Source organism: Oncorhynchus masou, chromosome 1 (assembly GCF_036934945.1).
Source record: "Oncorhynchus masou masou isolate Uvic2021 chromosome 1, UVic_Omas_1.1, whole genome shotgun sequence".
Lineage (NCBI taxonomy): Eukaryota > Metazoa > Chordata > Actinopteri > Salmoniformes > Salmonidae > Oncorhynchus > Oncorhynchus masou.
In genome coordinates, this window is record NC_088212.1 from 59,150,103 (window position 1) to 59,294,281 (window position 144,179).

A 144,179-nucleotide genomic window follows, 5' to 3' on the forward strand; every position below is an offset into this window, starting at 1 on the left:
TACACTTCTGACTTCAACTGTACATGCATAATCTATGAGCAGAATTACCGTTTTACCTCAAAAAGTCCCTAGCTTTTCTGCAAGCTGTGCTGCACAATTTTCCCTACATGTCCCCCCACGTGGGCCAGACCCCTAGCAAGTCAAGTTCTAGCCAATGAGCTTCAGCCCCTGCCATTTGAGTGACAGCTAGCAAGATGCACACACAGCAGAGCAAGAGATCATTGACATAGTGTACATATTTGCACATGTGTCATAGTAGCAATTTTCAGAGACCACTTTTGGCTCGTGAGCGCTACTTTCGGAACTACTGGCTAAAAGGTATACAAAAGTAATGGTGAATCTCTTTCATCTTTGGAGACAGCCTCCTCATACTCACAACAGACTGTGCCCAGGCGGCCTGTGACGAGCCTTTACTCACAATTGTCACCTCTCTCTCTCTCTCTGCCTGCCTTTTTAACTGTCTTGGACCCCTGGTGTGTTATCTGTTCGAAATTTCAATGGAATGTGCAGAATATGTTATCACTTTACCCTACTGCCTGGCCCTGTCTTTTTCCCTCTGTCCATCTGCTCCCCATAACCATACAGGGTGGACCCGGAACAAGGAGAGGAGCAGCACAATGGAAGACTGAAGAGAGAAATAGACTTGGAGAAATGAGAATAAAGTGAAGGGTCAAATCCATAAGAGACTAAATAGAAACAATAAGAAGTGAAGTAAGGACATGAGACAGTCCGAGCCAATGCTTGAGCTGTTGTATGGAGATGTGAACGTTGGATGCTTAAGCCTGTGTTTTTAGGGCATTCTGAGTAATGTGGCAGAGAGAGGAGAGAGCAAGAGGCAGAGCGAGAGAGAGAGACCCTGCCAGCTCAGGGGAGAAGGGAGTTCAGTTGGCTCTCGGTGGACATCAGGACGGCCCCACCATCCCTGACTCCTGTCTGTCATTCAGAGTGAGGGCGCTCAGTAGTCATGACCCTGTCCTTTAACACTGTATCAGGGGCCCCAGCTTCTACATACCATGGCTTTGCATCTTGACTGGTCATGGCCAGAGCTCATAAGGGTGTATCTCATTACAATTTTGGCAATGAAACTAAAAATATGGGTCATAGACGTGATAGTAACTCTGAATTCATGGAACTGTTATAGCTTTGTGCGGTGTTGTTTAAAAGGCTATCCCCTTCTACAACCTACTATACTACAATACCTTTAAGCAAATAATTACTGTTCAATTAAATGGCAATATGATGGCTTAAATACCATGTATTTAAAATGTATGTTATTACATCTATTTTTATCACACCAATATATTTTCATATAATGGTGTCGGAGGGGATGGCTGCTGTTTTAAGGGCTCCTAACCAACTGTGTTATTCAGGTCTCCCTTTCCAATATTAACTAAAGGAATGTCCTTTGTTTCAAGATATTTTTCCAGCTGAAGCTCTAATACGTTCAAAAGCGAATATTGGAACAATATTTCTAAAATAGAACGTGGGGAATGGTCAGAGGCGATCTATAGAACACTAATGTCATTTTGTTTGTTATTTTGTGATGTCATTAAAAATGTTATGAATGAAATACTGTAACTTGGAAAGTATACCCACTACATGTAAGAGGTTTCTATACTATGTCTTGTGCATGTAATATTAACAATTATGAAAGTGTTTTTGGTAAAAGAGGGATGTGATTTGAGAAACTATAAGAGATAATTGTTTTACATAAGTTTGTACAAGTGACAAGTCACGCCCCTGAGTGAGGTCAGAGAGCATGTTAGCCTTACGGAACTGCCCCTTTCGAACAAACTGTATAAATGATGAGTAAAGAAATTAACATACTAGACCAGAACAGCATTAAACTACCGCTGCATGTTTAAAATGGTTTGAACTTTGAATATCAACACGAGATAGAGACGATAAACTCACCACCCGGAAAATCACTGGTATGAATGATTAGCTGTCCTAAGTAAAATATCTATGAAAGCGAATTTAAGTAGGATCATTATCTTCTTGAAACTTCCCATCCCTGATCCGGGATCGTGACTAAAGCCTCAGGCTCATTAGCATAACGCAACGTTAACGATTTCTGAAAATTGCAAATAAAATGAAAATAATGCACCTACTCTCAAGTTTAGCCTTTTCTTAACAACACTGTCATCTCAGATTTTCAAAATATGCTTTTGAACCATAGAAATTGACTAATTTGTGTAAGAGTATGCAAAGCTAGCATAGCATTTTGAGTAGCATTTAGCACGCAACATTTTCACAAAAACCAGATAACCAAATAAATAAAATCATTTACCTTTGAAGAGCTTCTGATGTTTTCAATGAGGAGACTCTCAGTTACATACCAAATGCGCAGTTTTTCCTGAAAGCGTCTGTGTGTAGGAGAAATCGTTCCATTTTCTACATTGCGTCTGGCTATCGAAACGAACCGAAAATTCAGTCACCTACAACGTAAAACTTTTTCCGGATTAACTACATAATATCGACCGAAACATGGCAAACGTTGTTTGGAATCAATCCTCAAGGTGTTTTTTCACATATCTCTTCATTGATATGCAGTTCGTGGAAGCTTGCTTTCCTCTCTGTATCGCATGGAAAAATACTGGCAGCTGACTTTTGAGCACCAATTTCGGCGCAGGACACCGGGCGGACACCTGGTAAATGTGGTCTCTTATGGTCAATCTTCCAATGATCTGCCTACAAATACGTCACAATGCTGCAGACACCTTGGGGAAATGACAGAAAGGGCAGGCTCATTCCTCTCGCATTCACAGCCATATAAGGAGAAAACGGAAAACAGAGCCTCAAAAATCCTTGTCATTTCCTGGATGCTGTTTCATCTTGGTTTTGCCTGTAGCTCACGTTCTAGGGCACGCACAGAAAATATCTTTGCAGTTCTGGAAACGTCAGAGTGTTTTCTTTCCAAAGCTACCAATTATATGCATAGTCGAGCATCTTTTTGTGACAAAATATTGCGCTTAAAACGGGTACGTCTTTTTATCCAAAAATGATATAGCGCCCCCCAGAGTTTCAACAGGTTAAACCTGTTGAGGATCTTGAGTCCCATTTGGGAACGTTCCCTAACACGTTCAGCTGGAATGTGGCGCATGGAACGCAAAAAAAATTCTTAAAAATATTTAACCTCCACACATTAACAAGTCCAATAGCTTAAATGAAAGATAAACACCTTGTTTATCTACCCAGCAAGTCAGATTTCTAAAATGTTTTACGGCGAAAACATAGCACATATTTATGTCAGACCACCACCGAAGACACAGCTAATTTGCATAGCCAAGTTGAACAAAATATGCAATCAACAAACCCAGGATTAAAAGAAAAATAAATCACTAACCTTTTGAAATCTTCATCAGATGACAGTAATATAACATGTTACACAGTACATTTATGTTTTTTTTCAATAATATGCTATATATATCCATAAATCTCTGTTTACAATTACGCATTGTTCAAAAAATGCTACTCAAATGTCGGAGAAATGACGATAGCTCCGGCAGATAACGTCGGATAACAAGCAATACACATCATAAACTTTAACTAAATATGCATGTTCTACATATATATAGAAAGATACACTTCTTCTAAATGCAATCGCTGTGTTACATTTATTTTTAACGTTACAGAATTCGTTCACTAGGCTATAATATGAGTCGGCGCTCAGAAATTAGCATGATGGCTCCTCTATCTTGGAGTCCACAGAAACCCAAATTTAACACATAAATATTCCCTTACCTTTGCTGTTCTTCCATCAGAAGACCTGGAAGGAATTATACTCACCAAAAACAGCGTTTAGTTGTGAAGTCTGTGAACACGGCATATTTCGGTTGAAATGCAGCCAAAAGTCAAGTGGATGCGCACCAAAACGTCGAATTTACATATTATATGTCGACTAAACTTGTCAAACTATGTTCATAACCAAGCTTTAGCATGTTATAAAGGTGCACAACAATCCTCAGGATGAACAGAAACACACGCGTCGTTTAATCAATCTTGGAAAAGAGAGAGCACCGGAGGAGAGCGCGCATGAATGTGACCTTTTTTTTCGCTGACCGAAACCTTTCGGCCGCCAAAACTCTCTTGAGCACGCGATTCTCACAATGAGAAGCCCCATTGAAAGCAGACATCGCGCTGAAGACATAGAAACTGTTCCCAGGTCTGTAGGTGCTTGGGAAGGGTGGGGGCGATGACGTCAAAGTTGGGCCAACTTTTATGATGACAAGAGAGAGTTTGGGAGAATGACTGCCCTGCGAGTTCTGCTTTACATACAGACATCATTTCAACGGTTTTAGAAACTTTAGAGTGTTTTCTATTCAATAATATTTTTTCTATGCATATATTAGCAATTTTTGAAAGATTTTTTTTCTGTTTAATATGGGCACGCAATTACTCCAAAGGGGGCAGCAGACAGCCCTATCTTTAACAGGTTTTTAAGCCATTTTGCCACAAATTTGGAAGTATGCTTGGGTTCATTGTTCATTTGGAAGACCCATTTGTGACCAAGCATAAATTCCTGACTGATGTCTTGAGATGGTGCTTCAATATGTCCACATAATTTTCCTCCCTCATGAAGCCATCTATTTTGTGAATTACACCAGTCCCTCCTGCAGCAAAGCACTCCCACAACATGATGTTGCCACCCCTATGCTTCACGGTTGGCATGCTGTTCTTCGAATTGCAAGCCTCCCCTTTCTTTCTCCAAACATAATGATGGTCATTATCGTCAAAAAGTTATATTTTTGTTTCATCAGACCAGAGGACATTTTTCCAAAAGGTACGATCTTTGTCCCTATGTGCAGTTGCAAACCATGGTCTGGCTCTTTTATGGCAGTTTTGGAGCAGTGGCATCTTCCTTGCAAAGAGGCCTTTCAGGTTATGTCGATATAGGACTCGTTTTAATGTGGATATATATATTTTTGTACCTGCTTCCTCCAGCATCTTCACAAGGTCCTTTGCTGTTGTTCTGGGATTGATTTACACTTTTCGCCTCAAAGTACATTCATCTCTAGGAGACAGAACCAGTCAGTATTGTTTGTGTTTCTTGTGTATACACTACTCGTGTGTGTTATATTGTTATAAACTCACTACCTGCACTTGCTTTCCAACTCGCAGCGTATATTTTACAGGTACTGAATCATAAGTAAGGCTCTGGTTTTTGCAGATGCAAGGAGGTTACGTCAGTTCAGAATGATGACATGATAAGAAGTTATTATTAATAAATTGACTGTTTATCGATGTGATAGGTTAAGTCATTTTAGAGTTTAATTCAGAAGATGGTAACTCTTTAACCTCTTGAAACTCCCCATCCCGGATCCGGGATTGTGACTAAGCCTCAGGCTCATTAGCATAACGCAACGTTAACGATTTCTGAAAATCGCAAATAAAATTAAAATAATGCGTTTGCTCTCAAGCTTAGCCTTTTCTTAACAACACTGTCATCTCAGATTTTCAAAATATGCTTTTGAACCATAGAAATTGACTAATTTGTGTAAGAGTATGCAAAGCTAGCATAGCATTTTGTGTAGCATGTAGCACGCAACATTTTCACAAAAGCCAGAAAACCAAATAAATAAAATCATTTACCTTTGAAGAGCTTCTGATGTTTTCAATGAGGAGACTCCCAGCCACATACCAAATGCGCAGTGTTTCCTGAAAGCGTCTGTGTGTAGGAGAAATCGTTCCGTTTTCTACATTGCGCCTGGCTACCGAAACGAACCGAAAATGCAGTCACCTACAACGTGAAACTTTTTCCGGATTAACTACATAATATCGACCGAAACATGGCAAACGTTGTTTGGAATCAATCCTCAAGGTGTTTTTTCACATATCTCTTCATTGACATGCAGTTCGTGGAAGCTTGCTTCTCTCTCTGTGCCCCATGGAAAAATACTGGCAGGTGACTTTTGCGCACCAATTTCGGCGCAGGACACCGGGCGGACACGTGGTAAATGTGGTCTCTTATGGTCAATCTTCCAACGATCTGCCTACAAATACGTCACAATGCTGCAGACACCTTGGGGAAACGACAGAAAGGGCAGACTCATTCCTCTTGCGTTCACAGCCATATAAGGAGATCATGAAAGAGAGAGCCTCAAAAATCCTTGTCATTTCCTGGATGCCAAGTCATCTTGGTTTTGCCTGAAGCTCACGTTAAAGGGCACGCACAGAGAAGATATTTGTATTTCTGGACACGTCAGAGTGTTTTCTTTCGAACAGTAGCAATTGTATGCATAGTCGAGCATCTTTTTGTGACAAAATATCTTGTTTAAAACGGGAACGTTTTTCTTCCAAAAATGAAATAGCGCCACCATAAGTGTAAGAGGTTAAAGAACCACTCTCGTGGTGTCCCTGATCCTAATGAGTTACATGATTAATTTAATTGGGTAACAATTAAACATAGGTAATTAGATAACAGTCTTCAGATTAACGTTAATGTCAAGTCACAATGGTGAATGCGCAATCACTGGAGAATAAACTGGATGAGCTCCGTTCGAGACTCTCCTACCAATGGCACATTAACTGTAATATATTATGTTTCACTGAGCCGTGGCTGAATGAGGACATAGATAATATAAAGTTGGCTGGGTTTTCCGTGCATTATCAAGACAGAACAGCAACCTCCGGTAAGACAAAGGGTGGTGTTCTGTGTCGATATGTCAATAACAGTGCAATCTCTAAAATTAAGGAAGTCTCAAGGTTTTGCTCACCTGAGGTAAAGTACCTCATGATGAGCTGTAGATCATAATATTTATCAAGAGTTTTAATCTATTTTTCATCTATTTGTCTATTTGTCTATTTACCATCACTAACCGATGCAGGCACTAAGATCACACTCAACGAGCTGTCATAAGCGAACAAGAGAATGCTCAAGTAGAAGCGACGCTCGTAGTGGGCAGGGACTTTAATACAGGGAAACTTAAATCCATTTGATCTAATTGCTACCAGCATATCACATGTGCAACCAGAGGAACACCAACTATAGACCACCTTTACTCCACACACAGAGATGCGTACAAAGCTCGCCCTCCATTGGCAAATCTGAAACAATTCCCTCCGCAACTGGATCCTGGACTTCCTGACAGGCCGCCCCCAGGTGTTAAGGGTAGGCAACAACACAACTGCCATGCTGATCCTCAAGACGGGGGCCCCTCAGGGTTGCGTGTTTAATCCCCTCCTGTACTCCCTGTTCACCCATGGCTGCGTGGCCACGCACGACTCCAACACCATTATTATGTTTTCCGGACGACACAACAGTGTTAGGCCTGATCACTGACAACGATGAGACGGCCTATAGGGAGGAGCTCAGAGACCTGGCAGTGTGGTGCCAGGACAACAACCTCTCCCTCAACGTCAGCAAGACAAAGGAGCTGATTGTGGACAACAGTAAAAGAAGGGTCAAGCACACCACCATTCACATTGACGGGGCTATAGTGGAGTGGGTGTCCTTGGTGTCCACATCACTAGCAAACTATCATGGTCCAAAAACACAAAGACAGTCATGAAGTGGGCACGACAACTCCAATTCCCTCTCAGGAGACTGGAAAAATGTTGACATGGTTCCTCAGATCCTCAAAAAGTTCAACAACTGCACCATCATGAGCATCCTGACTGGTTGCATCACCTCTTGGTATGGCAACTGCAAGGCCTCCAACTGCAAGGCGCTACAGAAGGTAGTGCGTACGACCCAGTACATCACTGGGGCCAAGCTTCCTGCTATCCAGGACCTCGGTACGAGGCGGTGTCAGAGGAAGGCCCTAAAAATGGTCAAAAACTCCAGTCACCCAACTCATTGACTGTTCTCTCTTCTACCTTGTGGCACGTGGTACCTGGAATTCCAAGTCTAGGTCCAAAAGGCTCCTTAACACCTTCTATCCCCAAGCCATAAAACTGCTAATCGAATGGCTACATGTACTATTTGCATTGACCCCCTTTTTTTATGCTGCTGCTACTCGCTGTTTATTATCTATGCATAGTCACTTTACCCCTGCCTATATGTACATATTGCCTCAATTACCTTGACTATCCTCTCCCCCTACACATTGACTTGGTACAGGTACCCCCTTACCCCTGTATAAAGCTTCATTGTTATTTTTATTGTGTTCCTTTTTTTTATACACCCCCCCTCCAAAATTGTCTTACTTAAAAATAAATAATGCATTGTTGGTTAAGGGCTTATAAGTAAGTATTTCACTGCTGTATTCGGCACATGTGACAAATAAAATTGTATTTGATTTTACATTTCACAAAGGTAGGCGAGAGACCAAAGCCATTACCTCAATGTCAATGAATGAGGCACAGGGAATGAGTGGAACATGATTTATAATACAGAGGAGGGTTGACTGTGTGGATATGCCCGAAAAAAATGTTCTATATCCAAGAACGGATGAGATGATTATAATATAGTTATGCAGTGGTCTGCATATTAACTGTAGACTAATTAATCAAGGTTTAACGACCAGTTTACAAACGGGTTTGTCACAGACAGCATATTTTTGTTTGTTTAGGTTTAATAATCCAAAAGGCTATTCAAGGCTCCATTGGTTTTTATATCAAACATAATAGAAAGCATGTTTGTTGATCCTGTAGTGTTGTGTAATAGCCATAATGTGTGAAACGCTCTAATGAATTGAACCACAATTGAGGCATCACAAAGCATTTCCCCTGTGCACAGGGGCATTCGGCATGCGTCTCCGTTATCGCATTGAAATGTTTGATGGGCTAGTGTGTCTGTCCGTCTGTCTGTCTGCGTGTGTGTGTGTGTGTGTGTGTGTGTGTGTGTGTGTATGCGCATGCACCCCCGCGGTTAACCCCTCCCCCCAAACACCACCTCCATGTGACAAGAGAGCTGTCCGGCCCCTTTCGATTCCCATAGATCGAATTACTGGCTCTGCTCAATCCGCAGCACAGCCCACTGCCTCTTCTCCAATCACCGGTAGCCTCGCGCACCCCGGGTAGGCCTACTCACCAACCTACTGTCTCACATTTTGATACATCACTCCGGAGCTATTACCTCTCATCAACCCAACTCGATTTTCCTTGCTATCCGAAGATGAGAGTGTACATCGCGGTGCCCTCTGCATGCTTTACCTCCTAACTCGGGCTCTAGACCCGCAGCTGGGACCAGAGAGAGAGTAACCTCTCTCTTCTCTCATCATCACTCGCTTGGTGTTCTAAGGACACGGGGAGCGAGCCGACAGTCGACAACAATAATTGTACCGTATTTGTGTATCATTTCTCTTTCTCGTCCTCATCCTGTCTTTCACGCTGGGCACAGACAGGGAAGGAGAGAAGAACAAGGCTTCGCAATCGCTATTTCTACCGTGGAAATACATTTGGTGGGGTTTTGTGCCCTGTCCGTATTTGGTGAACCCTGGATTTAGTGAACATGGAGACGGTGGAGAAGGAGTGCGGGGCGTTAGGTGGACTATTCCAGGCGATTGTCAATGATATGAAGGTAGGTCGGGCATTATTGTGACCGAAACATTTTTTTTGTTTATTGCCTGCATTTGTGAGCTGCTTGTTTTCACCCTCGAGGACATGGAACCGTTATTCTGTCACAGTGCGTCGAAAGGCTACCTACCTGATAGTGACTATCCCTCAGCAAGGTTTGCGCATTCTGTCGCGTCATTGCTTTGGAAATGTTGCTTTGACAGCTACTATAATTGAATCCAATTGCTCGATCACCATTGCATGTGCTTTGTGTGTGTCAGAGCGTTGGCTTACTCTGCATAGATCAGGTTAAACCTAGTGTGTGTTAGGGTAAGCATGTGCAGTCGAGCACGATGTGGATTATAACCATATGGATAATTTATGATTGAATAAATGTGCATGTATTCGGCTTTTATTAACACAAAATAAATTAATGTTAAGCTGTCAGATTTAACCATGCCATTTTCACCTGTCCCATGCTTCTTTTTTGTTTGTTTTGCGTGCCGGTAATAAAAACCGCTGTTATAAGCTCTCCCGTTTTTTTAGAAAGCAGCACCATTGATTTTCTGCCATGCTGATTTTTTTTTTTTAAAGAGACCGTGTGAGGTAAGCATGAGCTCCTCGAAAGCCGTCACGCGTCCAGCAGTGCACACCGCTGTGCCTGTCTGAATGGCCCATGGTGTCGGCCTAACCTGCTGTATGGTCTGGCCTTCTTCTCTGGGTAGAGCAGCGATGATCCAGATGAGAAGACAGCAAGCCAGACTCCTAGCTACACCCACTGTGACTAACCAACAGATTGCTTGGCATACTTAGTATGTGGACAGTCTTACTCCTTGAACAGGAAATGGTAGCGCTGACTTGGGACCAGTAACACAGCTACCGTTGTTTCCATCTCATCATCTGTGCCTTTCTTTCCACTGTGTGATAAATCATGGGTTTGATGCTGCATCAAGGGATTTCTACGTCATCCGAGCCCCAGTCTCATGTGAATAAGGTTGGAGTAAAGCTGGTGTTCTGCATGGTTATTATTCCTGCACGGACCATCTATATCTGTGAACATCATAGGGTTTTGAAGGAGATAGGGACACGTCAAACTGCAACCTCGGATTAACAACATCCTGAAGGAAGAACCGGTGACAACCCCCCCCCCTGCACTCATGGTTACGTCTCTCTATCTTTCTCTCCCCCACATCCACCATTCTCTCTCTCTCTCTCTCTCTCTCTCTCTCTCTCTCTCTCTCTCGTGCGTGTGCTCTCTCTATCTGACACACTCAGCTCATGAATTTCCCATGGTCTTCATCGGATCTCTTACACCGTGATGGAGGATACTAACATACGGGTCAAATGGTCACTTCCACAGCATCCATCCTCCGTGGGTCACATGGAGTCTCAGGTTGGCCATTGCAGTGGTCTTTAGTGGGTGTCCCCACAGCAGAGTGAGATGCCACACGGTAAGATCTAAGCCACCCGCTGACTGCTGTGCTCTCATGTAACCCCAGACAACCTCATGACAACCTCATGTTGTCACTAATGACCCACCTCTCAAAGGACTGCTGTTGTTGGTGGCAGAAGAGAGGAAAACACACACACACACACAAATGGAGACCCGCGGATACCCTGTTGTTGGACAGGGATTGTCATTGCGAGGAGGGCCTCCGCTATTTGTGTCTTGATGGCTGGCTATGCTTGAGATGCTATTAGTTTAACAGTAAACTCAGTGCTGTCATGCCATCTCTGAACAGTTATTATCCTCTCCAGCTGATATGTGCCCCAATGACGGCTCAAGACAAAACATCTCTTCACTGAGCAGTGAAAAGCAAATATGCTGAATGATGCGCTATCGTCTTAATACCTTGGGGAGCGCATGCCTTACGTGTGACGGGTCACGTTTACATACGCACGCAATTGATCCATGTCCGAGTAAAGTGTTTCAACTGGAGGATGTTTTCCCCTCCCTCTCTCCCTCACTATCCCTTTGTTGCAGGGGGATTGACACCCCCATAGGGCATGCACAGTCACTTCTCATATGTGTCTCCTCTCCTAGTATCACTGGCTGTTTACTGGGCTTCCTCTTTGTTCACACCGCAGTAGACATGCCCAGTACAATAGCTGGCAACGCAACTGTACTAATGACACAGTCGACTACATGTAGGACACCTCTTCATTGGACGGTACAGCGCAACACAGTACAGTGCCATGATGAGAGAACTGGAGGCCTCTCTGACATTAGCATACAGTACATAAGTCAGATGTTTCACTGAAAAGGAATGCACATTACAACCACAATGACATCAAAGAGACCCCCGTCTCCCCCTCTGTTCTCCAGAGAGAGACCCCCCCCCACCCCCACCGTATGGTATAATGTGGAAGAGAGAGTGAGTAGTCCTTTGTTTGCACATCTTACTTGATGAGTGTATAGGTGGGGTGTGTGTGTGCCCCTTTTAAGGAGACACAGACGGGAATATATGAGTGTGAGGGGGCTGGCTGTCTGGCAGTGTTGGCTACAGCCCTCAGGGCTATGTCTTGTTATTACATGGTTATTATGTGTGGTGACAGAGCAAGGATGGAGGGGATGTGATTTGAAAGCACAGGGTGTCACATTCATGGTCAGCTTGTCTCTCTATAGGCTGGCCCAGGGTGTGCTGACCACACGCTCAGTGCAGTGCCAGTAGAGACAGACAGAGTCAGGGGGTACCTGGGACTAGAGTGAAGACAGGAGGCAGGAGAAGTCCACGACGTGGTCTGTTTGCCAGCTGGACTGTTTACATTCTCAGGCCCTGCCACACTTCTTTCCAAGGTGTGCATACCAGTCTGTCTCAGACAGGCATGCTGCCTTCACACAATGAGACACGGCCATCTGGCTCAGAGTGTTTATATGTGTGTGTGTGTGCACCAGAGTATTCTGGAATGATTGCCTTGTCAAGTTGTGTGTCTTTTTGACGATTCATAGTTTGTGTGTGTGTTATTGGTCATGTGGTAGTCGGATGTTTATTTTTCCTCTGATTGTCTTCTTTGTAGCATCGCTTGTGAGTGTTTGTCTATGGATAATGTTGTGTCGTCTCACCTTTGTGTCAGAGTGGCAGCAACGTTAACAAACAGATGAATGTGGGATGAACCACAAAGCTTGTGCTTTCCAAAATACATGCAAAGTTTTGACAGTTTCTTCCCATGACTTAGAGAATTGAAACAACCCCATACAGGCACAATGTGTGTGTGTGTGTGTGTTGCCTGGCTAACTTGGGGAGATCCCACAGCATTTCTCAGAATGCGTGTTAACTGCTGCACGTGTGACCCATTTCTGGACACTGCCTTGGGGCCGAGAGGCAGAGGACCAGAGAGGCCATCCATCCTCGTGACTCATGTGTCCGTGCTCCCCCAAAACTATCATCCCGTTTGTTTGGGGCCATTGATGCCGTAACAACGTGCAGGGCCCTGGCTCTCTGAATGAGCACCTGTTCTCTTGTCTCTCGTTAGGCTCGTTAGAGACGAATCGACTGGTTTCAGATTGAGAAATCACATTGGGACAGTGCCAGTGGTTCTCAGTGGAGGCTTTGTCGGTCCTGTCAAACTCATCTCATCACATTCATTTGTTGACTGTAAAACCACTCAGCGCATTGATAAGTAAAGAACGGGGGAAAGAAATGGTTTCAAATCACACAAAAAATTCCACCGTAAAAAATGTACCTACTGGAGGAACAAAATCCACTGTCCACTGTTCTCTCATGCAAAGGTATTTAGTGTGGTTTTCCATTCACTATACCCCTGATGTTACTATGGGGCTACTGGGTCCAGCAAAAATTAGGATGATGCTGACCCTTATCCTCAAGTACACCCCGACCTCCAACAAGACACATCTGCATTCCTGACTGTCTCTGCATGATGGACAGCCGTCGGCGACCATCCCCACCAATGAGAGTGCCGGTCACAGACCTGTCATGTGTTTTAACGCCACGATATACAGTATCTCAGAGTGGTGGCAGTCAGTCACACGGAGGACCTCAGTGAAGACTCCCATTTCAATTAGGCTGAGTGGTGCACCCACTGCCACTACACAAATACAACTTTGGAGACCTGAGACAACTAGACCTGGGATGGAGAGGGAGATAGTCAGTTAGAGAGGTAAGATGGATGACTCGAAGAAAGAAGGGAGATGATGGTAAGAAAGGATGAGAGAACATATGAGGTAGAATGAAAGGCACAAAGTGATACAGATAGAGACAGACATATAGATTGAGAGAGAGACCGGGATGGAGAGAGAGAGAGAGAGACAGACATGGAGGAAGGGCCTTTTCCTATTAAGCGATTTCCATTATTCATTTCTGCAAGGCTGCAGGCTGCTGTGGTAAATGGTGAAGAGGGAGATTATCCCCCCCCCCACCACCCTCTATCAATCATTCACACTGGCAAGTCTGATGCACTGTGTGGGTGGGGGTTATGAGATTGAACCAAACCTGCTATTTTGATCAAGTTTCTGGCAGTGCTTGACACTACTGAGACACACTGAGCAGCCCAGGCCCTAGCCAGAGACAGCTATAGTCATCAGCCTCCACCAGCCCTCCCTCCGTCTCTCTGGGGAGCTCCACTCACCTCCATCCTCATCTCCGTTTTTTTTTTTATGGCTGAAGAAACAAAAAGTAACGAGAAATTAGTGGGAACTTTGGGTCTCACCTTATCTGCTTGCGATGTCTGGGAAGTATAAGGTCAAGCTCAGGAGAATGTAGCAAATGCATTCACATACAGTATTTAAACATTCTAATGACATCAACAGAGACTATGATTAACCTTGTCCCATGGTAGAAAGGCTGGGCAGGATAGTTTTGTTTTTATTACTATGTTTAGATTGGTAAGATCCTCTTCCTCATAGATTATGCAACACGCAATCTTTCTGTTTCATCTGACAACAACTTGCTGCCTATATCCTGATGTCATTTGAGAGCAATGATTTGCCAACATGATGTAAAGGTAACCTAAGGCGTCTATTTGTGTATCTATCCTCAGGTAAGAACCCAGCAGTGTATTTAGTTGGTGTGGAGCAACAACAGTGGGGACAGAGTCAATAGTATTCACGTACAGTGCAGGGGATGGAGAAGACTGGATCCAGAGGTTATATTTAGGCAATTTCACAGTAACGGAATTGTGCTTTGACTCAGATTTTTCACTTTAAAAAATGTAAGCCAAACAAAAACCATAGATTTCAAAGTTTAACAGACCGTATCACTACGCACAAGGACAACTCTGAACAATTTACACAGAACATTTCACAAAAACACATGTACTGGAAGCACTGTGCAGAAGTAAAGTTCAACCGTGGTTTTTTGTGACCACATTTTCCAAACACTCCGTTAGAAACCCAGTGCAGTCAAACATTAGATTTGTACTGTGTTTCATATATATATTTCCACACTATATGGTTTGAATAATATTGTGAAAATGATGATATTTCCCTTTTAATGTAAAGAGCTGTTTGAAAAGACCGCCTGGCATTTCCTGTTTTGGTGGGATGGAGTTTTGGCCTACCCGGTGACATCACCAGATAGTACATTTGTTAATTGACCAATAAGAAATATTGTTCTAAACCTCTGCCAATAACAACTCGTTTTCAGCTTTGCCCTCTCCACTCCCAGAAAGTCCTACTGGGGACAGTCCTGTTTATTTTTGACCATTTTAATTGTTACCCAGAAGTTATTTGATATTGAGATAAAAAATTACAATTCAAACATGTCTGCGGAAATAATGGAGTGTTAGTTATGACATGACACCTTGAGTTATTGAACTACGGTAGTTGAAGTGGATTTGCATCCGGGGAACAGAATTACGGTAACTCAATTACATCATGGGTCCCTGATGTGTATTATACAGAAATGCATCATTATGGATTTGAATAGCATTCTCTTCATGGGGATGTATCCTGAATTGGTGTAGAAATATGCAATATCCTTCTTTTGCATATTTGAATATTGTTCTACAGACTAGCTATTATTGTACTGTGCTCTACCCTAGTGTGCTCTACTGTATTAAACTCTACTGTACCTTTATTTACTGTTATGTTCGCTACTGTGCTCTACTGTACTCTATTGTACTGTACTCTCCAAACTTGTGAAACATAGACATCCATGACTGGTTAAGGTGTGGTCCTGCCAGGGCGGACTGACCAAAGTTCAACTACGTTTCAACGTCCATGGACGTCCTGTGTCAGTCGGGGTTCAGTGGGTGAGGATGCTTGTTGCAGGAAATGGAACGAGGGCAGGTGGTAGTATGTGTCATGGTAGGTGTCAGTAAGAGCCGCGAGAGGTGACATTAGCTGGAGAGAGAGGGAGAAGAAAGAGAGAGAGAGTTGGAGACAGGGAAAGTGAGAGGGAGTGTGAGAGAGAGAGAGAGAGAGAGAGAGTTGGAGAGAGAGAAAGAGTTGGAGACAGGGAAAGTGAGAGGGAGTGTGAGAGAGAGAGAGAGAGAGAGAGAGAGAGAGAGAGTTGGAGACAGGGAAAGTGAGAGGGAGAGAGAGAGAGAGAGTTGGAGAGAGAGAGAGAGTTGGAGACAGGGAAAGTGAGAGGGAGAAGAGAGAGAGAGAGTTGGAGACAGGGAAAGTGAGAGGGAGAAGAGAGAGAGAGTTGGAGACAGAGAAAGTGAGAGGGAGGAGAGAGAGAGAGAGAGAGTTGGAGAGAGAGTTGGAGACAGTGAAAGTGAGAGGGCGAAGAGAGAGAGAGAGTTGGAGACAGGGAAAGTGAGAGGGAGAAGAGAGAGAGAGAGAGAGAGAGAGTTGGAGACAGGGAAAGTGAGAGGGAGAAGAGAGAGAGAGAGCGAGTTGGAGAGAGAGAGAGTTGGAGACAGGGAAAGTGAGAGGGGGAAGAGAGAGAGAGTTGGAGACAGGGAAAGTGAGAGGGAGAAGACAGAGAGAGAGAGAGTCGGAGACAGGGAAAGTGAGAGGGAGAAGAGAGAGAGAGAGAGATAGAGAGAGAGAGAGAGAGAGAGAGAGAGAGTTGGAGACAGGGAAAGTGAGAGGGAGAGAGTTGGAGACAGGGAAAGTGAGAGGGAGAGAGTTGGAGACAGGGAAAGTGAGAGGGAGAGAGAGTTGGAGACAGGGAAAGTGAGAGGGAGAGAGAGAGTGTTGGAGACAGGGAAAGTGAGAGGGAGAAGAGAGAGTTGGAGACAGGGAAAGTGAGAGGGAGAGAGAGAGTGTTGGAGACAGGGAAAGTGAGAGGGAGTGGTTGTCCAGACTGTTTTCACAGTTTTGCTTTGACTACCAGATGACAGAAAGGGGGAAAAACCAACAGTTATGAGCTGAACATTAAAAGTATGCCAGTGGAAGGGAGGACAGTAGCAGATGACCCAACTGTGGTTTGTGTCATTTTGTTACTTTCTTAATGACTTAATAATTCATTAACAAAACAAAATGTAATAATTAATAAACAAAATTGGTATCAGTAAAAACACCGTAACTCATTTTGTAGGTCTACCTTTACTTGTTACTTCTGTGAACTTTATTATCCTCCCTCACGAGGGAGAGAAAAGAGAGAAAATATCTTAAAGATATGCAGGTTTTTGGTAATGGACTTACAAGGCACAATGCTTCTTTAAGTTACAGAAGGCGATCACTTGCACGTATTTGTATCTCACAGGCACTTTGAGATTCGACATAGTATCTATCCTCCGGTAATGTAAACGTTACTGAGAAAACTCCAACCCAGTGTTTGCGTTGTTCATACCAGTAGTGGAGACGTCAAGTTCCAGGACAAAAGATAGAGCATCACACTTAGTGCAGTGGAGGCTACTGAGAGGAGGACGACTCATAATAATGTCTGGACAGGAGCTAATGGGATGACATCAAACACATGGAACCCAAGTGTTTGATGTGTTTGACACCATCCCACAGATTTCCGCTCCAGCTACTACCACAAGCCTGTCCTCCCCAGTTAAGGGTGCCACCAACCTCCTGTGACATAGTGAACATTTCTGTTCAATCAAACTTAGTCAGGTGCGTTGCCCGCGTCCAGCCCTCCAGCTGAACACATTTGGTCTGCTGATACCGTAAAGCCCTTGGAGGAATCTATTTTCCTGGGTCGAAGTAGCAGGAGCTCCCCTGATCTGGAGATAACGCATCGCGAGGTAGTAGACGTCGTGGTGGCTCGCGTTTGTACGTGTAGCTCTGCTTCCAATGACTTGATGAAGCTTAGCCGTGTGAGTCTATTAACCCTTTGCCCTTCCCTGTCTGTGCCCTGTCCTTGTTCCGACAGCCTGTAAAGGGGCTTCTTAGTAAGCTAGGGCATCACCATTCGTTCCTTGTCTCATACAGTTGCTATAGAGGGAATGTCTACAGTATCCTTTCCAGCACATCCAAAATGGGATCTATTATATTAGCATAAAGAACTGTGAAATTAGCCTCTATTGTGTGGATGTTTTATTTCTCTTTAAAAGTCTGAATTGGCCCGATTTGAAAGAGCTGGAATTGGGCTAATCCACGGTTTATGTCATCCTCCAGAGAACAAAGGAACAAAGAGATGAAGCTGTGAGCTTTTCATTTGCTCAAGTAAATATGGTTGGTTTGCTCAACAACAGAACAGAATTCAAGTCCGCTGAGCACAGATATGGCGCACAATTTGGCCCAGCGTCGTCTGGGTTCCAGGAGGGTATTACTGGTGTAGGCCGTCATTGTAAATAAGAATTTGTCCTTAATTAACTCACTTGCCTAGTTAAATAAAGGTAAAATGCAGAAAGATTTGTTGTCTTTACTCTGCATCATCAGTCTGCCTCTGGAATGTTTTATTTTCTTTCTGATTAGAGTGCACCTTTAATGGCTCTGTTTTTCCATTCGGTTAAGCTAAAGGAAAAATAGCCTGCTCTCTTTACTTGGAAACCATCCAGGCGGCTGGATGGATGGAGAGAGGTACTTATCCCATTGTTTGTGGGTCAGGTTGCAAGTCGAGTAGGAGTGAGTGAGTGATTCATTGAGGAGGATTGGAAATCAAATATCCCCAGGCCTACAATGAACCTAATAAACAACCGTTACACTATCAGGCACCGCCAGGATCCCCTCAATTGGATTAAAATGGCCTAATATGGTGATGAGGGATGGGCTGGTGTGATTGTAATGGAGAGGAGGCGTCGCCCGCTCCGTATCTCCTATCCACAAGGCCTCTCCTGACAGACGTCAGGCTTGCAACATTGCAAGATTAGAGCACTTCAAACACAGACGGGGGACCGCAGGGAAATGCTGCTCTGATTTCGGACCAAATTAACCGACGTCAAACACCAGGAATGAGACGTCAGATCAAAGAGCGAGACGCCCGCTGTCGCCCCCTGTAGCCCCCGTGACATCCCAGCTCCTCTGCTCCGGTCGGGTCCTGCCCATTAAATGCTCCTCTTCATCCTCTCTCTTTCCTGTCTCCCTCTCTTCCATTCTCTTTCCCTTTCCACCATATCCCCCTTTTCCCTTCTCTCCGGTCTCTTTTGTCTTTTCCTCCCGCTATCTCCCTGGCTCTTATCCCCTCACCCCCTCTCTCCCTGCATGCTGGGGCTTTGGAGACGGCAGGGGGACTTGGGTGCACTTGCTCATGTAGATCTCCGACCCCCAGCTGTGCTGTGGAGTGAGGCTTATTTCAGCCTTGGACACACAGCGGTCTGATCTGCTGCTCTCAAATCCGGGCCGTAGCGTCTGACAACAAAGGCAGAGAGAGGTGCGGAGGGCTCAAAACACACTCTGCCCTGCAGGTAGAAGAGATGTTATAGTCAACATGTAACACCATGTACTCACAGGAGGTTGGTGGCAGCTTAATTGGGGAGGACGTGTCCGTGGTAATGGCTGGAGCGGAATGGGTGGAACGGTATCAAACACATGGTTTCCACCTGTTTGATGCCGTTCCATTCACTCCGTTCCAGCCATTATTATGAGCCGTCCTCCCTTCAGCAGCCTCCACTGCATTTACTACTATTTACCTCGTGGATCATTTGTGTGTGATAATGGGTGTGAACAAAGAGGAAATGACACGTAAATAGGGAGAGAAAAAAGAAGAGAACTTCACACGGTGATTTTGGGGTGCAAATATCGTGTTTGATTTGCGTTGCCATTCATTGCTTCCTTTGATATCTGCCGGTGCCGGGGGCTGGTGGAAACAGAGGATGTGTTGCCCAATCACAGACAGTGATGACTCAGACCAGGGAACATAGACATTTTAGCCAGACTATTCTGCTGCTCACAGGAGGTGCAATGCTGCACATAAAGTGCTTATTTTATATTACACTCTTTGAAAAAAAAAGGGTTCCAAAGGGTTTTTGGCTGTCCCCGTAGGAGAACCCTTTGAAGAACCATCTACAAGGAACCCAAAAGGGTTCTACCTGGAACCGAAATGATTCTACTTGGAACCAAAAATGGTTCTTCAAAGGGTTCTCCTGTGGGGACAGCCAAAGAACCCTTTTAGGTTCTAGATAGCACCTCATTATTCTAAGAGTGTAGTGCGCAAATGTTGACTTGTGTTGTATGTGAGTTGTGAGTGAAAACGGTGTCATGCTTTTCGTCCTCCTCGTCTGAGGAGGAGTAGGAGAGATCGGACCCATATACAGCGTGGTACGTGTCCATGTTCATTTATTCAACAGAACGCTAAACAAAATAACAACGGAGAATGAAACGAAACAGTTCTGAAAGGTGACATACACTGCCCGTTCCATGATCTCGCCATCACGGTTGACAACTCCATTGTTTCCTCCTCCCAGAGCGCTAAGAACCTTGGCGTGATCCTGGACAACACCCTGTCGTTCTCAACTAACATCAAGGCGGTGGCCCGTTCCTGTAGGTTCATGCTCTACAACATCCGCAGAGTACGCCCCTGCCTCACACAGGAAGCGGCGCAGGTCCTAATCCAGGCACTTGTCATCTCCCGTCTGGATTACTGCAACTCGCTGTTGGCTGGGCTCCCTGCCTGTGCCATTAAACCCCTACAACTCATCCAGAACGCCGCAGCCCGTCTGGTGTTCAACCTTCCCAAGTTCTCTCACGTCACCCCGCTCCTCCGCTCTCTCCACTGGCTTCCAGTTGAAGCTCGCATCCGCTACAAGACCATGGTGCTTGCCTACGGAGCTGTGAGGGGAACGGCACCGCAGTACCTCCAGGCTCTGATCAGGCCCTACATCCAAACTAGGGCACTGCGTTCATCCACCTCTGGCCTGCTCGCCTCCCTACCACTGAGGAAGTACAGTTCCCGCTCAGCTCAGTCAAAACTGTTCGCTGCTCTGGCCCCCCAATGGTGGAACAAACTTCCTCACGACGCCAGGACAGCGGAGTCAATCACCACCTTCCGGAGACACCTGAAACCCCACCTCTTCAAGGAATACCTAGGATAGGATAAAGCAATCCTTCTCATCCCCCCCCTTAAATGATTTAGATGCACTATTGTAAAGTGGCTGTTCCACTGATGTCAGAAGGTGAATTCACCAATTTGTAAGTCGCTCTGGATAAGAGCGTCTGCTAAATGACTTAAATGTAAATGTAAATGTACACTAAACAGAAAACATTCACCCACAAAACACAGGTGGCAAAAGGCACGAACGACACCTGCCTCTGATTGAGAACCATACCAGGCCAAACACAAACACAACCTAGAAAAACAAACATAGACTGCCCACCCCAACTCACGCCCTGACCATACTAACACAAAGACAAAATAAAGGAACTAAGGTCAGAACGTGACAAACAGTCAAAGGTCCCGTCAGATATTTGTACAAATCATGCACCAGTTGCATTGCATAATGTCCTTCTAACGTGTCCCTTTATTTATTCCCAGTGTTCATACCCAGTGTGGGAAGACTTCAGTGCCAAGGCCACCAAACTGCACTCCCAGCTCAGGTAAGCCCCAGCCACTGTCCTGTGTCTACTAGAGCTGTGCCCGTCAATGAGATTCCCAGCCAGTGCCATTGACAACAATGTAATCCCTCTCTGTTCTGTTCTGAGGCGCCAGATCTGCTGACTATGTTTGTTTATGTTGAAATGACTGTGGTTGTGAACTGGTGCCAATCATGTGTCTGTCCTGTCTGCTCTGTCCCGCTCTACTCGGCTCTCAGGACCACAGTGCTGGCAGCTGTGGCCTTCCTGGATGCCTTTCAGAAGGTGGCGGACATGGCCACCAACACCAGAGGTACGTGAGCTTCCAGATGTGCGTGTGTGGTGTGTGTGTGTGTGTGAGCGAGCTCGCTCTGAGGACACGGGAGTTGATATGTGTGTGTGTGTGTGTGTGTGTGTGTGTGTGTGTGTGTGTGTGTGTGAGCGAGCTCGCTCTGAGGACACGGGAGTTGATATGTGCGTGTGTGTGTGTGTGTGTGTGTGTGTGTAGTGTAAGTTCTGAATGCGTCTGTGAGTGTGGGGATGGGGGTATCCCAGCTGATTTGGGTTAATCTTTGGAGGGCAGCCTTTCCAGAGGAGGATAGAGAGACAGATTTGTGATTAGAGGATCACTCCTCCTGTTGTTGTGTGGACAGATTGTCATGCATGCATCTAGTTAAAGAAACCACAGAATGAAGTGTGTGTGTGTGTGTGTGTGTGTGTGTGTGTGTGTGTGTGTGTGTGTGTGTGTGTGTGTGTGTGTGTGTGTGTGTGTGTGTGTGTGTGTGTGTGTGTGTGTGTGTGTGTGTGTGTGTGTGTGTGTGGGCCTGTGTGTCGGTGTTCCTTTATGTGAGTGAATAACATCAGTTCTACTTGGATACGAGTGGAGGGAACAGATCCTCTTACGTCACGCTCCGTGCCGACAGGGATGTGGTTTTTTATTGACAGTCACTTGATAGGATGTTATCAGCTTTAAGACATTAGTTTACTGTTTCAAAAGTTGTTTGACACCGTGCTTGAAGTTACATTCTCTGTGAACTTTGAGGAGTTTTCACCCCTGAATTAGCTGTGTTTAGGGAGCAGAGATGGAGATGAATGGAGCATCATCCCACCGGATAATGTGAGGAGGGGAGAACAAAGGCTTGGTTTATAGGACAAGAGAGAGAAGATGTGGCAAGCGGCCGGGCAGCAGGGATCTTTTTGGCTGGGGGCTCTGGGCATTGTTCAGGGGACTGTACTGAGCTCCTTTCAGCAGTCTTACTAGGGGGAACACTCAGGCTTGTTTTATGGCATGAGCAGAGGGACAATACAGACTGTAGGCCTTATAATGAAGCTACATTTCCTAGGGATATGGAATACTGGGCCCTATTGGGTGTGGCTGTTGTACTGAATGTGTGTGTGTGTTTATGGGTGTGTGCCTGTGTGTGTGTGTGTGTGTGTGTGTGTGTGTGCGGGCGTTTGTGCGTGTTTGCCCCCCCCCCTCCCTGCGTGTGCATTTGTGTGCAAGTGTGTGTGATAATACAAGTGTGCGCATTGGTGTGTGTGAGACCCCACTAGGCGTTGACATTTTTAATGAGCTGACAGGGTTGGTTGCTTCCTGTCTGGCCTGTAAAAGCAGTGAGGGGCACATCCTAGTGATCCTACATCCTCCAGAGACCACAGGGGCACACCTAGGGCAGGACACACACACAGACACACACTGCCGGGGACAGAGGGAGGAAATACACTATAGTGTAGGAGAGGAGATGTAGGAAAGGAGAGAGTGAGATAGGAGGTGGTTCAAGGACACAACGAGACGGAACAAGGTATTATGTCAGAGACCGAAGAGGAAGGAGATTGAAGATAATGTCCTTTTTTCCTCTCACTCTTTTTGCTGTAGTAGAAGAGTGTGAGGATTCAGCAGTAATGTATGGAGTTTAGAAATCTCCAGTGCATGTGTGTGTGTCTGTTATTCCTGCCACAGTCCAGTTGTGGCCGTGACTGTGGCAGATGCTAGCTGTGATTATTGGAGATTTGTGATGGGGACCGTGGGGCACTGCTGCCCCATCGAATGTAGGTCACAGACCTGTGGGCTCCACATGGCTCATCCATGGCCCCACACACACACACACACACACACACACACACACACACACACACACACACACACACACACACACACACACACACACACACACACACACACACACACACACACACACACACACACACACACACACACACACACACACACACACACACACACACACACACACACACACACACACACACACACACACACACACACACACACAGACACACACACACTTGCACAGCATCAGCAGTCAGGCACATCTGTACAGTATGTTTATCTACTGCGCATTCCAACACACTGCATGAGATGTTCTCCCTGTATTGGAGAAGATATGTGGTAACTACAACATACAGTAGAGCAATCATTCTCAATGAAGTGACTCAATACGAACGCACAATTCTCCTTCTGACTGCCTCGTGTGTTCTAATAGACCTTTCCCATGAACGAAGCCAGTTCAATGGTGTCTCCTAAGTAATTGTCCCTTCTGGCCATTTAGAATATGAATGTCTGTGTGTGTGTGTGTGTGTGTGTATGTGTGTGTGTGTGTGTGTGTGTGTGTGTGTGTGTGTGTGTGTGTGTGTGTGTGAGAGAGAGAGAGAGCTCTGTCTGTCTGTCTGTCCCAGCCCCACAGGGTGAAGCCGCTCTCTCTCTCCCATGCTCTGTTCTCAGAATACAGTACAGAACATAGAAATAGTTGGTTCTAGTTCCATGCTACAGAACACCAGCCTCTTCTCTCAAGGAGTGGTGATGTTCTGTGGTTTTCTGTTCTAGAACAACAACAAAAGAACAAAAGAAACAAGCCTCAGGTCCATGTGGAGCTGTTGAGCCCAGTTCCCTGCTCCATAGCCATGCTCTTGGCCCAGCTTGAGGCAGATGCTATGCTAAACCTGATCTGGATCCCCACAGGTCCAGCTGTAACACATCTAGATGTTCTGTAGAATCGTGTGTGTGTGTGGAACTGCTCAGATCCAGCTGGAACGCATACAGGTGTTGTGTGGGGATGGCGCTGGAGCGAGCCGGGGCTAACAGAGGTTGCCCATTGGTCAGGGGCCCTATGTAGGCCTCTTCTCTGAGGAGACTGACTGTCAACTAACAGACTGCAGGATCAAACGGACTAGACTGGACCGCAGACAGGACCTAGAGGGAGGTATGGAATGAGACAGAGGGGTGCGTGTCTGAATGTTGAGAGTAGAGAGCGGAGTGAGAGAGGGCGCTATGAGTGAAGGAAAACGTGAGTGTCAACTCCCTGACAAGGGGCAAACCAGGCTTTCATCTTGCTGGTGGTAGGCCGCTGTGGTCCGGGGTTGGTGGTTTGGGGTGGGGGTGGGGGTGGGGGGGCATGCTTCCCGTCTCTAATAACCTGTCCTCTGCCTCTCACTGAGCAGCCTTTTACTACTCATCTTCCTCCTCATCTTCCTCCACACAGCTGCACATTTGCACATTTACTGTTACTTTTCTTCCCACACAGGGATTACTAATTATTTTGACTGCACAGTCTCTTTCTTTTTTCAAAACAAATATAATTTGCCAAACCCTCTCGTGGAATGATAGTTATTGAGAGCTATAATAAGTACCAGGGTGAGAGACATGACCACTGAAAGGCTGAATTAACGATGGCCACCGCTGACATTGGAAGCAGTGTGTATGGCCCTTTTCGAAGCTGATAGCCGTTTTCTGTCGGATAAAAAGTGAATTCATTTCAGAGAATACAAATAACAAAAGCTTTTTTTGGCTCATATTCTGTGCTCTCTGTGTACACATCTCTCTCTCTCTCTCTCTCTCTCTTCAATTCGTTTCAATGATTTTTGGGGGCATGGGAAACCTGTTTACATTGCCAAAGCCATTGAAATAGGTAATTTTAAAAAAGTGAAATAAATAATTAACAGTAAACATTACACTTACAAAAGTTCCAAAGGAATAGAGACATTTCATATTATAGCTAATGTACAGTGTTGTAACAATATGCAAATAGTTAAAGTACAGAAGGGAAAATAAATAAACATACAAATGGGTTGTATTTACAATGGTGTTTGTTCTTCACTGGTTGCTCTTTTCTAGTGGCAACAGGTCACAAATCTTGCTGCTGTGATGGCACACATTTCACCTAATAGATAAGGGAGTTTTTCAAATTGGATTTATTATCAAACTCTTTGTGGGTCTCTGTAATTTAAGGGAAATATGTGTCTCTAACATGGTCATACATACATTGGAAGATGGCGCTGGAGAGCAAGACTGATGTTTTAATTATTCCTAACCAATTTAGTTTTTTTGTTCGTTTCTGCGTTGTTTGTAACTTATTTATTGAACTTATTTTGTACATAATGTTGCTGCTACCCTCTCTTATGACTGAAAATAAATTCTGGACATCAGAACTGCGATTTCTCACCACGGACTGGCAGAATATTATTTTCCTTTAACGAGTCCAACGAGCCTGATGTGAATGATATACTGCTTTCCCGGGATAATACAAATAAAATAGATGACCTACGCAGAAGATTAAACTACCAACGGGACATTCAAAACTGCAATATCTTATGCTTCACAGAGTCGTGGCTGAACGACGACATTATCAACATATGGCTGGCTGTTTATACGCTGTATCGGTAGGACAGAACAGCGGCATCTGGTAAGACAAGGGGCGACGGATTATGTATTTTTGTAAATAACAGCTGGTGCACGACATCTAAGGAAGTCTTGAGGGACTGTATTGCTCGCCTGAGGTAGAGTATCTCATGATAAGCTGTAGACCATACTATCTACCTAGAGAGTGTTCCTCTGTATTTTTCGTAGCTGTCTACATATCACCACAGATTGACGCTGGCACTAAGACCGCAATGAATGAGCTGTATTCTGCCATAAGCAAACAGGAAAACACTCACCCAGAGGTGACGCTCCAAGTGGCCGGGGACTTTAATGCAGGGAAATTTAAATCAGTCTTACCAAATTTCTATCAGCATGTTAAATGTGCAACCCGAGGGAAGAAAACCTCTGGACCACCTTTACTCCACACACAGAGACACGTACAAAGCTCTCCTTTACCCTCCATTTGGCAAATCTGACCATAATTCTATCCTCCTGATTCCAGCTAAAATTAAGGAGGAATAACCAGTTCAATAACAAAGTGGTCAGATGAAGCAGATGCTAAGCTACAGGACTGTTTTTCTAACACAGACTGGAATATGCGATGGCATTGAGGAGTACACCACATCAGTCATGGGCTTCATCAATAAGTGCATCAATGATGTCATCCCCACAGTGGCCATACGCACATACCCAACCCGAATTCCAGGCAACATCCGCACTGAGCTAAAGGAGCGGGACTCTAACCTGGAAGCTTATCCCGCTATGTCCTCCGACGCACCATCAAAGAGGAAAAGCGTCAATAAAGGACTAACATTGAATCGTACTACACCGGCTCTGGCACTGGAGCGATGTGGCAGGGCTTGCAAACCATTACAGACTACAAAGGGAAGCACAGCCGAGAGCTGTCCAGTGACACAAGCCTACCAGACGAGCTAAACTACTTCTATGCTTGCTTCGAGGCAAATAACACTGAAACATGCATGAGAGCACCAGATGTTCTGGAAGACTGTGTGATCACACTCTCCGCAGCCGATGTGTGTAATACCTTTAACGTCTTGGCACACCCATCCCGTTAGCGGGATAATTTTTGTCAACATCCGCTGATTTGCAGAGCGCCAAATTCAAATTAAATTACTAAAAATATTTAATTTTCATGAAATCACAAGTGCTATATAGTAAAACACAGTTTAGCTTGTTGTTAATCCACCTGGCGTGTCAGATTTCAAAAAATCTTTACAGCAAAATCTATCCAAGTGGTTATGTTAGGACATCTCTCTCAGCAGAACAAAACATTACATACAGCTAGCAGGAAAGTAGATTGGTCACGAAAGTCAGAAAAGCAATAAAATGAATCGCTTACCTTTGATGATCTTCCAATGTTTGCACTCACGAGACTCCCAGTTACACAATAAATGTTCCTTTTGTTCCATAAAGATTATTTTTATATCCAAAATACCTCCATTTGGTTGGTGCGTTTTGTACAGGCTTGAGCGGTCATGGCGCGGCAGACGAAAATTCCAAATAGTATCCGTAAAGTTCGTAGAAACATGTCAAACGTTTTTTATAATCAATCCTCAGGTTGTTTTTACAATAAATAATCGATAATATTTCAACCGAACCGTATCTTTTTCAATAGGAGAGAGAGAGAAAATGTCTGCTCCAAGCTGTTGCGCATGCAAAACTCTGCTGGCACCCAGCCATCCACTGACGGGAAGTGATCTTTCTCGCTCATTTTTCAGAATAAAAGCCTGAAACTATGTCTAAAGACTGTTCACACCATGTGGAAGCCATAGAGAGGGGAATCTGGTTGATATCCCTTTAAAAAGAGGCATGCAATGGAACATGGAGATTTGTTTCTCTTCGGCACTTCCTTGTTGGATTTTCCTCAGGTTTTCGCCTGCAATATCAGTTCTGTTTTACTCACAGACAATATTTTGACAGTTTTGGAAACTTTAGAGTGTTTCTATCCTAACCTGCCAATTATATGCATATTCTAGATTCTGGGCCTGAGAAATAGGCAGTTTCATTTGGATACGTTTTTCATCCAAACATCAAAATACTGCCCCATACACACAACAGGTTAAACAGGTCAACGTTCCCAATGCCGCAGGGCCAGATGGATTACCAGGACGTGTACTGCGAGCATGCGCTGAGTGTCTTCACTGGCATTTTCAACCTCTCCCTGTCTGAGTCTGTAAAACCAACATGTGTCAAGCAGACCACCATAGTCCCTGTGCCCAAGAACACTAAGGTAACCTGCCTAATGACTATCGACTCATAGCACTCACGTCTGTAGCCATGAAGTGCTTTGACTCACATCAACACCATTATCCCAGAAACCCTAGACCCACTCCAATTTGCATACTGCCCTAACAGATCCACAGATGATGCAATCTCTATTGCACTCCAGCTCAGCGTTCAACACCATAGTGCCCTCAAAGCTCATCAATAAGCTAAGGACCCTCGGACTAAACACCTCCCTCTGCAACTGGATCCTGGACTACGTGATGGGCCACCCCCAGGTGGTAAGTGTAGGTAACAACACATCTTCCACGCTGAGCCTCAACACAGGGGCCCCTCAGGTGTATGTGCTCAGTCCACTCATGTACTCCCTGTTCACTCATGACTGGACGGGCAGGCACGACTCCAACACCATCATTAAGTTTGCCGATGACACAACATTGGTAGGCCTGATCACGACAACGACGAGACAGCCTATAGGGAGGAGGTCAGAGACCTGGCCATGTGGTGCCAGGACAACAACCTCTTCCTCAATGTGATTAAGACAGAAGAGATGATTGTGGACCACAGGAAAAAGAGGACCGGGCACGCCCCAATTCTCATCGACGGGGCTAGAGTGGAGCAGGTTGAGAGCTTCAAGTTCCTTGGTGTCCACATCACCAACAAACTAACATGGTCCAAGTACACCAAGACCGTCGTGAAGAGGGCACAACAAAAACTATTCCTCCTCAGGAGACTGAAAAGATTTTGCATGGGTCCTTAGATCCTCAAAATGTTCTACAGCTGCACCATCGAGAGCATCCTGACTGGTTGCATCACTGCCTGGTATGGCAACTGCTTGGTCTCCGACTGCAAGGCACTACAGAGGGTAGTGTGTATGGCCCAATACATCACTGGGGCCAACCTTCCTGTCATCCAGGACCTCTATACCAGACGGTGTCAGAGGAAGGCCCTAAAAATTGTCAAAGACTCCAGCCACCCTAGTCATAAACTGTTCTCTCTGCTACCGCATGGTAAGCGGTACCGGAGCGCCAAGTCTAGGTCCAAGAGGCTTCTAAACAGCTTCTACCCCCAAGCCATAAGACTCCTGAACATCGAATCAAATGGCTATCCGGACTCTTACACTGCTGCTACTCTCTGTTGTTATCATCTATGCAAAGTCACTTAATAACTCTACCTACATGTACATATTACCCCCGCATATTGACGGTACCCCCCTGTATATAGTCTTGCTATCATTATTTTACTACGGCTCTTTAATTACTTGTTACTTCTATTTCTTATTTTTATTCATATTTTTTTTTTTTTTTGTTGGTTAGGGGCTCGTAAGTACGCATTTCAGTATAAGGTCTAGACCTGTTGTATTTGCCACATTTGACTAATACAATTTGATTTGGCAGGATGTTAGGAAGTGTAGCTCAGTTTCCACCTCATTTTGTGGGCAGTGTGAACACAGCCTGTCTTCTCTTGAGAGCCAGGTTTGCCTACGGCGGCCTCTCTCAATAGCAAGGCTTTGCTCACTGAATCTGTAGATAGTCAAAGCTTTCCTGAATTTTGGGTCTCTCTCTCTCTCTCTCTCTCTCTCTCTCTCTCTCTCTCTCTCTCTCTCTCTCTCTCTTTATTTATTCTTTGCCCCCACAGTTGAAGCACTAAAACCTGGGGCTATCCCAAAAGCCTCGCTACCCACAAAGATTGGCAATGTAGCCTGGTCATAAAGAGTCCACTCAGATGTGCTCAGTGCACGATGAGCTCGTACACGACTTCATCTGGGTGTTTTACGGCCTGCTTGCATGAGTTGAATAGGAAGGCCTATAATGAACATCATAAATCTGATTCATACACGAGGGGGCAAAATGACTCCCTCTCGAAGGCAGAGAAAACATGGCTGCCAGCTCAGCAAATGGTAGCATGGAGCCTAATGGAGGGAATGAGGAGCAAAACGGTGTGTGCCTGTGTGTGGTGACCTCTAAAGAATGTTATTTGTTTTTATTTGTTTCTCCCGTTCTAATATTGGCTTGAGCGCTAAATGCAGGCTGACATTGGACAGTCACTCAGCTCATGAGTAGGTAGTCAAAGACATCAGATAAAATTGGAACTGGTTGTGTTTCTGATTGCTTTAGCAGTTAAACATCTCTAATCCCCAAACATTTTAATGTCCAAAGCTGAGTCCCAGTGTAGCTAGGCACCATTATATATTTCAATAGCAGCCTTATGACTGGAATGCACTTGGACTGACATGAAAATGAAGAACACATTCATTTGCAAAGAAAGGGATGATTACAAAAGGCACAGACTGGGCCTGTGCAATTTAATTTGAAGGGAGAAGGCATTTGTCTGCTGCTGTTGCTGCTGGCTCAGATCAAGACAGAGAAGGATGTTGTGTAATTGTTTCTGGGATAGAGGGAGAGAACGAGAACATTCTATTGGCTGGAGTCGAGGTCAAGAGGCGACCCTGAAGGTTGTTAGCCTGTGTGTGTGTTGACCGGGGCATGGGGTGTGAGTGTGTGTGTGTGTGTGTGTGTGTGTGTTATCAGGCCATGTTAGAGCCCTGGTGGCCTGTTCCTTCAACACTCCCTTATTAGCCAGTGGAGTCCCGGGCGGGTGTTTGTTCTTCATGTGGGCTGCACTAGGACCAGTTAATACCACTGACATGATCACAGTTGTCCTGACTCAGCTCCTCCATGGCACCCCCCTCTAGGGAACACTCTCTCCCCTGTGAGAGGGAGTCGATGCTGGGATCAGCAGTCTGAGACATCGCCCTGGGCAGCTCACCCTATTAACACAACACAATTAAGACAGAGACTCAACACAACCTTGTCACGGACCCACCAGGGTTTATTGTCGCAGCGCCTGGGTAAAGAAGAAACAACACTGTGCACTCCGGGTGAGACAGCTCTCGCATACTGACTAAATAAGCCTTTGTCGTAGATTGGAAGTGTATTAGTGCACTGTGTAGATGCTGCTGTCAAGGCAGAAACACGTTTCTTTCAGGTCGTTATTTGACTCTTTTTGGGACACGTTGTAGCTATACTTTGCGCTCTTTCTCACACTGTGTTAGCAAGACAGGAGAGTCATTGGGGAGGACGGGCTCGTGGTAATGGCTGGAGCGGAATCGGTGGAACGGTATCAAACACATGGTTTCCGTGTGTCTGATTTACTCCATTCCCAGCCATTATTATGAGCCGTCCTCCCCTCCGCAGACTCCACTGGTTAGCAACTCAGAGGATAGCGAGTGCCATGTTGAGGAGAGGAGGGGGTGGGACGGGACGTGGATATACTTTAGAGGCCATGATGAACTCGTGATGACCTTTATGGCCTCGCGATGACCTTTGAGTCCACGTGGGTCAGACCAGACATGTCCTTGATCTAGCACATTATCCCATAGTGCCTTGGGTGGGCGTTGCCTCGGCCTGGGGGCTAGCTGCCCCTCCATACTGTCAGCACTCTTTTACCTGGAGTAGTCTTGTTTCCATGGCAAATGGATACTTCTGATTAGTATTACAGGACAGAATATGGTTCATAGAAAGTATTGTTTTAATAGACATGCTAAGATCCCCCCCCCCCCAGCCTCTGGAAATGACAGAGGGCAGTAAAGGAATTAGCAAGAATCACAGGATTATAAGGAAAGACCACTGTCCTGTACCCATAGGTTGATTGACTGTGGTTCCTGGCTTTTGTTAGGAATTATGTAACGTTTGCTGCCGTGAAAGTGCCGATATGTGTTAAATGTGGGGGAGAACAACCGGACTGATTTAGCTGTCCCAGACAAGTTTTTGATATCGGAGACAAAATCCTGATGTCGTTGCTTACTCGGGGCGTGCGGCTGTCAACGACTCTCATTTAATGCGAGCTGGTCAGAGCCGCAACCCGAGGGCTACTGATCCAGTCTTTGAGCCGTCCTGATAAAATCAAACATGTTTGAAACTATCAGCAAAACAATCTGCAAAGCCCTTGTAGTGTGAGGTGTGCAACCACAAGTTTTGAGAACGGTGATCATCAGCAATAGCCAATGGGAGCTCGCCAGAGAAGACGCCAGTGAGATGATGATGTTGTATCACATCACCCAGAATGTGTACTCTCCTGCAGGAGCCATGACTACTACTAGTATGCGCGTCTACTTGCCTTTAACCAACGCCAAAATGTCAAATCACTACAGCTCTGAAGTTCTCAAGCAATGTGATTCAATTCAAAATGTATTGGCTAGATATTTCAACTCGGTATAGCGACTGTGAATGTCTATTGTGAGGCTGCTTTGCGAAACAGATCGTTCTAGCTACGTTAATGGTGTTTGTTCATCACTGGTTGCCCTTTTCTTGTTGCGACAGGTCACAAATCTTGCTACTGTGATTGCACACTGTGGTATTTCACCCAATGTATTTCGGAATTTATCAAAATTGGATTTGTTTTCCGAATTCTTTGTGGCTCTGTGTAATCTGTGGGAAATATGTGTCTCTAATATGGTCATACATTTGGCAGGAGGTTAGGAAGTGCAGCTCAGTTTCCACCAGGCAGTGTGCACATAGCCTGTCTTATCTTGAGAGCCAGGTCTGCCATCGGCGGCCTTTCTCAAATCAAATCAAACTTTATTTGTCACATGCGCCAAATACAGCGAGTGTAGACTTGTGTAGGCTTACTTACAAGCCCTTAGCCAACAGTGTAGACCTTACAATGAACTGCTTACTAACAAGCCCTTAGCCAACAGTGTAGACCTTACAAGGACCTTACAATGAACTGCAACAGTGTAGACCTTACAATGAACTGCTTACTTACAAGCCCTTAGCCAACAGTGTAGACCTTACAATGAACTGTTTACTTACAAGCCCTTAGCCAACAGTGTAGACCTTACAATGAACTGCTTACTTACAAGCCCTTAGCCAACAGTGAACTGCTTACTTACAAGCCCTTAGCCAAGACCTTACAATGAACTGCTTACTTACAAGCCCTTAGCCACAGTGAACTTACAATGAACTTTACTTACAAGCCCTTAGCCAACAGTGTAGACCTTACAATGAACTGCTTACTTACAACTTAGCCAACAGTGTAGACTTACAACTGCCCTTAGCCAACAGTAGACCTTACAATGAAGCTTACTTACAACCTTACAATGAACTGCTTACAGTGTAGACCTTACAAGCCCTTAGCCAACAGTGTAGACCTTACAATGAACTGCTTACTTACAAGCCCTTAGCCAACAGTGCAATGAAGTTCAAAGCCAAAGTGTTTACAATGAAAAATATAGCCAACAGTTACCAATGAAGTACACTAAAATAAAAAGTACAAGCCCTTAAAAGTGTAGCACAAGAAGGTTTAAAAGTAGCACAAAATAAGAATAAGTAGCACAATAAGAATAATGAGGCAATATTACATTTTTAAATACATTTTTATTTAACCTTTTATTTAACTAGGCAAGTCAGTTAAGAACAAATTCTTATTTACAATGACAGCCTAGGAATAGTGGGATAACTGCCTTGTTCAGGGGCAGAATGACATATTTTTACCTTGTCAGCTCGGGGATCCGATCTAGTAACCTTTCAGTTACTGGCCCAACGCGCTAACTACTAGGCTACCTGCCGCCCAATGGTCTGGTGGCGATTTTATTAAGAATTGCTCAGCAGTCTTGTGGTTTGAGGGTAGAAGCTGTTGAGGAGCCTTTTGGTCCTAGACTTGGCGCTCCGATACCTCTTGCCGTGCGCTAGCATTAGAAAATAGTCTATAACTTGGCTGACTGGAGTCTCTGGCAATTTTATGGGCTTTCCTCTGACACCGCCTATTATATAGGTCCTGGATGGCAGGAAGCTTGGCCATGGTGATGTACTGGGCCGCACTACCCTCTGTAGCACCTTTACGGTCAATAGCAAGGCTATGCTCACTGAGTCTGTCTCTCTCCCCCTCTCTCTCTCTGACCACCCCCCCCGCCCCCCCATCTCTGTCTCTTTCCCCATCTTTCTCTCTCTTCATCTACTTCACTGTCTGTTTCCCACCCTCTATGTCTAATGGTATCTTGCTGAACGATTTTGACAGCACAATATGGCCAGCATGCTTGTTATAATACATGAATCCCTGTCGGATGGGGAGGAGGGGCAAGGACTTGGCAATGGCAACTGAAACATGCATGGCCAATCCTTACTCTCTCTCCTCTCTTCTTCCCTCTCTCTCTCTCTCTCTCTCTCTTTCTGCTTTCAATCAACCAACCAGAGAAGAGGTGGATCGCAGGCCCAGTTGCCAAGCAACAAAGCCTGAGAGTGATGGCAGAAAAATAGCTGTGTTGCCAAGTGAGAGGAGTAATTTGAGAGGTGACATACAGTATTTTGGAAAGAATAGGTCAGTCGTGGTGAAATGTAGAATTCTAAAGCAATATGGAATAGGGATTATGATGGTCGGTCTGAATACAAGGTTCTTGATTACTGGGTGTTTATGGATAGTAACCTCTAAGGCTCCAACCTCAGTGTGTACAACCTGTATATAGCACCCTATTTTATAGTCATAGGCTTTGGTTTAGTGCCTTTACTGATTGTCCGTTGCCTAAGAAGAGAAAGGCAGGCTGAGGCTGAGCCTGGGGGCTGGTGAGGGGAGATGTGGGAGGAGGACGTGTGGCGTGTCCCCAAACAGCTCTCTGTCTCTCTCCCGCCCTCTCCCTCTCTCTCCCTCCCAGCAGCAGTCTCTTCTCATTAAGAGGAGACTTGGCCTTGGCGTGGAGACTCAGTGTTCTCTGCTTCCCACATACATAGAGCTGGCCTTGTGCTGCCCGCCTGAGGGACAAAGGAGGACTGTGACACCCGGAAGTGTCTTCACAGAGCGGCCAAAGGCACGGAGGTAGGAGGGAGGGAGAGAGAGAGGGAGGGAGAGAGGGAGAAGGAGAGAGAGAGAAATAGATGGCCATTGTGACTGTGGCTTAATTAAAGACAATAATGTTGTTTTTGTACCACTCTCTCCAAAACAAAAGGCAATCTCAGGAAGGTGGAGATGGCCTAATTAGTATGGGGAGAGAGCGAAGACAGAGAGAAAGAAAGAGTTGTTGTGTGTGAGTTGTTGTCTGTTTTGATGATGTGTTTTTGTCTCCCCATGTGGCAGTGTGTGTGTTATAAAGCACAGCCCCTTGTCCCTGACAAGGTGACCCAGGTTGAGCAGCCTTTAGACAGGGGGTGATTGGTTGTGATCCCCGGGTTGATGGAGGTTGTTACCCTGTCTGGTTTTATATGGTTGGTGCTGTTAGCTCCTCTCAGATCCACAGTTAATACAGGGCTGAAAGGGTCAAAGGCCACAACGATACTCAGGCCATGTTTATTATCAATCTTGACCTCTTTAAATTGATTGACAACCAGAACCTTTAATTGTTTTTTTTCTGTCAACAAATGCTGAATAATTCCAAGAAAACATAATCCGGAGAAAAATAACCTTGAATTGTGTTTCGGATCAAGCCAATGAGGTCATTGCAGAGAGAGACTGTATCTAGTCTGTCATACATCCAGATCAGCTTGATGAGTGGAATATAAAGTGTTCAGTGTTCAGTCATGCCTGAGGGTGCTGTGGCCCAATGTCTCAGCTCTAGCCCTGCCTAGGCAAGACCAGACCAGACCAGGCTAGCCAAGCGGCAGCTTCCCAGCCTATGTGGGTTATGGTGGCTGGCTGGACAGGGAGGAGGTAGGAGTAGGGTGTGTGTGCGTGCTTGTACATGCGTCCATGTGTATGTGCGTGTCTGTGTGAAGGATCAGACAGGCCAAGCCAGGACCAGGGTAATCCAGGGTATTAGGTGTTAGCAATCAGGCGTGATCTCCCAACTGCTGCTGCTACTGCTGGCTCAGCTGGTGCTATCATCACACATTTCATTAACCCTGCTCTCTCTGGCCACCTGCACTCTGTCTGTCTGTCTGTCTGTCTGTCCGTCCGTCCGTCTGTCTGTCCGTCCGTCCGTCCGTCCGTCCGTCCGTCCGTCCGTCCGTCCGTCCGTCCGTCCGTCCGTCCGTCCGTCTGTCTGTCTCTGTCTGCCACACTCCCTCCGCTCCTTTCTCCCCCTCTGCCTTTCTCCCATGCTCCTTACCTCCTGTTTCCTCGCCAATGAACCACGTCTGTAACACACATACACTGTTTACGCCCTCTCATTTTTCTCTATTTTATGTTTTACACACGGAGGCTGGGCGTTGGTTCGGAGGCGCTCCTCTCTGCCCATAAAGGGAGATTTTAGAGATGAAGGCCAGTTGTGCCTATCATCCTTCAGCCCAGGCAGTCCATGAGGCCTCAGGGGAAAGGGAAGGGGGACCAGACCACACTAGTACAGAGCGCTGTCCATAAACGTCTGAATATACTATAAACAGTCTGAGCGGTACCCGATGCCAGACATATATACATTTATGGCATCAGGGGTTTCTCTTAGGTGGCCACAGAGAGAGGAAATGGTTTCTGTAAGAGGGCTGTATTTTGGGGGGTGAAGGGATTAGTTGGTGGGTATACATACAGTATTAGATTAGGTGGGTATACATACAGTATTGGATTAGGTGGGTATACATACAGTATTAGATTAGGTGGGTATACATACAGTATTGGATTAGGTGGGTATACATACAGTATTAGATTAGGTGGGTATACATACAGTATTAGATTAGTATTAGATTAGGTGGGTATACATACAGTATTAGATTAGGTGGGTATACATACAGTATTAGATTAGGTGGGTATACATACAGTATTGGATTAGGTGGGTATACATACAGTATTATTAGGTGATTATACAGTATTAGATTAGGTGGGTATACATACAGTATTGGATTAGGTGGGTATACATACAGTATTAGATTAGGTGGGTATACATACAGTATTAGATTAGGTGGGTATACATACAGTATTAGATTAGGTGAGTATACATACATACATACAGTATTGGATTAGGTGAGTATACATACAGTATTAGATTAGGTGGGTATACATACAGTATTGGATTAGGTGAGTATACATACAGTATTAGATTAGGTGGGTATACATACAGTATTGGATTAGGTGAGTATACATACAGTATTAGATTAGGTGGGTATACATACAGTAGATTAGGTGGGTATACATACAGTATTAGATTAGGTGGGTATACATACAGTATTAGATTAGGTGAGTATACATACAGTATTAGATTAGGTGGGTATACATACAGTATTAGATTAGGTGAGTATACATACAGTATTAGATTAGGTGGGTATACATACAGTATTAGATTAGGTGGGTATACATACAGTATTAGATTAGGTGGGTATACATACAGTATTAGATTAGGTGGGTATACATACAGTATTAGATTAGGTGAGTATACATACAGTATTAGATTAGGTGGGTATACATACAGTATTAGATTAGGTGGGTATACATACAGTATTAGATTAGGTGGTATACATACAGTATTAGATTAGGTGGGTATACAGGTGGGTATACAGTATTAGATTAGGTGGGTATACATACAGTATTAGATTAGGTGGGTATACATACAGTATTAGATTAGGTGAGTATACATACAGTATTAGATTAGGTGGGTATACATACAGTATTAGATTAGGTGGGTATACATACAGTATTAGATTAGGTGAGTATACATACAGTATTAGATTAGGTGGGTATACATACAGTATTAGATTAGGTGAGTATACATACAGTATTAGATTAGGTAGATTAGGTGGTATACATACAGGGTATACATACAGTATTAGATTAGGTGGGTATACATACAGTATTAGATTAGGTGGGTATACATACAGTATTAGATTAGGTGGGTATACATACAGTATTAGATTAGGTGGGTATACATACAGTATTAGATTAGGTATACATACAGGTATACATACAGTATTAGTAGGTACAGAGTATACATACAGTATTAGATTAGGTGGGTATACATACAGTATTAGATTAGTATACATACAGTATTAGATTAGGTGGGTATACATACAGTATTAGATTAGGTGAGTATATACATACAGTATTAGATTAGGTGGGTATACATACAGTATTAGATTAGGTGAGTATACATACAGTATTAGATTAGGTACATACAGTATTAGATTATACATACAGTATTAGATTAGGTGGGTATACATACAGTATTAGATTAGGTGGGTATACATACAGTATTAGATTAGGGGGGTATACATACAGTATTAGATTAGGTGGGTATACATACAGTATTAGATTAGGTGAGTATACATACAGTATTAGATTAGGTGGGTATACATACAGTATTAGATTAGGTGGGTATACATACAGTATTAGATTAGGTGGGTATACATACAGAATGAAAGAAGGCGTAAGTGTTTAGACAGGGGTACCGCCTGTTACACAGTATCTCCTTCTATAGCTCTGTCTCAGTCCCCGCTCTCTTCTCTGTCCCTAAGGACAGTGTTTATAGCTGCTTGATCTCCCAAGTGGCTGTCTGTTTTTCTCTCCTCCCTCCCTCTTCTTTTTTGTTGTTGTCAACCAACACTCCATCATCTTGGTCTCCACTCCTGCCATCTTCACCCTATCGTTCTTCCCCTCTGTTTCCCTTTCTTATCCACCCTCCTCTCCGGTTCTCCCTCTCCCTCCCTTCCTCCCTCCTCCCCTCTGCTCGTTTTAAAGACAGCGTGGGCTCACGTCTATGTAGCTATTCCTCTGGGTGTGTTGACATAGCAACCATGGCTGTATTTTACGATGCAGATGTAGTGGCTGTGTATACTCTGTCTCGTCTTTCTGGGAACCTTTGTTTCCATTTGTGACACAGCATTGGTCATAATATGCATTTGCTCTTTTTTTTGTGTGCACTGTGATTTCATTTTGGCTTTGTATTTTTATTTGTTCTTACCGATTTAACCAAATATAGCAGTTGTCCTGTCTTGTTCTCTTGTCTCTCGTGTCCTTTCTAAGCTCTGCATACCAGTCCTTAGTCATCATTGCAGAGGGCTAATTGCAGTCTTCCTGCTCTTCATGCTCAGGTCCAGTCTGTCCTCGCTGGTCTGTGTGGAAAGAGAGCGAAGCAGACTCACTGTGTGGGGGCTTTGCTCTTACAGGGGACTGTTTGATATGTGCTGGTTGTTTGGGAGAGAGATTTTAACTTAGCTGTGGGTGTTGGTAACCCCTCTCACACCCTCAGGACTTCAGCGGAGTCAGGGAGCTCCTGAAGTGGAGCTGAGGAGTGGAGGAGTTGGGATGCGATACAGATTCCTCCTCCAGGGTGGCGAGGAGGCCCGGAAAGGCCCTCTTTTCTCACTCCTGGTGTATTGCCATTGTCCCGTAGCGCTTTAAACGCAGAACACGAAAGGTCAGAGGGAGCTGCTGTTCTTCAGGCCTGATGAAATGATTAGACTGGTCTGGAGTGTTAAACTGTTTCCCACAGCCTGTAGAAAGACTCTGGAGGGCGGCCAGCCAGGGGCTGCTTTAAGCAGATCTGTTCTCAGGGAAGCTGCCTGGCCCCCTGACCTATCACAGGGGAGCTGTGAGGGGGTGGAGCTATGGGTTCTATTCTGCTTGTTTGGGATGATGTTTTGGGGCCTTTCTCTCTGACTGCTGGATGTTCTGGTGGGAACTGTTACTAAAGCGCCTGCTCTCTCTCTCTGAGGGGAGTCAACTGGAATCTGCTCCTTGCTTGACTTACAGTTCATCTTCTCATATTTCTCTCTCTCTCTCTCTCTCTCTCTCTCTCTCTCTCTCTCTCTCTCTCTCTCTCTCTCTCTCAAGAACAGCCACTCCCTGTCCATGTGTGACAGGAAGAGTGCTGGAGACCCTAACCCAAACGTCCGTTCTGTCTCCCGTCATCTTCCCATAATTCCCCAGTGCCCCTGCCACAGTGTGGCATGACGCATGCTGGATGCCTGAGGTGACACCAAGGGTCGCGAGGTCATGGGCCTACAGAGACCTACACAGAGGACACAGGACGAAGAAACTATCCAGGAAACCAGCAATTATTCGCTCTCCAGTGGATGATACAGCACGGCTTTGTTTATGCGTTTTGCTCATGTGGACGATAGTCCAGGTTTGGATTGTTTTGATAATTCACTCCCTACCCACTCTCTCTGCAAACACGTGTCTATGATACAGAGGAAAAAAGTGCAATGATGTCTCAATGCTGTCTTTGATCAAGCTCTGTAATCCAGCCGTACGCTGTGATGGTGAAACGAGATGCGGCTTGTGTGCGTCGACAGTGGAAGTGATGTGTCAAAGATGTGCCAGTGAGTGTGGAAGCGAATGGATAGTTGGACCAAAAGTGTTAGTATTGCTCCTTGCCCCATGTAAGAGCTTCTTTACACTCCGGCTGAGCCTGTCCCTGGCCAGGCATACATCCTGTATTATGCTACTGTGTTATCCCAGAGGTTATTTTAGGCTTTGGGTTTAGGTTTAAGGTTAGGGTTCCAATTAGGGTTAGATTTAAGGACAGGGTTAGAAGTTAAGGTTAGGTTAAGGTGTATGGTTAGGGAAAATAGGAATACATTTTTCGGTCCCCACAAGGATAGTAAAACAAGTGTGTGTGTGTGTGTGTGTGTGGAGGGGGTGGTGCATCACGCCTGGAAGCTGCTCTCGTGCTCCTGCTGGGCAGATGGCATGTTACCATAGGAACCATCTGTACAGGGCGTAGTAATGTGTGTGTGTGTGTGTGTGCATGTGCTGGTGCGTGTGCAAGCATGTGGATGTGATGTACAGTGGGGCAAAAAAGTATTTAGTCAGCCACCAAGTGTGCAAGTTCTCCCACTTAAAAAGATGAGAGAGGCCTGTAATTTTCATCATAGGTACACTTCAATTATGACAGACAAAATGACATTGTAGGATTTTTAATGAATTTATTTGCAAATTATGGTGGAAAATAAGTATTTGGTCACCTACAAACAAGCAAGATTTCTGGCTCTCACAGACCTGTAACTTCTTCTTTAAGAGGCTCCTCTGTCCTCCACTCGTTACCTGTATTAATGGCACCTGTTTGAACTTGTTATCAGTATAAAAGACACCTGTCCACAACCTCAAACAGTTACACTCCAAACTCCACTATGGCCAAGACCAAAGAGCTGTCAAAGGACACCAGCAACAAAATTGTAGACCTGCACCAGGCTGGGAAGACTGAATCTGCAATAGGTAAGCAGCTTGGTTTGAAGAAATCAACTGTGGGAGCAATTATTAGGAAATGGAAGACATACAAGACCACTGACAATTTCCCTCGATCTGGGGCTCCACGCAAGATCTCACCCCGTGGGGTCAAAATGATCACAAGAACAGTGAGCAAAAATCCCAGAATCACAAGGGGGGACCTAGTGAATGACCTGCAGAGAGCTGGGACCAAAGTAACAAAGCCTACCATCAGCAAGGGCATTGAAGATGAAATGTGGCTGGGTCTTTCTGCATGACAATGATCCCAAACACACCGCCCGGGCAACGAAGGAGTGGCTTCGTAAGAAGCATTTCAAGGTCCTGGAGTGGCCTAGCAGGTCTCCAGATCTCAACCCCATAGAAAATCTTTGGATGGAGTTGAGGTGAGTCCGTGTTGCCCAGCAACAGCCCCAAAACATCACTGCTCTAGAGGAGATCTGCATGGAGGAATGGGTCAAAATGCCAGCAACAGTGTGTGAAAACCTTGTGAAGACTTACAGAAAACGTTTGACCTCTGTCATTGCCAACAAAGGGTATATAACAAAGTATTGAGATAAACTTTTGTTATTGATCAAATACTTACTTTCCACCATAATTTGCAAATAAATTCATTAAAAATCCTACAATGTGATTTTCTGGATTTTTTTGTCTCATTTTGTCTGTCATAGTTGAAGTGTACCTATGATGAAAATTGCAGGCCTCTCTCATCTTTTTAAGTGGGAGAACTTGCACAATTGGTGGCTGGCTAAATACTTTTTTGCCCCACTGTAGGTGAACGCGTACGTTCTGCCATCCATGAATGCAACACGCTACCTGTATTTAACATCCAGAGCGAAGGTTTGCCACAAACTGTATTTTTCTTTGTTATTATGTTGTCTCGAGCTTAAGCTAACGTTGGTAAACATTCGCAAACTATTCCCCTTGTTGAACACGCCTTAGGCTACAGCTTTCTGCCTGCGTCGGTTTTTGTTTCCCACCCAACATGACATTTCTGAAACGTTTTTTTTTGCACTTCAGTCCCTGTCCTGTCACATAAAGCACCATGTGAATGTGATATGCAGCATGTTTGTCCCCAGCCCCTTTTCTGCTCCTACAGAGAGCTCACCCTGCTGGCTTCACACCACAGACTAGGTTAGCATTGATTGAGTGGCATTAGCCAGGTAATACAAGTGTTCCCTCCCTCTTGCACCGCCAGAGTCTCGTGTCTCTCTCTGTGAAGGGCCATAGAGAACAGTTTTGACACTCTCCTCTGAGCTGTCTAGATATGTAATACTTGCCTGCAGATTGTCACCCTGGAAGCATGTGTTAAAACTCAGGGAACGGAGGGGGGGGCTGTTTATGTAATGTAGATGTTAGCTTTTAGGGTGAATGACCACTGTTTGTGCTTGATGTACCCTATATCCTTTATTAAGTAACTTTGAGTTAGCTGATTTGAGGCCCTTCATGTGACTAGATTGGCTCACATTGGCTCTGCTCTGCTCAGCGCACACAGAACCAGCCCACTGGATAAAAACTGGTTAAATCAACATTGTTTCCACGTCATTTCAACCATAAAAATCTATGTTATGATGTTGAGTCAACGTGGAAAACTTATATCATCAACATAAGGGCATTTCGTCTTTTTTTCACCCAACCTTTAACCTAAATCCAATGATATGGTGAAATGTCTTGTTGATTTCAGGTTAGTTGAAAACTTATGTAAATCAAATCTAAATCAAAACTAGACGTTGAACTGACGTCTGTGCCCAGTGTTAAGTCTCTTCTCATGGGTCTGATTATTTCAGAGCCATTCTTATGGGGCCAGCGGGTTGTCATTCTTTTCCACAAGGTCAGCACTGCTCTTGTCCAGGTGGTCTGGTCCCAGACAGACGTTTCCACATTTCCCCCCTGAGCAGCAAACCGGGAATCCTAGTGTAAATCAAGTTCAAGGCCTGTATTATCTGGAGAGAGGAAAGCAGGAAAGCAGGAAAACCCTCTTCCTGTTGGAGGGTTTTCTCCCCACCCACCCAACCTCGGGGACCCTGACAGGAGAAGATAGGAGAGGAGAAGATAGAAGAGAGAGAGGAGAGGAGAGGAGAAGAGAAGAGGAGTAGGAGGTGAGGGGAGTGGAGAGGAGGAGAGGAGGGGAGAGGAGTAGAGAGGGGCAGAGAAGAGAAGAGAGGAGTAGGAGGTAGGGCAGTGATGCATCAAAGTAGCGGGACTAGAACTGCTGATCTGTACAGGAAGTGGACAGGCTAATAATCAGTCCCATCAGCTTCCCCTCAGAGCAGAGCCTGACTGTCTGGACTGTCTCTTATCTTGTGTGACATTGCAGTGTGGATACTGAGACCAAACCCATCAGACCAGGTCCTACTAACATTGGCATGCTCCTTAGTGTCAAAATATACCTTCCTGGTAATATAGGTGTAATTGATCGGAAAACATGTGTGCAGGAATGGTTGGCACAGTAAACAAAGTAAGATACTATTTGAGTTGGGTAGTGGTAACAGTGGTATTTAAAGAGTTGGTACTACTGACTATAGTTCCCAGTACTGACTACTGAATATAACTCTCCTGCTCTAGTTAGTATTGTGTACCCCACTAACTAAGTGGTGGCGGGCCCAGTGTCCTTCACAGTTGTGGAATGTGTTGAGTATGTGCTTAGTCACAGCAATGTAGTTACCTTACATAGCAGGCACACACACACACTCAAACATACACATTCACAATCTATATACACACTCAGAGTGGAGTGTATAAACGCAGTTGCTCACAATATCTAGCCCACACACAGGCTATATTATCTTGCCACTGTTAGACACTGGCGAATCACTTAGTGTACTTGTCACGGCAGTGAGTGTCTCAGTGTTACTTAGAGATCATGTGTTGTCTGGAGCCAGAGCAGCGCGTACAGTTAAATCATTACACAGTGTCCTGGGGCCAACACTCACATTGAACTGTGTTCACTAACGTCAGACATCAAAAAAGAAGAAAGAAAAGGGGTCTAGTTACAGGGGAAACAAGGTTTTAAAATCATTTCAGCGTTAGAGTGCTTTACTGATGTGGAATTAGTTTGGAATGATGAAAAGTGGGAATAAAAGGGGGAGGAAGAAGTACACTGTGGTAAGAGATTGAGATGGATCTGTATTTACTTGGTCATTTCTTTGACATTAAAGGCGGCGGAAAACAGTAAAGTCCCCCCTCCTATCATGGGAGTGGGTGAGTTCCAGGGGAAGTATTGTTTGGGAAACATTTCAGCAGCATTGTGGAGGCGATAGGATCAGCAGCCTGTGGGTTTGGTGCTTTCTTTGGGCTGGAGATAGTGAGATCACGTCCTGTGGGCCGTGTTTACGTAGTCTACTGTACACGCACAGGGCCTCCACCGCTCTACCCATGAAGTCAGCGGCTTTCCATAAATACCGTGGCAACCATCCGTGACGAGAGACGCAGAGAGAGAGAGAGAGAATGCGAGGGTGTGACCTAGTGAGGCAGAGTCCTGTTGATCGTTCTGTAGTCGCTGTAAGGGGATAGCTTTCCTCCCACTTTCTTTTCTTTATCCTTCTTCTTTTTTGGTTGAATAAATAGCCCACCTGGTTGGTCAGTGGCAGTGTTGGGGTATTTTTAGCAGTAATACTGTCCCCTGCCAGGAACTCACTTTTAGAGTAAATATGGAGGGTATTTAGTCCAGTCTTCTCCCAATCCTCCCTCAGACCCAGGAGACGCTTTAAATGCTCTTTCATCAAACCCAGAGAATGTCATGCTTTCTTATTATCCTCCCTGCCGATAGGTCCACGGATCGAAGGATGTTGGGAATGGACCAATGGACTTCCTCTGCTCTTGGTTTTTTAACGTTGCTTGCTCATTGAAGTGATGGCCGCCAGCCAAGCGGCCTCCACTGCCCTCCGTATTGTGTTCAGCTGCCCGGCAGGTATCCTCTCTGACACACTTCAGGGGAACTGTGGGGAGCTGTGCTGCTCTGGACGTGTGAACAGGGCCAGCCAGTTACACAGCATGTTTGGTCAGGGAGCCAATGATGTGTCTTCATTAGTCAGCCTTCTTAAGCCACGGTGTAACCAGATCATCGTCTGACCTTTAACCCCTGACCCCACAGTGTCAGTCGTGTTGTCTTCCTCTCTGTCAGCTAGAGAAATAAAAAACACTGAGGCAATCATCTCTCCAGGGTGAGGGTACAGCTTGGTTAGGAATCAAGGGTCTGACTCTACAGTGACTATAACCTGTTTCCCATAGACCGGCTTTCTCCTAAGAGAAACCATGCTCTAATCTGCTTCCACAGTTTTTGGTTTGGGTGAGATGAGCTTTTGGGGAGCATTTGTTTTGCCTCTGCGGAAATGGCCTTCCAATGAACTGGCATCCATTAGATGGCCTTCCAATGAAGGCCATCTCTGAGCTGACCCTCTAATGAAATGACCATAATTCAGTGAAATACACTTCATCCCGTAAAGAATCCTAATTAGGACCTCTGAATACACAAGTGCTTGCGGACTGATAGTGGAGTGTAGGCCTATCACTTTGTTAGTGAGCAGGCTATGTATGTCAACCCATCTTGGACTTGTATGTAGTATTGGTTGGCCATGTCTAGCCCTGTTCTCTTCCCCTTCACCTATCAAAAGCACCATCAATATTTCATGTGTTAGATGCTTTTGGCTCAGAGTGATTCAGAGAGAGTAGAGCTCTGACCCACTTACAGCCTGGTCCCTGGTAGAGACTCTGCTCTCTCCAGCCAGGCCTGGCAGCTATTTCATCCCAAGGTTTGGGGCCTTTTGGGTGGGTGGTCAACAGGGGATGTAGCCCTACCTCTTCCCCCTTACTGAGTCTTCTGGCTGGGTGGGGGGTTAGCAACACGTGTTGTATCCCCACTGTATATTCCTGTCCTGTTAATGATGTCTGTTTTGTGAGGGACTGGTGGTCCGTGTCCTGGTAATTGGACTGTGTGGGTGGAGCTGGTGCCCAGCATCTCAATTGATAGTGATCTCAGGACAGGCATCTAGGCCACTGTCCTCATCACGCAGGGTGGGACGTGGGTCTACTAGATAGGGGTGTAATGCTACACCTCAGTTCGGTCCGCACTGTGAACCCGATTAAATACCTAAAAAAAATGGTTTTACAAAAATAAACATGCTGAGTTGTATGCCATTGCCTCTTGAGTAAATCTGAGCTGAAAACATGTTGTTGGCTTTTCTGTTAAAACTACTAGAGCCTATATGCACGTTGAAATCAAAATTTGAATCTTAACTGGCACATTTCATCTTATCCTTTTGTGAGGAGCAGCTGGGAACTAGTTCTGTACGATGGTGAGTGGTAGGGTCGATAAAACAGAATTGGAAGATCCTCCATCATTGTTCAAATTACCCAGTTTGGCTGAAGATTTTGGTTTCACAGTAGATTACAATGGAGATGGACAGAGAGTTGTGGATAAAACATTAACAGTATGTGGCCACTACTTAATGAGAATAGCCAATGCAGGCGCGTGTAGCTTGTTGTTGTCAGCCAATCACAAGTCATCAACGGGGGACTACAGTCATGGAGCTTCCATGGGGGGCAAAGCAAGTTAGGAGATTATCTACATTCATGGCCAAATGTTTTGAGAATGACACAAATATACATTTTCACAAAGTCTGCTTCCTCAGTGTCTTTAGATCTTTTTTGTCAGATGTTACTATGGAATAGTGAAGTATAATTACAAGCATTTCAAAAGTGTCAAAGGCTTTTATTGACAATTACATGAAGTTGATGCAAAGAGTCAATATTTGTAGTGTTGACTCTTCTTTTTGAAGACCTCTGCAATCCGCACTGGCATGCTGTCAGTTCACTTCTGGGCCACATCCTGACTGATGGCAGCCCAATCTGGCATCAATGCTTGGAGTTTGATGTTATATTGATGTTTTGTTCCCCGAGCCACTTAGTTATCACTTTTACCTTATGGCAAGGGGCTCCATCATAATGGAAAAGGTATTGTTCGTCACCAAACTGTTCCTGGATGGTTGGGAGAAGTTGTAATTCGTGTTGTTTAATGGTTTAAGGACTCCTGAGAAAACCAGCAAACCAGGCTGTCATCTTCTGAAACAGTGGATGTAAAGAATCTAGCTAGCTAAAGCATTTACTGCAAATTGAATGAACAATAGCTTATTTTTTGTAGAAACTGACCGATATGACCGTTCAATCTAAAGCAGCAGATGTCATTTTCAGGATACGTCAATACAGCACAGAAAGCTTAACACCAGACTGGTATTGTGGTTGTTCATTAGGTGATGGGATATATGCAATGATACCTGCACCATCTACAAGCTGCAAAGACTCCCTAACTATTTTTGACAGACATATTGTGTTCTTTCAAACTTCTGTTAAAAAAATGCTAACTGTTATGAAATATGATTATATATCAACTATGAAACAAGTATGACATGGCCTGCTTATGAGTTGCCATGAAAGAAAGTTAGATTAATTTGACTGAAAATGGCGAGAACAGGCGTTCGTAGCTAAATGCTTTTGGTTAGCTTGAGAATAATAATTGCATGATTTATCATTCTACGGTATGTATGTACAGTGGGGCAAAAAAAGTATTTAGTCAGCCACCAATTGTGCAAGTTCTCCCACTTAAAAATATGTGAGAGGCCTGTAATTTTCATCATAGGTACACTTCAACTATGACAGGCAAAATGAGAAAAAAAATTCCAGAAAATCACATTGTAGGATTTTTAATTAATTAATTTGCAAATGATGGTGGAAAATAAGTATTTGGTCACCTACAAACAAGCAAAATTTCTGGCTCTCACAGACCTGTAACTTCTTCTTTAAGAGTCTCCTCTGTCTTCCACTCCATTACCTGTATTAATGGCACCTGTTTTAACTTGTTATCAGTATAAAAGACAACTGTCCACAACCTCAAACAGTCACACAAACAGTCACACTCCAAACTCCACTATGGCCAAGACCAAAGACACCAGAAACAAAGGACACCAGAAACAAAATTGTAGACCTGCACCAGGATGGGAAGACTGAATCTGCAATAGGTAAGCAGCTTGGTTTGAAGAAATCAACTGTGGGAGCAAATATTAGGAAATGGAAGACATACAAGACCACTGATAATCTCCCTTGATATGGGGCTCCCACGCAAGATCTCACCCCGTGGGGTCAAAATGATCACAAGAACGGTGAGCAAAAATCCCAGAACCACACGTGGGGACCTAGTGAATGACCTGCAGAGAGCTGGGACCAAAGTAACAAAGCCTACCATCAGTAACACACTACGCCGCCAGGGACTCAACTACTGCAGTGTTAATACCAACACATGCTCTACACTTTCTTCACAACCCCCCCCCCCCCCACGCCCAGCGACAGCCCCGAAACCTGAAGGATCTGGAGAAGGTCTGTATGGAGGAGTGGGCCAAAATCCCTGCTGCAGTGTGTGCAAACCTGGTCAAGAACTACAGGAAACTTATGATCTCTGTAATTGCAAACAAAGGTTGCTGTACCAGATATTAAGTTATGCTTTTCTGATGTATCAAATACTTATGTCATGCAATAAAATGCAAATTAATTACTTAAAAATCATACAATGTGATTTTCTGGATTTTTGTTTTAGATTCCGTCTCTCACAGTTGAAGTGAACCTATGATAAGAATTACAGACCTCTACATGCTTTGTAAGTAGGAAAACCTGCATAATCGGCAGTGTATCAAATACTTGTTCTCCCCACTGTAACTGTATCATCTGCATATAGATGTAACTGCTGGTTGCATTACATTTCCCAAATTATTAATACAAATTGGGAACAACACAGGAGCTAAAATGGAACCCTGGGGCGCACCTCTATTAATCTCAAGAAAGTTACACTTGTGATTGTCAGTGTATATACACATCGTGTTCTGTCAGAAAGATAGTTCCTGAACCAATCTAGTGCTCCTTCACAGAGACCAATGTTTCTGAGTCTAGCTAGCAACAATTCAAGGTCATCTGAATTAAAGCCCTTTGATAAATCCCTGCTAATGTCCCTGCTAATAATGATTAAGTGTTTATTTTAGTACCTTATCTCAAACTCAGGGTAACTTTACATCATAAAAAGCCTGGATAAATAACGTTACACAAGTTCATGAAAACAACACATGCAAAATGTCTGAAATTGTCTTGTGTTGTCTGAATTTTTTTTGCAATTGCATCTCTGCTTTTAAGGTTGAAAATACAATTGCTAGCCACTCTAATACCTTCCACAAGATAGCTGCTGCATGGCTTCAGGACTTCCCTAACCCTGCAAAACACAAGCAACCAACTGTTTCGACGATGCCACTGCCTCTCACGATTACCCAAGCCGTCTGTTTTGGTCTGTTGACACTCTGACTGGGCTCAAACAAATCTCTGCTCTCAGGAAAGTCTACATGTCTCTTGCACAAAACTTTGCCACTTTTATTACACAGGCTTCTGTGCTTTATGATTTCTTAGTTCTTTGCCATCATCACCCTCGGGGAGAACAAAGTAGTTAACAATGTCTGTGTAGCTAAGGTCAGGCCATCGCTGTCATGTCAGCTACCCATTCCGTTAGCTTAGACAGATGTGGATCTGTCACAAAACAGTTGTCATTGCTTGTTAAATAATATATTTTTTGTGCAAATTAATCTTATCTTTTACCTGCTAGCTACTGCAACTAGCTATCTCCTGGCTCCATTATAAACAAAGCTTAACTGGAAAATGGAAACCCCCTTCTGTTATGAATGACAAGAAAGGTCATAGTTCATGAAAGTGTTGAGTAGAATAACACCTAAGAATATGCTTTTACTGTACAGTGTGTACAGTTTAAACTCATGACCTCTACATGGCTCAGAGAGTTCCTGTCACGGTAGTCTGGCTGACACCTAACTTGAAGTCCTATTGTCACGGTACACCCAGAATGGAAAATGAACCCCGACACACAGGAGGATGCCTTGGGGACGCCAGTCTATATATATTCAAACTTACATGAGTAACCAGTCACGGCTGTGTGAACTGACCTAGGACCAGATGCTAAGACAGAGGCTCCTCCTGTTCTCTGCTCATTCTTCAGCTACTGATTGACCTAGGGTCAGTAGCAGAAGCTTAACATTCTGGGTGTCCCATGTCACCCTGACTACGTTCTCCGCCTGCTCTCCATTCCTAGAACACAGCCCATTCCATGCCATGCCATTCCATCTCCATTTAAATCGAGTGCACATTCCCAGCTCTCCACTGGCTTTTAGTAATTGAATAGTGCAGATCAGAGGGTAGAACTTGCTGGCCTGCTATTCAGCACAGACAGACCTGGCCTTGGTAATCCACTACTGGTGCTGTGTATTCAATCTAACGTGAAATTCTTGGTCTCGTGTTTTATCAGTGAAGTTAGACATTACCCATCCATTTAGCACATAATGTTCTGAGAACCATAAGTTTGTTAGAGCTTGGTGTGGTTGTCCTATGGTTGCCCTATGGTTATTTTGCATACAACTGTCCCACAACTTTTTGGGAATGGTGCCGGATAGTTGCTTGGCTTGGCTTCTCTGTCCCTGGATTTAGTCTACTGCGCCTCTAGGACGAAGCTAGCATGTTTTGTGTTACACGTGCAAAACTGTTTATTTTAGTCTATTTGAACAGACTCCATTTCAATAGGGGAAGAAAAGCTCTCTTTAAGATCACATGAACACATGTAACAAGATAGACGACAGAGTTTTGTTGATGCTGAGAAAATAATGTATTTAAGTGATAATGCCCTCGACGCCGGTACTTGGAGGATATATTGACACCGGTGCTGTTAAACCTTGCCAATACATCCTCCAAACACCGTCTTCGGAGGCATTATCACTTTATCACAGCAGGGTTACCAACATATTCAATTAAGGATTGACATTTTCATAAACTTTATTTTGATGAATGTATTCATACTATTTCATCCTTCCACAAGAGGATATAGTCCTGGCACAGATCTAGGGTTGCTACCCAAGCCGGCTGATCGTTCGTTCTATCGGTTCGATTGCCAAAGACGCGACGCGGCCATTCAGTCTTTTTGTTCTGTACCTATGGAGGCGACCCATTTCGTTTGTTCTAAATGTTCCATTGCCATACTGGGTGGTAACGTTCTTATCCCTTGCTTGCTAGCTAGCCAACTACGGCTAACTTACAGTTATGTCAAACAGTGAAGCCAAAATACCAACAGCAGTTGGTAGAACATGAGAAGCAACTATCTGGCACAATTCCCAAAAAGTTGTGGGAAGGTTGTATGGAAAATAACCATAGGATTAATACGCTCTCACCAAGCTCTAAGAAACTTATGGTTCTGAGAACATTATGAGCTAGCTGGGTACTGTGAAATGATCTCATCATTGTAGTGATTGCATTCACACTCTATTATTTATGCTTCAAGGCTACTGCATGTATGCAGTGAGTCTGTGGTCCCTGTGCAAGTTGCGCAGGTCTGTGTAAGGTCTGCTGCAATGTCAATCATTCTTTTATTTCCACGCTGCGGTGCTACTAGTGATTTTCTGCATTTTGTCGATCCTCCATTTTCTGCTGCATTGTGTGTGGTTCAGGCTGTATCCTATCTACTGCAGTGCAGTAACATGTTGTCCATGTTTCAGTATCTTGCGTCGCAGTATGCATGAATCCAGTCTGGTGTGTAATGACGGTGGTGCTGTGTTTTTGGGCCGAGGCTCACAGGCGGCTCAAAGGCATGGACACACGCTGGGATAGGAATCCAGGCCTTCATAAATAATTCTGTTTTATGTTTTGCTGCTGCAGACTCTCTTGCTCGCTTTTTTGGTCTTGCTCTCTCTATCTCTCTCTGTCTCGTGTTCTCTGTCTCTCTCACTTTATCTCTATTTATTTATCTGTCTACTCCCCCCCTCTCTCCTTTTCTCTTCCCTCTCACATTGTTGCTGTGTCGTGGGCTGATCTGTCTCTGCCGCAGACGGCTGTAACCCTGGCAACCACAGTCGCACCTGCCATGGCGATACCCTCCTCTCCTCATTATCCCACTCAAGCCCAAAAGCTCTGTCATCCCTCCTCTCTGTCTCCCCTCCAACTCCACTTCCCTTCACCCCTTTCCCATCTTCTTAATTTCCCTTTGTGCCCCACTCTGCCCCTCTGGATGGGGTTCTGGGCGAGAGGTGTGTCCATATGTACCAGCCACTAGCAAGACATGCCATGCCCGTGTCTCCGTCTTCTCTATGGGAGACTGACTATCTAAACAACATTGTGCCCATTTGAAACATGACCCACGGAATGCTGTACTAGAGTAGCATGGAAGTGCAGGGACCTGTCTTTCCAGGAGCAGGCAGTGTGTTTTCTCCAGGGGCAGGCAGTGTGTTCTCTCCAGGGGCAGGCAGTGTGTTCTCTCCAGGGGCAGGCAGTGTGTTCTCTCCAGGGGCAGGCAGTGTGTTCTCTCCAGGGGCAGGCAGTGTGTTCTCTCCAGGGGCAGGCAGTGTGTTCTCTCCAGGGGCAGGCAGTGTGTTCTCTCCAGTGTGTTCTCTCCAGGGGCAGGCAGCGTGTGTTCTCTCCAGGGGCAGGCAGTGTGTTCTCTCCAGGGGCAGGCAGTGTGTTCTCTCCAGGGGCAGGCAGCGTGTTCTCTCCAGGGGCAGGCAGCGTGTTTTCTCCAGGGGCAGGCAGCGTGTTCTCTCCAGGGGCAGGCAGTGTGTTTTCTCCAGGGGCAGGCAGTGTGTTCTCTCCAGGGGCAGGCAGTGTGTTCTCTCCAGGGGCAGGCAGTGTGTTCTCTCCAGGGGCAGGCAGCGTGTTTTCTCCAGGGGCAGGCAGTGTGTGATTTATGGCACAGATACACTGTATATATACAAAAGTATGTGGACACCCTTCGTTGCTGACAGCTGTATAATATCGAGCACACAGCCATGCAATCACCATAGACAAACATTGTCAGTAGAATGGCCTTACTGAAGAGCTCAGTGACTTTCAACGTGGCACTGTCATAGGATGCCACCCTTCCAACAAGTCAGTTCATCAAATATCTGCCCTGCTAGAGCTGCCCCGGGGAATGGTAAGTGCTGTTATTGTGAAGTGGAAACGTCTAGGAGCAACAATGGCTCAACTGCGAAGTGGTAGGCCACACAAGCTCACAGAACAGGACTGCCGAGTGATGAAACGCATCACGCAGAGGCGTAATTAGGTATAGGCGACATGGGTAGCCGTCCAGGGCGGCATCTTGCCGGGGGCGGCACGGGGCGCCCACACAAAACAATTTAAAATGGTGACATTTGCACAATCGTTTTTTTATTGCTCATTTGCACATCCCGTCAATGATATCATGTCACCGTGTGGGACTGTGGGTCAATTAACCTTGTTGGAGTGGGCGCCCTGATTCTAGTTTGTGAGCTAGGCAGGCTACTGCCTGGGAAGGTCTCCCACTCAGAAGTACGAGATGGGGAGGGGGGCAGGGGTAAGTTGACCTCAGGTCTCCCCACTGGAAGCCTGAGGTAGAGGGAGTGGGGGAATCTATCAAATAGCGCACCTCTAACTTTGTACAGTACTAATGCAATAAGTAAAATCAGTCACAAAACGAAAGGCTACCAAATAACCACAATTCATTCAATATACTGTGAATATATAGCGTCACAGACATATTGTTGCATTTTTTTCTGTTTTTTTGCGAAATTGTTTAGAATAATATAAAACCAGTCTGCACACCACCAAGTTGAATTGGTTTAGTCTTGACTCTTGGTTGACAGTGTTGAGGGAAGGGTAATGTATTGATGCTCGAGATCCAAATCAACATAAATGTGTTTATATTTATATTTGTTTATATTTACTTTTTGTATATATTTTATATTTATATAGTTTTAATTGTTATGATTATTTATTTGTGTTGTTCCAAATGTCTGAATAAAATTACAGTTAGTGCAGAATGGTGCTTTTGTCTTGTTGCAGGGGGGCTGCTGAAGGGGGGGTTCGCCCAGGGAGCCATACAAGCTAGAACCGCCACTAAGCGCGTGGCATGTAAAAATCGTCTGTCCTCGGTTGCAACACTCACTACCGAGTTCCAAACTGGAAGTAACGTCAGCTCAGTAACAGCGCGAACCACTGCTTTCAATCAGGGCAAGGTGACTGGTAACATGACCGAATACAAACAGTGCAGCTATTCCCTCCGTAAGGCTATCAAACAAGCTAAGCGTCAGTATAGAGACAAAGTAGAATCTCAATTCGACGGCTCAGACACAAGAGGTATGTGGCAGGGTCTACAATCAATCACGGACTACAGGAAGAAATCCAGCCCAGTCACGGACCAGGATGTCTTGCTCTCAGGCAGACTAAATAACTTTTTTGCCCGCTTTGAGGACAATACAGTGCCACTGACACGGCCTGCAACGGAAACATGCGGTCTCTCCTTCACTGCAGCCGAGGTGAGTAAAACATTTAAACGTGTTAACCCTCGCAAGGCTGCAGGCCCAGACGGCATCACCAGCCGCGCCGTCAGAGCATGCGCAGACCAGCTGGCTGGTGTGTTTACGGACATATTCAATCAATCCCTATACCAGTCTGCTGTTCCCACATGCTTCAAGAGGGCCACCATTGTTCCTGTTCCCAAGAAAGCTACTGAGCTAAACGACTACCGCCCCGTTGCACTCACTTCCGTCATCATGAAGTGCTTTGAGAGACTAGTCAAGGACCATATCACCACCACCCTACCTGACACCCTAGACCCACTCCAATTTGCTTACCGCCCAAATAGGTCCACAGACGACGCAATCTCAACCACACTGCACACTGCCCTAACCCATCTGGACAAGAGGAATACCTATGTGAGAATGCTGTTCATCGACTACAGCTCGGCATTTAACACCATAGTACCCTCCAAGCTCGTCATCAAGCTCGAGACCCTGGGTCTCGACCCCGCCCTGTGCAACTGGGTACTGGACTTCCTGACGGGCCGCCCCCAGGTGGTGAGGGTAGGCAACAGCATCTCCACCCCGCTGATCCTGAACACTGGGGCCCCACAAGGGTGCGTTCTGAGCCCTCTCCTGTACTCCCTGTTCACCCACGACTGCGCGGCCACGCACGCCTCCAACTCAATCATCAAGTTTGCGGACGACACAACAGTGGTAGGCTTGATTACCAACAACGACGAGACGGCCTACAGGGAGGAGGTGAGGGCACTCGGAGTGTGGTGTCAGGACAATAACCTCACACTCAACGTCAACAAAACTAAGGAGATGATTGTGGACTTCAGGAAACAGCAGAGGGAACACCCCCCTATCCACATCGATGGAACAGTAGTGGAGAGGGTAGTAAGTTTTAAGTTCCTCGGCATACACATCACAGACAAACTGATTTGGTCCACTCACACAGACAGCATCGTGAAGAAGGCGCAGCAGCGCCTCTTCAACCTCAGGAGGCTGAAGAAATTCAGCTTGTCACCAAAAGCACTCACAAACTTCTACAGATGCACAATCGAGAGCATCCTGGCGGGCTATATCACCGCCTGGTACTGCAACTGCTCCGCCCACAACCGTAAGGCTCTCCAGAGGGTAGTGAGGTCTGCACAACGCATCACCGGGGGCAAACTACCTGCCCTCTAGGACAACTACACCACCCGATGTTACAGGAAGGCCATAAAGATCATCAAGGACAACACCCACCCGAGCCACTGCCTGTTCACCCTGCTATCATCCAGAAGGTGGTCAGTACAGGTGCATCAAAGCTGGGACCGAGAGACTGAAAAACAGATTCTATCTCAAAGCCATCAGACTGTTAAACAGCAACCACTAACATTGAGTGGCTGCTGCCAACACACTGACTCAACTCCAGCCACTTTAATAATGGGAATTGATGGGAAATGATGTAAAATATATCACTAGCCACTTTAAACAATGCTACCTAATATAATGTTTACATACCCTACATTATTCATCTCATATGTATACGTATATACTGTACTCTACATCATCTACTGCATCCTTATGTAATACATGTATCACTAGCCACTTTAACTATGCCACTTTGTTTACATACTCATCTCATATGTATATACTGTACTCGATACCATCTACTGTATCTTGCCTATGCTGCTCTGCACCATCACTCATTCATATCTTTATGTACATATTCTTTATCCCCTTACACTGTGTATAAGAAATTAGTTTTGGAATTGTTAGTTAGATTACTTGTTGGTTATTACTGCATTGTCGGAACTAGAAGCACAAGCATTTCGCTGCACTCGCATTAACATCTGCTAACCATGTGTATGTGACAAATAAAATTTGATTTGATTTGATTTGTTTGTTGGGAGCTTAATGATATAGGTTTCCATGGTCGAGCAGCCGCACACACAAGCCGAAGATCACCATGTGCCTTGCCAAGTGTCGGCTGGAGGGGTGTAAAGCTCGCCGCCATTGGACTGGAGCGGTGGAAACACGTTCTCACAATCAGGCAGTCCAATGGACGAATCTGTGTTTGGCGGGTGCCAGGAGAACGCTACCTGCACCAATGGATAGTGGCAACTGTAAAGTTGGTAGAGGAGGAATAATGGTCTGGGTCTGTTTTTCAGGGTTTGGGCTACACCCCTTATTTCCAGTGAAGGGGAGATTTCAACCCTACAGCATACGATGACATTCTACACGATTCTGTGCTTCCAATTTTGTGGCAACAGTTTAGGGAATGCCCTTTCCTGTTTTAGCATGACATTGCCCCCGTGCACAAAGTGAGGTCCATACAGAAATGTTTTTTTTTTCCCGAGATCGATGTGGAAGAAGTTGACTGGCCTGCACAGAGTCCTGACCTCAACCCCATCGAACAACATTGGGATGAATTGGAACGCTGACTGCGAGCCAGACCTAATCACCCAAAATCAGTACCCAACCTCACTAATGCTCTTGGCTGAATGGAAGCGTCATGGCAGCAATGTTCCCACATCTAGTGGAAAGCCTTCCCAGAAGAGTGGATGCTGTTATGGCAGCAAAGGGGGACCAACTCCACATTCATGCCCATGATTTTGGTATGAGATGTTCGATGAGCACACACTTTTGGTCATGTACTGTATGTTCTAATCGTATGTTTACACATCTCGTCTCCTCATCTGTCCATCTCTTTGATCTGGTCCAATGCCTCAAGACTATGGACTTTTTAAATGTGGGCCATTGTGGGTATTACCGATCATGAACTGTGTGTGTTTGTGTACATTTTAGCTCAGATTGACCAGGGATTAAAATTATATACAGTACAGTATGGTGGATGTAGGGATGAGGAAGGTGCTTAGTCTATTGTATGTGTAAGCAGTTTTATGGAAATATGTATCTGTCTGTGCATTGCAAGACTCTTCAGCTGCACCATCGAGAGCATCCTGACTGGTTGCATCACTGCCTGGTATGGCAACTGTTCAGCCTTCGACCACAAGGCACTACAGAGGGTAGTGCGAATGGCCCAGTACATCACTGGGCCCAAGCTTCCTGCCATCCAGGACCTCTATACCAGGCAGTGTCAGAGGAAGGCCCTAAAATTTGTCAGACTCCAGCCACCCTAATCATACACTGTCCCCCCCCCCCCTATTTTACTCCGCTGTTACTCTCTGTTACCATCTATGCATACCTCAACTAACCGGTGCCCCCGCAAATTGACCCCCCTGTATATAGTCTTGCAAAAATAACAAACATATTGTTATTTTACTGCTGCTCTTTAATTACTTGTTACTTTTATTTCTTATTGTTATCTGTATTTTTTTTAGCTGCATTGTTGGTTAGGGGCTCGTAAGTAAGCATTTCACTGTAAGGTGAAACCTGTTGTATTCTGCACATTTTGACTAATACAATTTGATTTGGCAGGATGTTAGGAAGTGTAGCTCAGTTTCCACCTCATTTTGTGGACAGTGTGAACATAGCCTGTCTTCTCTTGAGAGCCAGGTCTGCCTACGGCGGCCTCGCTCAATAGCAAGGCTATGCTCACTGAATCTGTAGATAGTCAAAGCTTTCCTTAAGCATTTCACTGTTCTGTTCGGCACATGTGACGAATAACATTTGATTTGATTTGAAGATATGAGTGTGCGTCGCACGTTTGTGTGTGCGTGTTTATGTGCACTCACTATCCCCTTGCGGGTGAGTTGGCTCCAGTCCGCGGGCCAGTCATGTCAGCTTTGTGATTGTTCAAACAGGGAGTGGCCAGTCTGCTCTGCCCTGCCTTGGTGCTATGTTTGGACTGCTGAAAGTGGGACAGTGCTTTGTCTGACCAGACCACCATTGTCAAATTTCAATGTCTGGATCAAAGTGCGTAAGTCCGCTGCTGCGCACATCCATGCATGTGGGTACAATGTGGTGTATGTGTTTGTATTGGTCCTCGTGTGTGCTTGTGCGTGTGTGTGCGTGTGTGTTGAGGCTATGCTGGCAGGGCATCCGGGATGCTCAGTCACTTGCATTAAAGCTGATGTGAGTCTTGGTGAAGCCCTGATGAAGCCGTGTGGGCCTCAGAGGGGTATTGTGGGATATTCTGGGCCTGTGAACTAGGCCAGACTGTTATTGACAGATAGACAGACTGAGCAGCCAGGATCCACAGGGACATGCCAAGGCCAACAATAAGGGACAGAGATGCACTTTGTCTGACCGAGACAAGTACAATATTTTATTAAGGATTGTATCTTTGATAACCGAGAACACTACAAAAATACAAAACAATAAATGTGAAAAGTAAAAGTAATCAAAAATCACCCACAAAAAACAGTGAAAGTCGAGTACGATTCTCAATCAGAGACAACTAAGACACCTGCCTCTGATTAAACTAAAGATAGAAACCCAAAAACCAATGACTTAATTGTACTGTCATTTCCTTATTCCCATGTTGAGGGTTTAGAGATTCATCATGCGTTTGGTAATGTAAACATTATGAGGCAGCTGTCTGCATTTCTGAATCTGCGTGTAATGTGTGTGTGTGCGTTGTGTGTGTGCGTGTGTAGGGTCTCCCAGCAGTATTGTAACTCATAAAACAGGGCTATTAAAAGTCTCCTAATCCTCCAGAGGCAGGCTGGGTATAATTAGTACCAGAGCAGAGCGACCCAACTCTCTCATTCATTAATGCCCTCCAAATGGTATTTATTCCTTATTTTAAACAAATCAGATCTTTTCACTCTTTTACGGAAACACACACACATTTACAAACAAACACACACACACACACACAATATTTTATTAAGGATTGTAGTGAAGTAAAAGTAACAAAAATATAAACAGTAAGGTAAACTAAAGATAACACACACACACACACACTCACACACACACACATAAAACACACACTCCTAACTCCACACACATAACACACACAGACACACATTCATTAATGCTCCTAAGATACAGGAAGTAACAGGAGGTACAGTGGATGAGTCCGTCAGCTGATTCCTTTGGGGAGGTCACAGGTGTGAATGTGTGTATCAAGCATGTGTATGTTTTCTAATTGTGTGTGTGGATGCAGTAGAGCGAGGGAAAGGGGCTGACATATCCCTCTGCAGATTTCATCTCCCCGTTGCCATGGAGATGCTCTGGTAGGAAGGCCACAAAGCCTGAGGCACAGAGAAAAGGGGAATGCTCGTGTGAGTCAGAGAGAGGAAGAGAGCGAGAGAGAGAGAGAGAGAAAGTGGTGATGGTGGACTATTTTTACTGAGCAGAAAGTCTAAAGAGGCTCATTGATATTCTCTGGGAAAGGAAAGCAGCCCTTGCTGGGTGTGTTAGTGGTAAACAGGCCTGCTAGAGGATCTCTTTCTATCCTCTCTCTCTCTCTCTCTCTCTCTCTCTCTCTCTCTCTCTCAGTGAAGGGGTTTGTTCAGGGGTGATGGGACATGCACACCGCTTTCAACCCCGCTGCACCAGCCCCTCATTCTGGGGAAATCAGCCACTCCTTCTCTCCAATTTCACCCTCTTTACCTGCTCCCCATAACCATTGGACAATCAACCCTGTAAATATCAAAATAAACACCTGAAACCACATCACTCCCTCTTGGACAGCCCTAGTGTGACTTGATAGGACTATATGGGAGAGGAAATAGGCTGTGTATAACTCTCCCATGACCGTATGTGTGAAAGCCTTCCTACTCTGTGAAGTCTTAGCCCAGTGGAGTGAGAGGTGGTTTTGGTGAAAATGCTTAGGACCAGTGAGTCTGGCCTAGATGTGTGTGCTAAAGAGCTATTTTCTGCCCATGCGGTAATCACTAAATTATGAATGTTGAGTTTATGATACAGTATGCTGCAGTCACGGCATGGGTGTGCAGGTGTGTGTGTGTATGATTTTACTATCCTTGTATGTGTGCTTGTGTGATAAGCACTTAAGTAGAATGTGCTGTGAGTGAGCGCTCATGCAGTCTGTGTGTCAGTGTGTGTTATGTATGTTTATATGTTGGTGTGTGCGCTTGGTATGTATTTGTGTGTGTGTGTGACCTATTTTCTCCATCTCTCTCATACCAGAAAGGCCTATTGGGGTGTACTGTCAGCAGCAGTGTGTGTGTCCCTATAGAGCTGTGCAGACGTTGACTGGGTTAGTGTGCCCAACGAGGGGAGGAGGACTGGCACAAGGGAAGGATCAGTCACAATGACAGGCTGGGCCATCTTCTCTGATCTGTCACGCACACTTCTCCTTGATGGGATAATGGTAGAGCCTGTGCATCATATCCAGGGATTGAAAGTGGAACTGACAGCATTTTAACTACTTTGCAAATATAAATACAAACAGACAATCATAATACCAGTCAAGAATATTTAATTCCCAGTTTATGCTACAAAACCAACTCCATAAGAGGTTTTAAAAAGAGGTTTTATTTGACTCAGCATTCCATGACGTACACTAAGGCATTGTTGGCTGAATAGATGGATGCAGTTCAATGCATGATTAATACATTTCTTGGAAATACAAAAAGTATCAGGTTGAAAATCACAGCTGGCCTGGTACATAGTTTGCTGCCTCCTTTCAGCATGCACTGTTTCAGTTTCAATGACTCAATATTTTGGACAAAAATGGACGAAGGCTGGGAATGTCAATACAATCCAACTAGCAAGGGCAATGATCACAGGTCAGTCATAACGTGGCTAATATGCTAGCATATCTATTTATGTAGCAAGCTAAAAACACAGAGCCTAACGTTAGCTAGATAGCTAGCTAGCTAGCTGCTAGGAGGACGTCGATGGAGGAGTGGGTGACTGACATTTTCCCCTCGTATCATTTTTCGGTCCCTACACAACGAGAGATGCAGGTGTCATTTGGTTAGCTAGCAAGAGTTGTGAATCACCTTGTTTGCTAGCTAGCTATGCTAAACTACTGTTATACATTTAGTACGTCTCTTGTGTTCGTAAATTCACTCTGTCTAGCTATCTACTCCGATTTTAGAGCACTCTTTTCTAAGTGTAGAATTTATGAATGCGCAACACCCGTTGGATATGACCGGTGTCAGTATACGTAGGCAAAAAAACTAATAGTTAATCATGAACTCGCTATATAACATGATAACGACCTAATCAGCTCTGCTAGGCAGAGTAAAATGGTCAGTGAGGAGTTCTCTCATTTGTATCTGGAAGTAGCTAGCAAGCTAGCCAACTTTACTCAGTTAGCTTGGGGCTTGGTTGTGATAAGAAAACATTGGTAGAGAAGCTGCAGAAGGACAAGCAGGCTATTCCCCATCGTTTACCAGTGCAATTTTGACGGTCAACTTGCTGAAAAAGGTTTGCTCTGGCTATCATTTTTTGTTGATCTCGTTGTGATTGATATGCATATAGGGAAAGAGCCTACTTTTTTATGGTTGTTTGATCAATAGAACTGTAAAGTTCCCAAATGTAAGAGGACTCCTGTGGTATTTATCTACATATGTGCGGAAATACAATCAAGTATATTTTGGCTTTTGCCGAATGCGTTATAGTTATCTAACATCACACTGTTGCAACTACCTGTAAACACACAATCCAGTTCAAAGTGAATGATGGCAGCGCCTTGTGGCAAATGGATGTTTGCAAATAGGCCTACGGTAGCTCTGATTGGCTATGGATTAGAGGTCGACCGAATTCGATTTTTCAGGTCAGGGTGTGACAACACATTGGTGCAATGACAGTGCTTTTTTCACGAATGCGCTTGTTAAATCATCACCAGTTTGGCAAAGTAGGCTGTGATTCAATTATAAATTAACAGGTACCGCATTGATTATATGCAACGCAGGACAAGCTAGATAAACTAGTAATATCATCAACCATGTGTAGTTAACTAGTGATTATGTTAAGATTGATTGTTTTTTATAAGATACATTTAATGCTAGCTAGCAACTTACCTTGGCTCTTGCTGCACTGGCATCAAAGGTAATCAGCGTGCCACGAAGTCTCCTCGTGGAGTGCAATGTAATCGGCCATAATCAGTGTCCAAAAATGCTGATTACTGATTGTTATGAAAACTTGAAATCAGCCCTAATCGGCCATTCAGATTAATTGGTCGACCTCTACTATGGATCACTGGTTTACGTAGACTATGGTCCTGGACAAGACAGATGTTTTTATTAGGTTTTATTTGCTGCGGTGTCTATTAACTGTCCAAATGCACGTCTGCTTTTCCACTCTTAATTGCTATAGAATTGTCACAAATGTCTTAGAATACAGTTGAAGTCTGAAGTTTACATACACCTTAGCCAAATACATTTAAACTCACTTTTTCCTCATTTCATCCTAGTAAGAATTCCCTGTCTTAGGTCAGTTAGGATCACTTTATTTTAAGAATGTGGAATGTCAGAATAATAGTAGAGAGAATTATTTATTTCAGCTTTTATTTATTTAATCACATTTCCAGTGGGTCAGAAGTTTACATACACTTAATTAGTAATTGGTAGCATCACTTTTAAATTGTTTAACTTGGGTCAAACGTGTCGGGTGGCCTCCCACAAGCTTCCCACAATAAGTTGGGTGAATTTTGGCCCATTCCTCCTGACAGAGCTGGTGTAACAGAGTCACGTTTGTAGGCCTCCTTGCTTGTACACGCTTTTTCAGTTCTGCCCACAAATGTTCTATAGGATTGAGGTCAGGGCTTTGTGATGGCCACTCCAATACCTTGACTTTTGTTGTCCTTTGCCACAACTTTGGAAGTATGTTTGGGGTCATTGTCCATTTGGAAGACCCATTTGTGACCAAGCTTTAACTTCCTGACTGATGTCTTGAGATGTTGCTTCAATATATCCACATAATTGTCCCACCTCATGATGCCATCTATTTTGTGAAGTGCACCAGTCCCTCCTGCAGCAAAGCACCCTCACAACATGATGCTGCCACCCCCGTGCTTCACGGTTGGGATGGTGTTCTTCTGCTTGCAAGCCTCCAACCTTTTTCCTCCAAACATAACTATGGTCATTATGGCCCAACAGTTATATTTTTGTTTCATCAGACCAGAGGACATTTCTCCAAAAACTATGATCTTTGTCCCCATGTGCAGTTGCAAACCGTAGTCTGGCTTTTTTATGGCAGTTTTGGAGCAGTGGCTTCTTCCTTGCTGAGCGGTCTTTCAGGTTATGTCGATATAGGACTAATTTTACTGTGGATATAGATACTTTTGTACCGGTTTTCTCCAGCTTCTTCACAAGGTCCTTTGCTGGGATTGATTTGCACTTTTCACACCAAAGTACGTTCATCTCTAGGAGACAAAACGCGTCTCCTTCCTGAGCGGTATGACGGCTGTGTGGTCCCATGGTGTTAATACTTGCGTACTATTGTTTGTACAGATAAATGTGGTTCCTCCAGGCGTTTGGATGAACCAGACTTGTGGAGGTCTACAATTGTTTTCTGAGGTCTTGGCTGATTTCTTTTGATTTTCCCATGATGTCAAGCAATGAGGCACTGAGTTTGAAGGTAGTCCTTGAAATACATCCACAGGTACACCTCCAATTGATTCAAATGATGTCAATCATGACACAATTTTCTGTTATTTTCCAAGCTGTTTAAAGGCACAGTCAACTTAGTGTATGTAAACTTCTGACCCATTGTAATTGTGATACAGTGAATTATAAGTGAAATAATTTGTCTAAGCAATTGTTGGAAAAATGACTTGTGTCATGCACAAAGTAGATGACCTAACCGACTTGCCAAAACTATAGTTTGTTAACAAGAAATGTGAAGTGGTTGAAAAACGAGTTTTAATGACGCCAACCTAAGTGTATGTAAACTTCCGACTTCAACTGTATGTAATTTTCAAACATTCTAATAATTTGTTTTCCTCATCAATCTGCACACAATATACCATAATGACAAAGCGAAAACAGGTATTTAGATATTTTTTGCAAATGTATTAAAAATAAAATTGTGCATAAGTATTCAGACCTTTTGCTTTGAGACTTGAAATTGAGCTCAGGTGCATTCTGTTTCCATTGATCATCCTGGAGATGTTTCTACAACTTGATTGGAGTCCACCTATGGTAAATTCAATTGATTGGACATGATTTGGAAAGGCACACACCTGTCTATATAAGGTCCCATAGTTGACAGGGCATGTCAGAGCAAAAACCAAGTCATGAGGTCGAAGTAATTGTCTGTAGAGCTCTGAGACAGGATTGTGTCGAGGCAACGATCTAGGGAAGAGGAGCAATAAATGTCTGCAGCATTTAAGGTCCCCAAGAACACAATGGCCTCTATCATTCTTAAATAGAAGAAGTTTGGAACCACCAAGACTCTTCCCAGAGCTTGCCAAACTGAGCAATCGGGGGAGAAGAGCCTTGGTCACAGAGGTGACCAAGAACCCAATGGTCACTCATGCTCCAGAGTTCCCCTGTGGAGATGGGAGAACTTTCCAGAAGGACAACCGTCTCTGCAGCACTCCACCAATCAGGCCTATATGAGATGGGAGAACTTTCCAGAAGGACAATCATCTCTGCAGCACTCCACCAATCAGGCCTTTATGGTAGAGTGGCCAGACGGATGCCTCTCCTCAGTAAAAGGCACACGACAGCCAGCTTGGAATTTTCCAAAAGGGACCTAAAAGGCTCTCGGACCATGAGAAACAAGATTCTCTGGTCTAATGAAACCAAGATCGAACTCTTTGGCCTGAAGGTCAAGCGTCAAGTCTGGAGGAAACCTGGCACCATCCCTACGGTGAAGAATGGTGGTGGCAGCATCATGCTGTGGGGATGTCTTTCAGCGGGAGGGACTGGGAGACTAGTCGGGATTGAGGCAAATATGAGTGGAGCAAAGTACAGAAAAAACTGAATATCCTTGATGAAAACCTGCTCCAGAGCGCCCAGGACCTCAGACTGGGCCGAAGATTCCCCTTAATATAGGACAATGACCCTAAACACATAGCCCAGACAATGTAGGAGTGGCTTCGCGACAAGTCTCTGAATGTCCTTGAGTGGCATTGAACACCAATCGAGCATCTCTGGAGAGACCTGAAAATAGCTGTGCAGCGACGATCCCCGTCCAACCTGACAGAGCTTAAGAGGATCCTCAGAGAAAAATGTGAGAAACTCTACAAATACAGGTGTGCCAAGCTTGTAGTGTCCTATCCAAGAATTCTCGAGGCTGTGATCACTGCCAAAAGTGCTTCGACACAGTACTGAGTAAAGGGTCTGAATACTGAATACCGTTTTTTCTGTTTTTAGTACATTTGCAAAAGAAAAATCTAAAAAGTGAAGGGGTCTGAATACTTTCTAAATGCACTGTGTATGAACACATTTTAACAAGAGTTGATGTTGCTAAAATGCTGTCAGTTCCACTTTAAGTTTCTGCTCAGGCACTATAATGTTCAGTAAGTGTGTGCTGTCAGTTGTCCTAGAGGTGGTTTTCTTCTCGGCACAGTCCCAGTGTCCCTGTTCCCAAATGGAACGCTTGAAGCCATATTCTGGTCAGATGCTCTGAGTGTTGTGACTTGCATGTGAAGAGACGATGAAGGAATACTGCGGCGGAGGTATGCCCGAGTTCAGTATTAGCTGTGGGCATACTGCTGCGCCGAAAGCCTCATTGCCAGCTATTCATTTCCAGGAGCCCCATAAAGAGTCATGGGATAGCATGTGAAACCATAGCCGGCCACCTGGTGACAGAGCAGAAAATGGCTGGATGATGCTTGTGACTGAGGAAGTAGAGGAAGGGAGGGGGAGGAAGAGGTGAAAGAGAGACACCCCGTGATCGAGGAAGAAATAAACAATCCAGCACTGTTAAAGCAACAGTCTAATAATCCTTTGCCAAACTGATACTCTGATACGGATGTGAATGTAGGCTTATCCTCATACAGTACGCGCTTTAGAGTGACTAGTGTTAGATAGGTACTATTATATTAGGTAGAGAGGCGTGGAAGTCAAAAGAATGTTCTACCGGTGTGACCTCAGCAACAGACAGACCCACCGCGGTCACGGTGGAGAGCCAGGTCTGTGCTGTCACGGCAACCAGCAGCACCATCAGTTTGAGAGGGCGGTGATTGATTTGGAAAAGGAATGAAGGCAGATGGGGAAAAACACTGTTCTTGTGCATCAACCACACACTCCTATCTGCATTGCCGTCCTCACACTGAACCCACCTGCCAGAAAGGCCGAATTGGGCTTTAAGCTGGTGAACAGTATTAGGATCTTGCCGGGCAACTGGCAGAGTTTTTCCACGTAGGTTATTTCCTAAAGTTCATCAACAGTGGAGACGGAATGAAAACGAGGGTCTCTACAGTTTTTCATTTGTTTTCTCACTGTCTTTCAAAGACTGATGAGTAGGAACATTTCACACAGCGGACAGGATAGTGTGTATAGCTAACCCGCCAGTGTGTCTGGGCGTTTTACTCGTGGGCACACTCAGACAAAACTGGCACCACCTATAATTGTATTTTTTTATTTCACCTTTATTTAACCAGGTAGGCTAGTTGAGAACAAGTTCTCAATTACAACTGCGACCTGGCCAAGATAAAGCATAGCAGTGTGAACAGACAACAACACAGCGTTACACATGGAGTAAACAATAAACAAGTCAATAACACAGTAGAAAAAAATAGTCTATATACAGTGTGTGCAAAAGGCATGAGGAGGTAGGCGAATAATTACAATATTACAGATTAACACTGGAGTGATAAATGATCAGATGGTCATGTGCAGGTAGAGATACTGGTGTGCAAAAGAGCAGAAAAGTAAATAAATAAAAACAGTATGGGGATGAGGTAGGTAAATTGGGTGGGCTATTTACCGATGGACTATGTACAGCTGCAGCGATCGGTGAGATGCTCAGATAGTAATGCAGCCTCCCAGGCAGGTCAGTGACCCTTCCCTTGTCCCAGAGTGGAAGAATGGCAGAAAGGCAGAGCGAGGGAGTAGAGTAAATAGAGGAATATCACATGGGGTGTCCCCTCCTTTCCCCTTCAGGAGAGAGAAGAGGAGGGGGGAGGAGGGTGGGGCGTCCCCTCCTTTCCCCTTCAGGAGAGAGAAGAGGAGGGGGGAGGAGGGTGGGGCGTCCCCTCCTTTTCCCTTCAGGAGAGAGAAGAGGAGGGGGGAGGAGGGTGGGGCGTCCCCTCCTTTTCCCTTCAGGAGAGAGAAGAGGAGGGGGGAGGAGGGTGGGGCGTCCCCTCCTTCCCCCCCTTCAGGAGAAAGAAGAGGAGGGGGGGGAGAGTCCCCTCCTTTCCCCTTCGAAGAGGAGGGGGAGGAGGGTGGGGCGTCCCCCCTCCTTTCCCCTTCACAGCAGGGGCTGTATTAATGACACCTTTATTGTCCACACACACACACACACACACACACACACACACACACACACACACACACACACACACACACACACACACACACACACACACACACACACACACACACACCATGCATGCACGCACACACACACGCTACTTTCGATCTTTGAGTCTTTTGGGTGCATGTTAAGGTTTGCATGTGACATAGATGCAGTAGGAACTTAGTAGGCCGCATGCTTTATGGCAGTGGGATATGGACCTGCTCAATTCATGAATCCTTCTCCATGCCGCCACTCAGCCCTGTCCGTGTCTGTTTTTATCTACTGCGCTGCACCCAGTGACTTCATCAGGGCATTAACAAAGCTCCATAAATATGCAGTGCAGACCGGCTTGGCCTCCTCTCCCCCATGTGTTAACTGAACACGTCTTGTGCTGTGTTGCTCTGTGCTTCACCTACCATTGGGGACAAGTTACAGTGTTTATGAGACCTGAGAATTGTCTGCGTTAGTGAGTGTTTTGGACTGGCGGTGGTGTATTATATCAGATGGCGTGTGTGTGTGTGGTATGTTTGGAGTGGTTGCATACTGCAGTATTTTACAGGAAGCTGTGAATGTGGGGGGCTGTCTGTGTGTTGGGGCAGTGGGTTGGGCATAGACTAGCAACATTGGCTGGGTTGGTTGTCTGCTTCCGCGGTCGACTCACATGCCTTATCTCCAGGAAATACACTTGAGGAGATCTTGGAAACCACTAGCAGCTGTCCCACAGAACAGATGAAAAGACCGGGTCAGGAATCAGGATGTACGATTAGCAACTGCGATTTCACATTCACACACTTTCCTACTGCTACGGAGAACGCGTGGCTGGAGGTCTGATTTGTGGATGTCTGTGTAGTATTGAATCCTGTTGAGTCCTATTGCTGTTTGTTTAGGCCTGAGTGTTGATTCCACAGGTCAGAGTCTGCAGGGGCATGTGGATGTTAGCTGTTAGCACCACTGTGTGTGTTTGAACAGCTGCCACTCCACTCCCTCTCGGTAGAGACTTGGCTTATTCCATCTTATCTGCAAAGAAATACTCAAGGCTGTCATGACCCCGACTTTCCCTCTTTTTGATAAATCAGGAAAAAAGAAAAGTAGTAACATCCTCTACTTCTACCGTTAGATAGCCTTATTGGGAGAGGGGGGGGGGGGTGTAGTGAGGGAACAGGCTGAATTGTATTCAGGTGCCTGCTGCCTGACAGGGTGTGTGGCTGAGGAAATCGGGTAGGGAGCAAGAGATGGAGGGAACACTAATGACCGATCACTCCATTCCTGTCTGTCATTCTCCGTGTTACCTTCTCTGTCACCCCGCTCTATCGCTCGTTCCCTTTACCTGTGCCTCCCTCTTTCTCCCACTCCCTCTCACATCCACCCAATGCACCTGCTTCTTGCTCTCTCTTTCTCTCCCTCCCCCTTTCTCTCTATCATATCAACCTGTTCCCTCACCATGATGTTGGTGACTAAATGTCATGGGAAGAATCAATATGTGCTGGCTTCCTGTGGGTTCCTTGTGGCAGGGGAGTGTTGCAGGGAGGAGGGTTACAGGTAGGGAGGCTAACAGTAAACACAGACTGGCTGTGCCAAGCAGCAGACTACGCAGAGGAGAGGAGCTCCTTTCAGGATTAGTTCACTGGCTGTCTCTCTATGAGGGGATGACCTATAGCTGAACAGGGTATACTGACTGAGCTACAGGCTGCCCATACTTTACAAATGCAGTGTGTGCTGGGGGGGGGGGGGGGGCACTTAAATCCTCACAGACTGTCAGATTAAACTTGCTTCATTTTACTCCCGTTCTTCACCCTTCTAAGACAAGCATGCACAGACATAGGTGCACACACAAATAGCTACACACATAGCTAGACATACGCTGGCCTAATTTGTTGCCCAGATGTGAGCCTGGAGTTTTTTCTCCCTCCTCATCTTGTTGTTGATCTCTTGCGGATGTTGTTACGAGAGAGCGAGAGGAAGTTAATAAGAATATAAAACAGGAAGGGAATATATTAAAAGGAGCAACACACACACACACACACACACACACACACACACACACACGCTGTTACACTCTCTCCCCAGCAGTCAGCTCATTAGAATGTGTGAGGAGATCCCTCTCAGCACTGCCTCTCTCTCTCTCTCTCTCTCTCTCTCTCTTTCTCTCACTTTCCCTTTCCCTGTCTCTTTCTTTCTCTCTCCCTTTCTCTCCCTCTTTCACTGCATCTCACTTGTTCCCATCTCTCTTTTAGCCACTATGTATGCATCTCTCTCCTGCACTCTCTTTCTCTCTCCCCCAGTCTCTTTCTCTCTCCCCCAGTCTATTTCTCTCTCCTGCACTCTCTTTCTCTCTCCCCCAGTCTCTTTCTCTCTCCCCCAGTCTCTTTCTCTCTCCTGCACTCTCTTTCTCTCTCCCCCAGTCTCTTTCTCTCTCCTGCACTCTCTTTCTCTCTCCCCCAGTCTATTTCTCTCTCCCCCAGTCTATTTCTCTCTCCTCCAGTCTCTTTCTCTCTCCTGCACTCGCTTTCTCTCTCCCCCAGTCTATTTCTCTCTCCTGCACTCTCTTTCTCTCTCCCCCAGTCTCTTTCTCTCTGCCCCAGTCTCTTTCTCTCTTCTCTCTCTTCTGCTCTTTCTCTCTTCTCTCTCCCCCAGTCCTACTCTCTTTCTCTCTCCCCCATTCTCTTTCTCTCTCCCCCACTCTTTCTCTCTCCTGCACTCTCTTTCTCTCTCCCCCAGTCTCTTTCTTTCTCCCCCACTCTTTTTCTCTCTCCTGCACTCTCTTTCTCTCTCTCCCAGTCCCCTCTCCCCCACTCTTTTTCTCTCTCCTGCACTCTCTCTTCTTTCTCTCCCCCAGTCTCTTTCTCTCTCCCCCACTCTTTTTCTCTCTCCTGCACTCTCTTTCTCTCTCCCCCAGTCTCTTTCTCTCTCCCCCACTCTTTTTCTCTCTCCTGCACTCTCTTTCTCTCTCTCCCAGTCTCTTTCTCTCTCCCCCACTCTCTTTTTCTCTCCTGCACTCTCTTTCTCTCTCCCCCAGTCTCTTTCTCTCTCCCCCACTCTCTTTCTCTCTCCTGCACTCTCTTTCTCTCTCCCCCAGTCTCTCTCTCTCTCTCCTGCACTCTCTCAATTTTCAATTTCAAGGTACTTTATTGGCATGACATTAGACACTATTTCAAAGTGAGGTTAGAAAACGCCCCCCTCTCATTCCATATGTGTGTGTGCGTGCTGTGTGTTGGGGTGTGTGGGGGGAGGGTAGAGGGTAGCAGGGGGGTAGGGAGAGTTGCCCTGGGCTGGATTAATGAATGGTTGCTGGGTAATTATGAATACAGATTCTCTGTATCTTAACAGTGTGTTTTCACAGAGACTGGCCTTTTACTCTCTCTCTCTCTCTCTCTCTCTGTCTCTGTCTCTGTCTCTGTGTGTGTGTGTGTGTGTGTGTGTTGTGTTACTGTGCAGTAGTCAATGATGTGACTTTAGGCATCCAAGTGAAGGATGGGCCAGAAATACAGAAAGCTGACTGTCACAAACGAACAAGTACCCCCCCCCCTTTCATTTAACACTCTCTGTGTGTAATCAGTGTGTATACATTTATATACTAGGAGCCTGTCTCTCCCACCAGTCCTATAGGTATGACTTCACCAAGATTAGGCCAATGTCACAGGAGCCCCAGATCTCTCATTATGAAATGTGTCAGGTTGATGGCTGTAACGGTGGGGATGGGGTGGACCCAGGGCCAGGGGGCTGGATGCTCGAATTGGATCCTCCTGTCTCTCAGCTCAGGGAACACTCACACACGGTGTCAATGAGCCACTGGGAGACAGGAAGTAGTAATATGACAATATTAGGTTCAGGTGAAGGAGCTGGCTTTCTCTGCACTTATCTGAGGTGGAAGGGTCTGCTTGTCCAACAGGAGTAATCAGATGTAGTTGGGGTAATACCTCTCCCTGATCCTCCCACTCGGGCATGGGTAGGGTTAGGGGTGTAGTCCGAGCCACCCCCAGGTAGAGAGAGAGAGGGGTGTGGATAGGGTGGTGTATAAGCCCCTTGTGTCGTGTCCAGCAATCTGGATTCAGCGCTCTAGAGTCCCCAATCTTTAGTTACCAGTCAGCAGAGTGGAAAGTAGCTGGGCTCAGGAGAAGGAGGCTGGTTGTAAATCCTCTATATCGCCCCCTGTTGATCCTCCCTGTTAAACCCCTAATACCCTGTCTGTCTTTGTCTCTCTCCCATTCTGATCATGATAGGGTCATACCTCTGAGATTAAACCTTGACGTAAGAGGTTATCAGGCCAAGAGACTGTGTGCTTTAGATACTCGAACTTCAGATGTGTCTCTTCCTACTTGCATGTTAACATAATATCGATCCTGTTGCCTAGTCACTTTACCCTTACTATATGTACATAGCTATATTACCTCGCACCCCTGCACATCGACTCGGTTCTGCTATTCCCTGTATATAGCCATGTTATTTTTACTCATTCTTTTATATATATATATATATATATATATATATATATATATATATATATATATATATATATATATATGTACAGTGCCTTGCGAAAGTATTCGGCCCCCTTGAACTTTGCGACCTTTTGCCACATTTCAGGCTTCAAACATAAAGATATAAAACTGTATTTTTTTGTGAAGAATCAACAACAAGTGGGACACAATCATGAAGTGGAACGACATTTATTGGATATTTCAAACTTTTTTAACAAATCAAAAACTGAAAAATTGGGCGTGCAAAATTATTCAGCCCCTTTACTTTCAGTGCAGCAAACTCTCTCCAGAAGTTCAGTGAGGATCTCTGAATGATCCAATGTTGACCTAAATGACTAATGATGATAAATACAATCCACCTGTGTGTAATCAAGTCTCCGTATAAATGCACCTGCACTGTGATAGTCTCAGAGGTCCGTTAAAAGCGCAGAGAGCATCATGAAGAACAAGGAACACACCAGGCAGGTCCGAGATACTGTTGTGAAGAAGTTTAAAGCCGGATTTGGATACAAAAAGATTTCCCAAGCTTAAAACATCCAAAGGAGCACTGTGCAAGCGATAATATTGAAATGGAAGGAGTATCAGACCACTGCAAATCTACCAAGACCTGGCCGTCCCTCTAAACATTCAGCTCATACAAGGAGAAGACTGATCAGAGATGCAGCCAAGAGGCCCATGATCACTCTGGATGAACTGCAGAGATCTACAGCTGAGGTGGGAGACTCTGTCCATAGGACAATTATCAGTCGTATATTGCACAAATCTGGCCTTTATGGAAGAGTGGCAAGAAGAAAGCTATTTCTTAAAGATATCCATAAAAAGTGTTGTTTAAAGTTTGCCACAAGCCACCTGGGAGACACACCAAACATGTGGAAGAAGGTGCTCTGGTCAGATGAAACCAAAATTGAACTTTTTGGCAACAATGCAAAACGTTATGTTTGGCGTAAAAGCAACACAGCTCATCACTCTGAACACACCATCCCCACTGTCAAACATGGTGGTGGCAGCATCATGGTTTGGGCCTGCTTTTCTTCAGCAGGGACAGGGAAGATGGTTAAAATTGATGGGAAGATGGATGGAGCCAAATACAGGACCATGTTGGAAGAAAACCTGATGGAGTCTGCAAAAGACCTGAGACTGGGACGGAGATTTGTCTTCCTACAAGACAATGAACCAAAACATAAAGCAAAATCTACAATGGAATGGTTCAAAAATAAACATATCCAGGTGTTAGAATGGCCAAGTCAAAGTCCAGACCTGAATCCAATCGAGAATCTGTGGAAAGAACTGAAAATTGCTGTTCACAAATGCTCTCTATCCAACCTCACTGAGCTCGAGCTGTTTTGCAAGGAGGAATGGTAAAAAATTTCAGTCTCTCGATGTGCAAAACTGATAGAGACATACCCCAAGCGACTTACAGCTGTAATCGCAGCAAAAGGTGGCGCTACAAAGTATTAACTTAAGGGGGCTGAATAATTTTGCACAAAAAAATACAGTTTTATGTCTTTATGTTTGAAGCCTGAAATGTGGCAAAAGGTCGCAAAGTTCAAGGGGGCCGAATACTTTCGCAAGGCACTGTATATATATATTGTTTAGCTTTATCTTTAACTCTGCGTTGTTGGAAAAGGACCCGTAAGTAAGCATGTTAGTCTAGTTGTTTAGGGAGCATTTGACAAGTAACAGTTTTGTCCATAATATTCTCTCCGAGGCTCTTTGTAAGCCAGTAACACCACTGGTTTAAAACTCCAGTGTTGCTCGGCTCACCTTTGGAAGCAAGTGAAGTGGCACACTCAGATTCACGGGTCAGCTTCTTCCCAAGTGAACTTTCTCGGCTATAAATAGCCTGATGTTTATCAGAGCTACAGGTTACTCACTCACAGTCTCACGCACACCCTACACATACTGTACACTACACTACACACACACTGCGTAGGCCTCTAAAAAGGCTCTCCTTAATATCTTTATTTGGACTAGGGCAAGAGTGTGTATATTACCTCCAGGTTGCTTCTGTCTGTTGGAGTGAATATTAAACAGACCTCAGTGGGCAGTCTGTTTGGTGGTCTGTCTGGCTTGTCGGTCTGCTGTATACATTACATTGACTGGACGTTTTCCAAATGTTTCCCTAACCACTTCTGTATTGTGATCTCTTTCAGGCGCCACCAGAGACATTGGATCAGCTCTTACCAGGATGTGCATGCGGCATCGCAGCATCGAGGCCAAACTGCGCCATTTCACCAAGTAAGTCCCGCTCTCTTACGCAGGCATCCTCCTATAGGCCTAGCTCTGTCCCTGCCATCACTCCTTTAGTGTGGATTGGTCCCAAGAACTGTCAATCACTGCTCTGTGTAAACCATATCTTTGACGATGGTAGCCAACAGTAATGAGGAGTAGCTGTCATCCCATCCATGTTCCTTGGCTGACCTTCTGATGTCTGTGGTAAGCTTTGGACAAACTGTGACCCTTGATTTTGTTCAGAGGCTACAACAGTATTGACATGAGAATATGTGGTAGGCTTACATTTACATTTAGGTCATTTAGCAGACACTCTTAACCAGAGAGACTAACAGGACCAATTAGGGTTAAATGCCTTGCTCAATGACACATCGGTTGGAGTGGTCATCCCCAAAGCCAACACCTCCTTTGGCCGCCTTTCCTTCCAGTTCTCTGCTGCCAGTGACTAGAACGAATTGCAAAATTACTGAAAATGGAGACTTACATTTCCCTCACTAACTTTAAACATCAGCTATCTGAGCAGCTAACTGATCGCTGCAGCTGTACATAGTCTATCTGTAAATAGTCCACCCAATCTACCTACCTCATCCCCATATTGTTTTTATTTACTTTGCTGCTCTTTTGCACACCAGTATCACTACTTACACACCATCTGCTCATCTACCACTCCAGTGTTAATCTGCTAAACTGTAATTACTTTGCTACTATGGCCTATTGATTGCCTTACCTCCTCACGCCATTTGCACACACTGTATATAGACTTTCTTTCTTTTTCTATTGTGTTATTGACATTACGCTTGCTTATTCCATGTAACTCTGTGTTGTTGTTTCTGTTGCATTGCTTTGCTTGATCTGGCCAGGTCGCAGTTGTAAATGAGAACTTGTTCTCAACTAGTTTACCTGGTTAAATAAAGGTGAAATGAAAAAAATAAGAATCGACAGATTTTTCACCTCGTCGGCTCTGTGATTTGAATCAGCGACCTTTCGGTTACTGGTCCAACACTCTTAACTGCTATGTTACCTGCTGCCCAGACTCTCTTCATGCTAGAAGAGTGAATTACACGTGTCATCCTCCACTGAGTGAGGTACCAGTCATGGGTTTTCCATGTAAGTCTATCCCAGTGTTTGGGTCGGGTCCGTGGTAATGTGGAAATAGCAGGGCAGAATACTTGTGCATGTGGGATTTAGACACAAGATCACCTCAGACGGGTTATTCTACACACTATCTAGACTGGAACCTTCACCCCCTGAAATGTATGATGCCGACAGGAGACGGAGGGAGGAGAAAACCGAATGTGAGGACGAACACGCTCCATTTCCCCCCTCCTCTGCTCCACTCCTCCATCTTCTCCCCCTCCCTCCCTCCCCTCTCCCCGAATCCCAAGCACCTCATTATAGGACATCTGTAGACTATTCTCTCAGACACTTAGGCTAAATGAATGGCCCCACCAGCAGCAGCCTGCTCTGTTCTGGACCACACAGTAAACCTCAAAGAAAGGAGTCCATTCTATTTAGTTTGTAGTCTCTAATGACTTTTCCAAATCAGAGGCTATTACTATGATGATGATAATGATGATGGTGGTGTCTGTGGTGATGAGCATCATGATGCCCAAGATGATGATGATAATAATGATGGTGTCTGTGATGATGATGATGATGATGATGATGTTGGTGTCTTGTTGGGGTGTTTACATTCCTTACAAAGCATTTCTGGGAACAGAAGTTTCCTCACCCTGTGGTGGCACATCAAAACCGATCTCCTAACCCGTTTACATTGCACCACACTATAAACAGGGATGAAGCACACATCAGCACTGTGCTGTCAGTCTGTGAGTGGTCGACTTGTGAGGCTGCAGTTCCCACGCTCCACCATGGGACTCCCAGCTCGTCCTGTAGTGACGGCGGTGTACAGATGTGCAACATACCACAAATAGTGAAGTGGGACGAACCACGAAGGAAAATGTATATAACCGCTTTCCCTTTCCAAAGATCTTAGAGCTTATATTTTCCTGTGTCACAACCCGGCCGCGACCGTGAGTCCCACAGGGCGTCGCACAATTTGCCCAGCGTCGTCCGGGTTAGGGGAGGGTTTGGCTGGGTGGGGCTTTACTGGCTCATTGCGCTCTAGCGACTCCTTGTGGCGGGTCGGGCGCCTGCAGGCTGACTGCGGTCATCAGTTGAACAGTGTTTCCTCTGACACATTGGTGCAGCTGGCTTCCTTGTTAAGCGCTGTTTGGCGTGTCATGTTTCGAACGACTCATGACTCCGCCCTTCACCTCTCCTGAGCCTGTTTGTCAGTTGCAGCGGTGAGACAAGATCGTAATTGGATATCACGAAATTGGGGAGAAAAAAGCAGGTTAAGTACAATTTTTTTTTTTTTAAAGTAAATTATTATTATAACCGTTAATTAACACACCCATTGTACCTCGCTCTTTCTCTTTCCCCCTGTCCTCCCATTAAGTACAAACATTATTATTATTTATTTTTTATTAAATCATTATTATAACCGTTAATTAACACACCCATTGTACCTCGCTCTTTCTCTTTCCCTCTGTCCTCCCAGTGCTTTGATGGAGAGCTTGATCACTCCTCTCCAGGACAGGATTGAGGATTGGAAGAAGACCGCCAACCAGCTGGACAAGGACCATGCCAAAGGTGAACAATAATAATAATGATAACAATATTGGATTGGATTTACATAGCGCCTTTTCTACCAGCTGAGCTACTCAAAGTGCTTTGCATAGTAAGGGGGAAACTCACCTCATCCAACACCAAAGTGTGGCACCCAACCTGGGTAATGCACGGCAACCATTGTCGTGCCAGAACGCTCACCACACATCAGCGAGCATGGTGGAGAGGTGAGGAGTGATATATGCCAAGTAGGAATGAGGGGGATGACTAGGTGGCCATGATGAAAACATCATGATGGAGGTGAGACACACACAGGGTACCTCAATCATATTCTCCTCTGTCTCCTGGGCCAATATGGATGACGTTCTGTACCCGCTCTCTCCTCCAGAGTACAAGAGATCTCGCCATGAGATCAAGAAGAAGTCCTCAGACACCATGAAACTGCAGAAGAAGGCCCGGAAAGGTAGGCTGCTCCTCTTCTCTCTCGCTCTCTCCGACTGATAGCTAGCATGGCTGAACACTCCTAAACCGCCCTCTCCTGCTATCCAGTGCTCTGAAATCACAGCAGGTTTCGCATTTTCTTTGGGCTGTATAACTATAGGTTAACCCGGACATTCTCTGTAATGTAACAGTCTCAGCTGTGTCTCCCCTTCAGCATGATTTTGCAGTAGTAGTAGTGCTGAAAATGTCAAGGTCAAATCCTCAAGGTGAGATCCTTTGCCAAGGCATTGGAGCTGGTTGACAATTACAGTTTGGTCTTTAAAAGGGCCTCAAATCGCCTCAAATCACTCGAGTGAGGGGGTGAAATGAGGGAAGCCGCAGTGAGGGAGAACATAGCTCCACTCCCTGTTAGTGAAGACTGAGGTTATAGAGCAACACTCTCCCCTGGTGGTCAGGATGATAATGACAGGCCTTCCCTCATTCGCGATGATGCAGTTCACTCTGAACCAGCAGCCAATAAATACCGTTGTCTATTTAAGGCTATTTCTAGACAGTTGCCAGGCAGATGCAAGATGCAACTGAGGTGTCTTTCATCTTAAAACCGGTGGAACATTGATGTTTGGGTTGCTTTACCAGGCTGAATTGTTTTTGATTTTGGCAACAGTGATTTTGCTCTAACCGTGCGCACTTTGGCCGTGAACTGAGCTGTGACGGCTTCCTTGTACTAACCCTAACGATGAGCTCAACGATCTCTGCTCTCTCTCCTTTACCTCTGTCACCCCTCTGACCCCCTGTATGTCCCCCAAATCCTCCTCTCAACCCATCTTTGTTGTCCCTTCCTCTTTCTATTTTTCTCTCCCTCCTTTCTCCATCTCTCTTTCTCGCTCTCTCTTTCTCGCTCTCTCTCTCTGTCTGCGGTTGATTTCCCTTCTGTAGAAATCCAGGGTAAGTATGTGGTTCTCGTCCCACAACACTGCTACGCTATGCTACATCTTCTTCTTGACATGTGTTCTGTGTAGAGGGGTTTTCCCATGCCCCAAAAAATTACTATTGGGAGATAGTGAAAAGCTAAGTGATTTACATCACTGTAATATAGTTGGCCTGACTCACTCATCTTCAGCTAGTTAGGCCTAGTAGCTGTAACCTTTAAAAGTCTGTCTACTTTCTGAGGCCTCTGGGAATGCTGTCCTGTGACCTTTGTGACTCCTGCATGACTTGTTGTTCTAAAGCTCTTTCTGCTCACAGCGCTGGTTGCTGTTGACTAAGCCCCCCCCCCTATCTTCTCTATCATGGACGTCTCTGACACTACTCCCTGCTGCATGACTTAACATTACAAGACATTTTCCATTATTACTTCTGTAGATGTCAGTCTGTTTAGTGTCTGTATGCATTTCTGTTTAGCTCATGTAGATACAGTACCAGTACAGTACCATCATTCTGTCCTGTGTCCATGGTGTCTGTCATTGGCTTGGGGGACCGAGAAGGGAGTGATGAGAGGGGAGAGATTTATCCCTTCAAGCCCAGACACACCATACAGTTCTAATCATTTCTTTCTCTCCTCCTCTCTCTTTTATGTCACACTTTGGTTTTTCCTTGTGACCTCTCTGTTACCCTCTTCTCCTCCTTTTGTCCCCCCTTGTCCCGCTACCTGCATTCTCTCTACATACCCAATCCCCCACTCCCTGAATACTATGCCCCTGCCCTCTGTTTCCCTTTCCCTGCTCCTTGTCCCTGTCCCCTGTGCTCTTCCTCCTGGCTCAACAGGCCGAGGGGACCTGCAGCCCCAGCTGGATAGTGCCATGCATGATGTGAATGACTTGTACCTGCTAATGGAGGAGACAGAGAAGCAGGCGGTGCGCAGAGCTCTGGTGGAGGAGAGGGGACGCTTCTGCACCTTCATCGGCTTCCTGCAGCCTGTAGTGGTAAGACGAGGAGGGGAGGCAGGGGCTGTATGGGGAGGGGGAACACCAGGGAGCTAGAGTGAGACATGGGGCCAATCCCTAATCGTCCCTTAAGCCCAACGCTTTATGCACGTGTGGTGATCTGAGAGGATTTGATTGGTATAAGCAATATGGTAAAACTTCCATCTAGCCTATCAGAGGGCGAGGTGGAGCTATTACCAAGTTGCTCATACCAATCAAATCCTATCAAGTCTCCACAAGGGCACAGTATGAAGGGTTTAGGGGATGTTTTGGGATCTGGCCAGAGTGTAGATGAAACAGGAGGAGGGGAGACTTGTCAGGTGCTGAAACCTACCTTGGGGGGCAGTCAATAAGCCACCAGTTAAAATATGTTGACATTGCCCTCTAGTGTTGAGTCAAAGCTGAACAGTTGCAGTCATTCACATAAGGCCAGTGCTATTGCCATATATAATAACACTGACTGAAATGAGTCTCGTTGTTTTGACCAGAATGGAGAGATTGCCATGCTGGGAGAGATCACTCACCTTCAGGCCATTATTGATGACCTCACTGTGCTGACCACTGATCCCCACAAACTGCCCCCCGCCAGCGAGCAGGTACCAACACTCTCTTCTAATATATTTGTATTATTTTTAGCCTAGTATTTTAGTATAATGCTCCATATCTCAGTCCCACCGTCTAGACAGAGGTCATTAGATGCTAGATGGAACAGTGCTTGTGTGATAGAGTGAAATGTGCCATAACAAGAATAGCATCAAAATGTGCACCAGCAAGCAATATGCTATTCATTTATCCGAATGTGATAATATGACCAGTGTGCTCTATTGATGTCTGTTTGTACAGAGTTTGGTTAGTAATGCGTAGGAGTTCCTATAAGGGAAGCATGCAGTATACCAGCTCGCTCATTACAACTGAAGCTAATGCTACACGTCCATGTGAATCATTCTCATATTCCCCCCCTTTCAGGCAAAAAAGCATAACTGAATTGTTTCCAGCAGCACAGTTACAGTCACCAACTCTCTGGTTAACACGAAAACTGCCTAACTAGCTCTGCTAGGGCGAGTAAAATGGTCATAGGGGTCTCATATATGTCTGGAAGTAGCTAGCAAACTAGCCAATATTAGCTTGGGTGCTTGACTGCTGTTGTAAGGCCAGAATGCTCAAATCAATCCTACTCCTCGGCCCGGACGTCCAGTGTGCGCTCCGAGAGCGAAGCGGTCTGAATTTAAACACTGACAATCTCACAACGCTCTGAATTGTGTCACGTTGTACAGCGCCATATTTTCTGCTCCATCCTAACAGAAACCCAGAGGGTTTTTTGTTTTCATGGAATAGAAACACCATAATATGAATCAAATGAATTAACTTCTTACACCTCGACAACTTCCAGTGAAATTGCAGAGAACCAAATTCAAATGACAGAAATCGTAATATTACACATTCATGAAAATACAAGTGTCATACATCATTTAAAAGCTAAACTAATCCAGCCGCTTTGTCAGATTTCAAAAAGGCTTTACGGCGAAAGCACACAATGCGATTATCTAAGGACAGCGCCCAGCATTACATACATTTTCCAACCAAGCAGAGGTGTCAGGAAAGTCAGAAATAGCGATAAAATAAATCACTTACCTTTAAAGATCTTCATCTGGCTGCAATCACAAGGGTCCCAGCTTGACTCAGTAATCCACCGGTTTCCCTCGTTCAAAATGCATACAAATTAATACCGTAAATTACCAATAATCTTCTTCCAAACATATCAAACAACATTCCTAATCAATCCTAAGGTACCCTAACATGTAAATAAACAATCAAATTTAAGACGGAGAATACCGGAGACCATTACCGGAGATAAATAACGAAGTGCACACCCTCACTGGAATGCGCAACAAACACTACAGCCAAAATGGGAGCCACTTTGAAAAACTACAGATTCTAGCAAATTTTTCAAAAAACAAGCCTGAAACTCTTTCTAAAGACTGCTGACATCTAGGAACTGCAATCTGCTAGGTCTTCCTTTTATATTCCCATTCCCAGCCATTGGAATAAGTGGGTTTTCACCTGCCATATCAGTTCTGTTATACTCACAGACATTATTTTAACAGTTTTGGAAACTATCCAATACTACCAATTATATGCATATCCTAGCTTCTGGGCCTGAGTAACAGGCAGTTTACTTTGGGCACCTCATTCATCCAAACTTCCGAAATACTGCCCCCTATCCCGAAGAAGTCAATCAAGTACCAGTCAAAAGTTTGGACACAGCTACTCATTCCAGGATTTGTCTATATTTTTACTATTTTCTACATTGTAGAATAATAGTGAATCAATCCAATTTTCATCAAATGTATTTATAAAGCCCTTCTTACATCAGCTGATGTCACAAAGTGCTGTACAGAAACCCAGCCTAAAACCCCAAACAGCAAGCAATGCAGGTGTAGAAGCACGGTGGCTAGGAAAAACTCCCTTGAAAGGCCAGAACCTAGGAAGAAACCTAGAAAGGAACCATGTTATGAGGGGTGGCCAGTCCTCTTCTGGCTGTGCCGTGTAGAGATTATAACAGAACATGGCCAAGATGTTCAAATGTTCATAGATGACCAGCGGGTTAAATAATAATAAACACAGTGGTTGTAGAGTGTGCAACAGGTCAACACCTCAGGAGTAAACGTCACTTGGCTTTTCATAGCCGTTCATTCAGAGTATCTTTGCCGCTCCTGATGTCTCTAGAGAGTTGAAAACAGCAGGTCTGGGACAGTAGTACGTCTGGTGAACAGGTCAGAGTTCCATAGCCGCAGGCAGAACAGTTGAAACTGGAGTACCACCACGACCAGGTGGACTGGGGACAGCAAGGAGTCATCATGCCAGGTTGTCCTGAGGCATATGTCCTAGGGCTCAGGTCCTCCGAGATAAAGAAAGAAAGAAAGAAAGAAAGAAAGAAAGAAAGAAAGAAAGAAAGAAAGAAAGAAAGAAAGAGAGGGAATTAGAGAGAGAATATTTAAATTCACACAGGACACCGGATAAGACAGGCGGTATACTCCAGATATAACAGACTGACCCTAGCCCCCCAACACAAACTATTGCAGCATACATACTGGAGGCTGAGACAGGAGGGGTTACGAGACACTGTGGCCCTGTCCGACGATACCCTCGGACAGGGCCAAGCAGGCAGGCAGGCAGGATATAACCCCACCTCCTCTGCCAAAGCACAGCCCCTACACCACTATAGGGATATCTCCAACCACCAACTTACCATCCTGAGACAAGGCCGAGTATAGCCCACAAAGATCTCCCCCACGGCACAACTCAGGGGGTGCGGCCAACCCGGACAGGAAAATCACGTCAGTGACTCAACCCACTCAAGTGACGCACCCCTCCTAGGGATGGAATGGAAGAGCACCAGTAAGCCAGTGACTCAGCCCCTGTAATAGGGTTTGAGGCAGAGAATCCCAGTGGAGAGAGGGGAACTGGCCAGCCAGAGACAGCAAGAGCGGTTCGTTGATCCAGTGCCTTTCTGTTCACCTTCACACTCCTGGGCCAGACTACACTCAATCATAGGACCTACTGAAGAGATGAGTCTTCGATAAAGAGACTTGAGACTGAGTCTGCGTCTCTCACATGGATAGGCAGACCATTCCATTCAAATGGAGCTCTATAGGAGAAAGCTCTGCCTCCAGCTGTTTGCTTAGGATTTCTATGGACAATAAGGAGGCCTGCATCTTGTGACCGTAGCGTACGTGTAGGTATGTACGGCAGGACCAAATCGGAAAGATAGGTAGGAGCAAGCCCATGTAATGCTTTGTAGGTTAGCAGTAAAACCTTGAATCAGCCCTTGTGAAGACATCACAACTATGAAATAACACATATGGATTCAGTTAAGAACTCATTCTTATTTACAAGGACTGCCTACCATCTCCCACGTGCCTGCAATATGGAAGACTATCAAATGCTTCTCAAAGTTGCCCTCTGGTGGTGAAACTAGCAATAGCTCGCATTAACAGAAAAACAAATGGCTGACAAATAGACAAAGTGCCACAGAATGCTGCGTTATCCATCAAGGTGTGCCGCAGTATGACGCAACATTTAAAGGATGAACCACTGTATAACACTTATATGGTGCCAATTGGATTGACTCTTTCTCTCCCAGGTGATCAAAGACCTGAAGGGTTCAGACTACAGCTGGTCCTACCAGACCCCTCCCTCCTCTCCCAGCAGTTCTGGCTCCAGGAAGAGCAGCATGTGCAGGTACGAACCGGAGGGAGACAGGACACATGGACTAGATATACAGACATTTGTATTGACATGGATTAATTTGATTTGATCAACGAAGGGGGATTCTTTGTTTTTGTTCTGAGCCTAGGTGTGTGGATGACGTGTTGTAGGCTATGTGAGTGTGAACATGCAGTATGACTGACGATGAAAGTGACAGCGAAAGTGTGTCAGTGAGAGGTGCCGTTCAGATAAGTGTCGTATCTTAGGGGGGAAAAAGGCGCCCCTGCATGTCTGCGCACGTCTGTCTGTATGAGTGTCTGCTGAGCGTCTGTCTGCTGGTCCATATGTCCGTTATGTCATCTGTCCTCGCAGAGTTTAATCACAAATGGCACCACATGGCATGCAACACTCAGAGCACTAAACATTTTTTCCCCCCGTATTTTTTCACTTAGTGGTGAAAATTACAACTTTATTTCAACTTAAAACAGACTTGTTTGATGATAACAAATAGCACATGACATGTATATTACAATGTTATGGAGTGTTTTTCAAAAGAATCCCTGTTTCCATGTGTGATGAAGTAGGACACTTGTTAGGTCTGAAGTGGTGTCCTCTGTTCTGAAGAAGTATCTCTCAGGCTTGTCACGGCAGTGCTCTGATGCGGTGACACGGTCTATGTGTCTGTGTGTTTATGTATGCGTGTCGCTTGTGTCACTGTCTGGGAGGCCATGTCTTTGGGCATGCCAGCTACCCTGCCCTGTACCCTGTGTGTCTAATCTACCCATGCTTGGTTCTCACATGTCCTCACACTCTCTTAACTTGTCTTTTCCATGTTTCCTCCTCCTCTCCCTCCCCAACCCTCTACCTCTGACCCCCCTCCACGCTCAACATGTCTATCCCCATCCCTGCATGTGTGTGTGTGTGTCTCCCAACCTCTCCACTCTACATTCACACTTACCCTTGGTGTTCTGTGTGTTTGGCCTCTTCTCTATTTCCTGTGGTTTGATCACTTCCTATTCTTCTGTATTTGCACGGCCTCTTTCTATTCCTGTGTGTTTGGCTTCTCTACTCTGTGCCTCTTTCCCTGCTATTCTGGTTGGGTTCCCTTATTTCACTGCTGCTGCTCTACTTTCAACTCCAACTTGGAAATGTCCTCATCTTAACCTCTGCCCATCATATAAACTATCTGTCTCTTATATGATCTTTACCCATCATATAAACTACCTATCTCTCTTATATGAACTCTACCCATCATATACACTACCTGTCTCTCTCATATGAACTCTGCCCATCATATAAACTACCTGTCTCTCTCATATGAACTCTGCCCATCATATAAACTACCTGTCTCTCTTATATGAACTCTACCCATCATATAAACTACCTGTCTCTCTCATATGAACTCTACCCATCATATAATCTACCTGTCTCTCTTATATGAACTCTACCCATCATATAAACTACCTGTCTCTCTCATATGAACTCTGCCCATCATATAAACTACCTGTCTCTCTTATATGAACTCTACCCATCATATAAACTACCTGTCTCTCTCATATGAACTCTACCCATCATATAAACTACCTGTCTCTCTTATATGAACTCTACCCATCATATAAACTACCTGTCTCTTATATGATCTTTACCCATCATATAAACTACCTATCTCTCTTATATGAACTCTACCCATCATATAAACTACCTGTCTCTTATATGATCTTTACCCATCATATAAACTACCTGTCTCTCTTATATGAACTCTACCCATCATATAAACTACCTGTCTCTTATATGATCTTTACCCATCATTACCTCATAAACTCTACCCATCATATAAACTACCTGTCTCTTATATGATCTTTACCCATCATATAAACTACCCGTCTCTCTCATAAACTCTACCCATCATATAAACTACCTGTCTCTCTTATATGAACTCTACCCATCATATAAACTACCTGTCTCTCTTATATGAACTTTACCCATCATATAAACTACCTGTCTCTCTTATATGAACTCTACCCATCATATAAACTACCTGTCTCTCTATATGAACTCTGCCCATCATATAAACTACCTGTCTCTCTCATATGAACTCTGCCCATCATCACTACCTGTCTCTCTATATGAACTACCCATCATATACACTACCTGTCTCTTATATGAACTCTACCCATCATATACATCATATACTACTCTACCTGTCTCTCTTATATGAACTCTACCCATCATATAAACTACCTGTCTCTCTTATATGAACTCTACCCATCATATAAACTACCTGTCTCTCTTATATGAACTCTACCCATCATATAAACTACCTTATATGAACTCTACCCATCATATTATATGATCTTTACCCATCATATAAACTACCTGTCTCTCTTATATGAACTCTACCCATCATATAAACTACCTATCTCTCTTATATGAACTCTACCCATCATATAAACTACCTGTCTCTCTTATATGAACTCTACCCATCATATAAACTACCTGTCTCTTATATGATCTTTACCCATCATATAAACTACCTGTCTCTCTCATATGAACTCTACCCATCATATAAACTACCTGTCTCTCTCATATAAACTCTACCCATCATATAAACTACCTGTCTCTTATATGATCTTTACCCATCATATAAACTACCTGTCTCTCTCATATGAACTCTACCCATCATATAAACTACCCGTCTCTCTCATATAAACTCTACCCATCATATAAACTACCTGTCTCTTATATGATCTTTACCCATCATATAAACTACCTGTCTCTCTTATATGAACTCTACCCATCATATACACTACCTGTCTCTCTTATATGAACTCTACCCATCATATAAACTACCTATCTCTCTCATATGAACTCTACCCATCATATAAACTACCTGTCTCTCTTATATGAACTCTACCCATCATATAAACTACCTATCTCTCTTATATGAACTCTCCCCATCATATACACTACCTGTCTCTCTCATATGAACTCTGCCCATCATATACACTACCTGTCTCTCTTGCTCCTCTGGCCCATTCTTCACTGTACCTCGCTACCCTTTTTCATTTCAATTCATCACTCTCTCCCATATCCATTACTACACGTCCTCATTCAATCTCACACCTTCTCCACCTCTTGCTTCATAAATGTGGTTTATATGATATCACCTTCCCTTAAATAATTCCCTTCACCCTGCCTGACCCTATTCCCTGCCCCCTCACCACCCTCTCACCCTGGCCCCACCCCACTGCAGCAGTGTGAACAGCGCCCACAGTAGCGCCTCCCGCTCCTCCGGAAGCTCTCAGACTCACTCACCCAGTTCGTCCTATCGCTACCGCAGCCTGGCCCACCCGCCACCTGGGAACGCTCACCGCCTCAGCAGCGTCTCTTCCCACGACTCAGGCTTCATATCGCAGGACGCCAACGTCTACTCCAAGCCTCCCTCGCCCATGCCCTCTGACATCACCAGCCAGGTATGACTCCCGTCACAGATGTGGCTGCAGTGCTGAAACGTAGTTCCGACCCCCTCCTTGGTTTTATTTCCTCTACTCTTCTGCCCGACGACTCTTGGTTTTGCGGTCATTCCGTCTCTTTTTTTGACCTCCATTTCCCACTGCAGAAGTCGTCAAGCTCTGCATCCTCAGAGGCATCCGAGACCTGCCAGTCAGTCAGTGAGTGCAGCTCTCCCACAACGGTAAGTACAACAGTGACCTCGCACTCCTGTCCTATCGTGTGCAAACATATTGATATTACATGATCCACATAGCCATGCTCGTTTTAGTCATCTGTGTATTGCATACTGTAATGTTGTGCTGTATATGTGTATGAGAGAAGCTGGTAAAGCTGACCGGCAGGATGGTCACCCTAAGTATGTGTTCTTCATCACCCCAGGTCAACTTGTGGTCACCTGCTCTGTCACCGCTGATCTCTTGTCTTTGCCCTCTTTTCTTCTGCTACTCATACCGTTTGTGTATGCGTGTGTTTTGGAGTGCACATGCACGTACTTTTTGTGCATGTACAGTATGTCTCTGTGACCCAGAGGTCACATCACAAAGGCTCCTCCCATAAGCCTTTGGCGTTGATGGACGCTCTGACGATCACGATCTTGTCTCTCCGTTCCGCAGTTTGGCTCGTCCTTCGCTACCTTCCGCCCTGCTCTCTCTCACACTGGCTCCATCAGGCCTCTCTCTGTCATACTTCCTGCGTCCCCACCCTATAACTACTCCCCTGGATCCAACACTACCTCTCCCACATCAAAGGTGCCTTGCTGGAAGGTTTGTTTTCATCTGTACACTTTTCTTTGCCGTTTTTGGTTAGTTTTTTGATTTTCTATTTTAATTTGTGCTTCTTGAGTTAACGCTTATTCGCCAGGTTTTTCTTTTCATTTCACCATCTGCTTAACTCATTCATGACTTCGTTACTTTGCTCCATAACCTGTGTGCCTTTTCTGTTGTAGTTGGCCATCAGTCTCACCTCCCTGGTTTCAAATCTCCTGTGTGGTGATTTGCTAAACTGAGCAGGCCATGGGAGCCACCCATTTCACCTTTCGAAGTCTCACAAACTCAAAAGGCTTCAAACCAATAAACCCACTCATCAATTTGACCCAATACCAAACACTCACGCACGATGAGGAATCCCCCCCGAACTACCCCCACACTGTACCCAGATGAAAGGCGTCAAACTGCTGGATAGTGGACGGGTCTCTCTCAATGGAGAGTTCGCTCTGTTGCTTTTCACTGCTTCTTATTAATCACACCCACCTCTTCAGGATTGGTCCAAGGCAGGTTCTTATGAGCAGCCATTGGCTGCCACGCTTCAGCGGAGGAAGGAGCCCCTGGATAGGCTGAAGGAGAGCGAGGCATCCCCGGGCTCCCAGGGATATGCTGGTGCTCACCCAGACGATGTCCAGAGGTCCCGAATGACCCCCGCCACCATCGCTGCCAAGGTAACAGAGAAAATGCAGATTTACCTCGCAATGGTGTGAATACAAGACACTGCTATAACACAACTGTTGGATTTTAACCCCGGATTGGAGTTTGGTGGTTATAGTCTGTCCATTGTGATTGGTAGTGGTCCTGTGCTCCTACCATGTGATAAGTGTTTGCTAAGGCTATTGATTGCGATACGGTTTGATCCTTAGTCATCATCCTAATCATGTGTTGTTCCTGTGTTCGTCCACTAGTCCCGTGTAGCTCTGTTGGTAGAGCATTCGATTCCCACGGTGGGACCAGTACGAATAAAAATATTAAAATGTATACACTCACTACTGTAAGTCACATTGGATAAGAGTGTCTGCTTAATGACTAAAAACAAAGTGTTGTCGCTTCCTCCCAGCACGGCGAAGAGGTGTCTCCAGCAGCCAGTGACCTGGCCATGGTCCTGACCCGTGGTCTCAGCATGGAGCAGCAGAAGAGCAACAGGGACTCCTTGCAGTACTCTAGTGGCTACAGCACCCAGACCACCACGCCCTCCTGCTCCGAGGACACTATCCCCTCTCAGGGTACCACTCTGACAAGTACACTCGTAGAGTAAACACCTATACATACAGAAGTCCACCTCACGTACATTAACCAACAGAGAATGCACTCGCTGTCCTCTCTCAGGGAAACCGTCCCCAACAGCATAATACATGCAATACTCATCCTCTGAATAACACACCACACCCTCTATCTCTCTCTCTCTCCCCCAGGGTCGGATTATGACTGCTACTCTGTGAATGGAGATGCTGAAGGTGAGGCGTCAACTGACTTTGACAAGTCCTCCACCATCCCCCGCCACAGCAACATCGGCCAGAACTACCGCCGCATGATCCAGACCAAGAGGCCGGCCAGCACCGCTGGTCTGCCCAGTGGGGCCCACGGCGGAGTGCCTGGAGGGGGAGGGGGCATTGGGACCCCTGGGACTGCCACCATCCGCCGAACCCCATCCACCAAGCCGGGTGTGAGACGTACCCTGTCCAACGCGGGCCCCATCCCCATCCGCCCGCCCATAGTGCCAGTGAAGACACCCACGGTGCCTGATGCTCCTGGGGGGTACCCCGGGCCTCCGGTACGTGTGGGCAGTGAGGAGTGTGTGTTCTACGTGGCGGATGACTCCTCCCCCAACGCTTTGGAGTATGTGAAGGCCTCTCCCAAGCGTCTGAGTCTGCCCAACACAGCGTGGGGGTCTGGGGGAGCGATGGAGATGAGTGTGTATGTCCAGCACGGCTCTGAGGAGGACCAGATGATAGCCGCTAACCGCCACAGCCTGGTGGAGAAGATAGGAGAGCTGGTGGCCAGTGCCCATGCCCTTGGGGAGGGACAGTTCCCCTTCCCCAACCTCCCTGATGACCCCCCACCTGGCCCGGCCCCCCAGCACGACCCCCAGGTCCCCGGGTCAGGCACCGACGTGCTGGTGTCCATCCGCAGGGGCGTGCGGCTCCGCAAGACCGTCTCCAACGACAGGTCTGCGCCCAGGATTTTGTGATGGCGCACAACGGAGCGGAGGGAGCCCAGCCTGCACCCACCGAGGTGCCCCAACCACTGCATACAGTACTGACTCTGTAGTAAAGAAGTAACAGAAGATTACAAAAAAAAGTTGAATTAGAAGTAAATGATAAATAACAATAATAATGTTGATAATGAAAAAGTAAATCATGAATAATAATGACAGGCTCTGGCCACTATAACTCTATCGTGTCTGGGCGCATGTTTGTTTAATTAGCCCCACCATCACCACGGGATCCTCAGACTGTATATAGAGACTCTGTCTGGACTGGACTGACTGCTGAGAGAGAGAGAGGGACTGTTTATAGGGACCTGTACTTCCAGCCACCCTCTCCACCTCCTCCCACATCCCCCCACTCCTCACCCAGCCTCTTACACCCCCCACCCCCCCATTCTAGAGTAAAGCAGAGGGAAGCAGGTGGCAGAGAGACAGGTGAAAAGTGGGGTCAATGGGGGCTCCATCACTCCCTCTCACTTTGGCCCTGGTCACAAGGCTCTGACGACGCGCTGTTAGCTTTAAACCATGGCCAACAGTGTGCGCGTGTGCGTGTAAGAGATGGGCAGAGTTCTGCTGCAGGTCAGCTGGTTGTATTTGAGAGTGGGGCTTCTCTCCTCTGTGTCGTTTTGTTGTTACCCTCACACTGGGCACACACTGGCTAAATCAACGTTGTTTCCACGTCATTTGAATGAAATTACATTGCACCAACGTGGAACAGATGTTGAATTGACGTCTGTGCCCAGTGGACTGTTTTTATTGCGACATTTGATTTCCTGTTACCACTGTATGAGAAACGACAAAATTAAGCCAGGCGTATATATTTTCTAAATCCAGAGAGAACATGTGAATAGGAAATGGAGCAATAAATGCTTTTTATTTTCTGCTTGCGGAGTGGAGGAGAAACAGAAGCTGTTATCTTAGGTTTGGGTTCTCTTTTTTAACTTGCAGGCAATCATCAGGCATGCTCAAGTACACATGACAGTTGCTGTCTAACTTTGGCCCTGGACTTTTCTCACGTCCTTGCTGATGTGTTAAAAAAAAAAAAAATCATGCAAAACTGAAGCACTTTGAAGGTTAATTTCTAGTGTGGCCACTAGGTGTCAGTGTGGTCACACTCTGTGATGAGACGAGGGTGCTGGGGGAGTGAGACAGTGGGTTGCCATGCGGTGTGCTGAATGCGTGCCACGGACCAGTGAGCGAAGCAGTTCAATTCGGGAGAGAAAAGGATGATCGAAAAAGGAAGTGATAAAGAAAGGTGGGAAATGGGAACGGAAGGATACTGGATTGGGGGGAATGGTTATGTACAATGGGTCCGTGCTGAAAAAATGTTGAATTCCAAAAACTGATTTATAATGTAGATCAAAACATTTATGTAAAGAGGGGGATGGTAAGCTGCTGTACTTGTCATCACATGTTGTGAGTCTCAAACGTGAGATCCATAGCTAATTTGAACCTTGTGCAGCCTTACGCGTGAGCTGGCTTTGCTAAAGGACATTAGAATGAAAGAGTGACTATAGCCAGGGAGAAACAGTGAGGATGATGTAAGGGGTTACCAGATTGGGAGGAAGAAGGGGGGTATTTATGTTTACAGAGTTAGCTGGAAGAGAGTTGATGCAGCGGAGAGAGATGGAATGAGTATTTCACTGCCTGTTCATACAGTAAGCCTGAATTAAAAGTCAGATGCACAGCAGGAAGTCAAGACTAGAAACTATGAAAATAGAGTAACCTTTCATAAAAGTATGTTGCCATATTTTTTTGCAATAACGTTATGCTGTAGTCTTGCTTTTATCAATAAAAAAATAAAAATAATAATAATCTCCAGAGAACAGTATATCACAGTGACATAGGTTCTGAGTAGGCAGAGAGAGCATTATTCTGACCGTTGTACTGTAGGGTAGGGATGAACTTCATGGGTTAGCCCATGCTCCCTAGCAGTGACTGTTGATGTCCTCCCCTTGACAACAATGGCCATTACAAAAAATGTATCTAAATGCTTAATGATTTATTTTGCCTGAATAGAGCACTGTTTTAGAAATGCCTGTGGCTGAGGATCTGCTTTGAGAAGGTGAGAGGAACACCTGCTGTTGTCGAATATCGCTCATCTCATCTCATGAACTTATAGTACTTCAGTGAGGGGCTGAAAAGGGTACGTGTGTGGGAGTAGGTGAGTGTTTGTGTGACACGGCAGGGTGGGGTGGGGCGGAGGAAGGGGAGGGACCAGCAGTGTGGGTGGAAGTGGCCAGCAGCCCAGGGTGGAAGTGACCTCCCCTGCCACAGTGCATTCTGGACCAGAGGATGCTCATCCAGAGAATTTCTGCAAAGCACAGGTCATAACGATGTATATGTATATATACATGCATATACTGTATAAGAAGGTGAACACTTAATTGTGCAAATCAAATCGCTAGAATTTTTAAAAAGGAGTTTAACTCGACATTATTTCCGATTCCTGAATTAAAAAAGGCAAATGTCAAATGTACAGTGTATGACAGCAATATGGAAGTGTGTTTATTAGCCAATTTAACAATACAACTTCTTATCTAACAAAAAGGTAAACATGTTTACTGCCTTTTTAAAATGTGCAGATGTAACTCTGGCAATTATTCTGTTCCAATTTCTTGTCAGGCTTGGATTAATCTGCTTCATTCTGATTGTGTGCGATGCTCCTTACCGTTCCCGAGACCCCAACTATGTAACCGTCACTTCTATCGGAGCATTAGAGTGAGAGAAAGACAGGATGTGGCACAGAGACAAGACAGGGTGAGTGAGACAGGGCTGTTGGCAAGTGTGTGTTAGGCTGAGACTGAGGACCCCTACAGGGGAAACTACAGGGATGTCAGTCTCAGTTGTGTCTCTCTGTCTGGGATGAGGTGACACTCTCCCAAGACTCCGTGGTGGATGACTAGCAGTCACCTCACTCCCTCACACTCCCACAGCTGGGCTGTCTCTGGGTCCAGACTCTCTTTCCCTCTTTCCTCACTATCACTTGGTTCTCGCCATCCTCCCGCTGGGCACAGACATCAGTCAAGTTTTGATTTACATTTGGTTGAGTTGTCATCTAACAAGAATTCAATATGAAATCCCCCCCCCAAAATATTGCAATGTCATTGGATTAGGGTTTGAAAGTTGGGTGAAAACAAGACGGAAGGCACTTACGTTGATGACTTCTTGCAGATTCAATTAGTTTTCCGCGTCGATTAAACGTCATCGCTTAGATTGAAATGGGTTGAAATGACGTGGAAACAACGTTGATTCAACTAGATTTTGCCCAGTGGGCTACCCCCACTTATACTCAATGAATGAACTTGTTGCTTTTAAACCTCTTATCCACCCATCCACCACAACCCCAACTCCTACTAGCAACTCACTCCATAGGCTGCCACAGCATCAGCTCTTAAGCCAGAGCCAAATCCAAACCCCCAGTAGGACTTTGACTGAAGCACTTTCCCGCTGGGTGCTAATGCAAGGCCAGGGAATAGCCGTGTGGTCACAATTAAAAGCTAGCTTCACATTTGAAAGAACAACACTTCCTTGAGAACAAGATGTGATGTATCATGCTGGCTGGATTATAGCTTATGAAATCATTTTAATTAAGCCGTAACTTCACTCTAAGTGAGTGTTAATTTGCGATAAGTGCCCATTTGACTTATGTCGCTCTCAAACAGGGAGAGTTGTTTTTTTTGTCTGTGTATCCTGTGGTGCTCGCCACGGCTGGCGTGTCCATGGCGTTAGTGCTGTCGTTGTGGGGAATGGAGCAAACGGGTTAATGGGAGTGTTTAGGCGTAATATGCTCTTCTCTTCATAGTGAGAGAAGGTGACACAGTGCTGTGTAGAGATGTATTTGTCGCGTCTTTGTCTCTGCCGGAGAGCCTCGATTGCAAATTCCACTTATTTAAATAGCTTTTTGAATACACTTACATAGATCTCTTTCACAATTCCAATAGAGAAAATGTGCTTTCATTGCCTTTTGAGTTTCACTGTGTGCGATTTAATACCTTTTATCCCCGCTAAGCTATGTAGAAATAACAATGGAAGTCATTCATAATGTAGGATACAGGATATGTAAAAGGAGTCTATGCGTCTCATTGGTCTCCCATGATGCCTTGCCGAACACCCTTAGTCCTGGATAAGAGCTTGGTTAATCAGCCTTATTACTGTTAAGAACGTTTAGAAAGAGTGCATGACTGTCAGGAAAACCTCTGGACTATAGTCATTCTGGCCAACATAGACCGTAACACTGTATGACTTTATAGTTTTTAGGCTGGTGTTAATGTGCCACCAGTAGACACATAGCCGCACCGTGACCTTGCAAATCGCTTTGCGCCGTTATAAGGTGGCCAAACAGCCCGAAACCCTTTTCCTTTAATTAGCTTATAATTAACTATGTTCAAGCATATGTGAGGGCAGAGACGGAGTCAGGCTGGGCAGCTATGGGGTGTAGGTCCTGTATGGAGGTTATACTGTACGTGGTCTAGGAGTAGTTTGTTTACATTGTCTACAGGCGTTGCGTCGGTGTGTCTTCGTGCTCGTGAAGTCTGCCCTGGCGTAGGTTGAGGATCTCTGACACTGATGGAGAAACAGAGACTCTCGACACAAGGTGGCTTCACGCCCACTCTCCCACCCACACACAGCCTGTCCCCGTCTATTTAAAAAGGCCAATAAAGTCACCCCACAACGATGTCACCATCCGTTAACTCAACGCTGTCAGCTCCTGAGATGTAGTCAGGCAGGGAGGAGGTGACTTCCAGGTGCCATGGTAACAGAACTGAATGTCTTATCACTTGTGGATTCTCTGTGGTTTCTTCTCTCTTTTCCCCTTCCCAAAGCCCAATCCAATATGAAAGCTAAACCACTGCGTCTATGAACTTGACCGTCGCCACCGTTTTTAATGAAGTCCTTATTTTCATTACAGTATTTGTGAAGAGATTATGATGTGTGCATATGTTTTTGTACAAAAACCCCTCCCTCCAACGGAGTCACGTAACGCTACAGGTGCTGTTGTCTGTCTTCTACTTTCTCTCCTTCTCTTCTTCTTTAATTTATTGTACCCTTTTTTCCAAGGCTGTTTTGCCTCTGTTGCCGATGACAAGTTTTTCTTTTTGTAATATTAATCCTTTTAATTTTTGTTAACTTTAGTCACTGCTAATGTAACAAAACGCACTGTGATGATTCCAGTATTAATAAAAGTTGTACTTAAACTGTGCATGGGTTTGAGAGACAAGAGTCCTTCATTTGGCGTTTTAAAATGTGTTTTAGTGGCACTGGCAGCTCTCCGTGTTAAGCTCGAGGGTGAGAGTTGATACTGTAGGTGGAGCCAAGCGTTTGTTCCGTGTTTGGTTGACAGGGGGCGCCAGAGATCTGCGAGGACTAACACTGAGGATGCTTTAAGAACTCAGCAAGACAGATTCTGAATCCAGGAGGGGGATTGTCTGCCGGTAGCGCCAATTGATGCGTGTATCTCACCCAAAACTTCAATTAAGTTCAACAGTAAGTCTAGCCTCCTGTGCCAACCCTGCGCTCGATGTAGCTTGACATTTCAGATTGACCAGAAGGACGGAATACTGAAGTGTTGGTCTGTCTGGTTTATTTGGTCTATATATGTCACCCTAGTGTTACTGCTAGGAGATCAGGCAGAAGTCCGCCCTGGACTCCACACAACGGGTTAGTGACGTCAGTACACGGAAAACCTGTCTGTCCTCATTAAACCACTGACGGAACAAGGACGAATTCCCTTTATTTAATGTCATCTCGCCAGCCACAATTTAAACCACACAAAGGAAACTTTAATTAAAAAGAAGTGGGGCACAATTAAGCTGAGAACGCCTGACGTTGAAACTCATGGGGACTTGGGGGCCTCCGCCTGAGTGAGACTGTATGGGTAAGGCAGAGGGTTTCATTTCTGCTGTTCTTTGCTTCCCGTTTTGTTGAAACTAATTAAATGTTTAAAGGTACAAGTTGAGCTCCACTAATAGCAAGCTGGTGTAGGAGATATATGAATGAGGTATTTTGTTTTTGTAATTGAAGACCATGAGCTGGGTAGTAATTGCGGGGTGTAGGGTGGGATGCTTTATTGCAAGTAGGCCTAGACTACCTCCTCATCCGAACCCGTATTACTCCTCCCTCTAGTGTGTTTAAGCGAGCATCCCACCACACTCTTTAGAATGATCTGTTGGGGTGCGTCTCAATAGTCTAGCAGTATCTTCTCCTCATCTCCTTTACCTGTTTTGCAATGACCTAAAAGACATGAGGATAGGTGAAACACATTTGATGGAAGACTGCCAACGGGTTTGCATTCATTTGGGCGTGTCTTTCAGAATGGTAGAGATGGAGGACAAGAGAAGAGGAAAGGTTTGCATTCATTTCAGGACAATTCAGAGTTGTGAAATCAATGCTGCATTTGTGTCTTTCAGAATGGTAGAGATGGAGGACAAGAGAAGAGGAAAGGAATCCACTTTTTTGGACGATTGAGATGCCACCATTATATCTTACAGACTCCGTCACCTCAAACTAATGTCTATTTGGGAAGGCTGTATCAGGACAATTCAGAGTTGTGAAATCCACGCTGCATTTGTGGAAATAGATTATTTGCCACAAAATGTTTTAAAATGTTACAACCTGATCAAGCTCACCTATTTTGTTAATCAGAAGAATAGCAGAATATGAACTTAAGTCATATGCTATATTGCCAACTGGGAGGGCAACAGCATTGAGAAATGCTATTTTTAACTTCAAAGGATAGTGTTCCTACTTTGGATCAATGTCTCGTAAGTACAGAGCAATAAAAACAGTTTCTTACTTGAGATAGTAGTTTAGATGTCTCGTCTTGTAGGCATACGCATACCTAACCTCTCCACACAGTTGCAACGTGAATAATGACTCTGAGCTCCAGACAGACATTCACAATGTCATAAACCAGATAACAATATAGTATCTCTTCATAATAACACCCTGCCCTACAGGCGGCTCGGGCTATGGAATGATAAAGAGGCATAATTAAACTCCCAGTTTCTCTTAGTGGTTTGCTCTCGGTGCTCTCTGAGTTGTTGTCAGTTCTTTCAGTGCCTGCCTGTCTCTCTGATGTGGAAGGCAGTTTCATCTGTACAGTATGTCTCTCACATTGTCCATTAAAGCACTCCCCCCCCCCCCCAGCCCATTTGAGACACATACACACAGATACTTTTATCATCCTGGTAAAAATTAATAACAACTGCACCAGCGACGAGGCCACAGAATGACATGGTGGTTTGGGACTTATTATAATGATTCAGGAGGAAATCATGTACACTGCCATTCAAAAGTTTGGGGTCACTTAGGAATTTCCTTGTTTTTGAAAGGAAAGCTATTTTTTTTGTCCATTAAAATGACATCAAATTGATCAGAAATACAGTGTAGACATTGTTAATGTTGTAAATTACTATTGTCGCTGGAAATGGCTGATCTTTAATGGAATATCTACATAGGCGTACAGAAGCCCATTATCAGCCACCACAAATGGTAGCTTCATTAAATAGTACCCGCAAAACACCAGTCTCAAACGTCAACAGTGAAGAGGTGACTCTGGGATGCTGGCCTTCCAGGCAGAGTTCCTCTGTCCAAGGTCTGTGTTCCTTGATCTTTTCTTTTTCTTGACCAGTCTGAGATATGGCTTTGTCTTTGCAACTCTGCCTGGAAGGCCAGCATCCCGGAGCCGGCTCTTCACTGTTGACGTTGAGACTGGTGTTTTGCAGGCACAATTTAATGAAGCTGCCAGATGAGGACTTGTGAGGCGCCTGTTGTGCACCGGGGCCTCCCACTCCTCTTTCTATTCTGGTTAGAGCCAGTGTGCGCTGTTCTGTGAAGGGAGTACTACACAGTGTTGTACAAGATCTTCAGTTTCTTGGCAATTTCTCGTATGGAATAGCTTTCATTTCTCAGAACAAAAGTGGGCTGACGAGTTTCAGAAGAAAGTTCTTTGTTTCTGGTCATTTCGAGCCTGTAATCGATGATCCAGGTACTCAGCTAGTCTAAAGAAGGCCAGTTTTATTGTCTTCTTTAAACAGGACAACATTTTTTAGCTGTGTTAACATAAATGCAAAAGGGTTTTCTAATGTTCAATTAGCCTTTAAAATTATAAACTTGGATTAGCTAACAAAATGTGCCATTGTGATGGTTGCTGATAATGGGCCTATGTAGATATTCCTTTAAAAAAATCAGCCGTTTCCAGCTAAAATAGTCATTTACAACATTAACAATGTCTAGACTGTATTTCTGATCAATTTGATGTCATTTTAATGGACAAAAAATAAGCTTTTCTTTCAAAAACAAGGACATTTCTAAGTGGACCCAAACTTTTGAACGGTTGTGTACACATTATTGAGGAAGAAGAGAGAGAGAAAGCAAGGTTGAGAGATGAAAGGAAACCCTGAGTGTGGAAATCAGAAAAGATGACAGAAAAATGTCAGCCACTTTTTTGCCTTTTTTGTTTGTCACAACACAGTTGTCATGCTAGCAGAGATTGGTGGCTGTTTGCCCTGCAAGTCTTTAACATATTAAGAAGAAGAGAAAAACAAAAAAGCAATATATTGGCTCACTGCGAAACTAGCAATACGCCTTATCTTACTGAAAGTCTTGAGGAGAAGATGGGAGAGAGCAAGAAGAAATGGTGTGCACTGTGCACGTCGGTTGTGCAGCACAGGGAGAGTAACTGAATTGTATAGAGAGAGAATGTAGGCCAGTGTTTGAAAGGTAGAGCGGTTTAGATAGGGATGGAAGTGGAGAGAAAAGAGAGAGGCAGAGGTAGAGAAAGGTTGTGTTCAGTGAGACAGCGGAGGAAGCCCCCGGGGCTAAGCTACGGCTGCCAGTCTGAAGACAGAGAAATGAGTGTGCTGACATCCCATCATCACCTTCATCTCTTTGCTTTGCTGGCTGCAGCTGTCGTGAGGCTCGGAATGGGGGGGGGGGAAGGTTTTGTGTCTTTGGAAAAAAAGAGGCCTCCTCACTGGATATAGTTGTGAGAATGGACCGCTCCTCTAATACAATAATACCCTTGCTCTGTGTCTGGTGAGTGTGGAGGAGTTGGACATCTCTTTTTCAAGTCGCTCTCTGTGCGTGTGTGACTCTGACCTCTTGTCACACTATCTTATCGAGAGCATTGCCTTGGAAGGAAGTCATCGTCAGCTGGTCAGATCTCTCAGGTGTGACTTGCCACCACCTCAGGACTGAGCAGTCAAAACATCTCTCTTCTCACCTCTTCCTATTGTCCACAGGCAATGCGCTCGTATTCAACCTTATCCTCCCTTTCTCGCCTTGCTACACAGTTCCATCCTTTCTTGTCAACGTCTCTGTCTCTCTCTCTCTCTGTATCTCTCTTCCTCGATCTTTCTTTGCCGTCTCGCTTCCTTTCATTCCATCTCTCTTCCACAGTGTTTGTTCTCCTTCCCCTCCCTTCATCAGTCCCAGCCTACATGGTTTCATGTGCATCTCTTGTTTTCCGATAAACAGCTTGGCCGGTCTGACTGCTAGCACAGCGGGCACACAGCAGCCTGCCTCTAATTAATTGCAGCTAATGAGTAGCAGTATTTGCATATCAATACTCCCTCCCTGTCCTGTCCACACCACACCGTGTGTCGTGTGTCCCTGGTCACTATGCAGCTAGTGCAGCTCACCTCTCAGTGAGGAAGAGAAACCTCAGTGATGTGACACCCAAGCGCCTTTAATTAGGTTATGCAACTAATGAGGTGAAATTCCTCTAACTTTTCTATTCCATTCCTGTGCTTATTTTCTTTGTTTGGTTGGCTCAGCATTGGTTTTGACTACACATGGGCTTTTAATATTCCTTGAAACATTGATTTCACATAGTGTCCGCTACATTGGCAATGTGATGCCGTCTCCCTCGTGGAGAACCCACTGTCAGTAGCACCGAGCCAAGGCTGCAAGGGAGCAGCTGATCAGCCGGCCGTGATCTCTGTCTGTGAGTGCTTTTCTTGCTCTATACCCTAGCCTTGGGGTTAATGGTCGAGTGTAGCCAGAGCTGCTGTTACAGTGCGATTATGAGATGAGCAGATCTGAGGCCTCAGCCTCTTTAAAGCTGACGAGCAGTGGGAGACCTCTTTTTGGATGAGCAAAGTCTCAGTGAATGCTGAGAGACTGAGGCCAACGGGCTCTCATTGCCCTCTTGGGGAATGTCGGGTGTTTCTGGAGTGACATTTGCTTTTTTCCACTGATATCTATCAAAACAGGAGAAAGGACTGCCAAGCCACTCTACAGAGGCTGATCTCTTGTCTGGCAGAGGTATAGGACCTGTCATTCATTTAGTTCTGTTTTTCTGGGAGAAAATAATGAAAAACGGACTTAATTAGCCTCTTATTAATTGCGACTTATCCAAGACTTGTGTCCTTAAGTGTTTATTTGGGCCCGGTTTACTTTTCAAGGAGGTAACATGGCTAATTGGAATTCTATTGAAGTTGTGTACACTGCAATTATGTGTCGTTTTTTCAGTCTCAGAAGTGTGAAAGTTGCCATCTCCAATTACAGACTTGAGATAAAATGAGATGCAATAATAACACTAAAACGACCATTGAAACCGAAGTGGGAAGACATTTAGAATGGTTGCACACATTTTAGTCCAGCAGCAACCAGCTGGGGAGCTAGAGCTGGAGAAATCCCGCTCAAAAAAGGCTCTGTATACTGTGCGCCTTTGACAGTTGGATAAATAAGATACATGATAACTAACGAAAATACACATAGGCCAATTTAACCTACAGCCCAATAAGTATGACAGTCAAATGTTTTTTCATCTTTCATTTCATCTGGTATTTCCATCAATGATTAAAAAGCATTATTTTGCAATGGTATTTTTATTCTCCCAGTCATTTTGGCCGGCAACAGTTCTATTTTCCGGGCTTCACATTTTTTTTTTTTTAAATCAGCAATTGCTTGCTAGCTGAATCCCTGATGAGAAGGGTAATGTGAATTGTCATATCTACATTCTTCTCTACCACAGATTCCCACCAGGTTTCAGACTTCAGGATGGGAAAATGCTTACAACAAAGAAACAGATGAAGGCAGAGTTGTCGATTTCCATTGTTACTTGTCATGTTAAAAGGAAGCAAAATCTGTTCTTCTAATTTAACTATCTAGGTGACTACTTACCAACACGAGAATAGTTACGAGAATAGTTATTTTTATGTTATAGAGTAGGCCTATATATTTGTTGAATCCAATTAATCCAATTCTAAATCTAACAATAAAAATCATTGTGATTTTGTACAAATATTAGGTATTTTTACATGTTGCAATACATTTGACTTAAGCCGGGTGTACCCTACACGACTTTCAAAATCCTAGCCTTGCTGAGCCTCTCACATTAAACGGTTGTCTTTCCTGTAGTTTTCTGGTCTTGCCAACGTAGCGGTGCGCACACTAAACAATGTTTCACTGACGGGGTCACACACTACAAGATTCTTCACTTGTTGGTGAGGATTGTTGATACCACGCTGTCCCGCGAAAAACATGGATATGATGATGTCTTTAGATTGTTAACATAGCTAGAACGAGCTCAAAGCAGCCTCATAAATTCTTTTAGTCAGGCATTCACGCTTGCCATGCAGAGTTAAAATGTCGAGCCAAGATGTTGAATTGAATAATATTCAATAACATTCAAAGCTTGAAAACTTCAGAGCTGTAACAATTTGATGCTTTGGTTAAAAGCGAGTACAAATGTATACTGTCGTGGAAATTCTAATCGAGAGGAAGAGAACAACTTTAAAAACAACTACTTATTATTATTGGATTTACAAATCTCGAGCTGGTTAAAAATCCTCTCAACAGTGAAGAGTTAAGAGCCCAACAAACAAGAGTTGGGTCTCAGCCTTTATAGGAAAATACAACATCTGTCTGCGTGGCAGTTCGGCAGGTATGTGAGAACATGGTTGGAACATAGCTGGTGGTATCACCAGTTTTGTTCCTTCCTTTCTGTTGATAGAATTGTCGCTGCTGCTCAAGCTAGCCTCTGTTCTCTTCATATCTCCACACAGCTGTGCCCTTGAAAGCTATGAAAAGAACAGGACGGACCAAACATTGTGGTCAGTCTCAGAGGCTCTTTGTCTTTGGCCGCGTGACCAGGTTACTCAGAAACGAGATGAAAAACACTGGCTTCTTCTTACATGAGAGAAACAGACAGTGGAAATGTACAGGTTTTAAGGCTCATGTGCATAACAAAGTTTGTAATTTTGCCACTATAATACTAGTAGTAGTAATCGCTCCCGCTCGAGAGTCCACACATTCTGGGTGATGCGAAACAAAGTCATTATCTCACTGACTCAAAGTCATTAACTCACTGACCTCTGGCGAGGTCTCATTGGCTATTGCTGATCACCGTACTCAAAAAGTATCGTTGCACATCTCACACTACAAGAGCATTGCAGATTTTGTGCAGATAAAATCAAACGTTTGAAAATATCGGGGCGGGAGAAGGTCATCTTTTGTTTGTGGGTATTTTCACTTGGAAACGAGTAGCAAGTACTTATATAGAAATTGATCATAGGTTGCTTCAAAGTTCCTGTAATGGTTTTCTTCTGGGGAAAGAGAGGCGGACCAAAATACAGCCTGGTTACTTGTAAACATCTTTAATAAAGATGAACAATGAACAATCTACAAAACAAGAAATGTGAAAAAACTGAAACAGCCCTATCTGGTGCAACAAACACAGAGACAGGAACAATCACCCACAAGAGACCTAAAGAATATGGCTGCCTCAATACGGTTTCCAATCAGAGACAACGATAAACACCTGCCTCTGATTGAGAACCACTCTAGGCAACCATAGACTTACCTAGAGTACTATTCTAACCACAATCCCATACCCACAAACAACCCCAGACAAAACAAACCACATAAATCCCCATGTCACACCCTGGCCTAACCAAAATAATAACGAAAACACAGAATACTAAGGCCAGGGCGTGACAGTTCCACTTGACTTTAGATAGCTAAATCCTGTGTTACAACTAGCGACTACCTTGTACTTATGCAGACATTACAGATATGTACTCTGTGTTATATTAGTGTGTTGATATTCTCCCTCGGAGGGCGTTTTCTGTAGCTGACTATTAGATTGTCAGGATGGGTAGCATACTTTGTAGGTACACAATAATTACAAGTAACAACCCCTCAAGATATGCTTACATTTTAACTAGCTAAATCCTGTGTAACACCTAGTAGTTACAATGTGCGTATGCAGATATTACATGTACTCTGATGTACTAGTGTTTATATTGTCTCACTTGGATGGTACTTCTAGAACAGGTATTCCCCCAGGGATATGTGCAATGTCGTCGGGGGTATGCCAAATAAAAATGTGATTCACATGTATTTTGTTTGTGTTAACATTTTCAAACAGTCCATTTATATTTTCGAAAGGGGCTGTACATTTGGGTGAGTTTTTTCCCCTCGCCTGAGTAGTCTCGTTTCTGTCATGTGTGCTCCCTCTCCGGCCTCTAGGTCACCAGGCTGCTCGTTATGGCACACACCTGTCACCATCGTTACGCGCATCAGCGCATTATGACACTCACCTGGACTCCATCACCTCCTTGATTACCTGCCCTATACATGTCACTCCCTTTGGTTCCTTTCCCAGGCGTCATTGTTTCTGTGTTATGTATGTGCGTTGTTTGGGTTTTCTTGTTTTGTATTATGTAAAGTTTATTTATTAAAACACTAACTCCCTGAACTTGCTTCGCGACTCTCAGTGCACATCGTTACAGTTTCACTGCCAAAAATAAAATTAAACCATCTAGTGTTAAGCGAAATAACAACACAATGTCAAATAAAGGAAGCCTAGGCAAATAATTTACATCCAATCACATTAACTTCTTGAAACTCCCCATCCCGGATCCGGGATCGTGACTAAAGCCTCAGGCTCATTAGCATAACGCAACGTTAACGATTTCTGAAAATCGCAAATAAAATGAAAATAATGCGCCTACTCTCAAGCTTAGCCTTTTCTTAACAACACTGTAATCTCAGATTTTCAAAATATGCTTTTGAACCATAGCAATTCACTAATTTGTGTAAGAGTATGCTAAGCTAGCTTAGCATTTTGAGTAGCATTTAGCACGCAACATTTTCACAAAAACCAGATAACCAAATAAATAAAATCATTTAACTTTGAAGAGCTTCGGATGTTTTCAATGAGGAGACTCTCAGTTACATAGCAAATGTGCAGTTTTTCAAAAAAATATTATTTGTGTAGGACAAATCGCTCCGTTTTGTTCACGTTTGGCTATGAAAAAAACCTGTATACAATTATAGCCTGAAGCTCATTAGCATAATGTAACGTTAACGATTTCTGAAAATCGCAAATAAAATGAAAATAATGCGCCTACTGTCAAGCTTAGCCTTTTCTTAACAACACTGTCATCTCAGATTTTCAAAATATGCTTTTGAACCATAGAAATTGACTAATTTGTGTAAGAGTATGCAAAGCTAGCAATGCATTTTGAATAACATGTAGCACGCAACATTTTCACAAAAACCAGATAACCAAATAAATAAAATCATTTACCTTTGAAGAGCTTCTGATGTTTTCAATGAGGAGACTCTCAGTTACATACCAAATGCGCAGTGTTTCCTGAAAGCGTCTGTGTGTAGGAGAAATCGTTCCGTTTTCCACATTGCGTCTGGCTACCGAAACGAACCGAAAATTCAGTCACCTACAACGTAAAACTTTTTCCGGATTAACTACATAATATCGACCGAAACATGGCAAACGTTGTTTGGAATCAGTCCTCAAGGTGTTTTTTCACATATCTCTTCATTGACATGCAGTTCGTGGAAGCTTGCTTTACTCTCTGTATCCCTTGGAAAAATAGTGGCAGGTGACTTTTGCGCACCAATTCCGGCGCAGGACACCGGGCGGACACGTGGTAAATGTGGTCTCTTATGGTCAATCTTCCAACGATCTGCCTACAAATACGTCACAATGCTGCAGACACCTTGGGGAAACGACAGAAAGGGCATTCTCATTCCTCTCGCATTCACAGCCATATAAGGAGACAAGGGAAAACAGAGCCTCAAAAATCCTGTTCATTTCCTGGATGCCGTCTCATCTTGGTTTTGCCTGAAGCTCACGTTCTAGGGCACGCATAGAAAATATCTTTGTATTTCTGGACACGTCAGAGTGTTTTCTTTCGAATCGTAGCAATTATATGCATAGTCGAGCATCTTTTTGTGACAAAATATCTTGTTTAAAACGGGAACGTTTTTCATCCAAAAATGAAATTGCGCCCCTAGAGTTTCAACAGGTTAACTGTCTCACTGGAATTCCACTAACGGTCTGTCTTTAGCCAAATGTAGCTGCTGCTCATTCCGTTTGCTAGAAAATGGATAAATGGTTAAAAAAAGTAAGGCCCATGTCTATAGAGACACATAACAGCTCTACTGGTAGTACTGCTACTACCAGCAGTACTGCACCCGTCAACGACACAAGTTGTTCTGCTTCCACGAGCACACCCAACGCTAGCATCAGTAATTCTACATTTGTTGTTAGCCCAGCTAGCATGGACACTGACAGTTCCTGATACATTTCCGTTACGTTTATGGGGGGTCAATTAAGGAAGACATCCTCTTCTGCAAACCACTGGAAACAGGACTAGATGAGACTATATTTTTAAAGTACTGGACAGATTTGTGAAATCAAATGGAATTTGGTGGTCAAGATGTGATGGTATCTGTACTGATGACGCAAAAGCCATGACAGGGAGACATAGTGGAGTGGCAATGCACGTGCAATCAGTTGCTCTCAACGCCACTTGGGTACACTGCAGCATCCACCGAGAGGCTCTTGCTGCCAAAGGAATGCCTGACAGCTTGAAAGACATTTTGGACACTACAGTGAAAATGATTAACTTTATTAAAGCAAGGCCCCTGAACTCTCATGTTTTTTCTGCACTATGCAATGATATGGGCAGAGACCATGTAATGCTTTTACAACATACAGAAAGAAGTGCGCTGATTATCAAGGGGCAAAGTATTGACACGTTTTTTGAAATTGAGAGACGAGCTTAAAGTTGTCTTTACTGACCATCATTTTCCCTTGTCTGACTGCTTGCATGATGATGAGTTTCTCACATGACTGGCCTATCTGTTTTCTCACCTGAATGATCTGAATCTAGGATTACAGGGACTCGCAACTATATTCAGTGTGCGGGAGAAAATTGAGGCTATGATTAAGAAGTTGGACCTCTTCTCTGTCTGCACAACACACAGGTCTTTCCATCATGGTATGATTTGTTTGTGTGCAAATGAAGCTTACAGACAATGTCAAATGTGATATAGCAAAGAGTTTGGTGAGCAATTACGCAGGTATTTTTCCCGAAACAGATGACAAAAACAACTGGTTTTGTTATCCCTTTCATGCCCTGCCTCCAGTCCACTTACCGATATCTGAAGAGAGCCCCATCAAAATTGCAACCAGCGGTTCTGTAAAAATTGAATTTAATCAGAAGCCATTTCCAGATTTCTTGATTGCGCTGCACTCAAGAGTATCCTGCCTTGGCAAGTCACTCTGTTAAGACACTGATGCCCTTTGCAAACACGTACCTATGTGAGAGTGGATTCTCGGCCCTCACTAGCATGAAAACTAAATACAGGCAAAGACTGTGTGTGGAAAATGATATAAGACTGAGACTCTCTTCAATACAACCCAACATTGCAGTTATGCGCATCCTTTCAAGCACACCCTTCTCATTAACTTCTTATGGCTGGGGGGGTAGTATTGAGTAGCTTGGATGAATAAGTTGCCCAAACTAAACGGCCTGCTCCTCAGTTGCTAATATATGCATATTATTATTGGTATTGGATAGAAAACACTCTAACATTTCCAAAACTGTCAAAATATTGTCTGTGAGTATAACAGAACTGATATTGCAGGCGAAACCCTGAGGAAAATCAAACCATGAAGTGGCTTCTATTTTGAAAACTCCATGTTCCATAGCCTGCCTTTGCTCCCTCAAGGTGTCAGGCTTTTATTTTGAAAAATGAGCAAGAAAGATAACATCGCGTCATTGTATGGCCGGGTGCCAGCTGCATTTTGTATGCGTAACAGAGTTTGGGCTGCCATTGCCTTTCCCTTTCCTACTGAAAAAGACAATTGCGGTTGATATATTATCGATTTATATATTTTAAAAACAACCTGAGGATTCATTATAAAAAACGTTTGACATGTTTCTGTGGACATTACGGATACTATTTGGAATTTGTATGCGTTGTCGTGACGGTTCTTTCCTGTGGATTTCTGAACATAATGCGCCAAACAAACGGAGGTATTTTGCATATAAAAATAATCTTTATGGAACAAAAGGAACATTTATTGTGTAACTGGGAGTCTCGTGAGTGAAAACATCCGAAGATCATCAAAGATAAACGATAATTTGATTGCTTTTCTGATTGTCATGACCCAACTACTTGAAGCTAGGTGTACATAATGTTTTGTCGAGTGATCGATAAATTTACACAAACGCTTGGATTGCTTTCGCTGTAAGGCATATTTTCAAAATCTGACACGACAGGTTTATTAACAAAAGGCTAAGCTGTGTTTTGTTATATTGCACTTGTGATTTCATGAATATAAATATTTTTAGTAATATTATTTGAATGTTCCGCTATGCAATTCAGCGGTTGTTGATGACAATTATCCCGTTAACGGGATGGCAGCCATAAGAAGTTTTTAACCTATGCTGAGTTATTCACAATTTTCAATGAACAAATAAGGTTTTATATGTAAGATGGTTAAATAAATAGCAAAATCATTGATTATTATAATATTATTATTTGTGCCCTGGTCCTATAAGAGCTCTTTGTCACTTCCCACGAGCCGGGTTGTGACAAAAACTCTTAAAAGACTTACAATGATGGCAAAAAACAACATATGAGAGTGCACTGACCCTGGTGCTAGAGGGGGTACCCAGCTGGAGGTTGAATGTTTGAAGGGGTACGGTACTATAAAAAGTTTGGGAACCACTGGTCTACAAGCTTTCAAATTAGGGCCAGGTTGTCAGGATGGGTAATGTACTATATAAGTACACTTTAATTACAAGTATGTACCCCTCAAGAGACACATCATTTGACCTTGCTAAATCCTATGTAACACCTTGTAATTGCATTATACTTATGCAGATTTTACATGTAACTCTGCGGTGTACCTCCCACTTGAGGAGGACACCCGTACGGAACAACCCAGTCAGTGAGGTTGACCCACATATTTTTTTGTAAACTCAACCCAGATGGTACCTTTTTTGGGGCAGGTGCTAGCAACAACATTGTGTGTAAATTTTGAAGTGTGCATTCACAGGTAGGTAATTCTGGGACACCCAGTGGATCTGTCCACAAGAGCTTACAACCTTGTGATAGTTATTACTGAATCGAATGCAGCTGAGAAGAAACGAAACACGAAATTGGAGAATTTAGTGGAAACTTGCCCATTTGTAACAAACATGGTTGTTGTTAGACATCTGTAATTACATATTGCAATTACCACCTGTTGTGGTAATTGCAACATTGTTAATACAATGTAACTGAATTATTACGATTAACTACCATGCATGTTACAGTGTAATTACACACGTAATTACACTGTAATAAGGACTCTTACCGTTAAGCGTTACCGAAACGCCTTCAAGGTATCATTTCCTGAACCTAAAGTTAATGGAGGATATGTCTCTGAATTTAAACTGCAGCGCAAGTCTCTGAATGTTTAACTTAGAGAAAGTTTAAGGGCACCCAAACAACTCTATAATCAACCATTTGATGGAAATCTCAGTAAAATATCCCATATCTGTGATAGTTGTGATAGCAACTGTTAAGCTTTGAACAACTCATTTTAAATCATAGCTGCTCTTTTTTTCTAAATCTTTTTTTCTTTTCCACGCTTTGCCTCATCGCCTGTTATTTTTCTGTTTTGGGAAAAGCTTTGAAAAGATATCATCCCATCCGATCCGTCACTCTGATAGGGAGCAGACTGCTAGGATAATTGTTACCACGGTAATGAGAAGCCATGCTCAGACAAGATCGGGAACTTTATTAACAGTTGCCATGAAAATGTGCTATTTATTAGCCTCAAATGGCCACAAATAATGTGTTGAAAGAGTGAAATGATATTGAGAAGCTGATAGAGAATGAGTCATGTTTTCACTGACAGTTTGCTCTGTTTTATTCATGGTATTTCATTGTTTCATGAGGAGTGACAGCTTGTGATTAATTACAATTAATTGGGAGAAAGTTCAACTTGGTAAGACCTCGTTAAGTTTAGTTGAAGTGTGGACAATGGAGCCAGAGATGCAATCAGCATCATGCCCCTTTACAGTCTCATCATTCTTATACTCTTTCTTTCCCCAGCCGGAAACTTCATATAATAATCCTGCTGCTATTTTCTTTCCTCCCCTTTCTCCCTTTTCTCCTCCTTGTTTTCTCTCTGCTCTCACCTGATTGCCTTATTTCGCTCCACCCACCTCATCCCTCTCTTTTCCTCTTCCCTTTTCCTCTCCGCCTACTCTCTTTGGTGCAAAGCCCTCCATGCCACTTTAGAGCAGCCTCCGTTGATCTTTTTAATCTTCTTATCCCATTTGCATATTCTTGCTGTAATTTTATTCAACACATTTCTCCCAGGTTGCATTTAAATAATACAAATCCATTCTATATTTGTCAACTGTGAGATTATATTATATTTATGAATATAATTGAATAGATTCCAGCCCTTGGAAGATGGAGCCAGAAGGCATTGGAACAAGAGAAACATCTGGAGTCCCACTTTTCAACTCTTTATTAAATCAGTCTGTTCAAAAGAGGGCAGACCCATCTCAGACCCAAAGTTAAACTCTTCAGCCCTTGTCGACCGCTGCCTCTACTACTACTAACGGGGTCACATTCACAATTAATGAGAGACTGTACAATCATGCTCTCTGATTTGATCATGCTAATCATTAAGGTGATAAATCAATCAAAGAGCTGTAACCTATTTCAGATGAAAATGTCAGTCAAATGGGAAGGAATCTGACAGAGAGAAGAGAGAATAATATCTATGAAGTTGAAAGCGTGGCCTTTGGAAACCGATAACAGACTTGTGCTCTTTGACACAGTGCGATGCTTAATACTGGAGTAATTCCTCCATTACTTTGAATCCTGTATTACTTACTCATCACGGGTAGAACTTTTTATGGCTTAGTGACGCCTGGAATCCATAGATTGAAAAACGTCATCTGGTACAGGCTTTTGCAGTCTATGCTGAATTATCAGGCCATCATTACCCTCTCACACTGAGTCAGAGACCCCAATCTATAGCAGCACCCCCCTCCACCCTTCCTTCATATAGCCAAGATCACAGCAATACTGCAGTACCTTCTAGCCTGACACACAACTCTCCTATAAAGTCCACCCCCTCCCACCGTGGGCTCACTTTATTGAGTGAATGATCAAGGGATTGTCGTTGTGATGAGCTAGCTCCTCAGTTTCATTGATTTGTGTGATTGGTTACTCATCTTCATGTAAGAAAAGTAATCTTCACCAAAGCAAGGTAGATGTGTCTTTGACCAGAGATTGAGGAGTAGGTTACAGTTTAAATGGCAGAGATAGCTGTCATCTAAGTAAAGGAAGCTGTTTGATTCATGAAATAGATCATTCAATAAGACAGGCCAGAATGGATCACATCATACAGTATAGGCCTAGTGCCTCACATGAACATATAGTACAGTTTACTATAGAATACGACAGTACTTACTATAGAATTCTATAGTATACTGTAGTATACTGTAGAATACTATATCACACACTGTAGTGTCCTTCAATCATGTGTAGTACTTACTATATAATGCTGTATTATACTGTAGAATACTACAGTACTATTTCTACTATTATTTTTAATACATTTGCATACATTTCTAAAAACCTGTTTTCACTTTGTCATTAAGGGGTATTGTGGATAGATTGATGAGGAAAAAAATGAAATTAATACATTTTAGAATAAGGCTGTAACTTAACAAAATGTAGAAAAAGTCAAGGGGTCTGAATACTTTCCGAATCAAATCAAAATCAAATCTAATGTTATTTGTCACATGCCTCGAAATTCTTACTTACACGCCCTTAAACAACAAGCAATTTTAAGAAAATACCTAAAAAATGTAAGCAATAAAAGTAACAAATAATTAAAGAGCAGCAGTAAAATAACAATAGCGAGGTTATATACAGTATATACAGCTATATACAGTGTTGAGGTAATTGATGTAATATGTACATGTACACTAATGCTCAAATGTTTGGGGTCACTTAGAAATGTCATTGTTTTTGAAAGAAAAGAAATTGATCAGGATTAATCATTCTAGTCATCTTGATTACTTACTTGTGTCATTCCATCTGGCACCAAAAGTTTAAAAAGTGTTGATAGGGAACAGAATGCTGTCGAATCATCATATAATTGGCATATATGTTACTCTTACAGAATTTCCACGTGGGCGAGGATATTGGAAATTTTATCAAAGCCTACTAAATGATAACTTGTTTACAACTAGGACTGAAGTATTTAAAAAATACTTTTTCCAACATAGCATATACAGTAGATAAAGCAGATCCCCTTATTGAATGGGACACTTTTAAATGTGCCATTTAAAGGCCATGCAATTCAGTACTCATCTCTAAAACACAAGCAATTTAGGTCAAAAGAGTCCATATTATCAAAGGAAATTGAAGGACTAACAGTACAGATTGAAAGCAATAAAAACTGTACCATAGAGGCACAGAGTAAGTTAGTGGAAAAACCAAATGAAAGGGAGGAACTTATTCAAGAAAGATCCAGTGTAATATATTATAAAAATGAGTGAACTAGATGGAATATTGGGAAAAATGCACCAAATTCTTATTATATTATCTTAAACATAGAAATCCTACCAAAAAAAGTATTGAAACTTGTTACAAATGATGGATTCACGCATAATTCACAGAATTATATTTTGAAAGAGGAGGTAAAGTACTTTAAGAATATGTTTTCGTTTCAGTCTCCTCCATCTCCACTAATCAAAGCTATAAGTATGGATTTTCTTTCCTATTAATAATGTAAAATTAACATTTGAACTGAAAGACTCACGTGAAATCCTTTAAATCCAGGAAAACTCCAGGACTGGATGGCATACCAGTGGAAGTATACCAAACTTTTTTTATATACTCAGAGGATCATTATTAGCATGTTTTAACCATTATAAACGATAGATTATCGGACACGCAAAAACAAGGTCTGATTTCATTATTACTGAAACAGGATCCAAGTGGTATACAGTTGAAGACGGAAGTTAACATACACCTTAGCCAAATACATTTAAACTTAGTTTTGCACAATTCCTGACATTTAATCTGAGTAAAAATTCCATGTCCCCATGTGCAGTTGCAAACCCTAGCCTGGCTTTGTTATGTCGGTTTTGGAGCAGTGGCTTCTTCCTGGCTGAGCGGCCATTCAGGTTGTCGATATAGGACTCATTTTATTGTGGATATAGATACTTTTGTACCTGTTTCCTCCAGCATCTTCAAAAGGTCCTTTGCTGTTGTTCTGGGATTTATTTGCACTTTTCGCAACAAAGTACGCTCATCTCTAGGAGACAAAGCGCGTCATACCAAGCAGTGATGCAACCCGGCAGGATGCTCTCGATGGTGCAGCTGTAAAACCTTTTGAGGATCTGAGGACCCATGCCAAATCTTTTCAGTCTCTTGAGGGGGAATAGGTTTTGTCGTGCCCTCTTCACAACTGACTTGGTGTGCTTGGACCATGTTAGTTTGTTGGTGATGTCTCCACCAAGGAACTTGAAGGTCTCAACCTGCTCCACTACAGCCCCGTCAATTAGAATGGGGGTGTGCTCGGTCCTCCCTTTCCTTCAGTCCACAATCATCTCCTTTATCTTGATCATGTTGAGGGAGAGGTTGTTGCACCACAGTGTTTTGTACACTCATTGAATATGCCTAGAATGATGCTTTGTTAATGTCAGCATTGTCTTGTAACGTTATGCATTATATGTGATTTCATATATTTTACAATGTAATTAAATATCTACCATTGATATAAGCAATTCTCAGACCAATTCTTACTAGTCAATGTCAACTCATTGTCGAATGCTTACGTGCATATTTTCATTATCTTTATGGAGTCAGATAACATTTTAATTTTAACCAGTTAGCTTGGGTGCTTGCCTGCCATTGAGGCCAGAACGCATGGATCAACCCTACTCCTCGGCCAGGGCGTCCAGTGTGCGTTCTGAACATTCTGACAGCGAAACGCTCTGAATTTACGAATGGACAATCGGACAACGCTCTGAATTTACCAACGCCCCTTATATTATAAATATTACCCCACTACATTTCCATGTGTCCTATCTGTGCTTGGAGTGAAAAAAATATAATAAGCTAGCAGTGTTATTAAAAGTACTCTTGTAACATTCCGTGACATTTTTAAGGAAGCTATACAAAAACCTCAAAACAACCTATCATTTTAATAATCAGAGTTTTATTTAAAACCTCCCAGGAAAACCTTTAGGCAACCATAGTAAAACATGTTCAGAACCTCCCTGCAACCTAAAAATGGAAGTTCCCATATTGTGTTCCCTACTGGTTACAAAAAGAGCAGAAGCTCTGAACTATCCGTTCAGATCCAAGTCCTACCTACCAGTGACGGTCAGTGCCATTTAAGATGATTTAGTATCTCTCCAGTGGGTTTCCTGACAGAGAAAGCCTCCACTTCTATGTCAAAGATAAGAAAAGAAAACACTATAGTAAATACTACAGTAATGTCCGCAAAAACACTACAGTAAATATTACAGTATAGTACAGTCCGCAAAACACTATATTAATTACTAATGTATATACAGTCCTTTTACTACAATATTTATACTATAGTTAACTGTAAATATTACAGTATACTACAGGAAATACTACAGTATTCACTGCAGTGTTTTTGCAGACTTCAGTGAATACTGTCTGCAAAAACACTACCGTGAGTAATAAAGTATTTTTTTCATGTAGGTGTAGTAGCTGACCAGTAAGCCTGTGGTCTGCAGTGACTACTTTATAACATGGTGAATATGCAATGGGGAAGAGGATTGTAGTTTCCTGCTGACCACACTTAGTCGGTACAGTAAAAGTGCAAATGACTCTGTTGTTAATGGTACAGGGATAACCCGTCAAATCTGTAATGCAGAGATCATAACATGAACGAAGCCATTTCCCGTCTCCCCTCTGCTCAGAGGACAGCCCAGTCAGATAGGCATGGGCTTATTACTACCACATCACTACTGCTGGCAGACGTTGGTCAGTTAGGCTGCTGGAACGAACCAATCACACAGCCTTGATACGCCAGTGATCCTGAAAGTACGCGGGCCTCGGTCACACAGCCAGTGGACCCCGTTCTTCTGCCGTTCGCTGCTCAGTATAGTGGTGCGGAAACATCACGCAGACTCACACAGAGCTGGATCCACAGTAATGCCCAGGTTCAGGTCAAAGACCTCTGACAAAATGTCTGGAGAAATAGAACGAGCTCAGCCACAACTCACTATGCTGTGCAACCCAATTGGCATGACAATTGACTCTCTAGTTTATTCTGTGGCCTGCAGTTATGGTGCCATGGGATAATGATGAAATGTGCAAGGTCGTGAGGAAAGTGCCTGTGTTGGACACATGCATTTAAAAAGATACAATTTTTACCCTTTCTGTTGCTTCAGTCTTGCGCGTTTGATCGTGAACACTTGAAGCTATGGTGTTGTATGGACCTCATGGGTTTGAGAATGTAGCCTGGAGGAGTTGGTGGTTGAGACACTGCATTATGAAAGAGAGATCTGGAGAGAGGAGAATACCTGGTGGGGGGGGATCCTCCTCTTTCCTTTCTATACGCACTGACCAAAGTGATATCAGGCTGTTTGAATTTCAACAGCAGGAAGAGCAGCCCAATTCCCAGAGCCAGCGCACGAGAGGGAGAAAGACAAGGAGAAAGACTGGGAAGGAAGACCAAGGAGAGACTACTGATATGAAAGGTACGGCAAAACATGGGGTGGGTTGAAAGATGCAAGAAGAGAAGGTACAAAATCTGGCAGTGAAGTGAGCAAGGACAGATGTATGGAATGGCGGAGGGAGGAGTACGGATGGAGGGAGGATGGTAGAGATGGGGAGGGAGGGAAGGGGTGTATATTTTCTGTCAGATGTGATGAAATGGAATTCAACGCCTCATTCTGTCGCCTCATTCTATCTGAGACTGTTTGATTGTTGGGTTATTACATGCAGAGCTTCCTTCACTTCTGGTGACAGGGGATTCAACACAGATGTCGAAGAATGAAAATGTTATGCTTGTGTGTTGTGTTGGTGTGTGTGTGTGTGTGTGTGTGTGTGTGTGTGTGGGGGTGGGTGTGCGCCCGCATCTGTGTGTATTTCTATTTGTACGAGAGCTTTTGTGAAGCTCTGAGGTTTGGCTCCAGCATGCCTCAGTGCTTGGACATTTTTTAAACAGTCTAATCTCTCTGATTTTACAATGTGTCACACAAAGGAGCAGTCGGCTAGTCAGTGTAGCACTGAGAACAGTGGGGGGTGGTTGTGTCTGTGTGCTCACGGGCATCTGTATGTGTGTGCCTGCAGGCTGAGTTGTCTGTGTTATGGTGTGTTGTGTGAGAGAGTGTGTTTGTGGTGTGTATATAATCCTTTAAGGCAGGGCCCCCCTGTTGTAGGTCCCTGGTTGTTTTTCATATTTTTAGGAACTCAGTCTCAACTTACTGTTGAGAGTTAGAAAAGTTAGAAAATTAGAAAATTTCAAAATGTGGTCAGTCACTGACAGTCACTCAATTAGTCCTTGTCAGCTAACATTTTTTAGATTGGTAAATTCATCTAGCCAGCTATCTAAATTTATAGCAATCATTGTCGAATTACCGAATGGATGGCCCCCATTAATTCTCACTCAGATATCAGACAAAGAATGTCAGGAAATGAACTCTAAAATGTCAATGTTTTCTCTATGCTTTCAAGAGGGGGACCAATACAATGTTTCAATTAGGGCCCCCAGAAGGCTAGGGCCGGCTCTGACTACATGCATGGGTATGGATGTGGGTACGTAGACCCGCGAGCCACTGCAGCCACTCATGATGAGTTCAGTTACTGCGTTTCATATTACTGTGTGTTTTAGATTGTACACACACACTATCTTTAAAAGGGAGCCATGGGGACTGTGAGCGGGTTAAACTTGATCACAGAGCTGAGGGGCTGAAGGCACACACGTGTGAAGCCATTCCAGTGCTCATTTCCAGAGTGAGTCAGTGTGTGTCTGCCTCAAAGACCATGCGAGTACACTAACTCAGCACGCTTCAGCAGCCACAACACACACCAGCTCACATCTAAACCTTGGACATACTGTGTGTGTGTGTATGTGTATGTGTATGTGTATGTGTATGTGTATGTGTATGTGTATGTGTGTGTGTGTGTGTGTGTGTGTGTGTGTGTGTGTGTGTGTGTGTGTGTGTGTGTGTCCAGCGCACTAATGCCCCACTTTGTTCCTTCAAAGAATGCTTATTAAAGGTGTTGGTGGTAAGTTGCATAAAGGAGCAGGCTGTGCATTATCATAATAGTAATTAATATGACAGTATGTTTATCGGCTCTATTTATGTTCCCTTTTGATCCATACAGACTCATCTTCAGAGAGACCTATGGATGAAATAAATTATTCAACAATACTTCTGACGTTTAGTTCTGCACTATTTACATATCACAAGTGTGCTTTGATGTTCAGTGCACAGATGTGATGCTCACTCATAGTCTCGTCAGCAAATAGGGAATCTGTTTACAGTGAGGGAGAGAGACAGAGAGTGAGATGGATATATATATATATATAGAGAGAGAGAGAGAGAGAGAGAGAGAGAGGATAGAGGGAGAGAGGGGGGTAGTGAGGGATAGAGTGAGGGGGGGAGAGGGAGAGAAAGAGAGAGCGGGGGTGGGAGGATAGTGAGGGATAGAGAGAGAGGGGGGTGGGAGAATAGTGAGGGATAGAGAGAGAGAGAGAGAGAGAGAGAGAGAGAGAGAGAGAGAGAGAGAGAGAGAGGTACAGAGAGAGATAGATGACTATGATAAATAAACATGCAGGGTGGTTGCTCGCTGGCTTCCTGGCAGTGTTTGAGCCGGGTTGATAATGATGACCTCCGGCGGTGGATCAGAACCTCACTGGAGGCAGCAGCGGTAAAGAGGTTAGAGGGTGGAAGGACGAGGCCTGGAGAGGGAGGGAGAACTCTGAGTGTGTTTGCCGTCCCAACCGGCAGGCTGGCAGGCTCCGTCAGGCTCTACAGCGGCAGCATGCTAATGGTCCATGGGCCTGCCTAATTGGGCTAACTAGAGAACAGATGCTCCCCAGAGCTGGAGACCCCAACTAAAGGTCCCGGTTGCTTCCTTGGCCATAGTAACCCCCATATTCAACCACCATCCAGCCATCCAGTCCAACTCTCCACCCCAATACCCCAATTTATCACAGATCATGATGTGTGCATCTCTCTTACTCACTCCTCTGTATTTGGGATGGGTGTTTATCAGCGGAGGCTGCTGACAGGAGGACGGCTCATAATAATGGCTGGAATAAAGTCCAAGGAATGGTATCAAACACAACCATGTGTTTGATTCCCTTCCATTGACTCTATTCCAGCCATTATTATGAGCCGTCCTCCCGTCAGCAGCCTCCACTGGTGTTTATGCCTGTAGTTTGCTATGCAGAGCAGAGGTAGGTGACCTTGTCTAGACCTTCTTATCACAGTGGCTCACTGTGTCCCCTCGTCCTTGGGTTTAATTGGATGTGTCTATGAGGTTTCTATCTGACAGGGCACACAATGAGAACAAAACACCCACTAAATACCTCTCTTCTTCTCCTTCCTAGTCTACTCTCCTCTCAGCTACCTTGGTCTCGACTGTAAATAGTAAGTACTGTTACATCCATGCAACAACAAAAATCGTGATCAGGGTGAAACGGTTCAACGGATGACATTGAAATGAAGAGTGTGTGAATCGTCTAATTATTCCGAATGTTCAATTCAGAAGTTTAGAATCTGCTTCCATTTGTCAGCAGACTCAGCACCACATTCCACAGTTTTTTTCCAATTAAACAGTCAATACAAAAAACGTGGAAGTTAATCAATACGCCATCATTGACACAATGGAAAAAACAAACTATTTATTATTTGAATGTTGAAATAGCATGAGCGACTGAGAAAAACAAATATGTACAATTTAAGACCAAGTGGCAAAAAAAAATGCAGCTAGGGATGGGGGTGTGAGAGCATGTGGGCAGATGAGATGTAGACATTGTTTGTATGTGTCTGTAAGTTGTCGTTCGGTATGTACAGTACCAGTCAAAACCTTGGACACACCTACTCATTCAGGGTGTTTTTCTTCATGTTTCTATTTTCTACTTTGTAGAATAATAGTGAAGACATCAAAACTATGAAATAAAACATATGGGGTCATGTAGTAACCCCAAAAAACGGTTAAAGAAATTGGATTATTCAAAGTAGCCACCCTTTGCCTTGATGACAGCTTTGCACAGTTTTGGCATTCTCTCAACCAGCGTCATGAGGAATGATTTTCCAACAGTCTTGAAGGAGTTCCCAAATATGCTGAGAAATTGTTGGCTGCTTTTCCTTCATTCTGCGGTCAAACTCATCCCAAACCATCTTTATTAGGTTGGGTTCGGGTGATTGTGGATGCCAGGTCATCTGATGCAGCACTCCATCACACTCTGTCAGGACCCGGTTACGAACCTGGGTCTCTGGAGTGAGAAACAGTCACTTAACCAACTGAGCCACGAATAGTCAGCAGAACCCAGAAGATGAGGCAGACACAGCAGTACTTAAGACGGTGTATTTAATAAAGTAAAAAGGAGAAGTCCTTCAATACAAAAAGGCAAATCCAAAAGGTGGTAGGAATAGCACAAAAAAGCCCCAAGAGATACTCAAAAACAAAAACAGAATTCCACAAGAGCATCCACCGGAATCGACAAGAATACACAGAACACTAGGGCTGGGTGCTAACATACAAACACAGAGCACAGAACTGAGGGAAACTAAGGGTTTAAATACAATCAGGGGACAACGAGGCACAGGTGCAAATAATAATGGGGAACAAGGGAAAAAACATAAGGTCAAAAAGCACAATGGGGGCATCTAGTGACCAAAACCCGGAACAACCCTGGCCAAATCCTGACAGAATCCCCCTAGGAACGGCTCCTGACGTTCCTACCAGCTCTCTCAGGGTGGAGGGCCCTGAACTGACGAATGAGGTCAGGGTCCAGGATGTCTTTGGCAGGAACCCAGGAGCGCTCCTCGGGACCGTAGCCTTCCCAGTCCACCAGATACTGCCAGGACCGCTGCACCCGGAAGGAATCTAGTATCCGATGGACGGTATAAGCCGGCTGGCCTCCAATGACACGAGGCGGAGGGGGAGGTCTGTCTGCCGGGACAAGGGGAGAAAAAACAACAAGTTTTAACAATGAAATGTGAAATGTGGGATTAATCTTAAGGGATCTGGGTAAGTGTAGGCGATAAGAAACTGGGTTAACTCTCCTGGCAACCTTGAAGGGACCGATGTATTTTTGGGACAGCTTGCGAGACTCCACCCGTAGAGGTAAGTCTCTTGTGGAGAGCCAGACTCTCTGGCCGGGGCGCAGGGTAGGCCCGGGACGCGACGTCTGTTGGCTTGTTGTTGGTACCTCTGTGAGGAACGCATAAGATTAAGACGGGTCTTCCTCCACATAAGCCGACAGCGTCTGACGAACTTCAAGGCTGAAGGCACTCTGACTTCTGCCTCCTGGTCCGGGAACAATGGAGGAGCATAGCCAAACTGACACTCGTGCGGGGACATACCAGTGGAGGAGGATTGCAAGGTGTTGTGCGCGTATTCGGCCCAAACAATAAAGGATGACCATGTGGACGGGTTGTCACGAGTCATACATCGGAGGGTGGTTTCCAGCTCTTGATTCATCCTCTCTGTTTGGCCGTTGGACTCCGGATGGTACCCTGAAGATAGACTGGCAGAAGCCCCCATGAGTTGGCAGAAGGCCTTCCAAAACCTTGAGGCGAACTGGGGACCTCTGTCAGAAACCATATCTTGAGGAATGCCGAAGACTCGGAACACATGATTAATTACCAACTCAGCCGTTTCCTTGGCAGAAGGTAACTTAGTCAGAGGGACGAACCTGGCCGCCTTTGAAAACCTGTCGATTATGACTAGGATAGTAGTATTGCCATGGGATGGAGGAAGTCCAGTAATAAAGTCCAATGAGATATGGGACCAGGGTCTGTGGGGAACAGGTAAAGGGTGAAGGAGTCCTTGAGGGCGGAGGTGAGAGGATTTGCCCTGGCAGCACACGGGACAGGCATTGACGAAAGTGGCAACGTCTTCTCTTATGGTAGGCCACCAGAACTTACGCTGGATGAACTCCAAGGTGCGACCTACGCCCGGATGACAGGTGAGGCGAGAGGAGTGCCCCCACAGAAGGACCTGAGTCCTCACTGCCTTGGGGACAAACAACCGATTGGCAGGACCTCCTTTCGGGTCCGGTTCGCTAGCTTGAGCACGTCTCACGGTATCCTCAACTTGCCACGAGATCGGAGCCACAATCTTAGCAGCAGGAAGGACAGGCATGTCCGTGTCATCTCGAATGGCAGGAGCGTAGACTCGGGACAGGGCATCCGGTTTGAGATTCTTCGACCCGGGCCGATAGGTGAGGATAAACTGGAATCGATTGAAGAAAAGAGACCATCTAGCTTGTCTAGAGTTCAACCGCTTCGACTGCTGGATATACTCCAGATTTTTGTGGTCCGTAAGCACTTGAAACGGGTGAGAAGCCCCCTCGAGCCAGTGTCTCCATTCCTTCAATGCCATCTTAACCGCTAGGAGTTCACGATCCCCCACATCGTAGTTCCTCTCAGTCGGGGTAAGCCGGTGTGAGAAGAAAGCGCACGGATGAAGCTTCTTGTCTTCACCCCTCTGAGACAGGACAGCTCCAACACCAACCTCTGATGCGTCTACCTCCACCACAAATGGTTCATCCGTAGTCGGTAGTATCAGGATGGGAGCAGAAAGAACGCGCTGCTTGAGTCCTTGGAAGGCCGTCTCAGCTTCTCTTCCCCACAAAAACCTTGCATTGCCACCCTTGGTTAAAGCTGAGAGAGGGGCTGCCACCAAGCTGAAGTTCTTGATTAACTTGCGGTAAAAGTTTGTGAAGCCCAGGAAACGCTGAACTTCCTTAACGGATTTGGGGGTGGGCCAATCCGCTACCGCCCCTACCTTCCTGGGGTCCATTTGGACTCGACCGGGTTCCACTACAAATCCCAGGAATTGTACTCGGGATGAATGGAATTCACATTTTTCCGGCTTAACGTACAGATGGCTGTCTAGGAGGCGTTTGAGTACTTGTCTGACATGCTTAGTGTGTTCTTGAAGGGAGCTCGAAAAGATGAGGATGTCATCCAAGTAAACGAACACAAATATGTTAAGCATATCCCTAAGCACATCGTTTATGAGCGCTTGGAACACTGCTGGGGCGTTGGTCAGGCCGAAGGGCATCACCAAGTATTCATAGTGACCAGTAGGCGTGTTGAAAGCGGTCTTCCACTCGTCACCAGGTCTGATCCGCACAAGATGGTATGCGTTCCGCAGGTCAAGCTTAGTGAAAACAACTGCTTCCTGGAGCAGCTCGAAGGCTGTGGCCATAAGGGGTAGCGGGTAACGGTTACGGACGGTTATGGCATTGAGTCCCCGGTAGTCGATGCAAGGACGTAATCCACCGTCTTTCTTGGCCACAAAGAAAAACCCTGCTCCCGCCGGGGAGGTGGATGGACGCATGAGGCCTGCTTCCAGAGCGTCCTTGATGTAGGTATCCATAGCAGCTCGTTCGGGTGGAGATAGGGAAAAGATCCGACCCCTGGGGGGGCAAGTGCCCGGAAACAGGTCGATGGGACAATCGTAAGGTCTATGGGGTGGTAGCATGGTGGCCCTCTGTTTGCTAAACACCAGTTTGAGGTCATGGTAACACTCGGGAACTCGGGTCAGGTCGATGGATTCTAAAGACTCGGGAGTAGAACTCGGGGAATTCTGGAAAATACAAGTAGCTTGGCACGTAGGACCCCACTGCTTGATAGTGCCCATAGACCAGTCGATGTGAGGGTTATGGCTGTGAAGCCAGGGGTATCCAAGGACGAGAGGGAACTCGGAACAGGAGATCAAATGAAAGTTCATCAATTCCTGGTGTTGTGAAACTGAAAGTCGCAAGGAGGTAGTGACATGAGTGACAAGTCCAGATCCCAAAGGGCTTCCATCCAATGTAGTGACCCTCATGGGTTCACTTAGAGGTTCAGAGGAACGCCATTCTCCTTCGCCCAGACACCATCCATGAAGTTACCTGCGGCTCCAGAGTCTACCAAGGCTTGAAGGTGAAGCTTGTGGTTGTCCCAGGAGAGGGTGACTGGAATGAGCAGACGGGAGTTGGACGGATGGGAGGAGGTTATGTTTCCCGTTACAGTTCCCCCGGTCTGTACGGGACAGAGCGTTTCCCTGGAGCCCGGGACACGTGGAACGGAAATGGCCCGGTTTGCCGCAATATAGACAGCGTCGCTCCCTCATCCGGCGGTCTCTCTCAGCCTGGGAGATGCGTCCAATCTGCATGGGTTCCGATGGAGCCAGCGAGGATAAAGGTGGGGACTCGGAGCTGGGACTGATAGGGGCTAGAGGTCTACGGTTGAGTTCTCTATCTCTCAGACGCTGGTCAATGCGTGAGGCCAACTTGATCAGGGACTCGAGATTGTCCGGTGGTTCCCAGTGGCCAGTTCATCTTGGATAGTGTCGGAAAGGCCTTTCAGAAAGCACACCGTGAGCGCCTCGTTGTTCCAGCCACTTGCTGCTGCCACCGTGCGGAACTGGATGGCATAGTACGTCACGCTGCACCAACCTTGGTGGAGAGTCAGGAGCTGTTTGGCTGAGTCAGAACCACTGCTTGGGCCTTGAAACACTCGTTTGAATTCCTCAGCAAAGACAGAGTAGCTGGCACAGCAGGAACTATGGGCATCCCACACAGCAGTAGCCCAGGCCTGGGCTTTTTCCGACAGCAGGGTGATGATATAAGCGATCTTAGACCGGTCGGTGGGAAACGACGAGGGTTGTAGCTCAAAGGAGAGAGAACATTGGGTGAGAAACCCTTTACAAGCACTTGGATCACCTGAGAACCGTTGGGGAGGTGGAAGACGAGGTTCAGCCAGGGGGTTAACTGCCATGGGTACGTGAATCTGAGGTACTGGGACGGGAACTGTTGCCGGGGTAAGACGATCAGATATTTGCTTAATGGAAGTCAGCATCTCCGACAGAAGATGAGAATGTCTAGCCATTAAGGCCTCTTGCTGAACCAGGGCGGCTTCGTGGCGTTGGACAGTCTCCTGGTGGTGGGACAGCATGGCAAAAAGGTCCTGGGAACTGGCTGCCTCTGGGTTCATTTTGGCTCTGTGTTTCTGTCAGGACCCGGTTACGAACCTGGGTCTCCGGAGTGAGAAACAGTCACTTAACCAACTGAGCCACGAATAGTCAGCAGAACCCAGAAGATGAGGCAGACACAGCAGTACTTAAGACGGTGTATTTAATAAAGTAAAAAGGAGAAGTCCTTCAATACAAAAAGGCAAATCCAAAAGGTGGTAGGAATAGCACAAAAAAGCCCCAAGAGATACTCAAAAACAAAAACAGAATTCCACAAGAGCATCCACCGGAATCGACAAGAATACACAGAACACTAGGGCTGGGTGCTAACATACAAACACAGAGCACAGAACTGAGGGAAACAAAGGGTTTAAATACAATCAGGGCAAACGAGGCACAGGTGCAAATAATAATGGGGAACAAGGGAAAAAACATAAGGTCAAAAAGCACAATGGGGGCATCTAGTGACCAAAACCCGGAACAACCCTGGCCAAATCCTGACACTCTCATTCTTGGTCAAATACCCCTTACACAGCCTGGAGGTGTGTTGGGTCATTGTCCTGTTGAAAAGCAAGTGAGCGCAAACCAGATGGGATGGCGTATCACTGCAGAATGCTGTGGTATCCATGCTGGTTAAGTGTGCCTTGAATTCTAAATAAATCACTGACAGTGTCATGAGCAAAGCACCCGCACACCATCACCCCTCCTCCTCCATGCTTCACGTTGAGAACCACACAGATCATCTGTTCACATACTTTCACATACTTTGCCTCTCTTAAAGACAGAGTAGTTGGAACCAAAATCATTAAATTTGGACTCATCAGACAAAAGGAAAGATTTCCACCAGTCTAATGTCCATTGCTTGTGTTTCTTGTACCAAGCAAGTCTCTCCTTCTTATTGGTGTCCTTTAGTAGTGGTGTCTTTGCAGCAATTTCACCATTAAGGCCTGATTCATGTAGGTCCCCTCGGAAAAGTTGATGTTGAGATGTGTCTGTTACTTGAACTCTGTGAAGCATTAATTTGGGCTGTAATTTCTGAGGCTGGTAACTCTAATGAACTTACCCTCTACAGCAGAGGTAACTCTGGGTCTTCCTTTCCTGCGGCAGTCCTCATGAGAGCCAGTTTCATCATAGCGCTTGATGGTTTTTACGACTGCACTTGAAGTAACCTTCAATGGCTATCTTCTGTACACCACCCCTTCCTTTTCTCAACACAACTGATTGCCTCAAACACATTAAGAAGGAAAGAAATTCCACAAATGAACTTTTAACAAGGCACACCTGTTGAAATGCAATCCAGGTGACTACCTCATAAGCTGGTTGAGAGAATGCCAAGAATGTGCAAAGCTGTCATCAAGGCAAAGGGAGGGTACTTCGAAGAATCTCAAATATAAAATATATTTAGATTTGTTTAACACTTTTTTGGTTACAATATGATTCCATATGTGTTATTTCATAGTTTTGATGTCTTCACTATTTTACAATAGTAAAAAAAGAGTAAAATAGTAAAAATAAAGAAAAACCCTGGAATGAATAGGTGTGTCCAAAGTGTTGACTGGTACTGTATACATTATATTTTTTGCTTTTGGAATGCAAATCTCTCCTTGAGTTAAGCATGTCTGTGTTCAAAGAGCTTTCTCTTCGATGGAAGTCAAATGAGGAATAAAAAAACCGAGCCAAAGCTTTTCTCTGGGTTAATAAAGTTCAACTACTCTATTATGGTTTTGTTATCTGGCCTCTGATTGATATAGGATAGGATGTATTCCACTGAGTATGGTTTGTAATACAAAGCTTAGTTCATTTCTCTCTCGGGGCTACATTTTTAGATGTTTGCAGAATGCGCCCCTGGCCGTGTCTTTGTGCGATACACTCTCAGAGAAAGCCAAAGTTGAAGAAAGAGTTGCTGAGTTGGTTAGATGGAGCCACTTCGATCAAATGAATGCCGAGCTTTTCTCTTTCACTCTATGTATTTTATATTAATTACATCAACTGTTGTTTCATGACAGAGAGAGAGAGTTATTGTAGATCTTCACATAGATAACACATAGTGGGCACCAACAACAAAGAGGACATAGTGCCCATTACAATGCAGAGAGTTCTCCTGTGAGAAGTTCTCACCACAAGTCCCTCCATCCTCACTTTATCATAGAACTGTAAAAGTGCTGTAATTGGACCTCATGCCCCCTTATATACGTATCACAGAGAAGATTAGATTAATGTAGGTAATGCAGATACAAAATGGTGAAAGCTTCCGTTCTGTTAAGAGAAGCCCTGTTACTTTATGTCATCATGAGATGGGTTCTTTGTGACTAACTAGATTTCAGGCATGCCTTAAAGCAAGGATGTCAAACTCATTCCATGGTGGGCCCAGTCACTAGTGTCTGCTGACCTAGACAACCAGGTGAGGGGAGTTCCTTAGTAATCAATGACCATCAGTCAAGTACAAGGGAGGAGCGAAAACCTGCAGATACTCGGCCCTCCATGGAATGAGTTTGACACCGGATCTGGGTTTCTAAGATAACCATTCGAGATCCAGCTCCTGAATCTACTCACGTCGGGTATTTACAGAGACGTGTGCCTTCTACTGAGATCTTTAATTTAAGCTGTTTATTTCTGAGTCTACGCGTCACAGACGTACGTGTGTGTTTTGTGTTTGATGATTGATGTGCATATGCACCACCTCAGCGGAAACTAGGAGTGAAGATTAGAGAAAAGTGGAGATTCAGCATTACATGGATAGGGTTGGTACTCACATAAATCACAGTAAGTCAAATTCTACACACACAAGCCCCTGCCCCCAACTCCACCCCCTGTCACATTCACACACACACAGACACAAGCTTGCTGAAGCGCTGACCTCACATTCATTTCATTACATATCTCAAATTTTCCTGATCTGTTTGCGTGTTTTATTCTAAAATCAGACATACTGCAGGTGTTAGACACACCTGGCTGAATTAACCAATTTTGCCACTAGCACTATCAGTGCATGAAAGGCTCCAGATACTTGGACAGCAGTACACTACCATCAATTATACTCTAAATAGTTGCAATGGGCCAAATAACGCAAATAGGACTGAACCCAGTTTTGCTCACGTTTGATGCATGTGTGTTTAGCCAAATTCTGTGGCACTGATGTTCTGTGTGTCGTAGCCATTTCTCATCAGCACTGTACATTATGTACGATGTACGATTAGGTTATGTACGATTTGTAATTTTATTTATGAAGACATTGCATGCTGCTTTTAGTTAATTTATGATGAATCAAATTTAATTCTGTGTTTGGTTTTTGACAGTCATTTTTACAGGCCAGCGCTGTAAAAAACATGATTTACCTGTGTTGTGTGTGTATATATACAGTGCCTTGCGAAAGTATTCGGCCCCCTTGAACTTTGCGACCTTTTGCCACATTTCAGGCTTCAAACATAAAGATATAAAGCTGTATTTTTTTGTGAAGAATCAACAACAAGTGGGACACAATCATGAAGTGGAACGACATTTACTGGATATTTCAAACTTTTTTAACAAATCAAAAACTGAAAAATTGGGCGTGCAAAATTATTCAGCCCCCTTAAGTTAATACTTTGTAGCGCCACCTTTTGCTGCAATTACAGCTGTAAGTCGCTTGGGGTATGTCTCTATCAGTTTTGCACATCGAGAGACTGAAATTTTTTCCCATTCCTCCTTGCAAAACAGCTCGAGCTCAGTGAGGTTGGATAGAGAGCATTTGTGAACAGCAATTTTCAGTTCTTTCCACAGATTCTCGATTGGATTCAGGTCTGGACATTGACTTGGCCATTCTAACACCTGGATATGTTTATTTTTGAACCATTCCATTGTAGATTTTGCTTCCTGTTTTGGATCATTGTCTTGTTGGGAGACAAATCTCCGTCCCAGTCTCAGGTCTTTTGCAGACTCTATCAGGTTTTCTTCCAGAATGGTCCTGTATTTGGCTCCATCCATCTTCCCATCAATTTTAACCATCTTCCCTGTCCCTGCTGAAGAAAAGCAGGCCCAAACCATGATGCTGCCACCACCATGTTTGACAGTGGGGATAGTGTGTTCAGCCTGATGAGCTGTGTTGCTTTTATGCCAAACATAACGTTTTGCATTGTTGCCAAAAAGTTCAATTTTGGTTTCATCTGACCAGAGCACCTTCTTCCACATGTTTGGTGTGTCTCCCAGGTGGCTTGTGGCAAACTTTAAACAACACTTTTTATGGATATCTTTAAGAAATGTCTTTCTTCTTGCCACTCTTCCATAAAGGCCAGATTTGTGCAATATACGACTGATTGTTGTCCTATGGACAGAGTCTCCCACCTCAGCTGTAGATCTCTGCAGTTCATCCAGAGTGATTATGGGCCTCTTGGCTGCATCTCTGATCAGTCTTCTCCTTGTATGAGCTGAAAGTTTAGAGGGACGGCCAGGTCTTGGTAGATTTGCAGTGGTCTGATACTACTTCCATTTCAATATTATCGCTTGCACAGTGCTCCTTGGGATGTTAAAACCTGTTAAGGCTATGCACAATACTGCCCCCTTTGGAGGAATTGCGTGCCCATAGTAACAGAAAAAAAATCTGTCCAAAATTGCTAATATATGCATATAATAATTATTATTGAATAGAAAACACTCTAACGCTTCTAAAACCGTTCGAATTATGTCTGTATGTAAAGCAAAACTCACAGGGCAGCCATTCTCCCAAACTCTCTCTCTCATCAGGAAAGTTGTCCCAACTTTGACGTCATCGCCCCCACCCTTCCCAACCAGCTACGGATCTGGAATCAGTTTCTGTGTCTTCGGCTGGATGTGCCCTTTCAATAGAGCGAGTAATGGGGAAAATCCCGCGAGCTTTGACCCGTTGGCAGGCAAAATAGTGACGTGTCACGGGAAAATATCTGTGCGTCCTGGCGCAATTGCATACAGGCTATTCTTTTGTTCCATGTCGTCTGAGAAGAGTTGCGTTCATTCGGTCGAATCGCCAATTGTTTTGTACTTCTTGCGTCGAGCAATCCCGGATCCTGGATCCTATTTATAGCCTCAAGTTCATTAGCATAACGCAACGTTAACTATTCATGAAAATCGCAAATGAAATGGAATAAATATATTTGCTCTCAAGCTTAGACTTTTGTTAACAACACTGTCATCTCAGATTTTCAGAATATGCTTTTCAACCATAGCTAAACAAGCATTTGTGTAAGAGTATTGACAGCTAGCATAGCTATAAGCCTAGAATTCAGCCAGCAACTTTTTCACAAAAACAAGAAAATCATTCAAATAAAATCATTTACCTTTGAAGAACTTCAGATGTTTTCAATTAGGAGACTCTCAGTTAGATAGCAAATGTTCAGTTTTTCAAAAAAATATTATTTGTGTAGGACAAATCGCTCCGTTTTGTTCACGTTTGGCTATGAAAAAAACCTGTATCCAGTTATAGCCTCAAGCTCATTAGCATAACGTAACGCTAACTATTTATGAAAATCGCAAATGAAATGAGATGAATGTGCTAGATCTCAAGCTTAGCCTTTTCTTAACAACACTGTCATCTCAGATTTTCAAAATATGCTTTTGAACCATAGCAAAACAAGCATTTGTGTATGAGTATTGATAGCTAGCGTAGCATTTAGCGTAGCATTTAGCAGGCAACATTTGCACAAAAACCAGAATAGGATTCAAATAAAATAATTTACCTTTGAAGAACTTCAGATGTTTTCAATGAGGAGACTCTCAGTTACATAGCAAATGTTCAGTTTTTCCTGAAAGATTCTTTGTGTAGGAGAAATCGCTCCGTTTTGTACATCACGTTTGGGTACCAAAAAATAACGAAAATTCAGTCATCAAAACGGCGAACTGTTTTCCAAATTAACTCCATAATATCGACTGAAACACGGCAAACGCTGTTTAGAATCAATCCTCAATGTGTTTTTCACATATCTCTTCATTGATATATCGTTCGTGGTAGTCTCCTTTCTCCGGTGAATCGCTTGGAAAAAGACGTGCAGTTGAAGATGACGCACCAATTTCGACGGAGGACACCTGGCGGACACCTGGCAAATGTAGTCTCTTATGGTCAATCTTCCAATGATATGCCTACAAATACGTCACAATGCTGCAGACACCTTGGGGAAACGATAGATCGGGCAGGCTCATTCCTTGCGCAATCACAGCCATATAAGGAGACAATGAAAAACAGAGCCTCAAAAATCCTGCTCATTTCCTGGTTGAAGTTTCATCTTGGTTTCGCCTGTAGCATCAGTTCTGGGGACTCACAGACAATATCTTTGCAGTTTTGGAAACGTCAGAGTGTCCTCTTTCAAAAGCTGGCAATTATATGCATAGTCGAGCATCTTTTTGTGACAAAATATTGCGCTTAAAACGGGCACGTTTTTTATCCAATAATGAAATAGCGCCCCCATAGATGTAACAGGTTAATAACATCCTGAAGCTTGTATCTGCACTTAGTTTGACCAGTTTAGTCGACATATAATATGTAATTTTGAAGTTTTGATGCGCAACTGTGCGGGACCAGAAGTCATTTTGGGTGCATTTCAGCTGAAGCTGTTAGCATATGCTAATACAGAGACACACAACTTGAAACCAAACGATGTATTGGGTAAGTTTGACTCCTTCCACTACATTCTGATCAAAGACCATCAAAGGTAAGGGAATATTTATCTTGTAATTTTGTATTTCTGTTGACTCCAACATAGCAGAGAAATATTGCTTATGTCTGAGCGCCGCCTCAGATTATTGCATAGTGAACGAATTCTGTAACGTTAAAAATAAATGTAACACAGTGTTTGCATTAAGAAGCAGTGTATCTTTCTAACTATATGTAGAACATGTATATTTAGTCAAAGTTTATGATGTGTATTGCTGTTATCTGGCGTTATGTGGCGGAGCTATCTAAAATTTCTCCGGACATTTTTTTGCATTTTTTGAACATGGCGTCAATGTAAACGGAGATTTATGGATATAAATGGCATATTATTGAAAAAAGCATAAATGTACTGTGTAACATGTCCTATTTACTGTCATCTGATGAAGATTTTCAAAAGGTTAGTGAATTATTTTTCTTTTAATCCTGCTTTTGTGATTGTGTCTTTTGCTTGACAAAATGGATACATATTGTATGTGTCTTAGTGGTGGTTTGATATACATATGTGCCATGTTTTCGCCGTAAAACATTTTAGAAATCTGACTCACTGGGTAGATGAACAAGGTGTTTATCTTTCATTTGAGCTATTGGACATGTTAATGTGTGGAGGTTAAATATTTCTAAGAATATTTTTGCATTCTGTGCGCCATCTTTTGAGTTGAGCTTGGGGGGGGGGTGCCCTTGGGGAACGTGTACCGTGATGTCGATTTATCTATAGTTCCAATAAAAGTTCTAAATCTGCTTTATGAGTAGTTCATGACCCTAGGGTGGCAACACATACGTTGTAAGGGATTTCAATAGGTATATCTCCATTCTGATTGTTTTATACTGTTCAATCCAACTTAAATATATTGCACCTTTGTTATCATTTCCACACTGTGCCATGCGGGGCTGCATGACATGGGCAAACATCTAGACCTAGTTAATTGGTGAACTGTAGGAATCATGGAAATAGTATGACTATTCTAATTCTACAGTCAGAATAGAGTGGCATCACCTTGAATACATTGTTGTTTGACATGAAAAGGAATGAATAAGCCAGGGAAGAGTTATTGACAGGATAGGAACCAAAGTTCACTGATAACTGTGTGGCCCCGCACAACTCCAACACCATCATCAAGTTCCCTGATGACACAACAGTGGTATGACTGATCACCGAAGATGATGAGGCAGCCTATAGGGAGGAGGTCAGAGACCTGGGAGTGTGGTTCCATATATATATTGTGTGTGTATATATTATATATATATATACACACACACAACCTCTCCATCAACGTCAGCAAGACAAAGGAGCTGATAGTGGGCTACAGGAAATGGAGGGGCGAACACACCACCCATATCGATGGGGCTGTAGGGGAGCGGGTCAAGAGCTTGAAGTTCCTCTGTGTCCACATTACTAAGGAACTAACACGGTCCACACACACCCACACAGTTGTGAAGAGAGCACGATAGTGCTTCATCCCCCTCAGGAGGCTGAAAATATTTGGCATGGGCCCTCGGATCGTCACAAGCTCTACAGCAGTACCATTGAGAGCATCTTGACTGGCTGCATCACCACTTGGTATGGCAATCGCAAGGCGCTACAGAGGGTGGTGAGTACAGCCTAGTACATCACTGGGGCCGAGCTACCTGCCATCCAGGACCTCTAACACCAGGCGGTGTCAGAGGAAGGCCCAAAAACTACCGAATCCAGCCACCTAAACTATAGACTGTTCTATCTGCTATCGCATGAAATAACAGATATGGAATCATGTAGTAACCAAAAAAAGTGTTAAACAAATCTAAATATATTTTGTATTTGAGATTCTTCAAAGTAGCCACCCTTTGCTTTGATGACAGCTATGTATAGTATTTTACGTATCGTAGACTCGTCAACAGAGATGTTACCATGTTCCAGAGATTTCTGTAAGTCCTTAGCTGACACTCGAGGATTCTTCTTAACCTCATTGAGCAATCTGCGCTGTGCTCTTGCAGTCATCTTTGCAGGATGGACACTCCTATGGAGAGTAGCAACAGTGCTGAACTTTCTCAGAACATTTTTCATACCGTGGACTGATGAACATCAAGGCTTTTAGATCTCTTTTGTTTGAGGCATGGTTCACATAAGGCAATGCTTCTTGTGAAGTCATTAGCCTAGGGATTCACATACTTTTTCCAACCTACACTGTGAATGTTTAAATGATGTATTCAATATAGACAAGAAAAATACAATATTTTGTGTGTTATTAGTTTAAGCACACTATGTTTGTTAATTGTTGTGACTTAGATGAAGATCAGATCAAATTTGATGACCAATTTATGCAGAAATCCAGGTAATTCCAAAGGATTCACATACTTTGTCTTGCCACTGTATATACACTACCGTTCAAAGGTTTTGGGGTAACTTAGAAATGTCCTTGTTCCCCATGAAAACATACCTGAAATTAGTTGCAAAATGAAAAGTAAATATAGTCAAGACGTTGACAAGGTTATAAATAATGATTTTTTTAAATTTAAATTATAACTGTGTCCTTCAAAGAATCCTCCATTTGCAGCAATTACTGCCTTGCAGACCTTTGGCATTCTGGTTGTCAATTTGTTCAGGTAATGTGAAGAGATTTCACCCCATGCTTCCTGAAGAACATCCCACAAGTTGCACTGGCTTGATGGGAACTTCTTATGTACCATACGGTCAAGCTACTCCCACAACAGCTCAATAGGGTTGAGAGCCGGTGACTGTGCTGGCCACTCTATTATAGACATAATACCAGCTGACTGCTTCTTCCCTAAATAGTTCTTGCGTAGTTTGGAGCTGTGCTTTGGGTCATAGTCCTGTTGTAGGAGGAAATTGGCTCCAATTAAGTGCCGTCCACAGGGTATGGCATGGCGTTGCAAAATGGAGTGATGGCCTTCCTTCTTCAAGATCCCTTTCACCCTGTACAAATCTCCCACTATACCACCACCAAAGCACACCCAGACCATCACTTTGCCTCCACCATGCTTGACAGATGGCATCAAGCACTTCTCCAGCATCTTTGCATTTTTTTGCATCTCACAAATGTTCTTCTTTGTGATCCAAACACCTCAAACTTAGATTAGTCTGCCCATAACACTTTTTTTCCAATCTTCCTCTGTCCAGTGTCTGTGTTCTTTTGCCCATCTTAATCTTTTTTTTTGTTGGCCTGACTGAGATGGATTTTCTTTGCAACTCTGCATAGAAGGCCAACATCCCGGTGTCGGCTCTTCACTGTTGACATTGAGACTGGTGATTTGCGGGTACTATTTAATAAAGCTGCCAGATGAGGACTTGTGAGGTATCTGTCTCAAACTAGACACTCTAATGTACTTGTCCTCTTGCACAGTTGTGCACCGGGGCCTCCCACTCCTCTTTCTATTCTGGTTAGAGACAGTTTGAGCTGTTCTGTGAAGGGAGTAGTACACAGTGTTGTACAAGATCTTCAGTTTATTCGCAATTTCTCGTATGGGATAGCCTTTATTTATCAGAACAAGAATAGACTGACGAGTTTCAGAAGAAAATTATTTGTTTCTGGTCATTTTGAGCCTGTAATCGAACCCACAAATGCTGATGCTCCAGATACTTAACTAATCTAAAGAAGGACAGTTGTATTGCTTCTTTAACCAGAACAACAGTTTTCAGCTGTGCTCACATAATTGCAAAAGGGTTTTCTAATGATCAATTAGCCTTTAAAATTATAAACTTGGATTAGCTAACAAAACGTTCCATTGGAACACAGGGGTGATGGTTGCTGATAATGGGCCTCTGTACGCCTATGTAGATATTCCATAAAAAAGCTGCCTTTTCCAGCTACAATAGTCATTTACAACATTAACGATGTCTACACTGTCTTTCTGATCAATTTTACGCTATTTTAATGGACCACAAATGTGTTTTTCTTCCAAAAACAAGGACATTTCTAAGTGACCCCAGACTTTGAACGGTAGTGTAGATAGAGTTATTAAAGTGACTATGCATAGATAATAACAGAGAGTAGCAACAGCGTGGGGGGGGGTAGCAATTTGATTAGACTGGGTTGCCACTTGATTAGATGTTCAGGAATCTTATGGCTTGGGGGTAAAAGCTGTTGAGATGCCTTTTGGACCTAGATTTGGCGCTCTGGTACCACTTGCCGTGCGGCAGCAAAGAGAACAGTTTATGACTAGAGTAGCTGGAATCTTTGACAATTTTTAGGGCCTTCCTCTGACACTGCCTGGTATAGAGGTCCTGGGTGGCAGGAAGCTTGGCCCCAGTGATGTACTGGGCCGTACGCACTACCCTTTGTAGTGCCTTGCAGTTGCCTTCAGCCCCTCAGCTCTGTGATCAGTTGCCATACCAGGCAGTGATGCAACTTTTCAGTCTCCTGAGGGGGAATGTCTACACTGTATTTCTGATCAATTTGATGGACAAATGGACAAACTATTTGCTTTTCTTTAAAAAAAACAGGACATTTCTAAGTGACCCCAAACTTTTGAACAATAGTGTATATATATATATATATATATATATATATATACACACTACCGTTCAAAAGTTTATATATATACAGTGCCTTGCGAAAGTATTCGGCCCCCTTGAACTTTGCGACCTTTTGCCACATTTCAGGTTTCAAACATAAAGATATAAAACTGTATTTTTTTGTGAAGAATCAACAACAAGTGGGACACAATCATGAAGTGGAACGACATGTATTGGATATTTCAAACTTTTTTAACAAATCAAAAACTGAAAAATTGAGCGTGCAAAATTATTCAGCCCCTTTACTTTCAGTGCAGCAAACTCTCTCCAGAAGTTCAGTGAGGATCTCTGAATGATCCAATGTTGACCTAAATGACTAATGATGATAAATACAATCCACCTGTGTGTAATCAAGTCTCCGTGCACCTGCACTGTGATAGTCTCAGAGGTCCGTTAAAAGCGCAGAGAGCATCATGAAGAACAAGGAACACACCAGGCAGATCCGAGATACTGTTGTGAAGAAGTTTAAAGCCGGATTTGGATACAAAAATATTTCCCAAGCTTTAATAGTTACCCAGAAATGATTTGATATTGAGATAGAAACGGCTGCATTGGGCCTTTAATGAAACCCCGCCCTGTTGTAAGCTTCAGTTATTTTGAACTCTCCTGTGTGTAATGTGATTGGGTGATTGGGTCCTGCACGTGATGTACTGAATTAAGATGAATGACGGTATGTGGAAGGCAAACCTCTCTTCCTCTCTGGGACCATTCATTTGATTGCCTTCAATTGTGTAACTCGTTTCTCTGAAAGTATCTGGGGGGATATGAGAGAAAATGGTCGTAACATCTCATTGAAACCATATTTCTCCTTTGCCATGAAAGGGCCCAGTTAAGACACTGCCGCATCTCTCCACGCTCCCAATCAAAACAACGTTTTAAAAAAAATATTCCACACGCTTTCATCTCAGGCCATTTGATGGGCCTTGATTATTTTCTCTGCTGAGGTTCCATCTCTGTCAATCCTGCCATCTTGCTCTCTTGTCTGTGCTACAGTGGAGAACAGAGGGAGAAGAAAATGCTGAAAGGGCTGGGTCAGAGGAAGACAGAAGAGAGGAAGAGAGGAGAAGTTGCAACATTCAAGCATCTACTTGATGGATTTAGTGAAGGAGTATGGACAGATTACTGACGTGATACAATGTATCTAATCCTTGATGTGTTTACTGGTAGTAAAAACATTGCATGTTAGCTGCCAGCTGGAAACCTAACAAGGTTGAATTTATTTATTTGATTGATCGTCAAGGCAAATAAAATTTAAAAAATGTCATCTGAAGCAGAACATACAATGTCTTTCATATTTTTTAAAACTTATTAGATACAATAGATTCAGGGACCTGTTAAGTCATTCTGACCTGTTGAAGTAATAATATCTGGTAAGACAGGTTAGGGAGGAGAAAACATGTCATTTCCATAGAGTGTTTAATTCAGATATGGGGTGTGCATTTGGCAGCAGGATTTCAAAGATTAGCTTTAGGGCTGAATCTTTGGTTGTGTAAATGTTATTTGGTATTGTTGGGTGAAACTGTAGCCGAAGAACGTCTCTCTCTGCGTAACCTGCTCTGTTTCCAGATGACAACCCAAGGGAAGCATCTCAACTGCATCTTTTCCTCAAATTCCCTACATCTACACCATCTTGTAAACACTCTCTATCACCTCTTATAAGCCTGGGCATAAATGCTCAAGTCAAAATCAAATCAAGTCAACGTTCATTCGTCACATGCGCCACATACAGCAGGCGTAGATCATACAGTGAAATGCTTACTTACAATCCATTAACCAAAAGTGCAGTTTTTAAGTAAAAAATAGGTATTAGGTAAACAATAGATAAGTAAAGAAATACAAATCAAAAACTGCAGGTGCACTGGTTAGTCGGGCTATTTGAGGTAATATAAACACGTGGGATTGGTTAAGGTGACTATGCATAGATGATAAACAGAGAGGATCAGCAGCACACAAAAGGGGGTTGACGGGACACACACACACACACACAATGCATAGTAGGCATTTGATTAGCTGTTCAGGTCCTAGACTTGGCGCTCCGGTACCGCTTGCCATGCGGTAGCAGAGAGAACAGTTTATGACTGGAGTGGCTGGAGTCTTTGACTATTTTTAGGGCCTTCCTCTGACATTGCCTGGTATAGAGGTCCTGTATGGCAGGCAGCTTAGCCCCGGTAATGTATTGGGCCGTGCGCACTACCCTCTAAAGTGCAGTGCGGTCGGAGGCTGACCAGTTGCCGTACCAGGCAGTGATGCAACCAGTCAGGATGCTCTCAATGTTGCAGCTGTAGAACCTTTTGAGGATCTGAGGACCCATGCCAAATCTTTTTAGTTTCCTGAGGGGGGAATAGGCTTTGTCGTGCCCACTTCACAACTATCTTGGTGTGTTTGGACCATTCTAGTTTGTTGGTGATGTGGACACCAAGGAACTTGAAGCTCTCAACCTGCTCCACTACAGCCCCGTCAATGAGAATGGGGGTGTGCTTGGTCCTCCTTTTCCTGTAGTCCACAATCCTTTTCTTTCTCTTTATTACATTAAGGGATAGGTTGTTATTCTGGCACCACTCGGCCAGGTCTCTGACCTCCTCCCTATAGGCTGTCTCGTCATTGTCAGTGATCAACCCTACCATTGTTGTGTCGTCTGCAAACTTAATGATGTTGTTGGAGTCGTGCCTTTCCATGCAGTTGTGGGTGAACAGGGAGTACAGGATGGGACTGAGTACACACCCCTGAGGGGCTCCAGTGTTGAGGATCAGAGTAGCAGATGTGTTGTTACCTACCCTTTCCACCTGGGGGCGGCCCGTCAGGAAGTCCAGGATCCAGTTGCAGAAGAAGGTGTTTAGTCCCAGGATCCTTTGCTTAGTGATGAGCTTTGAGGGCACTATGGTGTTGAAAGCTGAGCTGTAGTCAATGAATAGCGTTCACACGTAGGTGTTCCTTTTGTCCAGGTGGGAAAGGGCAGTGTGGAGTGCAATAGAGATTGCATCATCTCACAATGTCAGTTTAAGCTCATAGGCAATCGCTAAGTGCAAACGACATCTCCCTCAGGCACTTCATGGAGCAGCCTGTTAATTACAAACTAAACACGACTGAGACACATTAATTGGATGTGCTCTACCGCTGGTAGAGAACAGGTAGAGGTAACAGAACAGCTAGCTAGCAACCTGCAGATCCACAGTCCCCTCCTGCCTGCCTCCTCTTGCTGTGCATTCAGAGTGGAACTGACATGCAATCCCTGAATACACTCTTGTATTGATTCACTGTTTGGAGGTGGTGGATTGCGGGGGAGGGCAGGCGGCTGGGAGGGAGGGAGACGTTTGCCCCTAGTCTGCTCTCGGTGCGTGACAGAGTCCTAATGCATATGGACTGCTCTTCTAAAGGGGGAAGTTTAAAAAAGAAAACAGACTTGTGAATAATGCAGGAGAGCCGTATGTGTATACACCACAGGGAATGAGCTCGACCACCGGGAGGGTCCCTGTCTCTCTGTCTATCCGTCTCTCTGTCTCTCTCCACACACTCCGGAGGTGCACTGGGTGTTTTTGAGATGTTACCATGGTAATTAAGATCCTTGGGCAGAACGATGGAGGACTCCGTATTGAATGTTGATTAGGGTTCATGGCAATGCCGGGTTTCAGGCAGACACAGCTGTGAACAGGGGTCTCACAGAGGTGGTCAGCCAAGTAATATATCCTGTAGCCCATTATTGATCCCATCAACCATTATGTAGTTTAACAGTAGATTACACATACATTTAGGGGTCAAAGGGCTGGCATTCATTTATCATAGCAGTAATCCAAGCAATCACAAATACTTCTGGATTGATCACTCAAATCCTGAATGTTCATCTTCTGCCTCTCCTTCACTCTCTGTCACTAAATAAGCCCAGCTATTGTGATCCCCCATGAGGAGTGACCTGACTCTACATCCATCGTGTGTTACCACATCAATGAGAGCTAGAGATTGCTTTCTGTAATCTGTCATTTTTCAGCAGATGTATTGTATTTTTTTCAATGGGTCGGCTCAAAGAACACCAATGGAATTTTGCAGGCCAGATGTAATTGTAGGTTCTGTCTTAAACTCTGTCACTTGGGGATGCATGGTTAATTGCCCCAAAACACAAATGACAATGATTTAATGGCAAGGCACCACATCCTAATAGGGTCATGTTTTCCCCCTTAATAATATCATAATTAACTTTTACCAGTTGAATATAGACACCAATATAATAATTCTTTGTATTTCAACATTTCAGAAATATTGTTTTAAAATATGCATATACTGCAAATACATTTTTTTCTGGTCACTGGATCACGAGAACATAAATATTTTGGTTCCATTTTTCCACCAGGACTGGACTTGTATAGAGCAGATTGTGGATATTTCACTTTTTTCATCTTTCTATCTGGAAAATACTAAAGACGTACTTAACTGCATGTGTTGTGCATATTTCCAAAGAACATGTTATCTACAATCAAAATCATAATATTTAGCACATATTAACTTTTCCAGTGGCTCTGGATGAAGAGGAAAGACCCCAGCTGGGCCCCGAAGTGAGAGGGCCAGGAGGTATGCGGTCAACAATGCTTGACTCAGGGAGGAGGACACCCCTGCCATGCATAGTCCCAAGGCAACTCCTATGACTAATTTGGAATGGGACGCAAGCGTAGGATTGATCACCCTGTCGCTGGCCGCCTTTGGGGAGAGTGTATAGTGTGAAAGGCCGAAACACCCTAGGAACCAAAGGTACACTACTGACGATGCGCTCCCCAAATTTCACCACGCTCACTGTTCATTAACTCTTGGAAGTGCTTGCATAAAGGATAGTAACATCTCATCCTGTGTTCTTGGAATCTTTTACAAAGCAGGGGCTTGTGTAATCTTCTTGGGTTACTGGCCATTTTATGTCTATGGATAGTTTCTCTTTGAGGCTCTTTAGACCCTTTGTATCCTGGATGTCAGAAACGTTTTCTAAAAGGAGTACAAAGTCCTTAGAAGAGGTGTCCAAAAACAAGTGTAAAATACACACACTAGAAAATACAGATAACCGACCTCGACATCTCTTTATTTTTTAGTTGCAATGACTCAATGAACAACACGTTTGGTGTGGCCGAGACTCAATCAGATTGTAACGTCTGCTTCCAACTCACACCCTCAAATACCTAGATCCCCTGAACGCAGCTCACTCTCCAGATCCCAATCACCTGGATTCTAATCACCTGTTCTCACACCTGTATGTCATTATCACACTATTTATTTCAGTTCTTTGCAACCCATCACTGAGATGTATTGTTTGTTTTGTGTGGACTACAGAGAAACAATGACGCTCAAATTGAAACTCATTAAACAAAAAATAATGAGCATTTCCATCATACTAATTGAGGTGTAGATTACATCTTATATTGCAGTGTTCCAACTTGTAAACAAGGCTGCATTAGATTTATTTTAATGCAACTCCGTGCAGTCAATGACAATGTCTGCTTTAGGTATTGAATTTGACAGCTCTAATGCAGTTCCACCTCCGAAGTCACCGCCTGTCACGTGTGCTCCCTCTCCCGCCTCGAGGTCACCAGGCTGCTCGTTATGGCGCACACCTGTTACCATTGTTACGCGCAACTGCACGTCATCAGACTCACCTGGACTCCATCACTTCCCTGATTACCTTCCCTACATGTGTCACTCCCTCCGGTTCCTTCACCAGGCGTCATTGTTTCTGTGTCATGTCTGTGTGCTGTTAGTGTGGATTATGTTGTATTATGTTGTATTATGTTGTGTTTATTTATTAAAGCACTCACTCCCTGAACTTGCTTCCCGACTCGCAGCGCACATCGTTACGCCGCCAAAACACCCGCTATGCGGATGTCGGCAAAAGCGGATCTGAATGAAGTCTCAGCCCTTCGTCTATCTCAGCTCAGATGTGCTGTTGGTGGCAACTTCTCTTCTGGTTCTATTACCAACCTTGATCATGGTGGGTGATTGATTGTGTTAGGTACAGTACATTAGTACACCTCTTAAAATATTGGCAAGAGATTGAAATTGTGAAACGTCTATTATCCTTTAATGCAGATAATCACTGAGTCTTGCAGAATTATGTCCTTGCAAGGGCCCGGGAGAGAATGAGTGATTATATACTGTATATATAGAGAGAAAGAAGGGAGATATTCTCAGCCTCGTAATTTAAATGGACTTCTGAGACTTAAGGCTCTAAGTGAAGTTACAAAGCCAGAAAATAAAGCCGAAGCCTTAATTTAATCTCACTTGAAATGAGATATGTAATTTGCTCTGAGCTGCTCTCTTCCCTCGAGTGAGGTTGTTTGTTTGCTGTATGGTATAACCAGTGGTGGAAAAAGTACCCAATTGTCATAATTGAGTAAAAGTAAAGATATATTCATAGAAAAAGACTCAAGTGAAAGTCACCCAGTAAAATACTACTTGAATAAAAGTCTAAAATTATTTGGTTTTAAATATACTTAAGTATCAAAAGTAAATCTAATTGATCAAATGTACTTACTATAATTATCAAAAGTAAAAGTATAAATCATTTCAAATTCCTTATATTAAGCAAAACCAGATGGCACCATTTTCTTTCTTTTTTTAATTTACGGATAGCCAGGGGCACACTCCAACACTCAGACATCAATTACAAATGAAACATTTGTGTTTATTGAGTCCGCCAGATCAGAGGCAGTAGTGATGGTCAGGGATGCTCTCTTTATAAGTGCTTGAATTGGACCATTTTCCTGTCCTGCTATAAGCATTCAAAATGTAACGAGTACTTTTAGATGTCAAGGAAAATGTATGGAGTAAAAAGTGCATTAGTTTCCTTATGAAAGTAGTGATGTAAAAGTTACAAAAATAAAAATAGTAAAGTACAGATAACAAAAAAAACTACTTAAGTAGTACTTGAAAGTATGTTTACTTAAGTACTTTACACCACTGGGTTTAACCTACATGTTTCCTATAATCACTTTCACAGTGACCACTCATGAAAGTGATTAGTCATCTTAGAATTGCTCCTACAACTGATCAATATCCAAAATATCTTATGATTGTAGAGATTTTTATTTCTTGAAGGGGAGCTCTGTACCTCATTCAAACATGAATTCCTTCATTTTGCTCCAACAACCTATTTGTTGTACATTCTTTGATTTCCAATTATGTGGTTCCAGTTTATCGGACTCAAAGCGGCACTCTTCACATGGTTAATCTCTCTCCAGTCGAGGAGTTGGAGAAAATGGCCCTTTATACTCGACACATAAGGAAAGAGAATAGGGGAAATATTCCTGGATTGAATCTCAGAGTAGTGTTGAGTTGGGCAAGAGATCAAAGAAGCCTGTCCGGCAAGCTGCAGCAAAGAGAGAGAGAGAGAGAGAGAGAGAGGGGAGGGGGGACCCACTAAGAAGAAGAGTAGGGGAGTGGTGGAGCGGGTTGCTCAGATTAACTGATCCTCCGTTCCGCTACGTCAACTACAATGGAGGGAAGAGGACAAAAAGAAGGATAATAGAAATCCAATTGCTGAAAATGCTGAGCAGTTCAAGACTGTTGGAGAGGGCAATTAATTTGGCATTAACCCCTCTTGCTACCAACATCTTTCCCTGTTATCCGACCTTCGCTACAGCCCCAAAATCTGACTCTTCTCCCCTGATGGCCCTTTGGTGCCTACGGAATGAAAAGAGAGAGGGAGACCAATCTAGTACTCACAACATGCACATGTTGCTCTGAGATTCTGCATTTTCTCTGACCCCTTGCCCTGTTAACCTGTCTGTCTGGCACCCTAAAGCTGTTGCTGCCTCTCCAGTGAGACCCTCAATAATTAATCAAGGGAACAGACACACACAGGCAGACACACAAACACACTAGTATCACGTCAGTGGAGTTCTTGTTTTGCTCCAGAGGTTCTTGAGGTTTTCGGTTGCCCCGGGCCTATTTTTAATGCCGAGATAGAGAGCGAGTTTGCCAGCATGGGAGAGAAGGAGGGAATATAAAGGAGAAACGGCTGTTTAATTCATAATAGTTTGTTTGTACTCTTTCACTGCCTTGTCTGCTTGCGTTTAACCTATATGTCCATGCATTTATATTTACATATACATATCCCTATATGAATATGCTTGTGTTACACATGATACACTATATATACACAAGTATTTGGACACCCCTTCAAATTAGTAGATTCGGCTATTTCAGCCACACCCTTAGCTAACAGGTGTACACAATTGAACACACAGCCATGCAAACTCCGTAGACCAACATCGTCAGTAAAAAGGCCTTAACGAAGAGCTCAGGGACTTTCAACGTGGCACCGTTATAGAATGTCACCTTTCCAACATGTCAGTTCATCAAATATCCGACCTGTTAGAGCTGCCCCGGTCAACTGTAAGTGCTGTTATTGTGAAGTGGAAACTTCTAGGAGTAACAAAGGTTCAGCCGCGAAGTGGTAGGCCACAAAAGCTCACAGAACAGGACCGCCGAGTTCCAAACTGCCTCTGGAGGCAACCTCAGCACAAGAAATGTTCACCGGGAGCTTCATGGAAGGGGTTTCCATGGCCGAGCAGCCTCGCACAAGCCTAAGATCACCATTTGCAATGCCAAGCGGTGGCTGCAGTGGTGTAAATCTCGCCGCCATTGGACTCTGAAGCAGTGGAAATGCGTTCTCTGGAGTGATGAATCATGCTTCACCATCTGGCAGTCCAACGGACGAGTCTGGGTTTGGCGGATGCCAGGAGAACGCTACCTTCCCGCAATGCATAGTACCAACTGTAACGTTTGGTGGAGGAGGAAAAATGGTCTGGGGCTGTTTTTTATGGTTCGTACTAGGCCCCTTAGTTCCAGTGAAGGGAAATCTTTTTGGAAACAGTTTGGGGAAGGCCCTTTAACGTTTCAATAAGACAATGCCCCCATGCACAAAGTGAGGTGCATACAGAAATGATTTGCGGAGATCGGTGTGGAAGAACTTGACTTGCCTGCACAGAGCCTTCCCAGGAGAGTGGAAGCTGCTATAGCAGCAAAGGGGCGACCAACTCCATATTAATGCCATGATTTTGGAATGAGATGCTCGACGATCAGGTCATGTAGTGTACTTTGACATGTACATCAGGGAAGCGTAGCTCCCCTGCTGTGACACCTCTCTCTTTTTGCGCTTGGCTAACAGTCCTGCGAATTGCTGGAACGTCATCAACTGGTCCGCCCAACTCTATGGGGCCTTTATGCTTTATTCAACCAGTAAACAATGGAGGAGAAACATCTCCTCTCCTTTACCAAACTACTGTCTGCTATGATACTTTAGAGACAGGAGGGAGACCAAAGGACAGGG

The 144,179-nt window shown here is 44.3% G+C and overlaps 1 protein-coding gene across 4 annotated transcripts; it reads left to right on the forward strand.

Moving 5' to 3' along the window:
• Nucleotides 1-8,916: 8,916 nt before the first annotated feature.
• LOC135547322 (protein MTSS 2-like) lies at nucleotides 8,917-95,436 on the forward strand. 4 transcript variants are annotated; one of them, XM_064976213.1, is made up of 15 exons: nucleotides 8,917-9,463; nucleotides 21,210-21,271; nucleotides 21,487-21,560; nucleotides 74,469-74,553; nucleotides 77,111-77,202; nucleotides 77,567-77,641; nucleotides 79,384-79,541; nucleotides 80,030-80,137; nucleotides 83,686-83,783; nucleotides 87,004-87,223; nucleotides 87,370-87,444; nucleotides 87,875-88,024; nucleotides 88,519-88,695; nucleotides 89,085-89,250; nucleotides 89,440-95,436. In XM_064976213.1, exons 1-15 carry the CDS (start codon nucleotides 9,395-9,397, stop codon nucleotides 90,213-90,215), a joined length of 2,385 nt encoding a protein of 794 aa, XP_064832285.1. In that variant the 5' UTR covers nucleotides 8,917-9,394; the 3' UTR covers nucleotides 90,216-95,436. The 4 variants fall into 4 exon arrangements, with proteins under 4 accessions (XP_064832285.1, XP_064832294.1, XP_064832305.1 ...); XM_064976222.1 differs by having other exon boundaries at nucleotides 87,091-87,223; XM_064976233.1 differs by lacking the exon at nucleotides 87,875-88,024.
• Nucleotides 95,437-144,179: the final 48,743 nt, after the last annotated feature.

Excerpts from the sequence above, each read along its gene's own strand:
- LOC135547322 (XM_064976213.1), top strand. The coding sequence starts at position 9,395 with ATGGAGACGGTGGAGAAGGAGTGCGGGGCGTTAGGTGGACTATTCCAG. Across the intron at positions 79,542-80,029 it reads GCTTCCTGCAGCCTGTAGTG|AATGGAGAGATTGCCATGCT; the intron begins GTAAGACGAGGA and ends TGTTTTGACCAG. Across the intron at positions 88,025-88,518 it reads CAAAGGTGCCTTGCTGGAAG|GATTGGTCCAAGGCAGGTTC; the intron begins GTTTGTTTTCAT and ends CCACCTCTTCAG.